At 52.9% G+C, this 140,018-nt stretch overlaps 4 protein-coding genes and 1 long non-coding RNA gene across 6 annotated transcripts; 2 read left to right on the forward strand and 3 right to left on the reverse strand.

Annotated features, from left to right (window-relative positions):
- Nucleotides 1–11,616: 11,616 nt before the first annotated feature.
- On the reverse strand, nucleotides 11,617–18,055 carry CHCHD4 (coiled-coil-helix-coiled-coil-helix domain containing 4). Of its 2 annotated transcripts, none has more exons than XM_043443565.1 (3): nucleotides 17,854–18,055; nucleotides 13,306–13,404; nucleotides 11,617–12,635 (listed from the first exon to the last, which is right to left on the reverse strand). In XM_043443565.1, exons 1-3 carry the CDS (start codon nucleotides 17,873–17,875, stop codon nucleotides 12,337–12,339), a joined length of 420 nt encoding a protein of 139 aa, XP_043299500.1. In that variant the 5' UTR covers nucleotides 17,876–18,055; the 3' UTR covers nucleotides 11,617–12,336. The 2 variants fall into 2 exon arrangements, with proteins under 2 accessions (XP_043299500.1, XP_043299501.1); XM_043443566.1 differs by lacking the exon at nucleotides 17,854–18,055 and adding an exon at nucleotides 17,042–17,785.
- A 132-nt stretch (nucleotides 18,056–18,187) lies between these two features.
- Nucleotides 18,188–37,254, forward strand: TMEM43 (transmembrane protein 43). The gene is made up of 12 exons (XM_043443564.1): nucleotides 18,188–18,402; nucleotides 27,495–27,644; nucleotides 28,568–28,702; nucleotides 29,246–29,340; nucleotides 29,696–29,745; nucleotides 29,977–30,046; nucleotides 30,792–30,862; nucleotides 31,783–31,904; nucleotides 32,182–32,256; nucleotides 32,680–32,781; nucleotides 33,375–33,492; nucleotides 35,388–37,254. The coding sequence occupies exons 1-12, from the start codon at nucleotides 18,391–18,393 to the stop codon at nucleotides 35,588–35,590; spliced, it is 1,203 nt and encodes a 400-aa protein (XP_043299499.1). The 5' UTR covers nucleotides 18,188–18,390; the 3' UTR covers nucleotides 35,591–37,254.
- A 1,305-nt stretch (nucleotides 37,255–38,559) lies between these two features.
- XPC (XPC complex subunit, DNA damage recognition and repair factor) lies at nucleotides 38,560–61,934 on the reverse strand. Its single transcript, XM_043443563.1, has 16 exons — nucleotides 61,764–61,934; nucleotides 55,386–55,581; nucleotides 53,354–53,472; nucleotides 50,876–50,999; nucleotides 49,883–49,967; nucleotides 48,928–49,085; nucleotides 48,564–48,684; nucleotides 46,972–47,061; nucleotides 45,303–46,178; nucleotides 43,944–44,104; nucleotides 42,740–42,821; nucleotides 41,734–41,868; nucleotides 41,212–41,381; nucleotides 40,621–40,714; nucleotides 40,122–40,211; nucleotides 38,560–39,297 (listed from the first exon to the last, which is right to left on the reverse strand). The coding sequence occupies exons 1-16, from the start codon at nucleotides 61,849–61,851 to the stop codon at nucleotides 39,091–39,093; spliced, it is 2,796 nt and encodes a 931-aa protein (XP_043299498.1). The 5' UTR covers nucleotides 61,852–61,934; the 3' UTR covers nucleotides 38,560–39,090.
- A 102-nt stretch (nucleotides 61,935–62,036) lies between these two features.
- On the forward strand, nucleotides 62,037–70,338 carry LSM3 (LSM3 homolog, U6 small nuclear RNA and mRNA degradation associated). Its single transcript, XM_043443567.1, has 4 exons — nucleotides 62,037–62,185; nucleotides 63,386–63,496; nucleotides 65,552–65,647; nucleotides 69,933–70,338. The coding sequence occupies exons 1-4, from the start codon at nucleotides 62,165–62,167 to the stop codon at nucleotides 70,011–70,013; spliced, it is 309 nt and encodes a 102-aa protein (XP_043299502.1). The 5' UTR covers nucleotides 62,037–62,164; the 3' UTR covers nucleotides 70,014–70,338.
- A 61,048-nt stretch (nucleotides 70,339–131,386) lies between these two features.
- LOC122425128 lies at nucleotides 131,387–133,853 on the reverse strand. The gene is made up of 3 exons (XR_006264713.1): nucleotides 133,332–133,853; nucleotides 132,864–132,984; nucleotides 131,387–131,916 (listed from the first exon to the last, which is right to left on the reverse strand). It is a non-coding gene; the product is annotated as an uncharacterized LOC122425128 (long non-coding RNA).
- Nucleotides 133,854–140,018: the final 6,165 nt, after the last annotated feature.

The following is a 140,018-nucleotide window of genomic DNA, read 5'->3' on the forward strand; positions in this document are numbered from 1 at the left end:
GCAATGGTTAGAACTGGACATGGAACAATGGACTGGTTCCAAATAGGGAAAGGAGTATGTCAAGGCTGTATATTGTCACCCTTTTTATTTTTTATTTTTTTTTTAATTTTTTATTAGTTGGAGGCTAATTACTTCAATCACCCTTTTTATTTAACTTACATGCAGAGTACATCATGCGAAATGCTGAGCTGCATGAAGCACAAGCTGGAATCAAGATTGCAGTGAGAAATACCAATAAACTCAGATATGTAGATGACGTTACCCTTATGGCACAAAGCGAAGATGAACTAGAGACTCTTGGTAAAAATGAAAGAGGAAAGTGAAAAAGCTGGCTTAAAACTCAACATTAGAAAAACAAAGATCATGGCATCTGGTCCCATCACTTCACAGCAAATAGGTGGGGAAACGATGGAAACGGTGAGAGATTTTATTTCTAGGGGTTCCAAAATCACTGCAGATGGTGACTTCAGCCATGAAATTAAAGGACGGTTGGTCCTTGAAGAAAAGCTATGACAAACCTAGACAGTGTATTAAAAAGCAGAGACATGATTTTGCTGACAAAGATCTGTCTAGTCAAAGCTATGGTTTTTCTAGTAATCATGTATGAATGTGAAAGTTCGATCATAAAGAAAGCTGAGCACTGAAGAATTGATGCTTTTGAATTGTGGTGTTGGAGAAGACTCTTGAGAGACCCCTGGACAGCAAGGAGATCCAACCAGTCCATCCTAAAGGAAATCAGTCCTGAATATTCACTGGAAGGACAGATGCTGAAGCTGAAGCTCCAACACTTTGGCCACCTGATGTGAAGAACTGACTCACTAGAAAAGACGCTGATGCTAGGGGAGATTGAAGACAGAGAATGAGATGGTTGGATGGCATCACCGACTCAATGTATATGAGTTTGAGTAAGCTCCGGGAGTTGGTTGAGAACAGGGAAGCCTGGCGTGCTGCAGTCCCTGGGGTTGCAAAGAGTTGGACAAACTGAGCGACTGAGCTGAACTGAACTGAATTCTGTGTGTGCCCCTCACAAGTCTCAGCACAGCCGGGCACACACAGTGGAGAGACCCGAACCAACACTGAGACTGGAACAGGCCAAAAAGAAGATGAAGCAGAACTTTCAGTTTTCCTCTAAAACAAAAGCACAAACATTCCCCAGAGGATTGTAATAGGCCTGAAAGCATAGTACAATATTCAGAAGTCCAAAATACAGTTCAAAATTACTCAACATATAAAGAAACAGGAAAATGTGACCCATATACTAAGGCACAATAAATACATAGATGCCATACCCAAGATAACACAGATATTGAAGTTATAGACTCAAAGAAGCTCTCAGAAGTTATAAGTAAAATAACACAATTTGTTCATGCATTCACTTCTTAAAGGACACTGTAATTTGAATATTGTTTCCTCTATACAAAATGCATCATTTTCCCCTGATAGACTTCAAAATATTTTCTTTGCCTTTAGTTTTAAGCAGTTTGCTTGTTAAGTATTTGTCCTGTATAGGATTCACTTATCTTTCTAAACTGGTGCTTGCTAAAGGCAAGGGTGTGGGTGGGCAAAATGGGTGAAAGGGATCAAAAGATACAAATTTCCAGTTATAAAGTAGATGCAGGAGATGAAATGTAGAATATGGTGACTGTAGTTAATAATACTGTATTACGTATTTGATGAAAGTTGCTGAGAGTAGATCTTAAAACTTAAAGTTACAAGAAAAAATATGTAAGAATTATGGGTCTGGGTGTTAACTAAACTTACTGTGGTGATCGTTTCACAGTATATGCATATATCCAATCATTATGTTGTACACCTGAAACTAACTTAATGTTGCATGTATGCATGCTCAGTCGCTCAGTCGTGTCCAGCTCTCTGCGACCCCATGGACTGTAGCCCGCCAGGCTCCTCTTTCCATGGGATTCTTCAGGCAGCAGTACTGGAGTGGGTTGCCATGCCCTCCTCCAGGGGATCTTCCTGACCCAGGAATCAAACCTGTGTCTCCTGGGGCTCCCTCACTGCAGGCAGATTCTTTACCACTGAGCCACCAGGGAAGCCCAACCTAATGTTATGTCAATTATATCTCAATAAAAAAATAACATATATTAAACATAGCAGATTTAGGAGAATTCCCGGCTTGGCCACACACAACTTGAGGACCAGCTCTTGCCCAGTGAACACAGGTGACTGTATAGAGCCTCGGTTACCTGCACAAACTCCGCCTTCCTTTTAGTTTCCCTTTGAGGTCTTGCTGGCCCTTTCTAATCATCAGGTCAACCAAATCCATTTTTACAGTTTACACTCTAGTTTTAGTCAGTAAATAGTATCTGCCTCTTTGCAGCCCCATGGGCTGTAGCTCGCCAGACTCCTCTGTCCATGGGATTTCCCAGGCAAGAGTACTGGAGTGGGTTGCCATTTCTTCTTCCAGGGGATCTTCCTGACCAAGGAATCGCATTGGCAGGAGGGTTCTTTACCACTGTGCCACCTGGGAAACTGGGCTAGCCATTAGCTTCCCTTACATTTTTTTTGCCAGTGTTAACAGGTAAGTGAAAGTTACTCAGTCATGTCTGACTCATTGCGACCCCATGGACTATACAGTACATGGAATTCTCCAGGCCAGAATACTGGACTGGGTAGCCTTTCCCTTCTCCAGGGGATCTTCCCAACCTGGGATTGAACCCAGGTCTCCTGCACTGCAGGCGAATCTTTACCCGCTGAGCCAGCAGGGAAGTAAAGACACCGTCTTAGGCTGTGACTGTGCTGTTGGGAGAGTCTCGGGTGACTGGCGTCCAGGGCTGTCACACCCCCTCTGGGCTCATTTGGAGTCTCCAGGAGCTGGTGAATTTCTTTCAAAGAGCAAAGTTGGCTGATGTAGTTTCTGTAATGGTTTTTCTCTTTAATAATGAAAACATATCAGCTAATTACTATAATCAACCTCCTCTATCTTCTAGAAGAAGATAAAACAATTAAAGCTCTAGCTAAAGCCTTAATTGGATCAAGTTAAACCCTTTCAGCAATAATGCTTCATGGAGGCCGTGCTTTACGCAAGGAATCCACCTGGAGTCTGAGGCTGGGATTGCTCTGCTGGGTGGCAGCAGCCAGAGCTGGCCACTCCCTTTGCAGCTTGCAACGCCCGAGGGTCTAAAATCATCATGATTGGCCCATGATGAAAAACCCAGATTCATATGGCCTTGGAAACTGAGAACTATACACAAAAAAGTTTTCATCCACATGTTGCTTCTTTATCATTTTCTGAGGATGAAGGAAGTCTTTTACTTTGGGGACTCCCTCTTTCCCTGTGACATGACAGGTACTGTCAGACTTTTGATGCAACAGCAAGATTCCTGGTCTGTGGAGAGATGACCTAAAGCCATCTTTCCATATAAGCACACCCAGCGGCCTCCGCACAGAGACCCAGCTGAGTGTCTCTTGATTGTTCAGGTTTGGAAAGTCTAAGTGGAAGAGGAAGCTGAGGAGGCACCCTAAATTCTGACTTCCCTCAATCGGAACCCGGACGTCGGTGTTTATCTCTCAGGTGCACCACAGAATGTCTTTGACTCTTGATAGCATTAGTATTTAGTGAAGCTTGTCTCAGATGAGTGACTCTTCTTGAATAAAGGCTCACGTAAGTAAAACCATTTCAAGAAGCCAGGAATTCTAGGCTTACATTCATTTCTATGACTTAAAACTTTTCATATCCTGTTTTGGTAATTCACAAGTTCAGAGAGAAACCTGAATACTAAAAATGCTATTAATGTAATCTGATTTTCTGTATAGAATGTATTTTCATGAAACTGACATTGCATTCTCATAAAATGTTTTTGGCTTCTCTATATGAGAATGATTTCATTTTCCTTTTCACTGGTTTAGTTGCTAAGTTGTGTCCAACTCTTTGCAACCCCTTGGACTGTAACCCACCAGGCTCTTCTGTCCATGAGATTTTCCAGGCAAGATTACTGGAGTGGGTTGCCATTTCCTTCCCCAGGGGATCTTCCTGACCATGGAATCAAACCTGGGTCTCTGGCACTGCAGGCAGATTCTTTACTGATTGAGCGACCAGGGAAGGCTTTTCACTACCATGTAGATATTTTTTAAAACTTAGGCCAGGCACATATTACACTTTTTAAAACATTCCAGGATGTAATGAGATGCTGAAATGGTAGATTAAGTTTAAATTTGTGGGTAAAATAAAACATGGTATTTTTCATGGTTCAGCATAGGGATATTATCATAGATAAGCACAGGGGTCCATTTATCTAACTACATTTTATATGTCCTTGGGGAAATTTTTCTTTGATATCTGGGGCTTCCCAGGTGGTGCTAGTGGTAAAAAATTCTCCTGCTAATGCAGGAGATGCAACAGACTCAGGTTCAACCCCTGGGTTGGGAAGATTCCCTGGAGAAGGGAATGGCAGCCCACTCCAGTATTCTTGCCTGTAAAGCCCCATGGACAGAGGAGCCTCGTGGGCTACAGGCCACGGGGTCGCAAACAGTTAGACACGACTGGGCGACTGAGCATACATACACACAGCGTCTTCTCTTAGCTGATCTGTTAACCTTAGAGTTATTCTTTACTAACTTGTAATCATGGAGGGGAGGATATTGAATTTAACTCCAGACACTATTTTAAAAGATTTCATTACATTAAATTTATTAAAGTCTCTAGAAATAAGAAATTTCTTTGTTGTAGTCTCACTGAATTTTCTGTAATAAATAAGAAAATTTACCATAGTTTAGACAAGCCTACTTTATCTCTTGCTCAATAATCATTTATCTTCTAAAGGATTTTTCACTGCTCCTTCCTCCCAAATTTTAAGTGATGATGTTCTCACTGAGAACTTTCTTCCCAAAATATTAGTTAAGTAGAATTTTAATCCAGTCATTGAATTATCACGGATTTCAAATTTGGGATATATAAATCAGGTAAATGAAGCATGTTTTCCATTAAGTGATTTTGAAGGAGAAGAAAATGACTTAGTCCCACTCTTAAGTGGGTGGGGAAAGTTATATGCCAAGACCCCCAGTGGATGCCTCAAACCATGAATGGTACTGTCCCCTACCAATAACTATGCTTTTTCCTATACAAACATAACTATGAAGATGTTAAATTTATAAATTAGACATAGTAAGAGAGTATCCAATTTGCTAGAGTATCACTACTCTTGCACTTTGGGGACATTGTTAAGTAAAATAAGGGTTGCTTGAACACAAACATTGTGATACCATGGATCTGATAACAGAGCCTGCTAGGTAACCAGCATGGATGTGCTGGACAAAGGAGTGATTCACGTCCTGGGCAGGGGGACAGGATGGTGCAAAATCTCATCATGCTATTCAGAACTGTGTACAGTATAAAACTTATGAATGAGTTTTTTATTTCTGGAATTTTTTAATTTAATACTTTTGGACTGAGATTGACAGTAGTTAAGTTCAGTTCAGTCGCTCAGTCATGTCTGACTCCTTGCAACCCCATGATCCACAGCACGCCAGGCCTCCCTGTCCATCACCAACTCCCAGAGTTTACTCAAACTCATGTCCATTGAGTTGGTGATGCCATCCAACCATCTCATCCTCTGTTGTCCCCTTTTCCTCCTGCCCTCTATCTTTCCCAGCATCAGGGTCTTTTCCAATGAGTCAGCTCTTCATATCAGGTGGCCAAAGTATTGGAGTTTCAGCTTCAACATCAGTTCTTCCAAAGAACACCAAGGACTGATGTCCTTTAGGATGGACTGGTTGGATCTCCTTGCAGTCCAAGGGACTCTCAGGAGTCTTCTTCAACACCACAGTTCAAAAGCATCAATTCTTCAGCACTCAGCTTTCTTTAGTACAACTCTCACATCCATACATGACTACTGGAAAAACCATAGCCCTGACTAGATCGACCTTTGTTGGCAAAGTAATGTCTCTGCTTTTTAATATGCTGTCTAGGTTGGTCATAACTTTCCTTCCAAGCAGTAAGCATCTTTTAATTTCATGGCTGCAGTTACCATCTGCAGTGATTTTGGAGCTCCCCAAAATAGTCAGCCAGTTTCCACTGTTTCCCCATCTATTTGCCATGAAGTGATGGGACCTGATGCCATGGTCTTAGTTTTCTGAATGTTGAGCTCTAAGCCAACTTTTTCATGCTCCTCTTTCACTTTCATCAAGAGGCTCTTTAGTTCTTCTTCACTTTCTGACAGTGGTAACTAAAAGCAAAAAGTGAAATTGCAGATAAGGGGGAGTCACTATAATAGTGTCATCATAATGGAGACTCTTCCCTTCTTGGTTCTAAAGATCTGACCATATAAATTGGCAGAGCGACTTTATGGGGAAATTCAGAAAATCAAATAAAATGGGAATGTGTGCATTCTAAAACTGAGTGTTTCTGTCTCTGGAGAGCTGTCTGTGCACAGGGAGACTGTACAAGGGTGTGCCCACCAGCATGGCTTTCAGTGGGCTAGAAATAGGTTAGAGACCATCTAAAGCCATCAAGAGAATAGGTGCATAACATTTAAAAGGTATGTTAAAATATATTAAAATGTTATTTTATTTTAAATAAATATATTAAAATAATACATACTTATGTTGTAAGAATGCCATCAAAAGTCAAAATGTTAGTCACTCAGCCATGTTCGACTCTTTACGACCCCATGGACTGTAGCCCACCAGGCTCCTCTGTCCATGGGATTTCCCAGGCAAGAATACTGGAGTGGGTTGCCATATGCTTCCCCAGGGGATCTTCCCCACCCAGGGATTGAACCCAGGTCTCCTGCACTGCAGGCAGATTCCTTACCATCTGAGCCACCAGGGAGACCCTAAGAATGCCATATTTACTCAAAATGACCTAGCAGTACACAGACTTTAGAAATAATGTGAATGATTAAAGTTGGCCGTAAGACATTGATTGTGTCTATCGTGTTAGTGTCAGATTTTTAAACATTTAGTATTGGTGACAGATGTGTTAAAAATAGACTGGGAGGTGTGCAGCCATGTTCGCAGCAGCACTGTTGACAGAAGCCAAAGGTGGGAACAGCCCAAGTGTCCGTGAGACAGCACGGGTGAACCTGGAGGACGCTGTGCCAAGTGAGATAAGCCAGTCACAGGAAGACAAATGTTACGTGACCCCCTCACGTGAGGCCCCTGGAGGAGTCAGTCACAGTCACAGACAGTGGGAGGGGCAGGGAGAGGAGCCGGTGTTTGATGGGGACAGGGTCTCAGCGTGGGAAGAGGAGACAGTCCTGGGGATGAGTGGTGACGCCGGCTCCACCGTGAGTGGACTTAATGCCACCGACTTGAAAAGGGTTACAATGACAGACTCTGTTATGTTTATTTTTCCACAGCTTTTTAAAAAGCGGGAAAATAGGGACTCTCCTGGTGGTCCAGTGGTTCAGAGCTGCTCGCCAATCGATCCCTGGTCTGGGAAGATCCCACATACCACGGAGCAGCTAAGCCCGTGGGCCACAACTGCTAGCCTGCTCTCCAGAGCCCACGCCCTGCAAGCCGCTGAGCCCGCGTGCTGCGCCTGCTGAAGCCTGTGTGCCTGGGGCCTGTGCTCCACAACGAGAGACGCCTCCACGATCAGAAGCCCTCGCACCGCAGCAAAGAGCAGCCCCCGCTTGCTGCAGCGAGAGAGACCGTGTCCGGCAATGAAGACCCAGCACATTTAAAAAAAAAATCTAAAAATATCAGAAAAATGTAGACTGGAAAGAGAGCCTAAATTATAAGTTATATCTGAAGACGCAGAGGACAGGAATGGGGACTAAAGGGATGTTAATCCATCAGTGTCTTTAAACAACTTTTCCCATCAGCCTTGATTTGAAGCTTGGAGTGTTAATTATAGCTGAGCTCAGGCAGCCACTGTGTGGGACAGAGCAATGTGGCCCTGACCTCCACCAGCATGGTTAAATGGTATTGCCTAGCATATGCTTTTTTAACTTTTTCTATGCAAAGTTTCAGACATGTAGGAACGTAGAATGATTCAGGGACCCGCTCATAGTGCCCTGACTCTGTTTTCTCCCTGCCGTTTGGATGAACTGAGTGTCCCCTTTCTCGTTCATGTGAACAGAGGAGGAAGTCTGTCTGCTTAGCCCATGGTCAGGTGTCTTCCAAAAACTCTTCAGGCCCAGCGGACCCTGAAAGTTATCGGTGAGACCATCCAGGCACACATGACTTCTCTTTGGTTCTTCCAGGTGAGTGAGGAACCTTTTATTTTACATGAGGTCTATAGTTTCTAATCATTTGAGACACCACGGGTTACTAAAATATTACTAAGTTAAAATGTGTGCAGTCACATAACTTCCTGAGGACTTAAAATTCAGTGTCCTGCTAAGAAGCCTGGCTGGTGCACTAGCCTACGTCACAAAATAAAACTGACCCAAAACACTGGGCAACCGGCACGTCCAAGTCAGCTGATCTTGAGCTGCCATTCTCCAGAAGCCATTTGTTGTAAAGCTGGTTTGGTGTTGAGTTCTCTTAGCTTTTGCTTTTCTGTATCAATTTTTGATTTCTATCAAATCTGAACAGGAGCCTTGTTGGGTAGAGTATTCTTGGTTGTAGGTTTTCCCTTTTCATCACTTTAAATATATCATGCCACCCCCTTCTATTGGGTTTCCCTGTGGCTCAGCGGGAAAGAGGAGAAGGCAATGGCAACCCACTCCAGTACACTTGCCTGGAAAATCCCATGGACGGAGGATCCTAGTAGGGTGCAGTCCATGGGGTTTCGAAGAGTTGGACACGACTGAGCGGTTTCACTTTCACTTTTCACTTTCATGCATTGGAGAAGGAAATGGCAACCCACTCCAGTGTTCTTGCCTGGAGAATCCCAGGGACGGGGGAGCCTGGTGGGCTGCCATCTATGGGGTTGCACAGAGTCAAATATCACTGAAGTGACTTAGCAGCAGCAGGAAAGAATCTGCCTGCTAATGCAGAAGATGGGGTTTTGATCCCTGGGCCAGGAAGATCCCCTGGAGAAGGAAATGGCAACCCACTCCAGTATTCTTGCCTGGGAAATCCCATGGACAGAGGAGCCTGACGGCTACAGTCCATGGAGGCGCAAAGAATTGGACACAACTGAGCAAGTAAACAATACTCCCTTCTAGCCTGAGTTTCTGCTGAAAAACCAGTTGTTAACCTTATAGGTATTCTCTTGTGTGTTCTTTTTCCTTTGTTGCTTTTAATATTTTTCTCGTCATTAATTTTTATTAATAGCAATTGATTACTATGTGTCTTAGAGTGTTCCTCCTTGGGTTTATCCTGCTTGGGATTATCTGTACTTCCTGGACTTGGGTGACTATTTCCTTTCCCAGTTAGGGAAGTTTCTAGCTATTATCTGTTTTGAGTATTATCTGTTTTGAGTATTTTCTCAGGTTCTTTCCCTCTCTCTTCTCCTTCTGGGACCCTTATAATGTGAACATTGGTACATTTAATGTTGTCCCAGAGGGCTCTTAAACTGTCATTGCATTTTTTTTCTTTTATTTTGTTCCATAGCAGTGATTTCCACTATTGTCTTCCAGCTCACTTATCCATTCTGCTGCCTCATTTATTCTATTGATTCCTTCTACTGTATTTTGCATCACAGTTCTGTTCAATTCTGTTTGTTCTTTAAATCTTCTAGCTCATTGTTAGATGTTTCATGTATCTTCTTAGTCTGTGCTTCCATTCTTTTTGTGAGATCTTAGATCATCTTTACTATCATTACTCTGAATTCTCTTTCAGGTAGATTGTCTATCTGCACTTTATTTAGTCATTCTTCTGGGGTTTTATCTTGTTTTACCATCTGACACGTATTCCTCTGCCGTCTTATTTGTGGTCTCCATTCTGCAGCCTGCAAGATAGTAGTTCCTCTTGCTGCAGGTGTCTGCCCTCTGGTGGGTGAGGCTAGTCAGAGAGGCTTGTGCAGGCTTCCTGGTGGGAGGGACTGGTGCTTGCCCACTGGTGGGTAGAGCTGGGTCTTGACCCCCTGTGGTGGACAAGGTCATGTCAAGGATTGTTTAGAGGTGGCTGAGCGCTCAGGAAGACTTTAAGCAGTCTGTCTGCTGACGGCTGGGGCTGTGATCCCACTCTGTTGGTTGTTTGGCCTGAGGCAACCCAGCACTTGAGCCTAAGGGCTGATGGGTGGAGTTAGGTCTCTGCCAAAACGGTAATCTCCAGGGCAGCTCACACCAATGAGCACTCCCCAGTACCTCTGTCCCTAGTGTCCTGTCCCTGCAGTGAGCCACAGCACCTCCCACCTCCCAGAAGACCCTCCGGGACCAGCAGGTAGGTCTGGCCCAGGCTCCTATGAAGTGCTTTTTCCCCCATGTCCCAGTGTGCCTGAGATTTGTGTGTACCCTCTAAGAGTGGCATTTGTTACCCCCAGTCCTATGGAGTTCCTGTGATCAAGCCCTGCTACTGCTGCTGCTGCTAAGTCGCTTCAGTCGTGTCCGACTCTGTGTGACCCCTGAGACGGCAGCCCACCAGCCTCCACCGTCCCTGGGATTCTCCAGGTAAGAATACTGGAGTGGGCTGCCATTTCCTTCTCCAATGCATGAAAGTGAAAAGTGAAAGTGAAGTCGCTCAGTCGTGTCCGACTCTTTGCGACCCCATGGACTGCAGCCCACCAGGCTCCTCTGTCCATGGGATTCTCCAGGCAAGAGTGCTGGAGTGGGGTGCCATTGCCTTCTCTGTGATCAAGCCCTACTGGCTTTCAAAGCCAAATGTTCTTGTGGCTCCTCCTCCCAATGCCAGACCCCCAGGCTCTTGAAACTCTTAACTCCTGTGGGAGAACCTCTGCGATATATTCTTTTCCAGTTTGTACGTCACCTATTCAGTGGGTGTGATACTTGATTATATCAAGTATCTACCATCTTGTAGTGGCTTCATTTTCTTTGAACATAGACTATCCTTTTTCGTCAAAGGTTGTTCAGCAGTTATTTGTTTTTTGTTTTTTTTTTTTTATTTTTTTATTTTTTTAGCAGTTATTTGTGATTTTGGTGTTTTCATGAGAGAAGGTGAGCTCAGGTCCTTCTACTTGGCCGTTTTGTCCTAGTCCCCGGATCTGCCTTTCTCCTTACTTTTCTGCTTTTAAGTAAATGCTGACCCCTGGCTGGACTGTATCTTCATGCAATTGGGAACAAGATGGGTCACCTTCCCGTGTCCCTAGGACATGGACCGTAGAGGTTCCCTGAATACATGGAATGCATGGGATCCAAGACATGGTCACAGATCAGGGACGTCTTAGTCAAAATGTTTCCGGAAAAAGTATGTCTGTTAAACGTGCAAGGGTCTGCCTGCGGTTCAGAGAAGTCCCAGGGCTTCTCCAGGTGTCACGGCTTCCAAGCCTGGCCACTCCAGCTTCGTGCCCCCACGCCCTCGCCCTGAGCCGGGCCTGCAGGCTTACTGTCTGGTGTCAGAGGCAGCCTCCTGTGCTGTGTCCCCATGTCCCTTGGGCACTGTGGGCTGTGACTCACTTCTGACAAATGCAACAGAAACGTTGACAGCGATGCCCATGTGAGCCTGAGCTTTGTTTGAATGCAACACGGAAAACTTGACTCAGACTGATCTACCGGTGTCTTCAGAGAATTTCAATTGAGTTTTTCACAATTTCTATTTCCTTGTATCAGAAATATTTTTAATTAGTAAAAACAGAAGCCACGCTCGCAATCAGGTAAAAACCATGTTTTCCTTTTAATTGACACCGTTTCCTCTCTTGCCTCGCACTCTGGTAATGATTAGGTCCCCACCTCTCAGGAACACTGCATCGGGACAAGCTGAGACAGAACCAGTGTGAAGGCGGTCCCAGAGCAGAGCACTTACAAAGGGATTCACTCAGAGTCCAAAGCTCTGCTTTCTAACCGCAGAAAACCTGGAGCTCAAGGCAAAACTGGAAACCAGAAGGAACCAGAAACGAAGCATACTGCCTCCTCAAACACTCGAGGGCTGATCGCCTCACCTCTGCTACAAGGAATGGCCCCACTCCAGCATTTGTAAGGGAAAACATTCTGTTTCTATTTCACTTTCCAACTGGGTATAAAATCTACTAAAAGGAACACGAAGAATCAAAACAAATCAGCTCACTCACAAGAGTCACTCCCAGATAGTGATTTCTGGTTGCTGAGATGATTCAGCACGTTATTTCCAAGTGGCAAAATTCAGGACAATCTGAGGACTCAAAAGTGGCAGCGACATTCACCAACAGGTTCGTGTGAGACACACATACACACAACCCCGTTTTTCAGTGTATATACGGCAAGGGGCCAAGACCCCAACAGCACAATAACTTATTTTGTACATTACAGTGCACGGAACGGAGGGAAAAGACACGTTCTTGGAGACGTTCGTCTGGGCTCTGAAGGCGGCTGGAGCCCAGTGCCCCGGCCATCATTAGCTCGACGCCGCCTCCTCTTTGGTTGCACTGGCCTCGGAGGCAGCTGCTTCCTGTAAGGGGTCTGCTGGCTTCTCCTCCTCCTCCTCCTCCTCTTCCTGGGGGTAGAGGTCTGGGTACTTCTGCATGCACTCCTGCATGGCCCGGAACTGGTCCACACAGTCCGACCCCTTGACATCCTCCTTGCTGTAGTGGAAGCAGGAAAAGGCTGCCTTGAACTGTTCCCCGCACGGGCCACTGGCCATCCCCCCAAGGCATGGGCAGTTCCAGTTGATGTCTCCATTTGGCAGGATCAGTCCTGGGACGGGAAGATGGGCAAGGAAGTGAGACAGGTTTCAAAAAAAGCAAACCCAAGCCCAGCCTCACAGGCATAATGGTAAGACAAACTGCTGCCTGGCCGACACTGGCCGCGGCCCTGCTTCTCCCTCGGGATGGGGCTTAAACTCCCAGCACAAACCCACCGAGCGTTCCCGGCTCAGTTGGACAGAAGTCACCGTGGGCGGCTTTCTCCAGTGCAGCTCTGCCGGGTGTGCGAAGCCGCCCCCGGGGCTGTGGCTATGCCTGTACTCAGGACTACACGGGGGAAACCGTTTAGTCCAAAGGCTTGAAGGGCGAGTCCTGGTCTCCCCCTTCCACACAAATGGTCGGGACCCCCACGCCCTCCCTTCAAGCCCGTCCTGCTCCTCGGCTGCTCTCAGCTCAGCACAGCGTGAGGACTGGAAAAAGTGAGGCTGGACGGTGTCCAAGGGGCGGGGCGTGTCAGAGCACTGAGGCTCCACTTTGACAAAGTGGAAAACCGTTCAAAGCTCAGAAGCAACTCCTAGGTCTGGCCTGATGGCCAGGTCAGCACACGGCCCCTCCCACCCGAGGGAGACACACTCGTGTCCTGGGAGCAGGTGGCCAAGGTGGACACCCAGCCATGGCCAGAACATCAGACTGCCGCCCCCCAACCCTGGCCCTGCACTCACCATGCTCCTCGTACGGATCATTGGGGTCATCGGCCACCAGCTCTGCGTTGCTTGGAGTCTCATGGTCTTCTTTGGTCACAAATATGATTCGATCCTTCCCTAGAGTTTGGAGAACAGAGAGCGCCACATTGCACCAGGAGCTGTGACTCAGCCTGAACCCAAGCAGCCATGGAAGCCTCGTGTGAAGCCTGTCCCACCTGAAACCTTGATGCGCTCCCCCTGGGGACCCCCTCGCTACCGAGCTGGGGGACCGTCTAGCGGCCCCCAGTGCACCATGTGCCTGTGGCTGGAGTGGGGGGAGGGGGACGAGACGCCCGCCCTCAGATGCAGCTGCCCTCAGTCCCGAAGCCTGCTGACGCCGGACAGGCCGGCCTCGCCCTGCTCGGAACTCCCACGGCCCCACAGCTTTGTTCCTTCCCGTGGCCTGTGAGCACCTCGTCCAGGCCCCGAGGGGCCTGCCAGCAGGCGCCCTCAGATGACACCCCGCCCGCCAGGCTCCTCCGGCAGAGGCTTGGGAAGAGCACCAGGGTGGCCGTATGAAGCTCAGAGAGGTATGCGGGTGAGGACAGTGCGGGGGCGGGACGCCCTCCCCTCAATGTCTCCCAGGCGGCGACAGCGATGACAGCTGCCGCTCCCCACACACAGGGCCACGGCCCGCTCCAGAACACCCGGGGTGTCTGCTCCAGCACCCCACACGTGACCTCAGAGAGGGCGGCTTGTCCCACATGGCCCGGGGGCACGCTGAAGAACCTAAAGACCTCAGTGATTCCGACCAGAGTTCGGAACACTCGAAAGCAGCCCACGGAAGTGCTGTGCTAAGCAGAAGACACAAGCTGACAGACTGCTCAGCTCAGCCCTGACAGTTTGTTTACCAAGACCTCAGCCGGGCCCAGCCCAGTGCGGAGGCTGGTGTTCGGCCCAGAGCCAAGGGGTCCAAGCCTGGACAGTGACTTGTCTTTGTACCCCCAGCCCTGGTGCCCGATGGTCCTCATGCTGGTTAAACAGACAGGTAACAGTCAGGGCTCGACACCAGGTGCGGGAAGAGCAAAGCGCGGCCCCGCGCAGGAGAGGTAAGGCTGGCTCGGGAGGGTCCGGCTCCTGGTGCCGTCAGCATCCCAGAGGCTCGGGGCTGGGCTTCAAACCGGGGCTCAGGCACACAACAGCCATGTGACCTCAGGCACCTCCCAGCTCAGCCCATCTCCCTCCCTGGTTCGGGCAAGGGTCAAGAGACTCCGGAAAACAAGGAAGTGAAGTGAGTTTCTCGGTGCACCTGAAATTCTGCTCAAAACACAGTAACTTTTTCAGTGGCATCAAATGACAAACATCTCTGGGAAGAGAGAACAGGGCTGGAGATGTTGGTGAGGACTGGAAGTGAGAAAGCGCATAGAGCAGTGCTGTTGCCTGAAAGACTGAAGAAAGGTCCCGCAGAGTCCCCCGAAGGGGCAGGCCCCAGAGCCTGGCGGGACTGGCAGTCGGAGGCCCCGGGGCCCTGAAAGCAGGAGCTCGGGGTGGCTGAGGACCGGAGGAAGGACGGAGCGGCGAGGCACGCCGACACCCTGGGTCTGCAGCCGTGCTCTGCGGCCACACCGACTCCTGTCCTCCTCTCCCCCCTCCCTCTTCCACCCGGCGGGCTCTGCCTTCAAGTCCATCCGCAAAGACCCACATCCCTCACCTGCAGGACTCCCTCCATTCAGCATCTCCTTGCTTCTACGCAAAGATGCTGAGCACACGCCTACCTCGGGGAGCCGCCAGGCCGTTCTGTCGTCCAGGAGCGTATTCAGATCGCTCATAGCCACGTCTCCCTGACTTCAGCCCTCCTGCTCAGATGGCATCTTCCTTCATCTCTCCCCATTGCCCTTAACCCGCCTTTTCTCACCCCCAGTTACATGTCTGTTCACCACCCACCTCCCCGACTGAAATGTCAGCTCCTCACGGGCAAGGATGTGTCTGTTCCAGAGCCTAGTACAGCGCACGACAGAGTGAGTAATCAGTATTTGTTGGAAAATGAATGGGGAAATGAACCCTGAATTCAGACATGAAGACCCCAGACCCAGCAGAGTATGGAGGATAGATGGCTATCACCATGAAGTAGGTTACAGGAGAAAATAAAACCTCGCTTGGGTGGTCTCATTTCCCCTAGAACACATCATCTCTTGGCACATCCAACCTGCCCCCTCCACTGCCTCCACCTCTGCCAACTGCCTCTGCCATGTGATCGGGGCTGGCACATCACAGGCGCTCAGTCTAACTGTCTGCTCACAGGACAGGAGAGAGCAGGACCAGCATTAGAAAAGGAGGAACAAAGACGGGAGCAACGTGGCCCTGGGCCAGGGAGCCAGCCTGAGTCCATGCTGCCTAACACCTTGAATGACCAGCTACGGCCTTTGACCCCAAGGCTGGGGGGCGGACCCCTGAAGTCAAGTGCATGGGCAAGCGATTCCCTCAGAAAAGGGCAGCCGTGTGTACCGGTTCACTGGGTAACGCTGCAGGGGATGTGGCCCATCTAATGCTCTCAGCCTGCTGCAACGCAGACAAGCCGAAAGAACAAAAATACACCAGGTAATTTCAGAGAGTTTAGGCTGTGGAAGACACAAAGGCCAGGGAAGACCTCACTGAGGAGGTGGCATCTGCACGGAATCTTAAAAGATGAGGAAGCAGCCGTGAGAAGAGCTGGGGGAGGGATGCACCAGGCAAAGGGAACAGCCAGAGGCCAGCCTGGCCGCACAGTGACAGGTGCGTAGAGACCAGCAGGAGCCAGGCCAGGCCTCGATCACATAAGCCTTCATCAGGACGGCGCTGGGGTCGGTTCTCCAAGTCCCATGGGAAGCATAAAGAATCCATGCATAGAAAACGGGACCGAGGGGACAGTGGCATGGATAGGTAAAAACTAGGCAGGGCCTAAAGTGAGTGCTTTTAATTCTTATCCCCAAAGAAAGAGATCTTTGATCCAGGAAAAGATACAGGTCTGAACACTTACCTCTGCTTCCCAGATAACATGCGACTCCTAGAAACCCACAAGAATGAGGATTATAGCCTCATTATACCCAGAAGGCTAAAAAAAACATTTGCTACATAAAGGAGTAAATTAGACTCAGAAAGATGAAATAAAAAGAGACCTAGTCTCTAACAAACTGGTGAGGACAGAGGACTTCTGCTCATGGCAGAATTCAATATCAATCAATGGAAACTACTTCTCAGAGACATCACTGAGTATTATGGCTTTGTGACCCAGGGAAGGAGGGTTCCAGAAGCAGAATGGGGTACTGAGAAACTGTTGTTTGGTTGCTCAGTCGTGTCCAACTCTTTGCAACCCCATGGAATGTTGCTCTGTCCATGGGATTTTCCAGGCAAGAATACTGGAGTGGGTTGCCATTTATTAGAATTCCATGGACTGTATAGTCCATGGAGTCCCAAAGAGTTGGACAGGACTGAGCGACTTTCACTTTCCTCCTCCAGGGGATCTTCCCCACCCAGGGATCGAACTAGAGTCTCCTGCATTGGCATCTGAGGCACCAGGGGAGGCAACTGGTAAAAGGCGTAGCATTTTAAATCGAGCTGTGAGCTGAAGCCTGACAGGCTTCTCCTAACTGAAGCATGACCTTGGGCAGGTCACCTCCACCTCTGGGCTCAGGATTTCCTGAAATGACTGAGTGAGCTGGAGTATTCACTAGAGTTTCCAGGGAGTTCCACTTCTCTCTGGAACTTCATAGTCCCGGATATCCACCCTCCCCCTCACCTGGCATGGAGAAGGTACTTCATGAGTATCTGCGGAATGAATGAAGACTAACTTCTCTTTACAAGACTGGACAACTGGGCCTGGAGGGTTTGGGTGTCAGCTCAGGGACAGTTCGTGGTTGCGCGGGGAGGCCCTCGGACCGCGGCCTGGAGACTTCCTAGGTGAGAGACCGCAGGCGGGGACCAACTTTTGTTTTTTTTTCTGCGGGATGTCTTCCCAGCGGAGGGCTCCCTGGAGTCCACTGGGCACCACACGGGGAAGCTCTGGAATCAGACCGCGAGTCTCCAACCTCAGCTCCGCGAGTAGCCGGCCGCGTGGCTCAGCCAAGTCACCTCTGCGTCTTGGTTTACTCTTGGGTTAAGAGCAGGGCCTGACCCGTGCCCGCCGGCGGCACTCCCACCGCCAGCACCGCGCCCACCGAGGGGCGACCTTCCGGGACAGTTAGAGGCGGTGCAAACGGGAACACGTGGTGTGTGGCGAGCCGCGTAGCAACAGAACTAGTAATCAGCGCATTTCCCGTTACCAGCCTCAGGCAGCGCACTCGCGCCGCCCTAACCCCCGGGCCTAGGTTACGAGTCCCCCCACGTGCTGTTCCCTCCGAGTTCCGGGTTCGAGTCTTTCGGCGACCCGGGAAAGCCTTGTTCTTCCGCGGGCCTCGGTTTTCTCATCCGAAAAGGGGCTGGCGACCCCGCCGCCAACCCGCACCCTCCTCCCAAGAACTTGTGCCCCGCGCCCTCAGTGGGGGGTGCTGCACGGACCGCGTGTCCCTTGCAGGCCCTCGGAGGCCGTCTCCACGCAGCCCGCCCTCCTACCTTCCTGCCGGCAGTAGGCCATGATGCAGCCCGGCACTCCGACCTCGCGGCGATCGCGGCGGCGGCCTCACGCCGTGACCTCTCCGCGGCGGGGCGGGCGGCTCGGAGGCCCGCGCGGACCCGCCCCCCAGGCCTGCCCGCCGCGCGCCTGCCTCGACGCTTCCAGTTCGGCGCTCTCAGCCGGTAACTACATTTCCCGGCAGGCTGCGCGCCTCGCGGCCACGCCCCAGACAGTAGGAACTACATTTCCCAGAATGGCTTGCAGTGCGCGGGCTCGTCAGTGAGGTGTCAGTGGATTGCAACTTTCGGAAAGCACCCGACCCAGGACTACGTTTCCCAGGAGGCAGTGCGGCACGGCGAGCGAGAGCCAAAAAAGCCTGGGCGTCCTGGGCGGTAGCTCTGTGGCGCGTCCCGGGCTCTGGGTTTGCGCCGCTGTCTGCAGCTCTCCGGCGGGCGAGAGGTCGCGGACTCAGTGCTGCGGCCGTAAACCCTACTCCGCGCTGAGCCGAGCGAGGCGGGCGGCGACCGGGCCCCACCATGGCCGCGAACGTGAGTGTCTCCTGGTCCGCCGGCCACACCCAGGCCTCCCGGTCCTCCGGCCCCCTCTTCCCGCGGCCGTATGGCGGCTCCCTGCTCGGCGGTCCCCTCCGTCCAGCCCGCCCGCCTCCCTCTTACACCCCTGTCCGCGCCTTCCGGCAGCTGTGCCGTCTGTCTTGCTCAGCCCGGCCCGACTCCTTGGGTCCCGCGGTTTTGGGGACCGGGCCTCTGGTCCGTGGCTCCGGCTCGGGGTCCTCTGGTGCGCACCCCTTCCCCGCAGCCCTTTCCTTCGTTCCCGGTTCCCTTCTGGACCCTCGGGGTTGTCACGTGTGCGGACTTGGAGGGCCGGACGGGGCCGCGAGAGGTGGCCAGTCCACGGGGGCGGTGGGGAAACCGATCCGCCCGGGTGGAGCTGTCCAGCGACGTGATGTCCGGGGCGGGCGGTGAGCTCCGTGCCCAGCGGGGTATGTAAAGCCGGGGCTGTTATGCACTGGAGCGCAGGCTAGGTGGGGAGCGGAGACTTCAGGGAGGCGGGCAGAGGAGGGCATTTCCCTACGGCCGGGCGCTCGTCTTCCTAGCAGGGGTTTAGTTGCAGAGCCCCTCGCTGAAGGTGGTGCCCCTGGAAAGGCTGCTGGCCTCCTGCCAGCAGCCAGCCTTTCTCGGGAACCTTTCTGTTTAAGCCAAACATTCATTCAACAAACTGAGGGGCACGTCTCACCAGGGTGTTGGACGAAGAAGGAGCTGGTGACTCAGGCTCCGCTTCTCTGTGAGTGTCTGGAGCCAGCTCGGAGCCCTGCCAGGCCGGGCACTCCCTCCCTCTTGCTTTGGTTGAGTGTCCTAGCCGCTCTCCGCAGTTCTGTTACACCCTTTCCAGGCTCCTCCTCTGTCCCCAAGCGTCCTTTCTGCCTCCCACACCCCCTGAGAAGCCAGGGTTTCGTCACCCGCAGCCCCAGTACACCCTGCCTGGTTTCATTGTTCGGGAGGCGGAGAAGCCCTAAGTGGTGCCCCTGGTGGCGGTCCCCCAGATCAGGGTCTGCGGGGGCGGGGGAGGGGGGTGCCTGGTCTATGTCAGGAGACAGGCGTGCCCCCCGACCACCACCAGGATATCTTACAGATGCGAACTTCCCAGCAGGGAAGCGCGCTTGCCCAGGGCCCCCACAGCCAGCTTGGCGGGTCATGTGAAGGTGTGGCAGGCTCTGGCGTCAGGCCCACCTGGGGAAAGATCCAGATTCTTCTTCAGAAGCTATGTGGCCTTAATTTCTTGGGATTTTTGTTTCCTCACGGGCTGAGTTACTGTGAAGTTTAAGGAAGACTGTGCTTTTAGCACAGCGCCTGGCGCACCGTAGGTACTTAATACATTAAAAACCAGTTTATCTTCAGTCCTCATGGGTGGAGAACCTCTTGGGTATGTAGGGTCCTGATCTTTGCCAAGGAGTGTAGATGAATTTGGGTATCCTCTGCCACCAAACCTTCGTTGATTCACCCAGTAGTGAGGTGCACATTTACAGGGACTGGGAGGCCCTGTGCCGAAGAAAGATCTGAAGATGGTGGGCTGGAGCAGGAAGGACACCGGATTCTTAATCACTGTAACCTCCGTCCAGTAATGGAGTTACTGTTGACATCTGTGCTTTATAAATGAGTCAGTAGGATCAGAGGGGTAGAAGCTTACCCAGGGTTACACAGGAGGTGATTTTCAGGGCCTGTAGGTCAGCCTCTGTTCCCGATGCACTTAGAAGCTCATTGCTTCTAAGCTTGGAGTAGGGGAGAGGGCGGGGAGGAAATCACCACCGTCCTTGTTTACTGGGAATTTGGTCTAGTGGGCCGGGTGTGTCATGCCAGCCTGAGGATCACCTTCTTTCTTCTCTTCAAGGCCATCTTTGAGCCCCTTGTCTTGATGTTGGCTGTTAGGGGTGGCTGGGGTGAGGCCCAGGAGAAAGCCAGGCCTTCCTGCACCCAAGTTGGGGACTGGCTTCTTTTCCTGCCCTGCGTGCCTGCCTCGGGCTCCCAGTTTTCAGCTCCTGTTGTGGCCTCAGGCATGAGGACGGCAGTCGGGAGTAGAGTGGTAGAGAGTGGCCCCCAGTCTGCCCGGATATGAATCCTGAGTCCGCCTCTTAGAGGCTGTGTGATGTGGACTGGTGCCGTTAAGTGCTGACCCCGTTTTCCTATCCCTGAAATGAAGTCGTGATAGCACCCACCTCCTTGGCTGTTGCAGGACTGGCTTCTGATAGACTGGAGTGTTTGCCATTGTAATCATCATAATGGCTGATGGTCACCTGTCTTCCTGCAGCAAATGGCTCCACTGACGTTTCCATATGGCTTGGAAAGTCAAGACCATTAGTGATGCTTGTGTTAGAGGAAGCTGGGTGTAGAAACAGGGGTCGAAGTCCATTCAGGTGGAGGGGCCTTTTCAAAATGAGAGACTTGAATCCATGAATTAATGTTCAGTTTGGCTGAGCAGAGATAAGTTAACAACAGATAAGGCAACTGCTGTCTGTCGTGGTTGCAAAGAATCATTTATTTGATGTCCTTTCCAATAGACAAAATTTCTGTTATAATCCGTGATCTGTAGGGTTTAAGTGTCTCAATAAGACCCTGGCAATAATGTAATGTGTCCCGTGAGCCACCATGTAGGAAAGTTTCCGAAAATACTGTTTTCCCCAGGAGCCGTTTTCCCAGGTGCACGCTGAGTTAAAGGAGATACATGCTGGAGTCACGGCAGTTGTGCCCAGGCGTGAGGCTGTGTGTTGTCTGCTTTTTAAATTAGGTCTAAACCGCATTTGGGTGGTGGGGTCAAAATTCCCCTCTTCGGGGCCATGTCTGTTTCTCTTCTGTAGTGTCAGTTTCGTGAGCCTGTGGGAGGAACGCTTCTGCTGGGTTAGGAGCCTTCCCTGAGAGCAGTGGACATTCTGGAGGATGGACCGCATGAGGATTTTAATCTTCACATGAAGATGGGGCAGCGTCACGGCCTCAGCGAGCTGATTGCCTTTAGCTTCCATAGCATTGAATGAGAATGCCCAGTGTTTTCAGTAGTTACTAACTGTTTCGGCAGTTGTATAACAATAACTCTTCTACTTTTCTTTTATTAGGTTGTCCTGACGAGGTTAAACACCTCACTGTTTCCATAGCATTCCCGAGTCGTGTGTCACTCCTGAGGCACAGCGGCTGGCAGCATAGATGGTGCCACGGGGTCGTTAGCTAGAGTTAAGGCAGTTCATTCAGCTTCTGCTTTGTTTCTGGTAAATGACAGCTTTTAGTGATGTCCACTGTGGGCGTTACTGCACGTCCATCTTGGTAACGTCCCTGCTCCTCCCTTAAGTAGGACTGTCTGTAAATTAAATCAGATCAGCGTTATCGATACGGGTTCCTGGGAACAAGAAGATGACCTAACCGGTTCACAAAATGCAGTCGAGGCTGTTTTCTTCCTGTGGCTCCAGAAGCAGAGCTGCAGGTCAGGGTTCTCACATGGAGCCCAGGTAGCGCGAAGCAGTGACACCTCCCGGGAAGCTCGACGCTCCCAGAGCAGTGCTGAGGGCGGTGAGGGTGAGAAAGAAACTCTCCTGAGTGCGGCCAGAGACCGAGCAGGGAGCCCTGTTCTGGTGTGCGGTGGCCTTACGGGAGAGCTGTGACTGGAGCAGCCCATGTACAGGAGGAAGTCCTTTGGCTGCCGAGTCCAGTTTAGTTTGAGAGCCTAAAGCAAGTCATGAAACAGTTTTGTGAAAGCGTCAGTTACTGTGGAGACATAACTGTGTATAAATGACAAAAGACTTAAAATCTGGGTTAAAGACTTGATTACAATATAGTTGTCAAGGAAACCATTTCTACAGCATACAACATTTTAAGAGAGTAGCTAGAATCATGAGTGACACATACCAGGAGATTTCCAATTTTAAGAAATTCCTACAATTTCTAGAATGCTTATATTAATATATTTATCCACACAATATGACCTAAGAATTTATCATTACTCCGTGTTTCCCATATAATGTAACATATCAAATGGGCCCAGTTAGATTAATATTTCTCTTTGAGATATTCAGGGGTTTTCTGAAGCATCCCAAAGTTAGGTGGAGGTCAAAAAAGCTTCATTAAGAATTTGATTTGAGGAAGTTTGTGAAAGATAACAAAAAGTTTTAAATGTTTGACTAAGTAGGATCATAAGTCACTATGAAACAATATTTATTCGCTTAACCAAAGTGATGATAAAAAGATTTCAAAAGTAAATAACAGAAAGCTACAGCAGATAAGTTAGAGGTGAAGAAACTTTATGATCTTTACCAAAAGCAGTATTTTGAGAAGGCTTTGTCCTCTTCACAGAGAAAAAAGTTGGTTTTCACCATTTTACCTTTATTATTAAAATTCATTCGTTTAATTAAATTCAGTCTGATCTTAGTAAGTCCTGGCCATGTACAAAACTTTTCTCAGGGTTCCCTTTTTAAAATTAATTTTTAAAAATATATGTTACTTTATAGTCAGTCTTTGAGTAAAGCGCAGAGTATATTTATTCATAGTCTCAAACATGTTTAGTCTCTGTGTGTGTGTTGCTTCAGTCATGGCCAACTCTGCGACCCCATGGACTGTAGCCCGCCAGCCTCCTCCGTCCATGGGATTTTCCAGGCAAGAACACTGGAGTGGGTTGCCATTAAAGTAGGTAATTAAAGACTTATTTAGCAATTACTCTTTCAGTATTTTCTTATTAAGAAAATGAACTAGACATTCAGTGAATTCCATCATTTGACTTAATTTAGCAGAACTCGATAACTCTAAAATTTCAAATCCCCCCAAATTGGGAGAAACTGTCTTTAGGTGTGAAAGTGAAAGTCGCTTGGTTGTGTCTGACTCTTTGCGACCCCATGGACTATACTGTCCATGGAATTCTCCAGGCCAGAATACTGGAGTGGGTAGCCTTTCCCTTCTCCAGGGGATCTTCCCAACTCAGGAATCAAACCAGGGCCTCCCGCATCGCAGGCGGATTCTTTACCAACTGAGCCACCAGGAAAGCCCTGTTTTCAGGTACACATACCCTAAAAGAAAATTATTCTTAAAGACTTCACCCCAAAACTTACTCATTATTTATGAAAATGTTACCATACCAAGTTAATTTTCTTGTTGACACATTTTATAACCATGATAATGTGAGCATATTAACTTTCAGGAAACCTGGGTATAGTTAAAATGTTATACTTAATGATGACTGTAAAGCCATGTCTGTATTAATTAGACCATCAATTTTAACTTGTCTTCTTCCATTAAAGATTAATCCTAGATTATGTGATCCTTTGACAGTTTGGGCCAGTTTAAGTGAAATATTTGATTTGTAAACATTTACTTTTAAGTCAATTAAGTAGAACTCTTTTACATTAATGTTGATAATAACCGCTGAAGTTAGAGATGGATCATACTTGTATATACAGACATACATATATCCAGATACACACAGAAATAGCTGTCTTGCTTGAGTTTTACAAAGATCTGTTTTCACACACACATACACACCCCTTTTTTCTTTTGAATCTACTACTTAAGCCAAATAGACTCTAAAACTGGAAAGAAGAAAAAAAGGTCAATCTTCATCCCAGTTCCCAAGAAGAAAAGTACTAGAGAATGTTCAAACTATCAAATGATTGCTCTCACTTCCCATGCTAGTAAGGTTATGCTCGGAATCCTTTAAGCCAGGCTTCAGCAGTACTTGAATTGAGAACTTCCAGATGTACCAGCTTAGAAAAGGCAGAAGAACCAGAGATCAAATTGCCAACATTCACTGGGTCATAGAGGAAGCAAGGGGATTCCAAAAAAACATCTACTTCTGTTTCATTGACTCCATTAAAGCCTTTGACTGTGTGGATCATAACAAACTGTGACAAACTCTGAAAAAAAAATGGGAATAACAGGCCATCTTACTCGTCTATTGAGAAACTTGTATGCAGGTCAAGAAGCAACAGTTAGAACCTTAAGTGGAACAACTGACTGGTTCAAACTTGAGAAAGGAGTATGACAAGGCTGATTATTGTCACCCGCTTATTTAACTTACGTACAGAGCACACCTCATGCAGCGCCAGGCTGGATGAGCTACAAGCCGGAGTTAAGACTGCCAGGGGAAATATCAACAACCTCAGATAACAGACGATACCACTCTAAAGGCAGAAAGCAAAGAGGAACTAAAGAGCCTCTGGACGAAGGTGAAAGAGGAGCGTGAAAAAGCTGGCTTAATACTTTGGCCACCTGATTCGAAGAACTGACTCATTGTAAAAGACCCTGATGCTGGGAAAGATTGAAGACAGGAGGAGAAGGGGACGACAGAGGGTGAGATGGTTGGATGGCATCACCGACTCAATGGATATGAGTTTGAGTAAACTCCAGGAGTTGGTGATGGGCAGGGAGGCCTGGCATGCTGCAGTTCATGGGGTCTCAGAGTTGGACACAACTGAGCAACTAAACTGACTGAAAGCTCAATATTGAAGAAACTAAGATCATGGCATCAGTCCCATCACTTCATGGCAAATGGAGGGGTAGGAAAGCTGGAAGCTGTGACAGAGTTCCTCTTCTTGGGCTCTAAAATCACTGTGGGTGGTGACTGCAGCATGAAACTAGAAGACAGTTTCTTCTTGGAAGGAAAGTTGTGACAAACCTAGGCAGTGTTTTAGAAAGCAAAGACATCACTTTGCTGACAAAGGTCCATATAGTCAAAGCTATGGTCTTTCTAGTAGTTATGTACAGATGTGAGAGTTGGACCATAAAGAAGGCAGAGTGCCGAAGAATTGATGCCTTAGAAATGTGGTGCTGGAAAAGACTCTTGAGAGTCCCTTGGACTGCAAGGAGATCAAACCAGTCAATCCAAAAGGAAATCAACCCTGAATACTCATTGGAAGGACTGATGTTGAAACTGAAACTCCAGTACTTTGGCCACCTGATGTGAAGAACTGACTCACTGGAAAAGACCCTGATGCTGGGAAAGATTGAATGTGGGAGGAGAAGGGGGCAACAGAGGATGAGATGTCTGGATGGCATCACCAACTCAATGGACATGAACTTGGGCAAACTCCAGGAGATAGTGAAGGACAGAGAGGCCTGGCATGCTTTAGTCCATGGGGTTGCAAGGAGTTGGACATGACTTGGCAACTGAAGGCAACTGAACCACAACAATTAAGCCAAGACAATAGACTCAAGGCAATGTGGGCTGTGTTCCTAAGAACATGATAAGGGTTATAACTTCAGGCTTTCTCCTAGCAATACTTCTGTTCCCTCAAGTTCTGAATTTTTTGTCAAGCCAGCTTTCTCTGCAGTGTTGGAACATCTAAGGAGCTCCCTCCTGGTCATTTAAGAGTTAAGTGTTTGCGGGCATTGGTTTTGTCATGAAGCCAGCCAAGAGGCCGTTCGGCCTTTGAGGGGTGGTTTCCCGTTATTACTTTGGCAGCCTGATTCAGATAGGATCTCAACAACTTTCTGAGGGCCCCGTGATGGAACGAATGTGCGTCTGGCTCCCTAAGGGGTTCCCCTGGGGTTGGCTTGACTCTCGTGTCTCGGCTTCTCCTTCCAACAGTTAAAACCGCTGTGGGTGCTGGATGTGCCGGCTGATCAGCGTCACGGTGCTCCCCAGCGGGCAGAATGCACTCAGTGGTTCTAGTGGGGCTCCCTGTGGGACTGCTGCTCGTCTCGAGGACTGATGCTCAGGCACTTCCACTGGGGTCTCCGCCGCCTGAGAACTGCCCTGGCTGAAGGAGCAAGTGTCCCTTCACGGGGACTCAGTGGAGCTGTGCGGGCTCAGTCTCCTTCCACTGGCGGTGTGTTCACACCGTGTATACAACAGTCTTTCCAATTTAAGTCAGTCTGTTAAGAAAGACCAGTGAGCCCCATTCACCCCAAAGCACATCCCAGGTCTCTGCCTAGGAGACGGTCCAGTAATCCCTTTAAGACTCCAAGTCCCAAGAGGAACAGCTTGAGTAAAACTCAGAGTGGGATTTAAAGCGACAATGTCCAGGTGTCAGGAGAACTCAGGAGAGCACCGAAGGAATGCAGAGAAGCGGGTGGTGCTCCAAGGACCGGTGCTTGTACCAGGGCCTGGTTTGGGGTGGACTCCAGGTGTCCTCTGGTGGATGTGTCTGATGGGCCGCCAACTACGCCAATCAAATGTGGATGAAAATTTAGTTAACAGTCAAATCAAGAAGAAAAAAGGGCATTTTATTTGAGCCAAACAGGATTATAACCCTGGAGACAGCCTCCCAGAAGCTCTGAGAACTTCCACCTGCTAGAAGTTGAAGACACAGTTGTGAGCATTTCTGGGACAAAGGATCGTACGTGAAAATGGCATACTGATGCTTTACATACGCTTCACCAGGGATACATAGTCCAGGTAGGCGTGTGTACAAAGCGAGCAGCAAGTCCCCATGGCTCCTTCCAGAGCGGAGAAAGAACGCTGCTGTGTTAAGAAGTTTCATTGCTGACGTCAGAAGAAAGGGGAAAGGGTCCTTACGGTTGAGCAGGCGCTCCCATCTTTGAGAAGGTCTGGTCAGTAATGCAGACGCAGACTGCACGTGAGGGAGGGAGGGGGCCCACACGGCACAGAGTTTTACGTTCGAATTTTCATGTCCTGCCCTCACATATAAATTACATTTCACCAGCTTGTAAATGAGTGTTCATAGAAGCTTTGTTCATAATCGCTGGGAACTGGAAATATCCAAGGTATTCATTGACTGGTGAGTAAATCGACAGATGTGGAATTCTACTCAGCTATTAAAAGGAGCAGACTACTGATACCAGACATAGATGACCCCAAGCGTTACACCGAGTCCACGAATCTGGACAGAGGAGCTCATGCTGTGCCGTGATCCGTTCGTACCACGTTCAGGAAGAGGCAGAACTAAATCGTAGTGACACAGATTCAGCTCACTGTTACCTCTGGGCGGTGGGGAGACGGAGTATTGGCAAGGAGGGGCACAGGGAGCTTTGGGTGAGCGACGTGTTTTGTGTGTTGATGAACATGGCTATGCACTTGTCAAAACTGAACACTCAGTCTGTGCACTTTTAACATATAGAATTAAAACTCAGTAAGAGCTGAGTGTAAATGCAGCTTGTTTTTTGAAACCAGTTTTCTTTTTGTGTTTTTTCAGTATTCCAGCGCGAGTAACAAGAAAGATCACGTCAGAATCACAAACAAGTCCCAGCCGGGCTTCTTGGAGCGGCTGAGCGAGACCTCGGGTGGGATGTTCGTGGGGCTCGTGACCTTCCTGGTCTCCTTCTACTTAATCTTCACCAATGAGGTACGATGTTCGGGGTCCCTCTGCAGAGTGAGGGTCCCTGCAGTATCGCAACGCAGAGGCTGGAGATGGCAATAAGGGTCAAGATTTTATGGGGATGAGGGTTGGATTAGTCAGTTCTTTCTCTTGTGCCCCGCCTCATGATTAACATAAGCAGGAGGGGAGATGGATCAATTCACGTACCTGAAATGAGGGTGAAAGAAAAAGTGAAAGTCACTCAGTCGTGTTTGACTCTTCGCAACCCCATGGACTACAGTCCATGGAATTCTCCCGGCCAGAATCCTGGAGTCGGTAGCCTATCCCTTCTCCAGCAGATCTTCCCAACCTGGGAATTGAACCAGGGTCTCCTGCTTTGCAGGTGGATTCTTTACCAACTGAGCTACCAGGGAAGCCCCGAAATGGGGACAGCATCAGCCTCAGGCGTAGCTGGATCCGGGCATTCACGCTGGGTCACCAGGAGCCGCTGCCCCATCTGTTGCCCCCTCTCCTCTGCGGCTCGGCGGGCTCTCCCCGGGGGCCAAGGCGGCTCAGCGACTCTGGTGTCACAGCCAGGCAGCGCGGCAGCCCCGGAGAGGGGAGGCGTCTCCACTTCTGAATCCGTTTAGCCAAAGTCGCAGGGCGATCTCTGAGTGTCCTCCGTCCCCTCTGAACCACTCCTTGTGGCCAGTGGACACAGGATGCGGTTGGCGAGGCCTGGGTCACATTGAACAGCTGTGTGATCAGCCCTAGTGAGGCACACGGATGGAGGGGAGGAGAAGCTAGAGAAAAACGGGGGAGGGCTGCAGGGCAGAGGCAGCCGCCGTTCTTCCTGGCGCAGTGGGGCTGCGTGGGGTGCGGGGAGGCCTGGAGAGCGGGCGTCCTGGGTTCTCCTTGCCCAGGGCAGCAGGTGTCCGGCAACTGAAATCCCCGCTCTCCGGCATGCCCAGGGCCGCGCATTGAAGACGGCGACCTCGCTGGCCGAGGGGCTCTCGCTGGTGGTGTCCCCCAGCAGCATCCACAGCGTGGCCCCAGAGAACGAGGGGAGGCTGGTGCACATCATCGGGGCCCTGCGGACGTCCAAGGTAGGCTGGCGACGCTCGATGACCGCTGGGGCTCGGGCCCCTGGTGGGCGTCGTCTGGAGGCCTGGGCCTGGGAAACAGAGACTCGGTGTGAGTCCCGCTGCACCACTTAGCGGCTGTGGACCTGTCTCTCCCGAGTCTCAGAGTCTTCCTCTGTCAAATGGGGAGAAGCCTTGTAACAACCCGAGGGGGCTCTGCAGAGCGGCCTGATTCAGGAGCGCCCCTCCTGGCACAATGGCCCTTGGCCGGAGCCTGACACAGAGGCGTGTTAGCGGTGACGACGGGCGTGCGTGCCTGGGGCAGGGTCTCCTGTCTGAACACCCTTCAGGCTGCCCGGCCCTGCACCCCCGGGCTTGCAGCCTGAGCCGTGCGTGCAGCTTGGGTCACAGGCTCCGCTCTTGGGGCGGGTGCTCCCCTGGCTCCCATGCGAGCGGCTGCGGAGTTCTCCAGGCTGTCCTGCCCTCTGGACCTGTTTCTCCCCAGCCTAGCTTCCCTTCAGCTGAGCGTTCTTGTCCTTTGTTTTCCTGGCCTGTTTCTGTGTGAAGCTCTTGTCTGATCCTAACTATGGGGTCCACCTCCCGGCTGTGAAGCTGCGGCGGCACGTGGAGATGTACCAGTGGGTGGAGACCGAGGAGTCCAGGTGAGGGGCCGTGGGAGGCACGGGGTTAGGGGGACGTGCGGCCGGCCTTCACGTCAGCACTGCTGAAGGTCACCGTGGGAAGTCTTCTTTTCTGAGGAATGTCAGATTATCCCCCAGGGGTTGGCCCATGGTCTCGTTTGGAGGTGGCAGGGGTCTCCTGCAGAGTGTCTGGGGGAAGAAAGTGGATGGCCTGGCTCCCGGGGATTGCCACGTGTCTGGGCTGATGTGGACCAAGCCTGCTCCGTGTGGGGAGTCTGGCCTGGGAGCCCCGAGGCCGCTTTAGGCCAGAGACGCCTAGAGGTGGGGCCGCCTCGGGAGCGGTGGGCTCACTCGGGCCGCCTGTGTTTTCCCGCAGGGAGTACACGGAGGACGGGCAGGTGAAGACAGAGAGGAAGTACTCCTACAGTGAGTCGAGGGCCCTCCCTGCTCCCCGTGGCCCCCGTCCTTCCTTAGCCAGCATCAGGCTCCTGGCGTGCTGGTCCTCGGAGCCCTGCTCCCCTGTCTGTCCAGCGAGGCTCCAGGAGCTGCCCCGTGGGCCCTCGGGTGGTCACAGGCTTGGATCGGAGGACGTGGGGCCGCAGGCCTCAAACCTGAGGTTTCCCATGGTTTCTGCCTTGTTCCCTCTGCTCAAAACAGACACAGAATGGAGGTCGGAGGTCGTCAACAGCAGAAACTTTGACCGAGAGATTGGCCACAAAAACCCCAGGTGAGAACCAGCCCCTGGCAGCTTCCCAGCCTCCGCGTCCTCATCTGGGTAATACGGCTGAGTTGCTTCTGTCTCGCGGGCTGATGAAATGTGGGCCGGGGCTCCGAGGCCCGCTCCAGCACCAGGAGCAGAGGCGGGGCCTGACGCCCCTGGCCCTGGGTGACCATCCCTCCAACAGGGCCTGGGTGTGGGGCTGGGCCGAGTGCCCGGAGGGGTGGTCAGCGGTGGGCGTGGGGAGACGGTCGCAGGGCTTTCCGGAGTGGCCGCACTTGACGCCCCGCTTCAGAGGCCCGGCAGAGGATGGTTAGCTCAGGGGCAGGGGTGAGGGTGTGGATACGGGTGTGACGCTGGGTAGGGCCCATGTGGGCTGTGTGCTGTGATGAGCCGGGCGGGGCCAGGAAGGGCCTTGAACGTTCCCAGTGAGGCTTGGATGCTGGTGGCCGGGAAGGGTCTGGAGGCGAGGGTGTGAAGCCCATGGCCGGGCTGTCTGGTGGCTGGGGGGCACGGTGGGACAGGCTGGCAGGGATCCTGGCAAGATCATGAGAGGCTCTGGGGGACGGGAAGCCAGCGGAAGCTGCCCTTCCTCTGCAGGGGATGGGGTTGGGGGATGACAAGATTTCGGGGCCGGGCTGGGCTGGGCTGGCAGCAGGCCCCTGGGTGCCGACCCTGCCCAGCACCTCCCCCAGGACCCAGGCAGCTCCCACCTGGCGCCCCACATCACCAACAGCTCCTGCTCTCTCCCCAGTGCGATGGCCGTGGAGTCGTTCACCGCAACAGCCCCCTTCGTCCAGATCGGCAGGTTTTTCCTTTCGGCGGGTGAGTCTCAGGCTGTTAGATTAGCCACCATGGCCCCAGGAGCCTGTACTTCCACCCGGTCGCCTCCCAGGAGCCAGGGCCCTGCCCTCAGTCGTTGGGTGCTTAAAGGGGTCTCCCGCTGCCCTGGGTGGGGGTCAGCCAACACTTCTCCAGCGTCATCCTTTTGGACTGGGGCCAGAGGGTAGGTGTGTCCCCAGGAAGGGGGACCTGTGTGGAGCCCCCCGAAACCTGTTCAGGGAGCAGCTGCCGGGCGTGGGTCCTCGCCGGGCTGAGCAGGCGGGGCTGAGAGCCCCTCCTCAGGCCACCCTGGAGGGCAGCGCACAAAAGGCCTCCTGAGCCCGGGAGGGGCTGCTTCATCACAGACCCCGCAGGGCCGCCACAGAGAGGGGCTTGCAGGGGACAGCCTGGCTGTGAGACTGCCGTTGAAACTCCTGGGGCTTGGCCCTGGGCCAGACCTGAGGAGGGAGAGAGGACACTTAGGGTCAGAGCGTCGGGGGGCAGGGGAGAGACCGCGTGAGCAGGGCCTGGCCTGTCTGCCGCATGCTCTGGCCCTCAGCTGGTGCCAGCCATGCCAGGCGGCCCGGCCTCATGCTGCGGGGCAGCTGGGAGCCAGGCCGGGACGCAGGTGACTGGGCCTGGGGACCAGTGGCCGCAGGACCAAGGCCCTCCTGGGGCTGTGGTCACTGCTTGACGGGGGACGGCTTCCTGGAGGCACTGGAAGCTGAAGGGGCTGGCCCTGTGGAGGACGGGGTTGGAGCAGGGCCTCGGGGTGGGAGAGCGGGCATGCAGAGGCCCTGGGGGGTGAGCTGGCAGGTGGCCGCGCGGCTGGGCTTGTGGGGCGGGCTGGGAAGGCCGTCAGGCTGCAGGTTTGCAGACGGGCTGCAGTGGACACGCAGTGTTTCTAACCACCTGCCTCTCAGGGCTCATCGACAAAGTGGACAACTTCAAGACGCTGAGCTTGTCTAAGCTGGAGGACCCGCATGTGGACATCATTCGCCGGGGGGACTATTTCTACCACAGTGAAAACCCCAAGTACCCCGAGGTACCCAGCGGGTTCGGGCGCTCAGATGGCCGAGGTCGGGGCGCTGGAGTCCCGCCCCCGACAGTGTGTGAGAGTCTGAGCCCCGCTTCAGCTCCATCCGGTTCCGTGAATCGCGGCTGCTCTCGGCCGGCGCCGGCGAGGCTGCAGGGAGGGACTGTCCATGCAGTGGGGCTGCCTGGGCGTGGGTGGGGCTGGTGTGACCCCCTCGTGGGCGGGGGGGCGCCCTGGGCCCCAGCTCGGACTCCCACCTCCCTCCCTCGCCTCTCTTCCGCCCCAGGTTGGAGACCTGCGTGTCTCCTTCTCCTACGCGGGGCTGAGCGGCGACGACCCCGACCTGGGCCCGGCTCACGTGGTAAGCGGCTCCCCAGGCTGAGAGGGGGGCCCTTCCCGGGTGCAGACCCCCGGGCCCGAGGGCACGCTTAGGGCACACCCCACCCCCTCGTGTGTGCACGTCCTCGGGCCCCAGGCGGGGAGTGGCCCTGAGGGTCTCAGCGCAGCACCTGAGGAGGTTCTTCCAGGCCTGTGCAGCCGCTGTCCCTGAGTGCTGACCTCTGCCCTGTAAATGCTTGTCCTGCGCTCCTGACCCTGTCACCCCCGCCCCCCCGGGTCCTCCCCGGGGCTTTGGAGGGAGCAGCACAGCGGGAGCGCCTCCCCCAGGCCCACGCAGAGGCAGGGGCTGGGCGGCCTGGGGCCCCTGCTGCCTTGGCACACAGTGAGACGGCCGCGGGCCCCGGGCAGATGGCCCTGTGGCTCTGAGCCAGAGTTCTCCGACCAGGTCACTGTGATTGCCCGGCAGCGAGGTGACCAGCTGGTACCGTACTCCACCAAGGCGGGGGACACCCTGCTTCTGCTGCACCACGGGGACTTCTCGGCAGAGGTGAGCGGCCGCGGTGCGCCTGTGCATTGCCCTCCAGTGCTCTGGTCACCAGCCGCCCCCACGGAGGCAGAGCCAGGGCTGGAGGCAACGGAAGGGGTGAGGTGTCCTTGTGGTGCGGCCCGGCCGCCCTCCGAGAGAGGGAGCAGTGAGCAAAGCAGAGAATCCCCCGGATGCCCGGAGGTGACAGACCTGCTAACGGGAGCCTCCTGTGGCAGCGGGTGGCGAGCGACTTCTCTGCTGAGTCCCAAGTGAAGAGCCGGGTGGGTCAGTTGTCGCAGCCCAGGGCCCCCCTTGCCAGGGCCAGGACTCGGGTGGCCCTGTGCACGGAGGGGCAGGCAGAGGCCCCTCAGGGCCAAGTGTGAGCTCGGGTGAAGGGGTGAGCGGTGCAGGACCAGGTGAGTGAGGGCGGGGGCGCGCCCCCCGGGAGGCCTGGGTACCCCCATCCACAACAGAGGGTCAGGCACACACACGCTCCCAGGACAGGCTGCAGAGAGCTGCTTCTAGTCCAGTGGCTGCCTGAGATATCCGGCGGGGCGGGCTGCTGACCCCGCATGGTGGGGTGTGACCACCGCGCCTCCCTGCTTGTCCTGCAGGAGGTGTTTCGTCGGGAACAGAAGAGCAACTCGCTGAAGACGTGGGGCCTGCGGGCGGCCGGCTGGGTGGCCATGTTCATGGGCCTCAACCTCATGACGCGGATCCTCTACACGCTGGGTAGGTGGGCGGACGGGCCTCCTTGGCCCCCACCGCCGCTCCGTCTTTGCAGCCCACTGGGTGCGCTCGGCCCCTCCCGTGACCTCAGGGCCTTGGGACGGGTGAGCCGGGGAAGCAGGACGTGTTCACAGTGCCCCAGGGTGCGGGGGTGGACGCTGACCCCCGAGGCTGCAGTCTCCCCGCTCTGCCCACCGCCCATCCCCTCAGCGTCCACCCCTTCACCCCCAGCTGCGTCGCCGTGCTGAGGGGCTGGCCGGCCGGGAGAGCTCCTGGTTCCTTTCCTGCCCCAGCCTAGGTTTCCTCACGCCTAGCCTGCTGAGTTTTGTGACGAGTTTGGCAAATAGGAACATGCAAGAGCTGTCGCCCTTCACGCCCCACCCCCAAACCCTGAACGAGACTTGGACAGCGCAGCAGGCCTGGAGCGCGGGGGAGGCTGTGCCGGGCTGCTCGTGGGCCCGAATTGGCCGGCTTGAGCCCAGGCGCTCGGCTCAGGACCCAGCCGCAGGCTGGGTGACTGGTGCTGGGCCTGCTGCTGTGCGGGAGGATGGGGCTACTCGGGGGACTGAGCCCCATCAGCCAGGTGGGTGTGGTTCCCGGAAACCCCTCCCCCGCTTAGCCTTGCCAGCTGGGAGAGTCTGGCTGCAGCCCCCAGACGATCAGCGCATTTTACAGGCGGGAAGACTGAGGAGCGGGGGGCAGGGGAGGCTGCTGCCCCCAGATGGTGGAACCGCACCCAGGAACGCACCCTGCGTGGTCACTGGGCCCATCGTGGCCACGACCTCGGGTGGGCCCTTTGCTCTCGGGGCCCAGTCCCCCCTCGTCAGGTCTGTCTCAGGGGGTTCCCCTCTGACCGGTTCACTCCACGCCAGAGGCTGAGCCTCCAGGGTCAGGACGGACAGAGTGAGCGTACAGAGGACTCGGTGCGGGGGGACGTGGGACGCAGGACGCTGCCGCAGGGCGCCCGTCCACCCCCCGCCCTCTGCACCTTCTGAGAGCCTGCTGCGTCAGCACGGGCAGGGTCCCCAGAGGCCATGCCGCCGGCAGGACGGGCAGGGTCCCTGTCCTCTGGGCTCAGCGCGGTGGCCGAGTGGAGGCTCTGCACTCAGCCTGGAGCTTAAATTGTGGTTCTGGCACCTTCTGCCTGTAAACTTAACTGCCAGGCCTCGGCGGTCTTGTGGGTGAACCGAGGTTAGGAGCGGCACCAGCCTACAGGAGGGCGGGGTTTGATGAGATGCATGGTCCCCCGGCCAGCGCCCACACACGAGCCCTGCTGGTTACGGGGGCCGAGTCGGGCCCGCGTGGGGCTGGACCCAGATGGGCCCCCAGGCGGCCTGTGGCCGCTGCGTCACGGCGGGCACCAGACCGCCGGCCTCCTGGGAACTGAATGCAGGTCCCCCAGTGCGTGCTGGCCACAGAAGGCCTACCTCAGCGGTCCGCAGGCCCAGGGCAGGGTGACTGCAGACGGGCTGATGGAGCCCACGTTGGGTGCAGCCTGCAGGGGTCTCCGGGTGGGCGGCTCCTCCGGTCCATCGAGTCCTCACAGGTCCTCCCTGGAGCTGGCACACAGGTGACCCGTAACAGCTTGGGTGAGTGACAGGCTCCTCCAGGAAGGGCTGGGCGGCCCGCACAGGCCCGCGGGGTTCAGCCCTGCTGCTTTGTCGGGCAGCAGAGAGGTGCTCGCCAGCATCTCTCTGCCCCAGGGCACGCCGCATGCCGGGGCTGGGCTGGGCCTGCCCATCTTCCATCTTCCTCGTGTGTCCCGGCCGCCGCGGGCCGTGTGTCCCACCACTGCCTCTCCCTCCGCACCTGGTCCAGAGACAGGCAGGCTGCCAGCGGGGGAGCGGAGGAACCGAGCTGGGGGCCTGGGAACCCTGACTGCCGCTCTCTCCCCACAGTGGACTGGTTCCCCGTCTTCCGAGACCTGGTCAACATCGGCCTGAAGGCCTTTGCCTTCTGCGTGGCCACCTCGCTGACCTTGCTGACCGTGGCCGCCGGCTGGCTCTTCTACCGGCCCCTGTGGGCGCTTGGCATCGCTGGCCTGGCCCTGGTGCCTATCATCATTGCTCGGACTCGGGTCCCGGCCAAGAAGCTGGAGTGAGCAGGCGTGGTGCCCGCAGACACCCCCGCGCCTCGGACCCAGGCCGCCCTCCCCCGACCCGCCTGGGTCCTGGATTCCACACGCGCCCCGCCCTGGCTGCACACGGCTGGCGGGTTGGTGTCCATCAGTTAGCCCTTCACGCCCCTTCTTGCCAGCGGGCAGCTTTGCTGGCAGGGGCAGCTCCTATCTGGCAGCGTGACCTCCGCCCTCCTGCTTGTCTCCTTTCCTTCTCTGGGCACCGCGTGGCCACCCGTGTCTCTTAGCTGATGTCTGTAGAGGTGGTGACGCTCAGACTGGAGACGGTGCCCGGCCCCGCCACAGCCGCGGCCACGCTGACTCCAGGACGGTGGCCCGGGCACCGCAGACCCCATCTGCGTGCAGCTCAGCTCGGTGCTCAGGGGCCCACGGGGTGTCCCGATGACGGTGGGTGTTTGTCAGGCTTCGCACGCCTGTTGGTTGGGCAGAATCCTTCCGGGTGCAGGACCTTCTAAAGGTCTGGTTACTTACGTTTCTTATGCTTCGTGTCCCTGCACGAAACTCCCTGACAGGGGATTGTGTGGGGGGTTGTTAAGTGGGGGTTGTTTCAAATAAGCCTTAAAAAACAAAACACCTCCTGAATGATTCATATCTCAGACTGTTACACAAAAGCCCTCTGTGATCTGTCTGTTTAAGTCGGTTCAGAGCACGGACGTTCGGTGGGGCTGTGACTTAACCTGGTTGAGGAAGTTACCCGTCTGTATTCTGGGTCCCTGGGAAGGTTTTCAAAGCTTCAGGTTCTTTGAAACCAGTGTTAGCAGAAGGCTTGTTTTCCCTCTGAGAGGAGATGGGGGTCTCTGCGTCAGAGAGAAAGGCATTTCCTTTCTTCTCTGACATCAAAATGCACTGTTTTCTTGAAGGTGATTTTGAATTACTCAGCTATCCCAAGTGTGTTCCTTCATGGTGACCCCCCTTGCACACACACACGCGCACACACACCCCAGATCAACCACAGTCAGGCGTCAGAGGCTGCGTGTTGGACAGCTCTCCCCTGGCTCTTTTCACCACATGCTCTGCCGTTAGCACCCGGCCCCAAGTGGCTGCTTCTGGGTGGTTTATGTGTTCAGTGTCCCCAGCTTTATCCTAACTCAAATCCACCCACAGTTAATTCCCAGAGTTTCTAGTCTCCTAACTGCTTTCACACCCTTTGAAAGATAAAGTATGTGGTAACGTCGATGTCTTAAACGACGGTGCGTCCTTTGACTATTCGGAAATTGCTCTGCCTTCCTGGGGTGGCTGCTTCAGTGAGTGAGTAATCTGTCTCTGTCCTGGGGGACTTGTTTAAATTGAGATTTTTTTCATGTTCAAAACAACCAGCCCCAGGGATGAGTCATCTGGGTTTAATAGTGTTCACTATTGCTTATTAAATCAATGGTTTCTTTGACTTTCTCAGCTCCTAAAGGTGCATTTGGAAAGCACAGTGACAAAATGATGGCCAAATACAAAATCCTTGACATTTGTGTAACTTTTTCCTAGTACAGATTTTAAGTTACTGCCAATTTCAAGTGTTCTTAAAGAACAGAATGTTAAATATTTCAAGCATTTGGAACATCATAATGAAACTTGTATTATCTTTGTATTTTTGATAAAAATTCAAAATAAATATCTAAACATCTTTTGATATAGAACTTGCCATATCCCCCTTTTTTGCATTCTTTCTGAAATTTCTATCTCATAAGAATTCAGCCATAGGGTTTATTTAGAACCTATGAATTTTTGCAACCTATGTATTGCTTTTAGCAGTTAAAATTGGTTTACATTTTTTAAAAAAGGCACCTCGATATTCCTAGCACTTGGAAACCTACTCTGTTCTGTGTGGGCTTATTGTGGCTCCTGTGGCACCCATCTGCAGGTGGTTCTAGGAGGTGGGAGGGAGTGAGCGGGACCCAGTGCAGAAGGCGCCCCCTCGGCCGATGAGCTGCGTGGCGCTGGCCACGACGGTGACCTGAGCCTCAGCTGCCTCACCTGTGACGTGGGGGGTGTCTACCCCACGGGCGGTGAGCATGGAGCGAGAGGAGGCCCCCGAGGCCCTGCTCTGAAGCAGCGGACGGCCGCCAAGCGTCCACCCTGCAGTTTGAACTTCTTTCCCCGTTATTACAGCATTCGAGGCAGGTGAGTGCCGACTTTTCAGAACCGGAGGTTTGGCTCCATTTCCAGGAGCTGCCTGCCGTCCGCCTGAAGAACAGGCTGTCCCTGCAGAAACTGGGCAGTGCTCGACTGCACTCCCAGAAAACAGCTCACCTGCAGGCGGGCAAGACCAAGCTCTGATGCAGGCAGTGCCAGAGCGGTGTTTCCATGGCAACCCCCGTGTTTCTCAACAAGCGCCTTCCTGCCAGTTCTCGCCGCATGAGTCACACTCCAAAGGGTTTTGTTTGTTTCCCTTGGATAAAACAGACTGATTTTTAATGGCTACTATCAAGATTAAGTAATACCTCTTCGACTAAACAGAAAAATATTCCTCTGTCTGTAACGCTAAGGTCTCAGCCTGCAGGAAAACAAACTCCAATCTTTATTGTAGTCCTGATCTGTGTGCTCGCTCCATGGACGACTTGTGGAGCTGTGAGCCATGGCAGTCCTAGAGGAATTCAACCCTGACTGTTCACTAGAAGGACTGATGCCGAAGCCCCAAGACTCAGGCCACCTGACGCGAAGAGCCGACTCATTGGATAAGACCCCGACGCTGGGGAAGACGGAAGGCAAAGGAAGGGGGCAACGGAGGGTGAGATGGTTGGATGGCATCGCCGACTCAATGGACACGAGTTTGAGCAAGCTCCGGGAGATAGTGGAGGACGGGAGCCTGGCGTGCTGTGGTCTGTGGGGTCACAAAGACTCAGACGACTGAGTGACGGAACACGGGCCACCTGTGTACGCATCCCTGTCGCCCAGGTGTTCTCAGCTGACATAAAGTCTGAAAGAAAACGCAGAGCCAAGCCTTTCTAGATAAATGCTTTATTTTTTTCCTCAAAATGTTATAAAAGTTATTTCTCCTAAAGATCTACAGTGTATAGGGCTTTATAAATGTATCCAATAATGAGTAAAATCTAGTTAAACACTGATCTGTTCTTCCTAACGTTTAAGTCTCGCCCTCCTCCAGGGGGTCCCCTTGACCCGAGGATCAAACACATGTCTCTTTCGTCTCTGCACTGGCAGGCAGTTCTGTGCCACAGCGCCTCCTGGGAAGCCTCTTAGGAACGTGTAAGTCTCGTCGTTTCTCCTTATTGTAGCTTTGTTCTAGTCCTCTGCCGCCCTGAAGTGTTCCTGGCAAAGCAGGCGGCGGTGTCCCCTGAGGCGGCCTGCGCCGACCCGCTCCGCCTGCACGCAGCGTCAGGGCCTGCCTGGCAACCGCAAGGGGCCCCCCGAGGCCGGACCTGAGCCGTCTGCAGCGGCTCGAGTGCGGACACAGGAGGACTCTGCCTGGGAGCAAGGTCTGGGGCACGGCCGAGCCGCCGAGGTGACCGCTCGCGTCACAGCTTCTCAAACGGGAACAGGTGGGCAGCCGCTTCCTTCTTCTCCCTCCTGGTCCTCCTGGGGCACTTCGGCTCCTCGGCCTCTCGGTTTTGGGGCCAGGAGGCCGCCAGGATCCTGGCCGCTTCCGCTTGAGAGCTGGTCCCCTCCTCCTCGTCTGATGAGAGCCCGCCTCCTGTGTCTGTGTGGGGAGCGGCCGCCTCACTCTGGGGGCCGGGCCGGGGCGGGGGAGACAATGGAGGAAGCAGTGTCAGGAAGCCCCGGGCGTGACCCGGAGGACAGGGCCCGGCCTGCGGGTCCCGGAGCAGAGTGCAGCCGTGGGACACTGGAGCTGAGGCCAAGGGACTGCCTGCAGGTTGGTCCCTCGACCAACCCGGGAGGTGACTGCCAGTGGCGCCCTGCACTTGTTTCCTGGGTTTTGAACCAAAAAAGTGCCCAAATGCTTAGCACTAACTCAGTGTCGGATGCTCCGAGGGGGCAGCCCTGGAGGCCCCGAGTCTGGGCAGGCAGGGGCAGAAAGCTTGGGCGGGAGGAAGGAGCCCGTGGGAACATGGAGCCGGGAGAGGGGGCATCAGGGATCTGAGGAGGGAGCAGGTGGGGGTGGGGGGCAGTCAGATGCTCCCAGAGCACGTCTCCACGTCCCTGACCCAGTACTGACCGACCACTCCGTGGCTGTGCCTGGGGGCGTCTGTGCCCCCAGCAGGAGCCCTTAGGGGCCGCAGTGCTGCAGAAGGGCCTGAATGAGCAGCGGGGGTGGTCGCAGCCCCGGGGGCAGGACCAGGCCAGGAGGTGCAGACAGCTGTCCGCCCGAGTGGGCTCAGCGCCAGGTACAGCCCACGGCGGGCTCCCTTGTGCAGAAGGGGCAGGGCCCACGGCCTGACTCCGGGACACCTTTCTCAACACGGACCGGGCGCAGGGCCCGGGAGACAGGTCTGCGGCACCAGAACACAGCGGCCTCGAGCTCCGGGCAGAAGCGGCCGTGGTTCCCAAGCCCTCCCCAGGGCGCATCGTCCTCCGGGGCCACACTGACCTGGGCCCCATAGCGAAGTTTCAGCCGCTCCCGGATCAGCAGCCCTTTGACCAGCAGCTTCCAGTTCCCCAGAGCCCGCTTCTCCCTCTTCTGCAGAGGCAGACAGAGAACAGGAGACGCTGAGCGCGGCCATTCAGGAACAGATACAGGGGACACAGTGGGTCGGCAGAGTCGCTTGGCCTATGACTCATGAAGTGATACACGGGAGAGGCACCAAAGCCAGACACCTCTCCTTAACCGGTGCTGAGGTGTTCTGAGGATGGGGAGGGCCCTGGACCCCGGCAAATCCCTTTAGGAGGCAGGTGTCGGCAGCTGGACCGAGATCCGGTTCTGAGGGGCGGGCAGGCAGCTGCTCAGTGCCGGCCGCCCGGCGCCCCCAGGGAGGCAGTCGGAGCCAGAAAGCGCGCTGGGCCCAGCTCCCCGCTCCTCGCAGCCGTGGTGCGGGGCGGCCTGGGGGGAGCAGCCCCCCCTTGCGTGCCCCCCAGCCCTGCCCGCTCACCTCCTTCTCCTTCTTTTCTACGAGCGCCTGCTCGTTCTCCCAGGCGGTCAGGAGCACATCTCTGTACTCCTCGCAGACTACGTAGCCGTCGGTTCTGCGGGGTCAGCACACATGGTCCTTGAGCCCGCGCCTGCTCTGGCCTCTCTGCTCCCCGCTGCGGGGGACAGCCGGCCGCCCCTGAGCACTTGGGCCCTGAAGGACTTCCTGGCCGGCGGTCCACCGTCCCGGCCGGGGCTGCTGGCAGACACCACCCGTGCGGAAGGCGGGGCGGTGGACCAGACCCTCCTCCACCGCGGGAGCGGGCAGAGGCCACCAGCCAGGAAGCATGCTGACGCTGCTCGGTCACCCTGAGCGCCCCCAGGACAGCGCTTAACCCGGCACCTCAGGGTGCTTGTTTCACTGGCTTTGCAGCCTCTGGACGGAAGGCCCAGAATGAAAGTGTGAAAAGGTCAAGGATCGAGGCCGATCCTGCAAATCCAGAGGAAAACCCTGAACGTGAGAGCCGGGGGCCTCAACCCCACACCAGTCTCCCGCGCCTTCTCCAGAACCTGCTGCCCCGCCTTCCCACCTCGGCGGACACCCCTCACGCACATGGGATGGCAGTAGCCTTTATGGAAATCGAAGCCGGTGACGGCCTGCGCGCAGTCGATGTTCAGCTTCCGGGCCACGCGGTGCAGGTTGGGCAGGTGCAGCTGGATGCAGCCGACAGGCATCATGCTGGGCAGGAAGAGGTACACATTCCCAAACTCGTTCCGGGGCACCTGTGGAGGGAGGCGCCCGGGTCCAGCCAGCCGCAGAGGGGGACGGCCGGGTCCGGGCAGCCGCAGAGGAGGGCGCCAGGGTCCGGGCAGTGGCAGAGGGGGGCAGCCGGGTCTGGGCAGCCGCAGAAGGGGACGGCCGGGTCACAGCAGCCACAGAGGGGGGCGCCTGGGTCCAGCCAGCCGCAGAGGGGGACAGCTGGGTCCAGCCAGCCACAGAGGGAGGCGCCCGGGTCCGGGCAGCGGCAGAGGGGGGCAGCCGGGTCCGGGCAGCCGCAGAGGGGGGCGGCCGAGTCTGGGCAGCCGCAGAGGTGGACGGCTGGCCCCCGGCCCCCGCGGACGCGGCCCTCCTTACCTTCCCGTCCACGGCCACCGGCGGCTGGTACTCCTCGGTCTGCCATCTGCCAAACAGCCCCAGGTCGTTGTAGTCGCGCAGCTGCGGCTCGGCCTGGCGGGCTCTCCGCGCCCGGTTAGAGTAGCCTTTCACCATCTACACGGAGGAGTAGCCAGCGCTCACACCACGCGCTCCCAGCACACCGGGTACTGCGCTCAGCGCAGCCTTTCCAGCAGACCCGGAGGTGGGGTGCGTCATTAGGATCACCTCCGTCTTAACAGGGGAGCACTCTAGGAGGTGTGAGCAGCTCACCCCCTGTCACGGCCTTCACCTGTGTCCTGTGTCCATCACTGAAGGGGAAAGTGGACTCGAGAGATGTCCCCACGGCTGGTGAGCGACAGGCCTGCTTTGGGCCATGACCGGCTCCCTGCGCCTCAATCCCTTCCCACAAACCAGAGGCCCCCTACCTGGCCCAGCTCCCCAGGTCTCAGCAACCCAAAGGGCCCCTCCCAGGGATCTCCCAGAAGCGCCCGTGGCTCACAACTGCCCACTGTCCTCTGCTGGCTGAACCGGGCCCCGTGTCCCGTCCCCACCTCAAGGTCTGTGCTGAATTCACCGTGCCTCTGGGCAGCCGACTGACCCGGTGTAGCACCGAGGATGGCGCAGGGCCCTGGGGCCGCTGTCTCACTAGCTCAGGCCTCGGACAAGCTGCCCCTTCTCAGCTCCTGCTCTCCTGTCTGTAAAATCTCATGCGTGATGCCAACGCCACGCAGAGACCGCAGAGAGCTGGTGTGGGCGTGTCCACAGCAGGCAGGGCCGCGGCCTCTCTGGACACGCAGGGGACACAGATCTGACCCCAGGGCCTCAGGCACACACCGGGGTCAGAGGGCTGCTTCCCAGCCCGGCCCTCCTGCGTGCCTGGGAAGGCCCGTCTCTCACAAAGTCCTCGGTGCAGACAGCCCCGCGCCCACGCCGCTCCCGTCCGACCCCCGGGGCGCGTGGCCACCCGCCGTCCCACAGCGCTTACCTTGTAGGGCACTTCTCCGAGCCGCACCACACGCGCTTGCTTCAGCCACGTGTCCCTGGAGTGCAGCGTGTGCACGCAGTCCCTGAGGAGCCGGCGGGAGACAAAGGGCTGCTCACACCCCCCGAGCCGCCCGCAGGGCCCCGCCGCCTCGCCCAGGGCACCAGGGAGGCCCCGTCAGGCCCACGGCCGACAGGCGCCCGGCCGTCTTGTGGGGGACGCGTCCACTCGCAGACCCCAACCCCAACGGCCGCACGGGGAGGCCCCGGCAGCCGGGTCAGGGGCGGAGAGCCCCCGCAGTGCAGGTGGGCGGCGTCCCCCCCGCCTCAGGGTTTACTTGGCTGCTCAACACCAGACAGAGAGGAAGGAGGGTCCAGGTGGCGGCTGGGGCCCGGACCAGGCAGGGGCCAGGGGGCTCCCACACAGACCCTAGCCCGTCGGGGCTCAGCCACAGCAAGTAGCCCCGGGGCAGGGGGCCTGAAACACCTGCTCCTGTGCATTTCCCAGAGCTTCATTTTGTGCCTTTCTTTTCCTGTTTACCAAGAACACTCTCTATTTTCTGGTCTCACAGGTCAACGTTTTTAAAAAGTCACTAATATTTTCTATTACCATTTCTTAAATTTCTTCTGGTTGTTAAGTTTTTACTCCTGTTATTAAAACTTTGTTCAGTCTTAACTATATATATATATATTTATGTTCATTTTTCATGTTTATTTCTCCTTCCCCTCTTTGGCAATTTCTCTTTACCGTAGAAAAGATAACACATAATAACATAGAATTTACCACCTGAATCATTTTCAGGGTTATCGCTCAGTGGCACTGTTACATAACCATCACCAGCATCGTCTCCCAAACTTCTCATCTTCCCAGGCTGAAACTCTATACCCATTAAAATATCCAGTCATTTTAATTTTCACTATCAAATCCTTTATTCCTTCCTTTCATGCGTTTGTTTGACTTCAGTTTTGGGGGGTGTTTTTTTTTTATTGCCCATATAAACCTTACCTGCCCTACTTATTTTTCCTCCTATAAGACTGGCCTGCCCCAGATCTTTTAATCCCTGTGGTTTTAACTTTCAGGCTTTAAGCTCTGTTACACACTCCCCCGCGCCCCACCCCCGCACCTGCACACGGCACGCACGCGCAGTCAAGCTCGCCTCCCGGCTCTCCGAAGGCCGGGAGCCCCTGGCCGCCGGGCGGCCCCGCACCTGGAGTAGACGGCCTCCCCGCGGCAGTACCCGAGGACGGCGGCCGTCTCGGGGTAGATGGCCTCGTACTTGAGGAGGTGCCTCTTGAGGGCGTAGAGAGGGTGGTTCTTATACGTGCCGATGACGGTGGGCAGAGGCTGGTCCAGGTGCTTCGCCTGAAACTGCAAAGGCCAGAGAGACAGTGGCGGGCGTGCCACACGGTGCTCAGTCGTGTCTGAGTCTCCGCGACCCCACGGACAGTAGCCCGCCAGGCTCCTCTGTCCCAGCCATAGTGGAGTGGGTTGCCATTTCCTTCTCCAGGGGATCTTCCCGACCCAGGGATCAAAGCCACGTCTTCTATATTGCAGGCCAATTCTTTACCACTGAGCCTCTGGGGAAGGCCCAGGTTTGGCGGGGGCGACCCTCAAACAACCTGCTCGGGTAGCAGCTGGTGGCAGGGAGCTTCTGGGGGCCCCGGGCTGCTGCAGGTGCTGTGCCCGGCGCTCTGCTCTGCACACGCATTTGTGTCGAGAGCTCTGCAGTCTGGAGGCTCTGCAGCTCCCGGCGCTGGAAAAGTCACCCCTGCCCTCCGACAGCGCGGCCGGCCCGAGCAGAGCCTTCCTTGGGGGGAGGCCGCACCGTTAGTGACACCCCGATTCTGTGATGTGGGTTCCGGGGCCCGGCTCCCACAGAGACCAGGACGCCCACAGCTTCTCCTCCACGGCTTCCAGGGACTGGCTTCTCACCGGCAGCCCCGCTGCTCTCACCCTCATCCCTCCCCCGGCTCTCCTGCGCTTGCCCGCAGCGTCTCTTCCAATCCCGGACAGAGGGGAGGACCAGCAGGTGGGGAGGCGGGAGGGACCCCGCGCGGCCAGCTTCTGAGCAAGCCTTGAACTAGGTGCGTCACAACAGGCTCAGCACGAACGCAGTGACCCCATCACCGCGGAGCCGCCTCCTGAGCGAGCGCCCCGGCGCGCCCTGCAACAAGCCCTCCGTGCTCCTCCCGGGAGCTGAGAGTCCGGGGTCGCCGCAGGGATGCTGGCGTGCACACCTGTGCGCGGGTACACGCTGAGCGGGAGGAAACGGCTACACTGGGTGTTTTCCTCTTTCACTCGGGACGACTTACCTGACTTACGTCAAGCTCCACATTTCTAACAGGGCAATAACTGCAAGTACACAGGCTTTGGAGCCAGAGCAACCTGGGTTCCAACACCAAGTCAGCTCATCTCTTGGAGCCTAAATGTGACATGGCTGGTGAAATCAAGGCTGCGATTACCCCAGCTTGATTTTAATCCCCAGAGCGCCCCAGCCGCTCTGACCGTTAACTGAGGTAACAATCTGAACCCCCCAGCGCGGGCCGGCGCCGCTCCCGGTCCTCACCTCCTGATCCTCCCGCTGCTCCCGGTCCACCAGCGGGCTCCGGTAGGGCCGCAGGGTCTCCGCCCACCACGCTGCGTCCACGCGGCTCTTGCGGGTCGCCGTCAGCCAGGCGGGGTCGTACCTCTGCGTGACGTCGCGCACGCAGCCGGCGCCGTCGATGCCCACGACGTAGGTCACGGGCTTGGTGGCGTACTGGTAGCAGGTCAGGGGCTGGCCCACCACGCCGTGCACGCAGTCCACACACACCCACTTCTCCTCGCGCTCCGAGAACACCTCCAGCCACTGGTCCACGCCGGCCGCTCCCTGTCCGCCTGCCTTCCCGCCGTCCCCCGACGGCTTCTTGCCTCTCTTCGGCTTACGGCCCGCAGCGCTCGCCGCTGTTTCTGCGAAGCCAGGGGGCGGACGGCGGCTTCCGTGCTGGGACTTGGACCTACTCTTGGACCCCGCCTTTGTCCTCTGAGGGGCGGGGGCCCTCCGCGGCCTCGACAGGCCGGGCTCGGAATCCTCGTCGGACGGGCGGCAGCTGTCCTCGCTGGACGGCTCAAAGTCAGAGCCGCTGCTGGCCGCGTCACTATCGCTCTCCTCCTTGTAAGACACCCTGGCGGCCGCCCGCCGTCTCCGGGCCTGTGCTCGCCTCTGGGTCCCCCGCCTCTGCCCCCGAGCCTTGCCCGTGTCCTCCCCGCTGGACGGGGACTCCCCCCGCGGCCTCCTGCCTGCGGCCGCCTTGCCCTTCCCTCTGGCACGTGCCCCACCAGCGCCCTCAGAAGACGCGTCCTCTCCTCGGCTTCCTCCGCTGGGCTTTCCAGGAGCGTGGCTGGAAGCTTCTGAGGAGCCCCCAGGCGCCTCTGTAGATCTTCCCTTGCAAGGTTTCTTCCCCTTAAACAGAACAGGAAATTTCTGCTCTTTCTATTTTAACAATGACATGATAAAAGGTCTGCCGTCTAACAGGGCTAAGTCCTGCTGGAGCACCAGCATACACGAGACGTCCCCGGCTCAGTGATGGGCCGGCTGCCCTCCAGCAGGTGTGAGAAAGCGTTCACTAGATTCTGCAGCACCCGGGAGGAGCCCCCGGTCTGATTCTTCTCACTGTGCAGTGAGCCCAGGATGCGGGCACAGACAAACCCGGGTTCAAATCCCACTTCCGCGTCTCAGTTTTATCTGATCTGGATAGATCATGTCACTGCTGAGCCTCAGTTTCCTCAGCAGGAGTACCCACCTTACACTTAAGGCACTTTGCAAGCAAAATCACATTATTAAGAGTTCAGAAATTAAACAACTTCTGGACCGAACTTCAGACAGTGCCAGCACCCCCAAGGAGCAGGGTTCATCCCCCTTCCTGGATGACGGCGGGGTTCAGAGGCTCCCATCCTCACCCACATGGCTGGGGAGGACAAGCACCTCTTTACTGAGCCACCCACAGACCAGAAACCAGAGCAGCATGGAGCGCGGCCAGCAGGCCCCTCTGCACACGCAGAGCCCAGGCTGCGAGATGCCCGCCCTGCACCCGGCTTCCCCGCACAGCGCCTGAGCCAGGCCCGCTCAGAGGAAGGCTGCTCCACGAAGGCTGCCTTTAAAAGCAGTCTAACGAGCAGGTCTGCTTAAGTCTCAGGTAACTTCTCCCTCCTCCCTGACCACCCACCCTTTCCTGTGGAAGGCCCGGGAACCTCACCTTCGCTGCTGATAACTTCAGAGGAACTGGCTGCAGAGACAGTACGAGGCGGGTAGGGAGATGCAGGGCCCGGAGAAGCAGCAAAAATATCTAGAATGAGAAAAAACAACACGCTTATCCTAGGGAAAGAAGTAAGGATTGGAGTGATCCTGTGTGGTGAATGAACATGAAGACATGGCAAGTCAAAGGAGCCAGACGCGGAAGGTCACACGGAGCTGTCCCTCGGCTATCTGCGAGGACGGCTCCCAGGACCCGCTTGGGTTCCAGAGCCCGTGATGCCGCCCCACGGCAGGGGGCAGCAGCCAGCCCTCCCTACCCTCGGGTCCCGCCTCTGGGGGCTCAACCCCTGCAGAGAGACGTCTGATCGGCAGTCAGCTGACTCTGTGAATGCGGAGGTGGCCAACAGTGAGGGCTGACTGCGCTGTGATGTCTTTTATGTGAAGGGTCCACACTACGTGAATCCACAGACCGAACACGGGTCGGTGGTGCCAGCTCCCGGGGAGGCGGGAGGAGGGGGAACGGAGCGACCGTGTCGTGGGCACGGGGCTCCCTGCGGGGGCAGCAGACGGGGTCTGGGGACAGGCAGTGTGAACTGCTGTGAACGGAACTGCTCACTTCTTTTTTTTTTTTTAAAATAAAAAACAACTGTTGTTTTCACTTAATAAAACTGCAGGAAGAAAATGCGTACACAGATGCACAGGAAGAGTCTGGGAGGATGATGCTGAAACACCACTGTTCTCCTCTGGCTGCTGGTCTAACAGCGCCATTCCAGGCCAGATACTCAGACATTTTCGAGCCAGATCGGAAGAGAAAGTAAAGATGCCGGTCTTATAGCCTCTAAAGACACAAAATGTCCCCCTAAACAGAATCTGAGGCTTAGACACAAGTATATGCATTGACAGGAATCTTCGAGGATAAAGCCACGCTTCTACCTGTTTCATTGAGGCGGAGCTCTACCTGAGGGGATTCTGAGCGTGTGACAAGCCCTGTCTGCACAGAAGCTCTTCGCTACGGCTCCTGGACAGAACCCTCCTTGCCGCACAGCCGTCTGCCAGGTCACTGTCCAATGTGCAAGGTAAGGAAACACTCTGAAGGATTTCTGCAGCCAACATTAGGCCTTTTTTTTTTTCTTTTAATTTATTTATTATGTCTGCACTGGGTCTTATTCGTGGCATTTGGGATCTAGTTCCCAGACCAGGGTTCGAACCCAAGCCCCCTTCACTGGGAGCATGCAGTCTTAGCCACTGACCACCAGGGAAGTCCCTCCTTGGGACCTTTAAACACCCCTTTTGAATACTGTAAGCAACTGAGGGCACCTGACCAAAACCTAAGTGTGCTACTACTCCAGGGCGCCGAGTAGACAGGAGAAGGGCAGCTTTTGGCTCTCAGGCTGGTCCCAATCCTGACTCCAGTGCTTAGACTGAATGGCCCTAAGGAAGTGATTCCACTTCTGAGCTCCGGTACCTGTTCTTATCCTCTGAGAGCTGAGCAAGGAAGTGTATGTAAAACAGCCTGAATGGCACGTGGCACCTGACCGCCACTGTCGTTGGCTCACAGACCTATAAAACAGTGCTGCCTGGGGCGCCACTCACGTGGACCAGCTCCTCATCGTCTTTTGCTGAGTAAATAGCAAATCTCCGCTCCAGTGTCGTCTGCAGGCCGTCCTGCTCATTGGTCGAGAGGTCCGCGTTCACTGTAAACGTTCCGATGAACCTGGAGAGAACCAGGTACTTCTCAGAGGCCAGGGTGAAGAAAAGCCCTGTCCTCCTACGGCCAGAACCCACAGGGGAGAGTCTCAAGAGGGGCTCAGGAGCCCCCCTGCCCAGCCTGTCTGGCCGACTCCTGAAGGCCCAGCTCAGCCTTCCCCTCGAGGAGGGTCTGTGGGACTGACCTGCACCCAGCCCCTGAGACCCAAATCCTGCCCTACACTCTGCACGACAGGCCTGAGGGCCCTACCATTTCACCAGGTTGGACAGGTAGAGGACGTCCGCGTCTCGGGGTGGCACTTTGGTGAAGCGCATTGGGATGATGGAGAGGCCAATGGCTCGCAGGTCTGGCTGGTTGCAGATGCTGTTTCGGTAGAAGCCGTTTGCCAGCAGACACAGCAGGTGAACCTGGGAAGAGGGAAGTGGGAAGCCTGTAAACCAGAGGGATTTTGGCTGCCAAATTCAAAGACGTTTCGAGGACAGGAAATGCCCACTGTCATTTCTATATACAAAAAAAGAAAAGGAGAATTCCTAGCACTGCCGTTTCCCAAGGCTCTGTCTTTCACCCCTCTCTTCTCTCTAGATGCTTCTTCCCTCAGAGAAACAATCAAATCTCAAAGTTGCAAAATTCCTTTCTCTAAGAGGTCTTGTCTTTCGGAAGTGCATCCTGAAGGATCTGCGGATGAAACGTTATGAAGCCTGGGGTCTAAAGGACCGTCAGCATGGCCTGTCCCCACGCCGTCCCCCCGACCCTCCCCGACCCCTCTCCTAAACAAGGTCTTCCTCGGCTGCTGGGGCCCGCACTGATCTCCCCTCGTTCTGCGTCCTGAGTCTCCCTGTTCTGAGGTCTCTGCTGTTCCGTCTGTGAGACAGAAAGTCCTGCACGGTAGGAGACAAGCTTCGTGCAAGTTTCCCCACAACACCAGGCTCCTTGCGAGGCCTCAGCGTGTCCAGTAAGTGCCAGCTGAAGTCAGGAGCTGCTGCGCCTGCAGCTGAGGCCCGACCCAGTGTTACTGAACGGCTGAGCGAAGGGAGGGGCGGGGAGCGCTGAGCTGATGCCCCACGTGTCCTCCCCGCGCACTCCTCACACCCCCTCCCAGGCAGGCGCCGTTATCAGCCCCTCACCACCCCCACTTTGCTTCAGGAGAGCCGGCGGCGTGGCTGACAGAGCCAGTGCCCCGCACACCAGCCTCCTCATCCCATACCTTGTGCGTGTCCTCGTGGACCTCCTTATTGAAACGTTTCATCATCCTCCGAAGATACGTCTCAAACTCCATTTTGATCTTTTCACTGCAACGCACATTGAACAATCCCGAAGTGGAGGGGGGAGCCTGACCCCACTCGCCCATCCCTGCCGACGCCTCTCGGGGGCAGTGACTCAGGCCTTGCTACCCAGCAGACCTGCCACTGGCGGGTCCTACGTGTCCCCGCCTGCAAACCCCGGCCCGGAACATTCCCTCCCCAACCCGTACCTGCCACGCCTCCCGAGCAGGTGCCCCAGGATGTCCCTTCTGACCACCCCCGACTGCCCCACCTCCTGGGGCCCACTGCCTTGGCGTTAAGTCAACGCAACTGTTTGACTTGTTTGCGCAACGCTGTTCTGCCGTAAGATCCCTCATCTCTGTCCCAAGCCCCTTTAAGAAAACCTTTTGAACGACTTCTTTTATCTCCCTCCTTGACGCCTGATAAAGTGCTCATCACGTGGGGAACTCAGGACCAGTTAACTACCAGGAGATGCGCCGCATACGGCCAGGCCGCCGGGGCTGCAGAGGGACCGGGGACCCCTGGAAGGAGCGGGGGAGGCCCCCAGCCATGGGGAGCACTGCCGCGGGCCCTGCCGCAGTGCCGCGGGACACAAGCCGGGGTGTCGGGTCAGCCTGACAGACACAGATCGGGGCTCCTCCATGCCCAGCTGCAACGCTGCCTAGCTGTGAGTCTCTGGGCCCTCGTTCACATGCTGTCCTCAAGAGTCAGTAAGGTAACAGGCAGCCTGCACAACCCCTGGCACGTCTGTGCTTGCCTGGACACAAAGGCTTCGCCTTCAAGTCCTCAAGGTGAGCCCAGGGCGCTCTCGCCTAAGGCTCCTGACAACCTGGACACTCAGCCCGCGTCTCCTATGTGTCCTTCAAAAGCTTCCCTGGGGGGCAGCTGCCGCTGGTGAGACGTGAGGAAATCGAGAAGCAAGTGCTTGGTCGTACCTTCTTTCTCTGGCCTTCACCTGCTCCGGTGTCTCGATCTCTATCTCCACCGGCTTCACGGGCAGGGCGGATGCCGAGAAGGCTGCGCCTTCCCCTACGTCACCCGGCACGGGCTCACCCATTTCTAGCAACAGGAATTTTTTAGATCAGTGATAACAATTATGGTTATAAGAGGCGGTGCACTGAAAAACAGTGAGGTTCTGCTGGGGAGGGAGTGAGGCAGGAAACCATCGAGACCCTGCTCTGAGTTCCCAGGAGAGGCCCTGAGCGCTCACGGCCAAGTGTCTCATTAACCTGCAACGCCCAACGAGCGCCCAGAGCAGCAGCCCTGGGGGGGACCCTCAGACACGGACCCTGGTGCCGTGGAGCTGGGGCTCGGGAGCAGTATCCTGCTCTCCACGTTACTCTAGTGAAGCCCCCCATGGTTCGCTTTCTAGAGGCATGACTTCCAGACCAGACCGTAAAGGTGCACAGGGCAAGGCATGCATCTTCTCCATCTCCTTCTCTGCTACGCTGCTTGTAAACACTGGCCGAAATTAACTCTGCTGAACTGGATGGACGGTGAACTTCATGAGCTAAGGTCCTTGCACAGCGGCTCTGGGCCCAGAAGCAATGACCACAGCCGGTGCCGAGACCCTGGTTTCTGTGTGCCGGCTCCTACTGAAATGAAACAGGGCCGATTCCAGCCCTGCTGCAGGGAGACTGCAGGGAGACCCTGGAACACCTCACTGCGCCAAAGAACAAAAACATTCTCAGAAACTGCTGAGGCCACGTCATACACCACAGCGCGGCTGCTTAAAGGGGCCCCTGCTCGCCAAATGTAGGGGCAACCTGAAGGTCAAAGGATAAAGAGGATAACTGCTGACACAGTTGAATTTTTACGTCCACAGTGATACCCAAAATAAGTGACTAAATAAAAACAGTCCTTAAAGGGGAGACCTCTGCTTTACAGGTCAAAGGCAGCTAATAATTATACGTGAAATGACAATCAAAATATTGCCACTTTGTCATGCTCACTATAATAATCTTTGGTTCAGTCAAGATCACACCAACACCACTAAGTAGAAAGTGACTGGGGCACAGGATATTCACAGAGAATCAGGGAAAATGAACCTTTACACTGGCACTGTCAGGCGGTACCAGACACGGTCGAGCTTAGCATCACCGGCAGGACCACCTGAGGTCAGGTGCCTCTTAGTGGACGCGCTATGAAGTAGAGAACTCAGTGATAATACTGAGCATTATCATCAGCAGTATTCCTGCCAAAGAACATTCACTCTAAAGGCAACCAAGTCTTTGGACTCACGGTTCATAGGACCTGCAGGGGGGCATTCCAACAAGCTAACCACCATTATAAAGCAGAACATGAGACATTCTACAGAACAAGAGGCCAGGACTCTGCCAAAAAAACAAAAAACAGTGCTATGAACTGGAGCAAACTCCAGGAGATGCTCAGGACACGAGAACCTGGCGTGCTGCTGTCCTGGGGTCACAAAGAGTTGGACGTAACAACTGAAAAACAATGAAAAGCAAAACAATGAGGCGGGGTGGGGGGGGGGGCGGGTAACTTCCCTGGTGGTCCAGTGGTTAAAATTCCTTACTCCCAATGCAGGGGGCACAGGTTCAGTCCCTGGTCAGGGGACTAAGATCTTGCGTGTTGTGCAGTGTGGGCACCCCCCCACCCCACCCCAGCCAAAAGGTGGTGGGTGGAGTCTCTGCTGTAGATTAAAGAGACCAAATACCTTGATTAGATTCCACACTGGGGGGATTAAAAAAACAAGAAAAAAAGGCAGCTATAATGGACCCTCTCACAGTAACCAGGACCTTAATTAGGTGATGACAGCATTCCATCAGGCAGGACAGCGCCTTACCCTCAGGAGATAAATGCCCAAGTGTTTACCTGAAGAGCCAGGATGTCCGTGACTTACTTTCATAGTCCCACCAGCAGAGTTACAGAAAGGGAGACACGTTCCCTACGGCCCAACGGTCAAGTCAGGGCGTCTAGGGGATGCCTGGGCTACAGGCTCCATTTCTTGGTAGGTTTGAACATTTTCAAAAGGAAAAGCCCTGCTAGGCAGAAGGGCCCAAGGACAGAGACCCTGGCCGCTGTTTGCTGCGAGGACAGGATGTGCCAGGCCCTTCACGCTCTCCCACAAGCCCCCGGCTTACAGGGACTGCGCAGAGTCTACCGACCGTCCTGGAGAGCAAGCTCAGCTCGCACGGCTGGACGCGCTCACCCACAGGGCTGCCCGAGGGCAAAGCTGGGCCCGAGGCACGCGTGAGCACACGTCTCTCACCGAGTGCCTCCGGAGGAAGAGAAGGCACAAGCCCTTGCATCAAAAGCAAGTCCCTACTGCGACCGTATCTCGGTCTTCCTCTTTTTCCAAGAAAGGGACGGGACTGCAGTGACATGACCCCAAACACAACCAAGCAGGAGGACAGGATGAACCCGTTCTGGGAGCAGAGGGGTCGCGGTACCTTCCACCTCTTCCCAGTCCTCCTCGCTGTCTTCCTCGGCGACCCCCTCGCAGCCGCCTCTGTCTGCAGCGGCCTCTCTCTCTGGGGGCTGGCCCTTCCTGCGGGCGCTCGGCCAGTCACTGTGGGGAGATCAGAGGAAGGTGAAGAAAGCGCGCACGTCCCGGGCTCACGGGGACCCTGAGCTCCCCTTTCAGGGCTCCTTCTGTTGACTGTGAATCTGCTGCCCTTAGTTGAAGGTGGTTTGGCAGCTCTGAGCCTCACACCCTCCATCAGCCCGGGCCTCGGGTTCCCACCAGGACGGGCTCTGATCAGGGCTCTAATACTAGATGTGTCTTCGGAAACAGGAGGAGCGTGATGAAGCCGCACCCTGAGGCCATGTGAAGGGAAACAGCTGTCTGCAAACGGACGGGAAAGGGAGACGAGACCACGAAGAGAATGCAGGTCCCAGAAGGAGAAGCCGTGATGCCTGTGTGCACGTGTGCAGCCAGATGCCAGCAAGAAGGAGGGAAGGATTCACACTGGCTGACCCTCCCCGCCTCTGAGAGGGAAGACGAGAGGCGACTGAGGCCGGTAGAGTTTCACTGCTGGGTACGTGGGGGTGTGTCGTGAGGAACAGGCTCCGCTCCGCTGGAGCGGAGGCACAGAGCCGTGTAGACGCGCAGCTGGCTACGCACTGGCTCAGGGCTCCGTGCCTGCTCACGGGCAGTGGGTTAACATTTCTGCAAATTCACACATAAAGCATCTTCAGAGCCCCGAGTTGCTTTTAGCTTTTGTAAGATCTGACACATGCTGTCCAGTGAGAATATTAGCCAAGATTTTAGCACAGATACTTAAATTCACAGGCTTCAGACCTCAGCTCTAAAAAGACAAGACACTCCCTTTTTAGCCTGCTGCTTCCTTTCAAAAGCACAGAAACAAAAAGAACCCCTTTAAAAGTAAATGTGGGAGAAATGTCACTTCCCAGCCTAGAGGCAAGAAGGGGAGCCGGGCTTTCCCTGGCAGCGTCCTGGCTGATCTGTGTGTGGACTTCCCTGCAGAAAGAATCCAGCAGGTGGGAGCGGGAAGTGGGATGAGTCTGAGGGGAGAGGAGGTGAACGACGGTGGTGAGTCCACGTGCCTCCCGTGCTCCTTCCCACAGCGGCCGTGTCCTGGGCTACCTCCCAGCCAGGACTGGGGCTGCCAGGAGAGCCCACGCTGAGAGAAAAGCTTCTCTCTGATGTGAAGCGGGAACTGCGGCCTGTGGGTCCTCTTCCCTGCACCCCCCACCCCTCCGCAACATTCCCCGGAGGCAGATGACCAAGTGTTCACGAGGTTCACAGGCATGGTTCACCACATGATCAACGTGCTCAGTCACTGTAAGAGGCCCTGCCCTAGACGCCACGGGGCATACAGAGAGGAGCCGGTATGGTCCCAGCCGTCTGAGAGCTCACAGGGGTGTGTGGCGTGGACACAAGCAAGTGTAACACGAGGCAGGTGATTACACTCTTTAGAGATGCAGCAAGAAGCCAGCGGAGGAGAGGAGGAGGAATCAGTTGGCACCGAGGGGCAGGTGAGTTCTGCTCTGCATCGTCAAGGTGGCAGAACGCTTCCGGCTGCAGGCAGACCATGAGCACGTGTCGAGTTGGCCCGTGTCTGCTGGGCCGGAGCAGAGCAAACCCGAGGGGAGAGGGACAGGACGCGGCTGGGACGTCACGGAAACACCTCGTGCATATAATGTCTGTGTGGTAGAAACAGCACTGGGCCAGGAGCAGAAGACCTGCGTCTCATCCCGGCTTCTGCCACCATCTAGCTGTGTGGCCCCTAGTAAGTCACTCTCTGCAAGCGGTGGTCCTCATCTGCGGAGGCTGGGAGGTAAACTATACGGTCACCATGACTTCCAGTCTTACCAGTGGCCCGAGCACTACCCAGGCGTGTTTAAAGATCCCACCTTTTCCACGGACCCCAGAGATGAGCAACAGGAGCAGGTTTTCTTAGTCATACTTCCCTGGTGGGAACAACCAAGACCCGGTCAAGATGCTTTCTGCCGTCTCACCTGAAATCTTCCCCATCACTGAGGGCTTCGTCCTTTATAACCTGGGGCTCTTCAGATTTCACTGAAACCTTGGCCGCCTTCCTTCTCACTGGACCGTCCGCTGAGCCCCCAGCATCACGGCAGCCCCTCTTCCTCTTTCCTCGGGAAACTTTTGTGGGAGGGCTCTTCTTCAGCGGTTTCTGATCTTCGGAGACATCTAGGTGACCACACGGAACATGAGAGGAGACACACAGGAGAGAGGAGACACTGCAGGTCCGTGGGCAGGGTCACAGACGTCCTCCCTGGCGACCTCTCCCCAGACGCCCATCACCATCCCATGTTCAGGCAGTAACCAGCGTTCAGCCCGTCCCACTCCAGCTGGTCTGCACACCACAGGCCTCCTCATCAGTTACTCTGTTCCACCTCCTGAGGCTATACAGACACCAGCACACGACCCATAAAACCTAAACTGCAAACCTTAGATTTTACCTAATGTCCAGCAAGGACAAGCATCAATCCAGCAATTAACACCTTGCTTATTACTACCTGCTGAGACTATTTTAGGGATAATCCACTCCTACTAAGTGAAAAGCTTCAAGTTTATAAACATGTCTGAGTGGGAAGGACAGGGAAGCCTGGCATGCTGCAGTCCATGGGGTTGCAAAGAATCAGACTCGACTGAGCGACTGAACAACAATGATTTCCCCTAATCTAAGCGTCTGCTGTCTTTTAAAACCAAACGTTACTCAAAACACATACTTTATGAAATCTATCCAATCTAACCCATATGTCACGCGTACAAGCTTGCGTGTATGCTAAGTCATTTCAGTCATGTCCAACTCTGCAACCCCATGGACTGTAGCCTGCCAGGCTCCTCTGTTCATGGCATTTTCCAAGCAAGAATACTGGAGCGGGTTGCCAGGCCCTCCTCCAGGGGATCTTCCTGACCCAGAGATCGAACCTCTGTCTCTTACGTCTCCTGCATTGGCAGGCGGGTTCTTTACCACTAGCTCCACCTGGGAAGCCCCTTATTCCAAGCTTAAGGTTGGAATAAGTCAGCAGTAATTGAAAAACAACTTTATTTTAATAACTAACCATTATTAATAATAAATAATAAAATTTTGTTAAAAGGAGATATTAAAAAATGCATACACTATTCATTTTAGTTCAACCAGGGTATCTAAAAGCATGGTCTCCTAACATATAACTATATTATGTATGTTATAATATATTAATACAACAGGGGAAAATATTTTTCTATTGAAATATAGTCCCTCAGATTATCTTAAATCTGAAATAAATCATCTTATTTTTTCCTCTGCACGACTGCTTCAATTAACATTAGAAAACAAAAATACTCTAACCTTTATTGAGGTTCCAAAAGGAGCTGCGATATTTACCTAAAATATCAAATTAATGCATTCCTTTTATTTATGGTTTGTACTGCTAACTCCCTGGATACATATTTTTAGTCCCCAAGAACACAATTTTGCATTGAAGAAAAAGACTCTACCTTTTGAGCTTAAAAAAAAAAATCGTAACTAAATTTTAATAAATTTCACCTTATAGCAGCATTTGTTTTAATGCTGGCTAAAATCACTGATTCAGTTCTGTTTCTTCAGATTTCTTATTTCAAGGCCAAAAGTTTATTTACGACCTGACAGTTTGGTAGGGCATACTGAAAACCAGGATTTCTAGATCTGACAGTGGTTTTTAGCCCTCTGTCAATAAGATGCTAAATACTTTACTAAAGATGCAGGTGGGAAGCCGCTTCAGAAGCACTGTTTATTCCTCTCTAAACTTACTCGGTCGGTTAAAAGGCAGAGGTGTGCATGTCTGTGCTTTGAATAGAGAAACAGAGGAGTTAAAAGTGAGAACAAGGGAAACAAACTGTGAATCAAAAAAAAGTTCATAGTATAATTTCAAAGTATCCAAAATTTTAAAAATCTGAATACCCATCCATTAAATGGACATTAATTAAATCATTAATTATGGTATAGTCACACAATGATATATAATTCAGTTATCTTTTAAGACAAAGGAAAAAGATATGATAAAATGCTAAGAATGCAAAGCTGTTTGTATAGTTTCTACTACGAAAAAAGACAGAAACTAGGAGGAAACACAGTATTACTCAGTGGTGGTGGTTTCTGGATGGTAGACATGGATTTTACATTTTTTCCTAAATTCTTTGTGTGTGTTTTGTGTGTGTGCCGGAGTATCAAGAGGCTATTATCTAGATACTCCATGCAATTGGAAACTAAAATATAGCTCAGACAGCAGTAATCATATCAGGCAAGATAGACCATAAAACAAAGTCTATAATAATAGAAAAAGACATTATGTAATGATAAAGGGGTCAATACAAGAAGATGATATCACTGATAAACACATATGCATCTAACAGAGGAGCATCTGAATATATACAGAAAATATTAACAGAAATAAAGGGAGACACTGACAGTATACAATAACTGCAGGCGACTTCGACACCCCACTTACATCAATGGACAGAGCACGCAGAAAGAAAACCAGTGAGGTAGATAAAAACAAATGGAAAAAAAAGGAAAATCAATAAGGTAACAGTGATCTTAAATGACACATTGGACCAAATTAAGTTAATAGATAACTTCAAGACACTGTGTCCAACACAGCAGAATAGTCTTTTCAAGTGCACATGGAACATTGTCCAGGATCCATCGACCACATGCTAACCACAAAACAAGTCCCAGCAAATTCTAGACTGAAAAGTTATTAAGTATCTTTTCCAATGACAACAGTATGAAACCAGAAATCAATGACAGGAGAAAAATGAAACACAAACACATGGAGACTAAATAGGATGCTACAAAAAACAACCAACCAACGGATGACTCATGATACTGTAGAGAAAATCAGAAAATACCTTAAGAAGATGAAAATAAAAAACACAATTTTACAAAATCTACAGGACACAACAAAAGCAGTTTTAAGAGGGAAGCTTAGAGCAATACAGGCTCACCTCAAGAAATAGGAAAAGTCTCAAACAACCTAAGCTACCATCTAAAGGAATCAGAAATATCAGTCATAAAAAAGAAATCTTGCCATTTGCAACAACGTGGAGGATATTATGCTTGGTGAAATAAAGAAAGACAAATACCATGTTTTCCCTTATATACAGAATCTAAAAAATAAAACAAATGAACAAATAAAACAAAAACAGACTCACAGATACAGAGAACAAATTAGTGGCTACCAGTGGGGAAAGCGGTAGGGGGAGAGGCAAGATAGGGGAAGAGGATTAAGAGGAACAAAGTGCTAGGTATAAAATCAGTAAATTACAAGGATGTAATGTATAGCACAGGGATATGGTCGATACTTTGTAATGACTTTATATGGAGTATTAAGTGTGAAAGTGTTAGTCACTCAGTCATGTCTGATTTGTGACCCCATGGACTATAGCCTGTCAGGCTTCTCTGTCCATAGAATTCTCCAGGCAAGAATACGGGAGTGGGTGGCCATTCCATTCTTCAGGGGATCTTCCTGACCCAGGGACTGAACCCAGGTCTCCTGCACTGCAGGAGGATTCTTCACTGTCTGAGCCACCGGGGAGCCCTTATATGGAATATAATCTAATATCCAATATCCAGTCATTGTTGTACGTCTGAACTAATGCTATAATAAGTCAACTATAACTTAAACAGAGGCCATCTTCCAAGACTCTCCAAGATCTAGAGCTGTCTGCTACAGTCAGCCCTCTGTTCTGTATCTGTGGATACAGATACAGCCCTGTGGATACAGCCCTGGTTCTCAATCTGTGGATTTAACCAACCTTGGATTGAACTTTGCTTGAATCCACAGATGTGCAACCTGTGCAGGGCTGGCTGTACTACACTGTTATATAACCTGGTTATTTCAGCATGAATTAACCACTGGGCTTGCTCGGCCAGCTAATTTAACAACAACAACAACAAGGAAAAAATCCACCTACTTAGAACTGCCGGCAGCACCTCCTAGCACTAAGAAGAAAATACACACTCCTTAGTCTGGTCTCCAACCTAAGGTTCCTACTTACCTCTCTCACCTCAATTCTAAAACATTCCTTTCTAAGAGTTTTAAACTTACTGATTCCTCTGCCCACAGCTCTTTGCCCACATCCTACAAAAGGCCCCTTCATTACAGCCAGTAATTGGCTGAAAGCACTACGTCCTCGGACAGGACTTCTTGACCACTGATTCTGACTCTGCTCTGTGTTCCCTGTCCCCATGTCAGTTTTATTACAGAGATCTGCCTTCTTCATAGTTCCTATCACCATGGGAATTTGTTTTTTAACTTGTTAGTCCTACCTCCCCTGCCCCAAAGATTACAAGCATCATGAGAGCAGGAACTTTGTCTGTCCTGTTCACCACTACCCTTCCAGTGCCTATAACTGGGCCTGAAAATAGCCAGGTGCTCAGTAAGTATCTGCTGGAGGAGTTAATGATGAAGGAGGAAATCGATGAAGGAATGTTGAGGTTAAATGTGTAGAAACTAGAGGGGCCCTAACAGAAACAAAGATAAAATGGGAAGACAAATAGTTGGCTGTTGAAAGCAGCCAAGTGTCACTTATTTGCATGCTCTGTGGTGCTGTTATACACTACACTGACCAGTCACCAAATCAATTTCAGCTGTAGCCAAAACCACAGCCAAACTGTTCCTCCACCAACCACAGCAAAGACAACAGCTCTTCCCGGAAGCTGCCACAGAAACTTACTGCAGCTCCGCTGGCTCGCAGAGTGCGTGTGAGGCTTGAGTGTGCCCCTTGCTTACGCGTAGTTTGAATGATACGAGTTAGCTCATCTGATCACCTCACCCAGACCAGGCCCAGAGCCTGATGTGCATCTCACTGAAAACTCACCACCACCCTGCAGAATCACAGAATTACTCAATCTAATGTCATAGGGGGCCTTACTGGTGATCTCGTCCAATCGTCTACTCAGTTATATGAGGTACCCCAGAAATTCCTTCTACCACATGCATTATACAGTTATTTATACTATTTATTGAGCACTTAGTATATGCAGGGAAGTGGAGAGGACAAGATGAGATACCGCAAAAAGTAAGACATGTTTTCATAAGCTTATCTGGTTAAGACAGGTCAAAAAGGAAGCAAATAAATTACCAAGATCCTCTGTGATGAAGTGTACCTGGGAAAGACCATCTAAGGCAAGACACTCAAGGAGTGCCTGGGTTGAGACCTGCAGGAAAAGAAGGCAGCCATGGCAAAAGCCACGAGGAACATTCGAGGGAGAAGGAACATCAAAGGCAAAGGCTCGGGTGAGAAATAACGCGGCCTGCCCGAGGAACCTAAAGGAGGCCAACAAGGAGATTATCTGGGAAAGGAGAGAGCAGCAGCAGGCCGCACAAATAGTAGCGGCAGCGGAATCATGCAGGGTCTTGTAGGCCATGTGAGGAATCTCGATGATATGCCAAGGGCAATGGGAAGCCAGAGCGTTTGAAGTAGGAGCGTGGCAAGATCTCATTTATTTTTTTCTTAAGATCAGTTGCTGCTGCAGGGAGAACTCAGTGAGTGGATGAAAGGAAGTACAGAGAGTAGTAAACAGACCACTGCAGTCGTTCAACTGCAAAGTGAAGGTGGCTTGGACAGGGGGTGTGGCCAGGAAAATATAGAGAAGTAGGAGATTTGAGACAGGGTTCTGAGGTGGAACTGACAGAACCTGCTGAAGGACTGGAGGTGTGCAGTGTAAAGAAGAGGGGTTTGTTCTAACAAGTGATGAAGGGACCAGTGAGATGGGGATAAGTGGGGAAGGGGCAGGTTTAGTTTGCCCAGGACAAAGGTAAGAAAACTATCCGATATGCACGTGGAGAAGTCGACTGGGATCCGAAATCTGGGGCTCTAGGGTGGGATTTAGCTGAAGGTACCGTTAAGGAAGCCTGGCGTGCTGCAGGCCTTGGGGTCGCAAAGTGTCGGGCACGACGTAGCGACTGAACAACTACTCTTCAGGAGATCAGCACACTCCCGCACTCTTAAGTGCGGGTCCGCTGGCCTTGTGCGGGCACAAAACAAGTGCCTTCTGCCTATTCACCCTCTGCATCTGCCAGGAGACCGGACTTGACCCTGCAGGCGGCAGGACGCAGGAAGAGATCGCGCAGGGGAGCTCGCGGTCCGGCCAGGATCGGCGGAACCGCTCAGGGCGCATCCGGCACGGAGGGCAAAGGCGCAGTGACGTCGAGGTGGCCAGGGGCGGGCGGACGCCGCCTGCCTCCCGCGGTCACCGGGACGCGGTCTCCTCCCCGCAGGTGGGCGCGGGGTTGCCTACCCGCACCCGCGGGAGGTCGGCCTCGCCCTCCCCGCGCCCGGCCCGCCTCCTGCCCTCCTCCAGCCTCTCCCCGCCAAGCCCGGCTCGGCCTCGCTCTCACCCGCCTCCTCCTCCTCGCGCCGGGCTTTGGTCTCGCCCTTGGCCGTCTGGCCGCGGGGGCGCCGGCCAGCCGCGCGTTTCCGAGCCATCTCTGCCCGGGCAAGACTCGCCTGGCGAGGGACACACCGCGCCGGCGCCGGACGCTGCCCGAGAGCTGGCTCCGCCCCGAGGCGGGGCGAGTGCGGCCCCACCCCTCTCAAAAGGCCACACCCCCACCCCGCGCCCCCGATGAAGCTCCGCCCCAGCCCCGAAGTACCAATGCCGACTGCCGGAAGCGAAAAGCCGCAAAACCGATTTATTTCTACTTCCGGTGCGTTGTGTTCTCGCGTTTCCAGAGGCCGGAGGCGGGGGTGGGGTTCTCGTGCTCTCGCGAGAGGCGGGAAAGAGCGCAGGGTTTGAAAGATGGCGGACGACGTGGACCAGGTGAGTGTCTTCTGAAGCGCTAGCTCAGCAGCGGCTTACTTATTCCCGGGGCTGGTTGTGCCCGGGTTTGCCTACCAGGTTTGCTTTTTCCAGTCTCACGGGAAGGTGGCTAATTATGCCGCCTCTTTCTGGGTCTTCAAGGCCTTAATCTGCCAATTTGGTTAACCGCGCCCCCTCCGAATTTTACGTCAGGCCTTGAGATCTTCTACTGTTCCAAACCCGCTGAAAACTAATTATTACTCACTCTCGTCATTTCCTTTCTCTTGGGTATGTTTCTGTTTGCCAAGATACTATTTCAAATACATCAAGTTAATACATTAGCCCTTTTTTACTCCTTACAATAATCACGAAGGGAGGATGGTGCTAAGTCGTGTCCGACTCTCGCGAACCCGTGGACTGCAGTCCTCCAGGCTCTTCTCTCCATGGGGTTTCTCAGGAAAGAATACTGTAGTGGGTTGCCATTTCTTCCTCCAGGGGATTCTGCCCGACCCCGGGATCGAACCCTCGTCTCCTGAATGGCCGGGCGGATTCTTTACCAGTCATTTATAAACAGGGAAACTGAGAATTAGAGATGGCACGATTTTTAATCCCAGTTCGTAAGTGTCAGAGTCAGGAGTTGAGCCCACACTCCCAGAGTCACAGACAGTGCTTTCACCCAGTATTCTATAGTATCTGCAAAATACTAATATATTCATCTTACTGGCCAGATGGCTCCCTAAACTCAGCCTGCCCTGTACTGACGTCATAATCCTCCCTCAAACATTGATCTCTACATAGCATTCTCTCTTATGGGGTAGTCATTAAATGTATGGTCTTCAGGCTACTAAATGATACTTGAAATAAAGGTGAAGTCCGTAAGAGAGTGACTCCCTCCACCCTGAAATGGGGTCAGACAGTTCGGATTTTGAGGGAACAGAGTCATGATCATTTTGTCCTAACTCCTCTCTCTCTCTCTCCTTCGTACTTTTCAGCCCCCATTTATCCAGCACTTAGTGTTAGGCACTGTTCTACACCTTCATACACTGTCCTTTAAGCCTCACAACAACAGTATTAGGTAGGCACTGCTGATACACACAGTTTACAGATTAGGAGACTGAGGCACAGAGGGGTTAAGTGACTTGCCCACAGTCAGGCAGGGCGCAGAGGGTTCAGTCCCTTCACTCTAGTCTGTAGTGTCACTCAGCCGGCTTCTTTTATCAGCAACAAACGACCAACACTGTGGAAGAGCCCCTGGATCTCATCCGGCTCAGCCTGGACGAGCGCATCTACGTGAAGATGAGAAATGACAGAGAGCTTCGAGGCAGGTTACATGTGAGTAAGCTGTCTCCTTGAGATTATTTCCTTCCCCCTCCTCCTTTGAAAGGTGGAAATTGTCCGCTCTGGAAGAGCATGTTGACTGTCCACCCGAAGGAGGTAGAAAGACACCCATATTTCTAAAGGCCAAATGCGATGGTATTTTATTCATATTTTTAACATTTTTTTCTCTTAATGGAAATAGTGTTTATTAAAGAACACTGTCATTTCTTTCATTTTTTCTTTTCTGTTTTTTTATAAATAACATTTACTTGTTCTCCATTCTCATTTAAGTGTTCTTTAAACTACTGACATGTTTATATATTAATTTGTGTTTTGTTGTGAAAAATTTTAGATAGCACAGATGTACATAGAATAAAAAGTAGAATGTCATTTCTTCTACCGGTAGCCATTCCTTCTATTGGGTCTATAGTCTTTCAGGTCTTTTCTGTGTATTTACATACATGAATATGTGTCTGTGTGCATATATTTGCACTGTATACACCATCTCTAAAAAAATAAGTGGTATCTTTCTATACCTTTTGGAAGAACCTTTTTTTTCCACTTAATCTTTTTTGGAAATTATTGATCATGAGTACATGTTAAACCTTGTTCATTATTATTTTTTAATGACTTTGCAGAATTCTTTATGTGGTAGTAGTGATACCAAAGTCGTTTTCCATTTCTTGCTGCTAAAAGTAATGCTGCAATAAGCATTTTTATGTGTGGACCTTTGTTTATATCTGTATATATCAATATTTCTATAGGATTGGGCCCTTGATGTGACTCCATTTATTCATAAAGAGAGTATATTAAAGGTTTTGTCTCTCCTTGATAGCTTAATACTTTGCTGAGTGTGTTCTTTTTATTTTTGCCATTCTACCCTAAAGTGATTAAAAATAGCTAGTTTTTATCCAGCACTAAACCAGGTACTGTTATTCTAAGTGTTTTGCCTGTAATATCTCATTTAATCTCTTTAACAATTCTATGAGTGTAGATATCCCCATTTTGCATTTGAAGAATCTAAGGCTCAGAAAGGTAAAGTTATTTGATTAAGGTGACAACAGCCAGTAGAAAGGAGGGCCAGACTAGGAACCTAAGCCATCTGTCTTCCGCTGTCTCTTCAGTACCATGATTCTACCTAATGAAACCTAAAGGTCAAAAACCTCCTGTGCTTGGAAAGGAAGTGGAGACCTAAGTCTTAAATTGCAGAAAGGAAGATGAGCCCCAGGACATGAAATAGGGGCAACTTTGCAGAGAAAAATAGAACTGAGCTTAATCACCTGGGCCGGTGGCACATAGACAGGCCCTCCTGGACAGACATGTTGCCCTAACTCTTGGAGGCTTCTTCAGTCCCCTGTGTGGACTCAGTTGCCTCTGCACTGAATGACCCCTCAGCCTTCGTTTTGGGGCTCTCATCTGTGGATCTTTGCTCTTGTTTGTGTGCTTTGCCTGGCACTTCCCTGTGTTGCTAATTGGCTGCTTTTATTTTGATGTGAGCTGGTGAACTATTTAACCCTTGACTAAAAGTAACTCAGGTGGGTTCTAGGCAAGACCCTCTGCCCCCCGCTCTGGAGCTTCACCATTTGGTCAAATGCATGAGCTTTGGAGCTTGAATTGAGGACATCCCTGAATACCTGAGTTGCATTATTTGTTGATTGTGCTGAGCAGTTAATTCTGGCAAGGCTGTAAAATACGCAGGGTGCTGCTCTACTTGAGTTTACTTTGTGATGGTTAGTCTGGGACAGGGAGGTTTGAGGGACTGTGTCTTGTGCCTTTAGGAGACTAGTGCTGTCATCTTAGCAGTTAAAGAATTTTATTTCCTTTACTATATATAACTTCAAATTATTTTGAGTAAATTCATCTTTGACCACAAACAGTTTTATATTTGTGTTAGCCAATTAAGTAATCACGGGAGATGATCTGCAAAGAAATATTGTACAGCAGGGTTATTTTTTATTTGCGTGTAAAAGTTTGTGGTGTAAGTATTAATGTTATGTGTTACTTGTAATTGAGCCATTTTTTTCCTAATTTGCTTATTAAATCTCTTGGTCCCTCACTTTCCCACTTCAGGCTTATGATCAGCATTTAAATATGATATTGGGAGATGTGGAAGAAACTGTGACAACTATAGAAATTGATGAAGAAACATATGAAGAGATATATAAAGTAAGTCATGCAGTTCTAGTCATCACTTTCAAAATGTCAGTTGTTCTCAGAATCCAGTAAACTAATGCTTGTTTATGGAAAGCGTTTCATGTTTTGATACCTATTCATGGGCTCAGTGGAGTGTAGCAGTTAAAAGCAAAGGCTTTGGAGTCGGACAGACCTGGGTTTCCAGTGTTGGCTTGGCCACTTCCTATCTGGGGTATGTTGGGCAGAAAGTACCTTTGCAGACGTAACTTCCTCACCTGTGGGCAGGAATCCTGGTCGCTTCTGTTTGGCTTGCCAGGATGCATTGAGATATGGCTGTATAAGGGGCCACTGTGTGCTGTGTATAACAGTGATACAGGATGGCGCTTTGTTTGGTGTAGATTTATCTGTCAGTACCTACTGGAAACTAAAACCGAGAAATTTAAAAAATACTAACTTGTTAAAAATAATAAATCTATTACATGTTGACATAGGTAACATTCTTCTGAAAATACTAACTGTATTTTCTGAAACAAAATATTTAATGAGAAGTGTCTTTTGTTTTACGTTTTGCAAATGCTTGACTTAATGGACAGCATTTAATTATATTTTTTTCCCTGCATTTAATCTGTTGTGCTACGTTATGGTTGAACGTCACACAGATAGGTTAACTGGAAAAGGGAGGGGTGTTTTTTGTGGATACTTGCCTTTGATGCTACACCCAAACTCAACAAGCAGTAGTTTCTTAAAGATAAGTTGTAGTGTGGAATCTAAAACTACATCAGTGAACTTTCCATATTGTTATATGTAAGTTCATTGGTCTACCTTGCACTTGGAATGGATCTTGTATATAAGCGTAATTTTGTTACATCAAACTCTGGTCATTTGGAAAATGTTAGTTCACTGAATTATGCAGATCTTCTTCAGTCTTGTAAGTATTTAGAAGCCAGTCTCTGACTCTCCTCTAGTGTCCTGCTTTACTATGTAGGCTCAGGCTACAGGGCCGCGTGGATTCAGGCCTTGACTCTGTTGTTTACCAGCTCTATAATTTTATCAGTTACCCAACTTGTCTGACTGAGTTTCCGTGCCTCTAAAATAGGGATGGTAGTACCAACTCACTTCATACTGCTGTTGAGGATTCATTGAGAGATTCCATGAAAAGCCTTCAGATGGCGACAGGCACATAGTAAGTGTTCAGGTGTTAGCCTTTGTTGGTTTTTGTGCTTCTGCTTTATCCTGGCTGTCCGCCTCTTTTCAGGTACTCTTGATTCCTTGGCTAGATTTCTTTTTCCTTCTGAACATGGATTTTATTTGTGTTTTAATACGCATTTTTCCCTCTCACATGTTAATTGTTAGTTACTCTTTGTCATAAGCCATCAGTCTATAATAATCGTACAGCACAAAAGCTTGAGCTCTGGGCGAACAGATCTTGGTTCACATCTTGGCTGCTGCTGATTAGTTGTGTGACCTTGGGCAAGTTCTAGAAATTTTCTATGCCTCGAGGACCTCCTCAGTAAAATGCCAGCACAGTAAGTGTGCCTTCCAAGATGCACTGAGTTTGGTGCTTGTAAAGCTGGTGGCAGGTGGTGGTCGGTGGCCATTGTGATTGTGGATGCGTCTGTGTCTTTCCTGAGCATCACTCTTGTCTAATGTTCCTGTTGTGCAGACACCCGCTCTGGACGTCACCTCAGACTCGGTGCGTCTGAGACTAGGCTCCTGGTGCTCTTCACCTTCAGAATGAGGCCACTCTCAACTCCTTGTTCCCGTCTTGACTTTCTCAGTTATCTGAACCCTTTATCTCAGAATCTTGTGTAACAAGTCAGCCAAAACCTTAGTGTCTTAAAAGCACACCCACTTACCAGCTGACAGTTTCTGGGGGTCAGATGTCCAGGCTCAGCTGGGTCTTCTGTGTTAGGGTCTCTCACAAGGCTGCACAGGGTCTGGGGTCTCATCTGAAGAATACAGTTGGGAAGGTTCCGCTGCTAAGCCCACTTTGATGGTTGTTGGGAAGACTAATTTCCTCAAGGGTTTTGAAATATGGGCAGACCCAAAACTTCTTAGAAATGCAGGTTCACAGGCTCCACCCTGGCCTTTGGAGTGAGGATCTCTGGACATGGAGCCAGGAAACAGCCTTAAAAGCTGTTAAACAGATGATGTTATGCACAGTAAAACTTGAGAACCCTGAGAGATACAAAGAGTCAGATACATTCATGGCTGACAGATACGTATACTGGATTTAACATACTAAGTTTATAGGTATTATTTGAATTTACTGTTCACGGTTCTCTTTTTATGTTCCAGTACCTAAGAAGCTGATAAAACAGTTTTTACATGTTAAGAAAGTTCTGGAAACCTAGCTGTTATTTCCAGTACTTTCTGCCTGGCACAGAAACAGTTCTCCGTCAGAGCTACATGTGGTCAGTTGTGCAGACTCCTGTGAGCTCAGAAGGGTGGGTTGTCACCACCCCGCCTGCACTGTAGCAGAGCAGGGGCAGGATGCCACCGCCAGAAACACTCCCTTTGAGAAAAGGGAAGGACAGGGACCCTGAGCAGCCACTGGTCCTTCAGTGACAGGTCCCCTGGGAGGCTGAGTAGTGAAAGAAACCTTGTTGAGGTCAAGTATGACCTGTGCGATATTTGGGACATACTTACACTAAAAAAAATTATTCTTTCTTTGTCTAGAACTCTTTATTGGTTACCTGTATTTTTATTGTTAAATATGGGAGCTGCAGAGTGTTGACAGAAACACTCACGTGTGCTGGCATACTCAGTTTGTCAAACGCTTTTGTTAGTGGATCCTTTGTCAGTGCTATTTCTTTAAAACTTATGACTTCTTGTGTTTCCTGTCTGTTTACTTCCAACCCATTCTTTGGGCCAGTAACCTCAGAGTCCTTTTCTAGATGAAACTTGCAGATGCCTTTGTTTCTTTTCATTGGGAGAAGGCAATGGCAACCCACTCCAGTACTCTTGCCTGGAAAATCCCATGGACGGAGGAGCCTGGCAGGCTGCAGTCCATGGGGTCGCGAAGGACATGACTGAGCAACTTCACTTTCACTTTCACTTGTTTCTTTAGTTACCCACCTCTAACATGTGTAAGTTCCTCTCATACAAATTAATGTTGGCTACCCTGGGTCACTTGATAACATAAACTTGAATGGGAAGGCAACACCCTTAATCTCGTCTTCCCCTCAGAGCTGTTTTTCTTGCTTTTTGTCCCCAGTTTGGAGTCTAAAAACAGTTGGTTTTTTTGACCTTATGAATGCTGTTTCTTATCGCTACTTGAAAACCTGCTAGTTCTCGTGTAAGCTCATCTCTTCCTTACAGTGCCCTGCCCAGTGCATCAGGTTAACGGCAACACTACCAGTGTTTGGCTTTTTCCAACCTTTTCCCCAGAACCTAGGTTTGGGATGTCTTTAGGCTACTTTCTAGCTACTTTCTAGGGAAAAAGTTTTACTGAGGCATGAGAAGATTTCACACCTTCCATATCTGTTTCCTTACTGCCTAAGGCTTGTCCCCTGGGCTCACACAAAAGATAACCCGTTCCATACATGAGTGGATTAGTGCCACAGTGAAGCAACATGGAAAGATTTTATTTGTGCCCACAGTCTTTAGTGACTTCCCTGGTAGCTCAGACGGTAAAGTGTCTGCCTACAATGGGGGAGACCTGGGTTCAATCCCTTGGTCAGGAATATCTCCTGGAGAAGGAAATGGCAACCCACCGCAGTATTCTTGCCTGGAAAATCCCATGGATGGAGGAGCCTGGTAGGCTACAGTTCATGGGGTCGCAAAGAGTCGGACACGACTGAGCCATTTCACTTCACTTCACAGTCTTTAGTGAGGTTTTAGCTTGGTGCACCAGCTTTCCTCCTCGTGCTCAGTCAGGGATACCGGCTTATGGGCTCTGCCGTCCCCAGGGTTCTCCGTAATCTGAGTCCATGTGGTAGGGGAGGCCACAGAGGGCCTTTGTGGGAGGTTTGGGGTCAGCTGTCACTTCTGTCCACTTCTCATTGGTTAAAACCCAGTCTGTGGCGCCATGTGGTTGGCAGGGAGTGAGAAATGTCTAGCTGTGTGCCGGGAAGAGGGGAGAACAGGCTGGGTGGATGGCTGCAGCCTCTCCCCCGGTTGTGTTCCAGGAAAAGAAACACTCAGGAGATGGTTCTTTGTGTCACAGAGGTAAGTGACCATGGTTTTAAAGCCATTTGTTTGTGTTATGATGAATCTGTGGGTTTTTGTTTTCAAATTTCTATCTCAGAAAATGAACACCACTACTACAAATTTGTATAAATGGGTTCTGTGTTTTGTTTTGTTTTTCCTCTTACAGTCAACAAAACGGAACATTCCGATGCTCTTTGTACGGGGAGATGGCGTTGTGCTAGTTGCCCCGCCATTGAGAGTTGGCTGAAACAGAGAATTTATCCTGTGTAGAAGATGGGCTATACTGTGTGATTGCATCTTTGAATGTGGAAGATATTCAAAAGAGAGACCGATGTACATCTTGATACTAAGAAATAACCAAGAATTCTTCCACTCCTGACATAAGTTGATTTGTAGATAACTCATAAGTTCTTCAGCTAAACGGCATTTTTATTTTTCTCCAACCCTTCCAATAAATGTGATCGCCGTGATACAGAGCTTTTTCAGGAATTGATTTGCTCCACTGTTTTTTTGGACAATTTCTAGGTTTCTGCCTTTAAATTAAATGTGTCATTTCCTTTTTTGGTTTTTAATGTGGTCTCCTGTCTTGTGAATTCTTTAAAGTAAGCACATCTTCATTCACTTGTACACTTGTTTGCGTCTGCTGGGTTTGCGGCACCAAGTTGAGCCCTGGGAACTGCAGCTCTGTGGATCTGCGTCCCTCCCCGGGCCCCTCTGGGAAGCCCCTTGTTGAGGTGCGGGGACTGCACGGCCGTGAGGGCCATGCTGATGGCGGCATGCGTGTACGGGGTGCCATGAGCAGGCAGAGACCAGTGCCCAAGCCAGAACCAGCTGGCTGGGCAGGTGTGGTGGGGCTGATGACGTCTCATCGGAAACACTAGCACTGCAGTGAACGGTGAAGCCCAGTGCTGCTAACTGTCTGGCCTGATTTTTTAAGGTTGGGCTTCAGTGGTGGTTTAATCCGTTATCTAGTACACTGTACTAACATGCAGTGTTCTAAGCCATGTGCAAGAAAGATGCTTTCGTTAGACATTGTACAAAGTGGTTTCATTTTCTTTATTGTGCCTGTTCCTGCAAGTTAATGGAGAAGAGGAAAACAAGTGCGGGCAAGCTAACAGAGGCTTCATCGACGTCAGTAGACAGGAGAGAACCCTTCTGCCACCCGCACACTTGGTCCAGGCCTTAGGAGGTCCCAAGATGGAACCTGTTTACAGCAGCCTCTTCACTGTTGAAGAAGTGGGACTGTGTTTCTGATGGTGGCGAGTGGTTGATCCTTTGGATCATCCTTCCTGAACAGAACGCTTGTCTCAGAGCCGCATCTTTTGTCAGAGTACCCCGAGCAGAGGCGTTCTGTGTCCGTCTTCTGTGACGTCCCTGTGACAGCTCTCCTGCAGGACGTCACGAGAAACTGAAGCTCTGTGAGCTCTCAGCTCTTGCCTGTGCGTCCCAGGCAGTCCCCGGGTGAGAGTGTGGGCAGCCCTGGCTCCTGATGTCCACCACAGGCTGGTGTGGTGGCCACTCTGATTCTGTCCCTGTGGCATCTGATATCTGTGCTTAATTCATGAATACTTTTTCTATTCTTGGTCATCTTTCTGTTTTTTCTAGAATTGATAGGTTAGGTAGAACTATTTTTTTGGCTGTGAGGACTATTGTCTACACACAATATGTTTCTAAAAACCATGAACCTTACCATCTGACACAGTTGCGATCGTGTGCACATAAAACCCAGCTGCTCTATACAGATGTCTGCTTAGTCCTGGCTGCTAAGATACAGGGGATGGGGACTTCCCTGGTGGTCCGGCAGCTGGGACTCTGCGATCCCAATGCAGGGGGTGTAGGTTCCATCCCTGCTCAGGGAGATAGGTCCCACATCTCAGAACTAAAGAGCCTGCATGCCACAGCGAAGATTGAAGATCCTGAGTGCTCAGCTAAGACCTGGCACAGCCAAATAAATATTTTTTAAAAGTGTACCTGCAGGATAATCCTCTGCATGTCCCCAGATGGCAGTTTTGCGAGCCCTTACGGAGCTCAGGCTGCCTGCCTGGAGGGTTGGAGCTGGGGCCCAACCCACAGTAGGGGCCATTCAAGCAGCGTCCTGCCACAGTCCTCCCTCCAGGCTGCCTCTCCAGGCCTGCAATGGTGCTGCCCTCTGAGAGGGTGCAGTCAGGGGGCCCTGGAGCCATGCCTTGGATTTCCAGGGCTGCACGGCACCCTGAGCTCCAGCCAGCTGGATGGCCTGATGTCACTGGAGCCGGGGACTGGTGGTCTCTGTGACGTGGTATCACATAACTCAAGGGGAAGCCTCTCAAGCAGATGCCATACCTGATCCCCGTGTTGGTGGCTTATGCTCCTGACTTGTCATGGTTTCCCACAAACAAGGATGGACAAAATATGCAGCTACAGCTTTGAGATGACACGTGCCCCAATTGAAAACTGAGTAATGAGCATCCCAAGTAAGACTAAAAGCATCAGCTGCAAATAGGCATTTTTCACACATTTTAAATAGTGGTTCTTAAAGATCTGCCCAAACTAGGCTGTTTTCACACATCCTTCTATGACAGATGCAGGCACATCGTGGAACTATTGCAGGTTTGGTTCCAGAACCCCACAATAAAGGGAGTATCCCTGATCACAGATTACCATAACAATGAAAAAGTTTGAAATAGTGCAGGAATTATGAAAATGTGACACAGACATGAAGTGAGCAAATGCTGTTGGAAAAAAACGCTCCAGTAAACTTCATGCAGGGTTGCGCAGACATTCGATTTGTTTAAAAAAATAAGAGCAATAAAGTGAAACACAATCAACGAGGAATGCCTGTAATACATACCTACATTTTAGCCTGCAGTCAGAGGGGAGGAATGTTCTGTTGGGCGAGCAGTTGCCAGCTGTGAGCAGTGCTCACCTGCACTAGACGGAAGGTCACTGAAAATTCCGGGAGTCGCCCTGGCAGGCTCCAGAGGCTCAATGATGTTCGTGTCCCTCGGCTCTGGTGAGCTTCGTGGATTTCATTCTTGGGCAGGCCCTGCCCAGTAGCAGATCCAGGATTACAGCCTACCTGCTTGCCAGCTGCCCTGCTTTCATTCTTGACTGGCTCACGTGCTGGTCCCTGCCTAGCCATTATGGTGAGGAGAACCCAATATATGTTAGGATCAGAAGAGCAATGGCCCCTCGATGACTCACGATCTCACAGTTACAAGTGTTTTGCAAAAGGGCAGGGAAAAGAGAAAAGATAGCATAAGTAGAGGGCTTCCCCGGTGGCTCAGCGGTGAAGAATCTGCCTGCAATGCAGGAGCCACAGGAGACTCGGGTTCAATCCCTGGGTCAAGAAGATCCCCTGGAGGAGGGCATGGCAACCCGCTCCAGTATTCTTGCTTAGAGAATCCCATGGACAGAGGAGCCTGCTGGGCTATAGTCCATAGGGTCACAAAGAGTCGGACACGACTGAAAGTGACTTGGCACGCACCATATGTAGAGGCCTTTATGCTATTGCATCCGGGGAAAAATGAGTCAGGGGACTACCGCCTTACAGTGCAGAGATCTGAGAGAAAACCCAATGGGGTACCTGGACAAACTTAAAATTCCTGAGATAAAAACCAACTGAAGCTCCGTCAGAGTTTCTAGAAAGGATTTATCAAGTTTATAGGTGCTACACAGATATAGAGCCTGAGGCCCCTGAGAGTGTAAGGATGATAAATATGACCATCATCAGGCAAGGTGCCCCAGAGGTTAAAAAATTATATAAGTTAACGTGGTGTCTGTGAAATGGACCCTTCTCAGTTAGTAGACGTTGTTTTTAAAGTATTCAACAACGGAACACTGGCAGAAGCAAGGAGATGAGAAACAGAATGCAGCCCTTCTGGCAGCTGCGCTGAGAGCGGGTCACCTACTAGAGGACGGCTTCCCAGGCGACTCAGTGGGAAAGACTCTCCCCGCCAATGCTGGAGATGCGGATTTGATCCCCAAGTCAGGAAGATCCCCGGAGAAGGAAGTGGCAGCCCACTCCAGTATTCTTGCCTGGAAAATTCCATGGATGGAGGAGCCTGGCGGGCTCCATGGGGTGCCCAGGAGTCGGACACGACTGAGCGACTGAGCACCCTGGTTGGTTGGGCCTGAGCCACATGCCCATCATGGAACTAAAGGTCAGATCACCCACCTAGAGGTACTCTGGTCTGAGTGAGGAGAGGGGTGCTTCTCTCAAGGGAGCCAGGGGAAGGAATGGGTGGGAGCTGGAGACAGAGTGCCTGTTATGTAAGAATAACTTGCCATCTCCCCTAACGTACACGAAAACAAACCCTCCTGATGATTAGTGACAAAGTTTTTGGAACACACTTTATAGCAGAGATGTTGCGATTTGAAGTCATTGCTCTGGAATCTAGTAAGAGGCCCTGGAGCACCCTGGGGGGCGGTGGAGGCGGGGGCGTCGGTGTGGATGGAGCTTAGACGTGTTTCATGACTGGGCCTGACAGTAGCGGGAGTCCCCTTGCCGGGCTGAGCTGGGGGGCCTGGAACACGAGTGTATTGGGCTAAGAGTAAGTATTGGGGTCCTCATAGCTCTGAGGAGGGCGGGTTACTTGCATGATGTGAGAACGAGTCCCACCCAATAAGTGGCTTCTTGTTAGCTGGTACCCATTGTCTCAACCCCTGGGCCCAGGGCCTGGCCAAGAGCGTGTCCCCAGGAAATGCTGAATGGCTGATCAGTTAAACCATAAGAAGCCAGTGACAACACTACAGTTGGAAATGGTACTTTTTTTTTTCAGCTTTATTGAAGTGAAATTGACAAAATTGTGAGGTATTTCAAGGGGGCATTGTAATGATTTGATGTACGTATACATTGTGAAGGGATTCCCACTTCTGGTTATTAATGCATCCATCACCTCATGTTCATCTTTGTGTGTGTCTGTGGTGAGGACTTTCTGTCAGTGTGGTCAACTTAGTCACCATGGTTTATACTGAATCGTCAGATTTTACTCATACCTGAAAGTCTGTACTGTTACCACCGTCTGTATTTCCCCCATCCTCCAAACCTAGAAACCATTTTTCTAAGAGTTTGACTTTTTGCCTTTTTTTTTTTTTTTAAGATTCCACATACGGTACATGCAGTGTTTGGCTTATTCCACTTAGCATAATGCCTTCAAGGTCTGTCTATGTTGTTGCAAATGGCAGAATTTCTTCTTTCCTCACGGCTGAATAACACTCCATCATATACATATATGCGTATATCACTACTTCTTTATCCATTCAGGGCAAATGGTTCTTTCACAGGTGAACTTTGCCTACTGTTCTCCAGACACTTGTGGTGTCCTGCCCACAAGTGGACACTTGCTGTTCTAGCCATCTTGTCCCATTACCGTTTACCTGAGAACCACAGTGTACGCCAAGAGTAGATACCTCACTAGTTACCAATTTACACGGAAAACTAACACCAAGAAAATAAAGAAGCCAAGTGTTTTTAATTCATTTTAGATCCATTGCCCAACTTTAGTACCTGGAACATGTAGATTCTTATTTTCTTGACTGCTTCTAGAAGTCTCCTGGATGTGGAAGCAGCATACCCCACTGTAGTTTCTGATACTGGTTGTTGTTGAGCCCCCAAGTCGTGTCCGATTCTTTTGCGACCCCATGGACTGTAGCCGGCCAAGCTCCTCTGTCCATGGGATTTCCCAGGCAAGAATACTGGCGTGGGTTGCAATTTCTTCCTCCAGGGGATCTTCCTGACCCAGGGATGGAACCCACGTCTCCTGCATTGGCAGGCGGAGTCTTTACTGCTGAGCCACCAGGGAAGCCCCGGGTCAGATAAACCTGGCTTCCAATCCCAGCTGTGCCACAGACCGTCTGGGCCAGTTACTCACACCCTGACGTCAGCCTGTAAGGGCTGGAAGGCTTTCTGTAAGAAGCCCGGATGGAGCCTAGAAGGTCACTGACACATCACGGACCCTGGGTCTGGAAGTCACAGAAGGGGAGGCAGTCCTGGGAGGCCCATGCAGTTTGCTCAGGCCACTCATGCACTGTTTTCCAACTACTCCCACTTTTTTTTTTTCTCCCCAGATAGGTTTCAGGAGGACCATGAATGTGAAAAAATTTAACTCAGTTGAAATTTACTCTCATATGAGTTCTCAGTGCCAGGCTTTGTCAGTGACAAAGTGAGTCAGACAAACTTTGTCAGACCAACAGCGCCCAGGGCTGCTGCCGCGCAGGCCGTGGCGGGTGAGGTGACGGGGCTGAGCAGGTGGCGGTGGGAGTGGGTCAGGTTGGAGCTGTCTCCCGGGCAGCAGGAAGGGGCCGGGGCCGGGCCCGCCGCGGCTCTGAGCCGGGAGCCGCTTTTGCCCGGTCAGGAGCCTGCAGTCCCCTGACTGGAGAAGCAGCCGAGGGCCCTGCCCGGCCCGCCTGACCGCAAGCCGACTCTTCTCTCTCCTCCCTCCCTCCCTCTCTCTCTCCCCTTCTCTGGTTCTCGGCACGTGTTTGTCGGTGGCTCCCCACGCATCCTGGCTCGGCGTGGTTTCCTTTCCGCGGCGCCTCCGTCCATAAGCCCGGCTTTTGCCGCCGCGGCCCGGTGAGGGCAGGGGGGCGGCCAGCGTGCAAAACCGCCGCGTGCGCCGCCCCAGTCCGTGACTTCACGGTGGTTCGGGGCACTCGGCATCCCGCACGCGCGGGTGAGGCAGGCCCCGGGGAGGTGCCCCGCGCCAGAGGCCTGGTCTGTCCGTGAGGCGGCGTCGCCGCCACAAAGCGCCCGCCCTCCTCAAGGGCGGGGGGCCTCCCCCTGAGCGCGGTCGGCTGCGGGGAACCGCGTCGGCAACCAGCTCTCGGTCCGCCTTGTGCGAGTTCCGGCGAACGCTTCCCAGCGCGCAGCTTGCGGGGCCAGCGCCTCACCTGCAGGGAGGGGCGAGGAGGGCCGCACCCCCGGCTCGCGCTCCGCCCCGGCTTCCGCCCCGCGCTCGCCTCACGGCCGCCTCGGCTGTCGGCAGCAGGGGGCGCTGCGCTCCGTGCCTTTCTGCCGCCGCGGTCCTCGGTTCGCACCCAGCATCTTTCCGCGTTGGCCAGCCACGGCTGCCAGTTATTTCCTTAAACCCGGACAGCGTGTGGAGCTTACCAGGAGCAAAGAAGGAAAGAAAATCGCGAGCTACTCAGGCCCCAGGGAGCAAGTCTTCGGGTAAAACGCCCTGTGTGCCCGCAAACAGCTGAGTTAAAACAAGACCGACCGTCGGCCCGGCCACATCCCAGACGAGATGCGTTGGGTCAGCACTCTGTCCTGCGCGCCTGTAGTGGGCGGGCGGGCGGAGCGCCCTCCTCGGGGGTTGAGCCAGGAGGCTGCCACTGTTGAGGGGATGTTTTCACCGCGCGGCCTCGGGGCCTTCAGCTGTGCACTGGCCTTTCAGCTTAAGCCCTGTGTGTTGCGGGAAGGCCCGCGGTCATTCTGTTACTAATTAACAGAGCCTCGGTTTGGAGGTCTTGAAAAAACTCTTGGTGATGGTATTTGCAAGCCAGCAGTGTGTGCTCGGGGAAGAGGAGAGACTTGGAGCCCGGAGGCCTTGTGTGTGTTTGCCAGCACGACTGCTTAGCGGCCCAGCCTCTGAACCTCAGTTTCCTCCTCCCGGACCTGAGGGTGGTAGCTGCGCTCACCAGGAGGAAGCTGAGCCTTCACCGACGTCCTCGCAGGATGTGGTTCAGGACCGGCGTGCAGTGGAGCTCAGAGTATCTCTTGTTTTCGTAATTAAACCAGTGGTTCCATGCCACGTGCCCTGACTCCTGACTGTCTTTCAGGACTCTGTGCTCGTCCAGAGTACAAAAGACCACTTGTAAACACTTCTGTGTCTTATAATAAGGATCAGAGCTCTTCTTAATGAGGTCATAGTTTCTACCTTGCCGAGTCTACTACACATTATTTAGAAAGGAATCATCACATTGATCTCTGCCATGGTTTTTCCTTTAAGGCTTTCCCAGGCTGAGGACTGCCAGCACGTGGGTTGGATAAAAGTTAATCATGATGAGGATTTGGAAGTCAGATGAAGGGCAGGGGGCTTCCCCTGTGCAGAGTTTCGACCCCCCCTCCCTCTTTGGTTCTCAGTAGTGTTTTTCTCATACAACTTTAGGATCCAGGGGGAACGAGTGGAACCAGCTCTTTGAACAATGTCACCCAACAGCATCACGAGGTGATGACGTCACTGTCAGCTCTTGCCCAGGAAAAACCTAGGGCTCCAATAACTGAGGGAGAGGACAGGTCATCTCCATAGCAAGCTGGCAGAGCTGGTTGCAGGCCATCATCAGTCAGGCCCGGAGTGGGGCTAAAATGACCCGGGGCCACGCCTGCCTCTGCTCAGTCAGCCTCAGGTGGCCTCGCTGCCCTTGCTTCCTCAGGACGACTGAATATCACCAACGGGTGGCTTTTTGGTTGTTCCATTTCCTAGAAGAAAGGTTACCAAGTGCCAGAATCAAAATAGAATGTGGATGGTGTCCCAGGAATCCTGTGCAATCCAAGCACACTCATGTTGTGCAATGGCCTGGAGGGGACGGAGCAGATAAGGGAAATCGCAAAGTTATTATCGCTCTGTTGGAAGTGACATTATGGAAAGCCTCTGGTCCGCCTCTCTCCCCGAGCTGGTCATGTTTCTGCCAGGCTGCGTGTCAAGTGAATCCTAGTTTTAGCGCCCTAGAGGGACGCTGGTGCAAAATCCCTTACTTAAGGAATCCTTTTGTTAAAATGAGCGGTTATGCCTAACTTTATCCATTTCCCAAGTTCATGGTTTATACATTTTCTCTTTTTTTTCTCCTTGGCTTAAATTTTTTTATTATTCTTAATGGTATAGTAGAGTTTTCCAAATGGTAGTGAAATACCCATGATAGCTTGCCTGAAGAACAAAAAACAAAAATTAAATTGTGGAATTCAGAGCTTTGAAGATTTGTCTTTCACATATATGGTGAATATTATCTCTTTTTTAATTGTAAAAAACCAGTGTAAATTTACTATCTACCACCAAGTGCACGGTTCAGTAATGTTAGATATGTTCACATCGTGCCACACACATTGTGTTTTCTTAAAGCGAAGCACTCCTGAACGTCTTTATCAACAATTAGAGACATCCCCTATCTGTAACATTTTTCTCCCCTGACATAATACTTTATTACTGTGCCTAAACTTACTTTCCCAGGATTTCAAAGCCTCAGAAACTAGTTGTAAACAATATCCATGGGCAGCACTTACAGTGTAGGGAGCACTAAGAGATGGCTGTGGAGCTGCATTCTCGATTCATCACAGGCCAGACTCACTTGGGTAGGAAGCCTCTGGACCTGCATAAGGAGAGCTGGCCTTGGGACTGGCCGGTGAGGCTCACAGTCAAGGCATTCAGGTCACAGCATCCTTGCCTAAAGCCTCCCGTGGCTTCCCATCTCACCAGAGTAACTAACCTTGCTCGCCTGACCCGTCTTATCCCCTCCCCATCCCACCCTGGCCCACCTCTCTGATCTCATTTCCTTCTGGCCTCCTCGCTGGCCCTCGAAAATGGCAAGCTCACTCCCTCTCAAAGGCCTTTTTATTTACTCCTACCTCTTTCTAGAATAATCTTCTCAACTTGTGCTGAGCAATAGAAACCCTTATGGAACTCCTAGCATTCTCAATGCCCAAGCCACATTCTGCACCAATTAAATCATCATCTCTGGGGTGTAAAAAACAAAAACAAAAAAATTTCCCAAGAATTCCAATATAACCACGTTCCAAAATCAATGTCCTTGTTCAGTGGTTCTCAAAGTATAGTTCTAAATCAGAAATAGTAGCATCACCTGGGAACCCCAACCCTAAACTTACTGAAATGGAAACTTTAAAAGTAGAACCTGGGAATATGTATTTTAGCAAACGCTCCAGGTCCCGGTGCATGCCGAAGCTTGAGAACCGTTGTCCCACATGCTCGGTGCTCAAGAGGTGGCTTGCGGGCCAGCAGCTTCAGCATCCCTTGGAGGCTTGTTAGAAAAGCAAAATCTGACACCCCAGCTGGTGAACCCAACCCGGTGAACCAGAAGCTGCACTTAACATCCCAGCACCTCCTGCACGTTAACGTTTGAGAAGCTGTCTTGCTTCGTGCCCCTGGAGACCCGAAGAGCAGTGACGCCCTGGGAGCAGGAGCCTGCCAGCACCTAGAGATCGTCCTGAATTTAACACCCAGAGGCTTGGAGGAAAGGCTGATTCTGGCAGTAGTGGGTTGTAACCTGTTGGATAAAATCAAAGCTGATGAATTTATCATGCTGTAAGGAAATAATGGAGGGTGAGATGGTTGGATGGCATCATCCACTCAATGGACATGAGTTTGACAAATGCCAAGAGATAGTGAAGGACAGGGAAGCTTGGCATGCAGCAGTTCATGGGGTCGCAGAGTCAGACACGACTGAGTGACGTACAACAAAGGAAATACATGACTGTATAAATATGAAAGAGAAGGGGAAATTTTTCCTTGTAGTAGAATGCCAGCGAGTAAGCATAGAAAGAAAGATGGAGTAAGAGGATCACCCACAAACGCTAAAACTGATGGTGAAAACGTGAGGAACAGAATGTTTCTATTCCAAAAGTGCCTCCCCACACGTGATTTATTAATTGCAAAGTGGACAGTAATAATTTATTAGTGGGGAAACCTGGCATCAGCCCCCTTCATCCGGCAATCATAGTTAGCATCGCCCACCCTGGGACAGCCCGGCACCAGCTCTCCTGCTGCGAGGGGCTGAGGAGGGCGCAGTGTCCCTTCCATGACATTCCTTTCTCAGGGAGCATCAGGAAATCCAAATAAAGCAACAGGTCATGGAGTAACTAGCCTGCATGCTTAAAAAACGCCAAGGTCAAGACAGACAAAGGATGGCCAGGGAACTGTTCCAGATTGAAGGAGGCTAAAGACACGTCAGGGCCCAATGCAGTATGAGATCCCGGACCTGGAAATATATATGTCATTTTAAAAGAAGCAACTGACAAAATTTAAATATGGACTGTGGTTGTGTAGGTGAATGTTTTTATCTTAGAAATTATAGGGTAATGGGGCAGCATGTTTGCAGTATTTACTCTCAAATGGCCCAGGAAAAAGTGTGTGTGTGTGAGTGTGTATATGTGTGTAACGTGTGCTATATATGTAGAGAGACAGAAGAGAGAGAAGAGGGCAAGACACGAACAGCTGGTGGTGAATCGAGAAGATGGGAGTTCCTTGTACTGTTTCAGAACTTTTCTGTAAGTTTAAAATTATATCAGAATAAAAGTCCTGTCCCCTCCCCTCAGGAAAAGACCTGTGAGAACAAACACCAGAGTGAAGCACGGATGCAGCAGTGACCCGGAGGACCCGGGCTTCAGTTCAGTCTGACGGCCTCCTGGTCGTTCAGGTCTCCGCCACGGCTCGCTCCGTCTGATGCAGCCAGCCACCACTCTATCAGTCAGGCGCTCTCTATAGTTTCACCTGCACTCCTGTCCTCTTCGCACTTCGTTGGCATGTAGGATCATCCTTGTTCATACACCTGTCTACCCGTTTACTGTCTCTTTCCGCTCGGATGTGAGCTTCATCAGCATAGAGAGTGCATCTGTCTTGATCCACCCCCAGCACAGGGCCCACCAGCTCAGAGGCACCTCCCGCGTGTGTGAAGTGAATGAACAGACTCCAGACCTCAGTCCCCTCGGCCTGAGGGTGAGGGAAGCCGCTCTCCAGTGCAACAGCAGACCCTTTCCCGGCCCTGACACTGACAGGAGTCTGAACTGCTGTTTAAGAGCATCTGCACTCTCCTAGGCTTTTAGTTGCACGCTGTGCGTGCTAAGTCACATCAGTCGTGTCCGGCTCTGCGACCCCATGGACTGTAGCCCACCAGGCTCCTCTGTCCTTGGGATTCTCCAGGCAAGAACACTGGAGTGGGTTGCCATGCCCTCCTCCAGGGGATCTTCCCCACCCAGGGATCAAACCCGTGTCTCTTACATCTCCTGCATTGGCTGGCAGGTTCTTTACCACTAGCACCACCTGGGAAGCCCTTTTATTTACAGTCTCTCATTTAATCTTCACAGTGACCTGTTTAGCAGACAGCATATCGAGTGCCTGTTCCTCACTAGGCACTGAGAAGAACACTAATTATTATGACAGGCACAGCCCTCACCCCCGTGGAGCTAGTCTGATCAGCCAGAGCTGGCTGAGAAAACCAGGACTCAGAGAGGTTGCCCAGCAGGCTCAGGGCGGAGCTGGGAAGGTAACCAGCGTCTCAGCCCAGAGCCCGTGCTGCTCTGCAGTGCTGAGACTCGGCCGCCCCCAAGGAGCTCCTGCTGCTGCGAGCTGGCCCACTCCTCAGACGCCCCCAGAGCTCCCCCAGCGTCCCTGCCTCCTGTGACCTTGACTCCCAACCTCACGGTGCCCCCTTCCTCGGAAAGAAATAGAACGTGCCGTATCTCAGCCATTTATGATTGTGTTTTTGATTATTCCACGGCTTCTTGGTGCCGTTTGCTTCAGATAAGCAAGAGTCTGTTCTGCCTCACTGGGCAAAGGTTAAGTTCAGTGTAACCTAAGGAATACTCTAAGCAGGAGATAAAATCAAACAACCTTACCAGAAAAAAAATAACTGAAAAACCAAAAACAAAGAAACAAAAACCCACTTCAGAAATGTTTAATGAAGAGACCGAGCATGAAGAATTAAAACAATGTAAGAGAGTAGGGAAACGTCCTAAAAGATGTTTGATTTTTCTTCAGCCCATTGATCTTTTCCCTTTTTGAAAGCTTTCTCCACCAATTAATCACTCAACTTATTACCTGGCCCTGTTTCCCTGTTTATAATTTTGAGCCTCAGGAATCCCTGTGAAAAGACCACAATAAATCTCGCTGGTCAGCAAGACAAACATTTATCTTAAAGGATCAATTACTGCACTGGGAGGTCTCGGATTCCTGGGGTTTGATGCATGCCTCCACCCTTGATTTGTTGGGTGACCTTCTCCTCTCTGTACCTGGGTTTCTGAAGCTGCACAAGGAAAACTGTTACCCCCTGAGTTGTGTTCTGAAATTTCCCTGGGTCCCCTGTTGGAAAATAGAAGAGGTTATTTGGCCAAGGACATGATTTATCTATGCCCATGAATGCCTCTCCTCCTCCTGCTGGAAGCCAGCTAATTACGTTCAGAGTTGGAATGCATTCTTTGTGGGCACCTAAAGTAGATTCCTTGCAGGAATGTCTAGCGAGTGGGTGCATAGAAGAGACACATTAACAGAATCTTGTCATTCCAGAGAAAAATGTCTAATCTTTTCAGTGGCCACAAAGTTCAAAGTTAGGGAGGGGGGTGGACAGGAAAACAGTGTTGTTCTTTGGAACCACAATTTCACAGATGATTTACCCACGAGAAGCTTTTTGTCGCCATGGGGCAACACTGTTGTTTTTTCAAGCAAGCCAGGCAGCTAACTGGCAACCAGGTGGGTGATGAGACAACCACCTTTGTGTTTAGTGAGTTCTCCATCACTGGAGGTAACTAAGGATAGGTCCAAAGGAGCCCTCCATAGAGGGTGGAGCAGAGAAAGTTCAAGCACCAGTTCAAAACCAGAAGAGGGTTTCAACTCAGTGCCATTCATCCCCTCTAACCCTGAGATTCGGGAATTCTAGTCCCTTTCCATGTCCCATGCTCTTCTGAACGGACAGTCTGAGCTCCGCAGCCACATGTGGGACAAAGGGTCATGAAGGGTAAGATCATAGGAAAATCTGAGATTCAAATCTGACAGAGAAAGATGACTTTATATCTGCTACAAAGCATGAACCAGAATTAGGATTCCAGAAGGAGAGGGTGAGTAGGGCATTGTGTATTTGATGGCACGTCACATGTGTTTGAGGACACCTTTCCATAGAAAGTATTGCCTGGACCATGGACTGTGCAGCCTAAAAGGAATTCGAGGCAGCCACTGGGATGCCTCTGGATGTAGCTTTCAGCTATAGAAGCCCCATCTCTGATTACAGACAGAAGGCACCCCAGCCTCCGAGATCCAGAGACGGTGAGCACAGTGGTGGAGATTGGGGATGGTGTCAGCTTGTAATCAGGCACTTATTTTAGAGTAAGAAACAGCCACAATAATAATAGGAGCTGCCAGTTCTCCTCTGATCATCTACTATGTGCAGGTACGTGCATGGTCTGCCTGACTTACCTCTACAGTTCTTCGAGGTAGATGCCATATGCCTGTTTCATAGATGAAGAAACACAGGCTTCCCGAGAGCAGAAGTGACGTGTCTTGCAAATGGTGTCACCGGTGGCCACACTCAAGTCTGTCTGACTCAGCATTCATGTTCTCTCCACTGTGTCAGCCGTCTTGATTGAAGAGTAGGGATTATTAACCCCAATTTTGCAGACAGGAAAAACTGAGCTCTGCAAGTAGAAGTATCAGGGAGAACTGAGCTTTGACTAATTCCCAATCTCTCCAGATGTCTTGTGAGAAGAACCTTGTAGAGCCTCAGAGCCGGGCGGCACCCTCAGGGCGGTTGGGCTGATCCCTTTGGCCTGCAGAGGAGAACCCAGCTCGGGGCCGGGGGGTGGAGGCGAGCAACTCAAGGGTATGAGGCAGGATGGTGGCTGGCCAGGCAGGATGTGCGGGTGAATGGCTTTCGGGTGGAGTGGGATGGATCTGCGCTGACCACCTCCCGGGTGCCTTTGGGCTGGCAGGGATGCCCGGCCCTGAGACTGCGGGAGGTCTGTCTGTGACCTTGAAGAGCATCCATGGGGCTGGGGCTGTGGGGACTGAACTTCTGGCCAGAAAGCTGGCTCCCTGCGTGAGGACATGGACCGGCAGACTGGGCCCCGGCGTCAAGGTGTCACCAGCCCGGCAGCTGTCCATGTTGCAAACCTGGGGAAAGGCAGGGGACATGAGTGGGGCTTTCTTTGGGGAGGCAGGTCGTTATTCCCAGATGCCCCAGCTCATTCTGCACCTTCTTCAGAGGCTCTGGGGGTAGTGTGAAGCCTCCCCGCAACCATCTGAGCTCCCTTCTCCAACTCTGGCTGCAAGGGCCACGATCCTGACTGCCCTCTTTAGAAGCCATTCAGGTGCCAGGCCCTAGGCTTGCTACTCCACATGCAAAATCTGACATAGAGCTTTCCCAGCAATCCTGTGGCCATGCCCCAGTGAGCTAAGGCTCAGAGACAGTGAGTGACTTGGCCAAGCTCACACAGCTGATGTCACAGAGCCAGGATGGCAGCTCTATCAGGGTAGGGATTTCCGACTCCTTCGATTTTCGCTGCTGTATTCCTGGTGCGTGGCACAGAGCGGTCACCCAGCGCGTACTCCTTGAGTCAGTGTCTGACTCCGGTGCAGTTCCTGTTGCCCCACACCTCGCTGCCTCTCGAAAACCCCATGATGAGAGAATTCAGTTTTGAGTGAAAGTAGATTTAGAGGATGTCAGTTAAGAATGAATCCATGAAGTCCTTTCCTTTGAGTTTTTTTTATATTCAGTAAAATATGACAGTGAAGAAAGCTCCCTGGATAGAATGGAAGTTGCATTGTGTGTTCTTATAATTAGCAATCAGGGCTGCTACAGAAATGATTTCTTCCCCAAGCAGGTTCAGCAAGATGCTTGTTGGTTCATTTTGCTTTTTTGCTTCCCTGCAGACAACACGCACGCTGACAGTTGTTTTTCCTCTCTGAAATGGTTCAAAGTCATTTGATTTTACAACTCAGAGTCTCTAAGTCACTTTCTTCAAGCCACAAATTTGTGACTTTATATATTCCCAGACTCTGGTAGTGCAGAAAGAGTAGCCTGTATATACTCAAATTTCCAAAGAGGAAACTTGTAGCAAGGTCAGCTCACAGTATAGCTCCCTCTGTTGACTGGCATGGTCCAAGTTCATTCAATGTTCTGTTTATTGGATCATAACCTCCATTCACTCTTGGGCTCTCTCATTTTCAGCAACTGGAATTCTATAAATTACAGCTGAGCGCCACCTAAACTTTGCTGACTGTAATTATTTCTCTTTTTTCATGCTTCAGCATGTTGTTTAGCATATCACAGAGCGCTAGGCCAAAATAGTGAATTTTGAGTGAAAACTTCTCAGTTGAACGGGATCCTGCACATCCCCTAATCTAATTTTCCCCAAATTCTGTTTCACAAAACAACTTCCCCGTAAGACAGCGCAGCCAGAAGCATGTCCTCTATCTACTAAGTTTGGCAACTGCTGTGTCCTCTGCCTTCCTGTCCGAGAGTCACAACGCATAGGAGCAGCTACAGTTTCCAAGAAGTCCAACAGCAAATACATTGTTGTTTAACTTCGTCCCACCGAGTGTCCCCAGAATTACTGGACCGGGGTGGGGGGAAAGCTGGGGGGGGAGTGTTTTTTAATTTCTGAAAACTGCCTACTAGAAAACCCTTTGGGAAATGTCAGACTCTAGTTAGACTACACACACACACCCACACACCTGCCAGCCTTATAGATGTGGAAAGTGAGGTTCAGAGAGGGGAAGAAACTGGCCTGAAGCTATGCATGGTTCATGGCAGAGCTAGGCCTGGAACCCACGTGTCTTAACTCCCAGGTTCATAGTTCGTGTCACCTGTAATGCCCGGGTAAGATTGGTACAACAGAGACAGCCAGGTAATAAAGTATGGATTGGCCCAGGTTTCATTGTACCAAATAAACAAGTTTTAAAAATTTTGTTGGAGTCTAGTTGACTCAGGATGTTGTGTCAGTTTCAGGCACACAGCAATGTGATTGAGTTGTGTTACACATACACGTACATTCGGGCTTCCCAGGTAGCACTAGTGGTAGAGAGCCTACTTGCCAGTGCAGGAGACGTAAGAGACGCAGGTTCGATCCCTGGGTCTGGAAGATCCCCTGGAGGTGGGCCCGGCAACCCACTCCAGTATTCTTGCCTGAAGAATCCCGTGGACAGAGGAGCCTGGTGGGCTACAGTCCACGGGGTTGCCAAGAGTCAGACGTTATTGAAGTGACTTAGCACACACACACATACATATGTTCACTCTTTTCCAGATTCTGTTCTCGTACAGGCTATCACGGAATATTGAGTAGAGCGCCCTGTGCTATCAACAGGACCTCGTTGGTTCTCTCTCTTATGTATAGTAGTGTGTATATGTTAATCCCAAATTCCTAATTCATCCCTCTCCCCTGCATTTCCCCTTTGGTAACCATAGGTTTTTGATATCTGTAAGTCTATTTCTATTTTGTAAATAAGTTCATCTGTATAATTTTTTAAAAGTTAGATTCCGCACATGAGTAATAGTGTACAGTGTTTGTCTTTCTCTGACTTCCTGCAGCACGATCATCTCCAGGTCCATCCATGTTACTGCAGATGACATTATTTCCTTCTTTTATGGCTGAGTAATATTCCACTGTGTGTATACATGTATACATACACCACATCTTCTTTATCCATTGCACTGTCGATGAGCGTTTCACTTGCTGCTGGGTCTCGGCTATTATAAATAGTGCTGCTCTGAGCATTGGGGTGTATGTATCTTTTTGAATCATGGTTTCCTCTGACTGCATGCCCAGATAAACTGGCTTTTTGAAGCTTATCATATTGAAGAAGATAGCTGTGGAACAAGGAAACTTTGTGTCCACCCTAGGTGACTTTCTCCCTTCTGGAGTACCGTCCTCACATGGCCACCTTACCTCTTATCCAGCAGTAGATTATTTCTCATAAAGCAAACCGGAGCAGTGGGAAGATGGAGCGGGGCCAGCAACCAGGCCATCGCGTGGCAGCACCCGATTGTCGTTGTTAGTAACCAGCGTCACAGCCACTTCCTGACTGGGGACAGGGTGCTTCAGTGTGAACTGAGCTCGGGAGCCACACACCCTAGGTATGAGTCCTGGCCCCATCACGAAATAACTGTGTGATCTGGGGCAAGAAACTTAATCTCCCAGGGCCACTGCTCCCCATGCGAAAATGGGGATAATAATAGCACCTGTATTTTCCTGGCGCCGCGGTCCCAGAGGACTTTGTGTCACGGTTTCTTCACTGGGAACATTGAGTAACAAACACAGTAGTTCCTGTCTTAGAAGAAGGAGGTTTTCCAAAAGACTCACAGAGGCTCACGAGGCAGCTGTGTCATAAAGCCGGAGGCGCTGAGCAGGGAGCCCAGGGAGGGCCTGTAGGCTGGCGTGCAGCAGTCCTAGGGAGGCAGGGGCAGTGATCCGGGCAAAGACAAGAGGAGAGGTGCTCTAGCCACGCAGAAGATAAAGGCATATCTTCTAACAATAACTGAGGCAAAGAACAGCTTTGGAAGACAAATAGATCATCTTAACCAGAATGTTTTCACTGACAGTTGACAAATAAACGGCTCCAACTGGCTTAGGAAACAGACGGGAACAGGAGAGCTGACCAGACACGGCTGTGTTCGGGGCCAGAGCCATGTCAGCACGAACCTGTCTCGCTCCATCCTCTGGCTCTGCGTTGCTGCTGCTGACTCAGCTCTCAGCCCAGCCCGGCCTGCATGCTGGCTGAACGGCCGCAGCAGCGCCGACGTGAATTTCCACGGCCTAGCCGTCCTGCCTCCTTCCCAAATTTTCACACGAAGTCCCAGGACTCGTTAGGCTGGGCCTGGCCCAGGGCACACTCCCCTTTCAGCTGCTGGGTCTCATTGCCCGAGTCACTTCTTTCCTCCTGGAAGCGAAGCAGATGTGGGGCTGGGACCCTCACCTTCCACCTTTATTTCCTCCCATTTCTTTCAGTTTCCTGATCCTTGTCTCTGTCTTCAGTGGACCGACTGCTTCCCAGGCTTCATGACCACACCGCATCTGGCCCCAGAAAAGAAGTGGCCGCCCTCCTAGAGGAGTCTTCTGGATTGAGTTGGGCCTTTCTGTTGGCTGGAAGTAGATTTGGGGGATGCCAATTCAGATAAACAGAGGCAGTGTGGTGTGTGACGCTAGCCCAGGAGAGGGGTTTTCTTCCTAAGTGCCAACTGTGATTTAGGGTGGCTGCCTCGCAGAGGATGGTAAAGCTGAGCACAGACTCAGGGGGAAAGGAAGCCGTGACTGATTAATAATGTCTGCCAGGAGCACTGGAGTTGGTGACGGTGGCAGACCTGCCGTGTACTTCCCAAGCCTCATTAAAGAAGCGGCACGGATCACGGAGTGTAACAGCCCTGTTCATGGCTGCCTCCACCTCTCTGTGGTCACGGAGCAGTGACTCAGCCTTACAGGCAACAGTTCCTCAATTTGCACAGTGAGGACATTCACCCTCAAGAGCATCTAAAAGAATCCATGGAGAGTGTACACAGGTGCTAACCATGTTGCACCATAAATGGAGCTTTGTTTTTTGATAGATATAGAAAGACATCTCATTTTTCCAGGGGTCCTCTCCCCGAAGTGCTAACATTGCCTTGTCTAGGATACCTCGGGTAGGAAGATTTTCAGGGGCTAGAACTTCTCTTTTGATAAATGCACTGTTGGTCCCTCACGCTCATCCCATCAGACCTTTATAGCACATTAAATCTAGAGCCAGCTTCCGGCAGGGCAGCCGCGTCTGCTTCTCATCACCTCCCCTGCCAGCAGTCCCACTGCCAGCACCACCGTCGGAACACTCACAGAGGGTCTGCCTTATCTCCACAAGATCCCACATCACCAAAGAAAGTCAAAGTGTTAGCCACACAGTTGTGTCCGACTCTGCAATCCCATGGACTGTAGCTCGCCAGGCTCCTCCGTCCATGGGATTCTCCAGGCAAGAATACTGGAGTGGGTTGCCATTTCCTTCTCCAGGAGATCTTCCTGACCCAGGGATCAAACCTGAGTCTCCTGCATTGCAGGCAGATTCTTCACCAACTGAGCTACGAGGGAAGCCCATATCAGTATAGCCACTCCAATTCTTAAGTTACCATTTATGTGGCATATCTTTTTCCATCCTTTCACTTTCAACCTATTTGTGTCTTTGGATCCAAAGTAGGTCTCTGTAGACCGCATATAGATATTGTTATTATCACAGATTACACCTTTATACACTGTGTGCCCATTAATATATTTAAAATTGTTGTTTTATGTAGTTGTCCTTTAAATTATACAGGAAAAAAAGAGGAGTTACAGGCCACAAATGCTTTAAAGTTGACCTTTACATTTACTTATGCGATGACTTTTACTGCTGCTCTTTTTCTCTTCTGCAGATGCAAGTCACCATTTATTGTTCTTCCACTTAGCCTGAAGGATTTCCTTTAGCATTTCTTGTAGGATAGGTCTCCAGGCAACAAACTTTCTGTCTTTGTTTATCTGAAAGTCTTCACTTCTCTTTCATTTTCGAAGGGTAGTTCCTCTGGGTATAGAAATTTTGGTTGACCATTTGATTCTTTTAGCACTCTGAATGTGTCTTCCCACTACCTTCTGGCCTTCATGATTCCTGAAGTGGGATCAGCAATGAATCTTATTTAGAATTCCGTACATGTTGAGTCAGCTCTCGCAGCTGCCTTCAGGATTCTGCCCTTGGCTTTCAGCAGTTGGCTACAGCGTGTCTCAGTGAGGGTCTTGAGGCTCATTGAGATTCTTGGATGTTTGTGAAACATATATTGGATGTATATGAAACATATATTCTTGTGTCTCATCAAATCTGCAGCATTTTTGGCTATTATTATTTCAGATATTCTTTCTGCTCCTTTCTCTGCTCTCCTTCTGGGATTTACGTAACATGTGTTTGCATGCTTAATGCTTTACTACAAGTCTCTTAGGCTCTCTTCATTTTTCTTTATTGGTTTTTCTTTTTTTTTTTTTTTGCTGCTGCTCAGACTAGGAAATCTCAATCAATCACCCTATCTTTAAGTTTGCTGAATCTTGCTTCTGCCTGCTCCAATATGCTGTTTGCCTCTCTAATAAAATTTTCATTGTAGTTATTGTACTTTTCAACTTCAGAATTTCTCTCTAGTTTCTCATATAGCTTCTGTCTCTGTATTGATAGCTTCCATTTATTGACACATTATTCTCAGTGTTTCCTTTAGTTGTTTTGGAACATATTTTTAAATAGTTGACTTATAGTCTTTTTTAAAGTGAGTTCAATGTCTTGGCTTCCTCACGGAACATCTCTATTCATGTCTTTTTTCCTGTGTATAAAGCATGCTGTCTTGTATCTTTGCACGGCACCTAATTTTTTGTTGAAAACTGGACATTTTTAAAGATTCATTGGTTTATTTATGGCTGCACTGGGTCTTGATTGTATGTGAGGGCCTCTCTAGTTGCGCTGAGCAGGGGCTACGCTCTGGCTGTGATGCACAGACTTCTTGAGGTGGCTTCCCTTGTTGCGGAGCGTGGGCTCTATGCACGCAGGCTTCAGTAATTGTGGCACATGGGCTTAGTTGTCCCGGGGCGTGTGGGATCTTCCTGGACCAGGAATCAAACCCATGCCCCCTACATTAGCAGGTGAATTCTTCACCACTGAGCCACCAGGGAAGTCCTGAAAACTGGGCGTTTTTAATCCAATGTGGCAGCTCTAGAAATCGCATTCTCCCCCCTCTCTAGAGTCACTGTTGCTGTTGTCATTGTTGGTGTTTGTGTGCTTGGCTTTCCTTCCTGAATTAAGTTTGTAAAGTCTATATTCCTTGTTGTATGCAGCCACTGAAGTCTCTGTTGTGTTAGACAATGGTCAGCTAATGATTTGACAAATTTCAATAGCCTTACATGACAAAAAAACATAAATTTGTATTCTTTGCTTATAACAACAACAAAATCTCCCAGGTTATGCCAATAGACTTCATGTGTGTGTTGGGCCATACCTTCACATCTCAGCCAGGTATTTCACAATTATGCCTTAATCTTTGCCTCCTGCTTGTAGAGAGCTTCAAGGTCAGCCAGAGGGGAGAGTGAAAGAGCTGAGTTAGAACTCAACATTCAGATGACTAAGGTCACGGCGTGTGGTCCCGTCCCTTCATGGCAAACAAATGGGGGAAGTGGGAACAGTGACAGATTCTATATTCTTGGGCTACAGAATCACTGCAGACGATGGCTATAGCCATGAAAATAAAAGACGCTTGCTCCTTGGAAGAAAAGCTATGACAAACCTTGACAGCATATTAAAAAGCAGAGACATCACTTTGCCAACAAAGGTCAGTGTAGTGAGAGCTATGTTTTTCCCAGTCGTCATGTATGGATGTGAGAGTTGGACCATAAAGAAGGCTGAGCATTAAAGAACTAATGCTTTCAAAATGTGGTGCTGAAGAAGATGCCTGAGAGTCCCTTGGACAGCAAGGAGATCCAACCAGTCAATCCTAAAGGAAATCAGCCCTGAATATTCATTGGAAGGACTGATGCTGAAGCTCCGATAATTTGGCCACCTGATGTGAAGAGTCGATCATTGAAAAAGAGCCTCATGCTGGGAAAGATTGAAGGCAGGAGGAGAAGGGTGACAGAGGATGAGATGGTTGGATGGCATTATCAACTCAATGACCATGAGTTTGAGCAAACTCCGAAAGATAGTGAAAGACAGGGAAGCCTGGTGTGCTACAGTCTGTGAGGTCACAAAGAGGCAGACATGACTTGTGACTGAACAGCAATAATGACAGGTCTTTCCTGAGCTTGCATTCATTCCTGGGCATACAGGTGACCTTCTAGATTCCCAGCTTTTAAAACCCTTCCCTAAAATGTCTCCATCTGTAGTTTTTCCTCCTAAGCTTTTTGATTTGTCTATAGTTTGTCCCAACTATTATCCTTTGCCTAAAGTGGCAGCAGTTAATACATTTACCTTTAAATGTTTTTGACAAATGCCCCGTGGATAACTGCCTCAGTCCTTGGAGAGTTTAGTGGTAGTTACAATAAAGAATTGGTCCTTTAGGGAGCCACAAGACAGGTCAAAGCGAACAACCACAATTCTTTGGGGGTTAGATTTATTCTGTTCCATTATATACTAGACACTATACCAGGAATGCAGGTTGTTGTTTTCAAGGCCACTGCTGAGTCAGGGTAAGTCAGAACACCACAAGGCTCTATTATTAAGATTCTGGCGGTTTTTTTCTTTGATTAAGCATTCTCCTGGTTGCTGTGAGCGTTTCATTAGTTTCTCAAGTCCCAATACATTTGGTTCTCCTGCCAATTTATTTGCTCCTTTTGTGGAATAATGAAATTTTATAGTTCCCTACTCTGCCATTTTCACTCTGGAGTGCTGTCTTTTAAGATGCAGTGTGAAAAAAAAAAAAAAATGGTTCAGTGTGCACTTTGAAACAGCGGCCATTATATGGGAACCAAGTATTAGGAGTAGAAGAGGCCCTGTCTGTCCCCATTTCCTCGAGGAAGCTTCATGTCTTGCTTCTGACTGTTTTCCTTTCTTTTCAAGCATAAAATAGTGAGTGCTTAGATGGACATCATGGTTTGCTCATTGAGTGGCTGCCCATTGTACTTGGAATGAAAAAGAAAACCCAAAGCTGCCTCTGACAGTCTGCTGCTGCTAAGTGGCTTCAGTCGTGTCCGACTCTATGCGACCCCATAGACGCAGCCCACCAGGCTCCCCTGTTCCTGGGATTCTCCAGGCAAGAACATTGGAGTGGGTTGCCATTTCCTTCTCCAATGCATGAAAGTGAAAGGTGAAATTGAAGTCGCTCAGTCGTGTCCAACTCTTACCGACCCCATGGACCGCAGCCCACCAGGCTCCTCCGTCCATGCGATTTTCCAGGCAAGAATACTGAAGTGTGGTGCCATTGCCTTCTCCGCCAATAGTCTGCAGGACCCTGCAAAATCTGACCCCAACCTCCCAGAGGCCCCGTCCTCCCAGTCTTCTTCCAGTTTTGTAGTTTTCAATGCTGCATCTCACCTCAGAACCTTTGCACATGCGTTTCCACTGCAGTGATCTTCCCATCGTTTGTTGCATGGTAGATTCTTACTTATATTTTAGCTTTAAAGCCACTTCCTGAGAAAGCCTTTCTCCAAGACTTCTAATATAATCATTTTCCTCCATTATTCTCTTTCCGAGGACACTTTGTCCATTTTGTGCTTATAGTAAGTTGTCCTGGTACCTTTATTGTATATTATACATATGATTAATATCTCTTTTTTGACAACCACACAGCAATGTTGTGATGGGCCCTGCAGTGGGGAGGTTCTGAGGGTTGGGTGGGAGAGAGGAGGCCTTGCTAAGAGCACTCCAAGCTGGCTTCTCTCCTGGCCATGGGGATGTGGGATCTGGGGGTTGAGGGGGTGGGCGGGAGGCGCTGTATTTCGAGGAACTTTGAGAGCTGTCTCCTGTCTTGACCCTGTACCCTAGTGCTAACCCTAGATAGCAAAAATCTTCAAAAGACTTGTCCTCACTTCCTGTCTCCAGGTGGTGAGGACCTCCTCTCCTCCTGACCTCAGAGTCAGGCCTCTGTACCTGTTACTTCACTGAGACTGTCCACCAGGGCCAGCGGTGGCTTCCGAGTCGCTGACTCCTCATTCTTTCCTGACACTCCGCAGCAGCGGACACAGCTTTGACTCTCCTTGAGGCGTTCTCTCCCCCAGCTCCTCTGCTCCAGCCACACTCACTCCCTTGGTCATTTCATCATGTTGCCTTTTAGAAGGTTTTAAAGGCCTCCTTTAGGTCAGCAGCCCCCAGATCAACATTGCCAGCTTGGGCCTCCCCCCTGGCACTGCACGACTCCCCACGGTGCCCCCGAGGCTTGCTCCTTTATTTCCTCAGACTTCTGCTCAGACGTCAGTTCTCTGCAGTGCCTCCCTTGGCCGCCCTGTATCAACAACCGCCCGCGTCCTCTGAACTTTCTGTGCCTGTAATGTGCTTTATAATTTTTTTTTCAAAGCACCTATCATCACCCGAAATTCTATTTTCTCTGCATTCTCTGTTCTTATTTGCTTATTACCCACCACCCCCGTGAGTTCTGTGAGAGTGGGACCCGGACGTCTGGTTCACCTCCACAGCCCCCGTGCTCGGAGCAGGGCTGCTGCAGGAATGGGTGGGCGCCTTCAGTACGTACTTATAGACGGATCAGTGGGCACAGACAGATGTCTTCCTTCCCCACGGATCTCACGGATAGTTGGGGAACTCATCTAGTCGTTAGAGCTGTGAACTGGGAATTTTTTGTTTTTGTTTTCACCATTTATCATGAAAATACTCTAACATAGTTACCCTAAGTACAGGGCTATACAAACCTTCATATATTTAATACTGCAGCTTACTTGGAGACAACTATGAAGTCTGTGTATACCATGATTAATTCTACTCATTAGAATCCCATGGACGGGGGAGTCTAGTGGGCTGCCGTCTGTGGGGTCGCACAGAGTCGGACACGACTGAAGTGACTTAGCAGCAGCAGCAGCAGCATTAGAATAGAGGGCTTCTCTGATAGCTCAGTTGGTGAAGAACCCACCCATGCAATTCTGTTTAGCAGAACGTTGTTTTATCATGATTCTGTGCACCAATAAAATTTTTGTACATGTTATCACCTCAGAAACAGATGATTTTTCTCTCTAGAGTTGCCCTTTAAATTTGCAGCAGCCTTCACAAGCTGTCACACATGTCACCTTTGGCTGAGTGAACGTCAGTGAATTGGATTGGCTTTTTAAAAAAACCACTATCAGTGGAGTTCACCCAGTTTTCCGTTTGAACCATGCAGTGCCATTGACATAAAAACTATCGTCACTTAACAGTCCTCAGTGTGCTTCTTCTAATGTCATTTTATTTTTATATGTACCCAAGAAAATCTGAAAACAGGTGAAGTTATCATTTTTTAAACATGAAATCTGCATCTGTCTGTTCACTCAGCGTTGGCCGCGCTGGGTCTCCGCTGCCGCGCGGGCTCCTCTCTAGCGCTGAGCGCCCAGGCTCTCCTCGCGGCGGCCTCTCGCGCGGCGCACGCGCCCCAGAGCGCAAGCGCAGTGGCTGAGGCACGCGGGCTTGGTTGCCGCGAGGCATGTGGGATCTTCCCGGACTGGTGGTCAAAGCCCTGTCCCCTGCCCTGGCAGGTGGGTTCTTTACCACTGGACCATCAGGGAAGTCCTGAATGAAATTATTTTTGAAATACAGACACTTGATGGGAATGAAAAATCCTGCTTCGAATGGGATTCTAGTGAAACAGCTCGCTCCTGACTTCCTGCTGACCTCTTTATGTTTTTAAAGGCAGGAAAGCAAGGCATTCACACCCTCTGCTCCTCCTTGGAAGCCTGACGCTGCTTGCAGGGGCAGTGGGGCTCTTCTGAGACCTGAGTCTCTGACCTGAGCTCCCTGCAGGACCCTGGGCAAGACCTGTCCTCATGCTGGGTCTCCTTTCTCCCTCCGTGGAGCCTCCCCGGGCATCCGGCTCTGGCCTTCTGTGGTTTGTTTCCACCAGGGGAGACGGCGTGGCGCTGGTGTCTGACCTCACCGGGAAAGCACGCCAGATAAGCGGGCCGGCTGTCTCCACAGCCTTCATCCGCACCTCCGCTCCTTCACATGAGCCACGCCAGGGCTCCTGGCGCAGCGGCCCCCATTGATAAAGCGTCCTGAAACTTCTCAATGAGCCCACACACTGTAACCGCAGCGATAACGGGCTATATCTGGCTCGCTCGGAACCCTGCCCGTGTTCCACACGGGGCCGTGGCCGCAGTTATCTGCTGGGCATGAATGGCCAGAGGCAGGAGAAGCACAGGAGCCTGTGCCGGCGAGAAGGGGAAGTGATGAACTTATGTGGCAGGCTCCAGCGCCGGTCCCAGCAAGTGAGAGGCAGAGTGGATGTTGACAGCCGCCTCGGAGCTCACACCCGGAGTCAGCACCCTGCAGGAAACAGATGGCTTCAGGGCCGCTCTCAAGCCTTTCGACAGCTCGTGTTCTCTGAGAGTGTTGTCAGAGAGAGACAAGGACAGGCCCAGGAAGTCAGCGTTTCCTGGCCTTGGGGGTGCCCTGGCGGAGGGGGGTGACGGAGGGATGGCACTTGTGGAAGAGGTGCAGGCGCCTGGGTGGGGGACCGCATCTGTCCCGTCAGCACTGCCCGCCTCCTCCCTGCTCCGGGGCTCGGGGCCCGGCTTACCCACCAGCAGTGAGGGGTGAGCAAGCGAGGCCAAGGCCGAGAAGGAGAGCCAGGACCCCAGAGTCAGCACGGGCAACCTGGAGACCATCGGAAAGGGGGAGCTGCTCGGGGCGAGAGATAAGAATTCACAATAGGGCAGGAGAGGTCAAGTGAAAGCAAGTGGAAGCCAAACAGGCTCGGCGGTCAGAGACAGGAAGTAGTCACTCATAAGCCTGGCAGGCGTGATTCCCCGTACACCAGCCCGGCTTCAATCAGGCCCCAGAGTGGGTGCTCTGTTGACACTGCATGATGAGCGTCAGCTCAGAAGGGCAGATGCTTCAGGGTCGTTCCCAGCACACACCTGAAATGGAAGTGCCCTTGTCGTGTTGCTTCTCACATTGAGTACCTACGTTAGGCAGCATCCGTGAGCCAGTCAGTGCTAATTTAGGCCACTTTGATGTTACTCCCTAGGCTGATTGGAGAAGAAGCGCTAAAGTGGCAGCTTTCTGGTCTGTCACCTCCATGCAGCCAACACAGTGAGGTCTACACAGTCCCATCTGCACAGTCCCGTCTACACAGTGAGGTCTACACAGTGAAGTCAACACAGTCCCGTCTACACAGTGAGGTCTACACAGTCCCATCTGCACAGTCCCATATACACAGTGAGGTCTACACAGTGAAGTCAACACAGTCCCGTCTACACAGTGAGGTCTACACAGTCCCATCTGCACAGTCCCATCTACACAGTGAGGTCTACACAGTGAAGTCAACACAGTCCCGTCTACACAGTGAGGTCTACACAGTGAAGTCAACACAGTCCCGTCTACACAGTGAGGTCTACACAGTGAAGTCAACACAGTCCCGTCTACACAGTGAGGTCTACACAGTCCCATCTGCACAGTCCCATCTACACAGTGAGGTCTACACAGTGAAGTCAACACAGTCCCATCTACACAGTGAGGTCTACACAGTCCCATCTGCACAGTCCCATCTACACAGTGAAGTCAACACAGTCCCATCTACACAGTGAGGTCTACACAGTCCCATCTGCACAGTCCCATCTACACAGTGAGGTCTACACAGTGAAGTCAACACAGTCCTGTCTACACAGTGAGGTCTACACAGTGAAGTCAACACAGTCCCGTCTACACAGTGAGGTCTACACAGTGAGGTCTACACAGTCCCATCTACACAGTGAGGTCTACACAGTGAAGTCAACACAGTCCTGTCTACACAGTGAGGTCTACACAGTCCCATCTGCACAGTCCCATCTACACAGTGAAGTCAACACAGTCCTGTCTACACAGTGAGGTCTACACAGTCCCATCTGCACAGTCCCATCTACACAGTGAAGTCAACACAGTCCCGTCTACACAGTGAGGTCTACACAGTGAAGTCAACACAGTCCCATCTACACAGTGAGGTCTACACAGTGAAGTCAACACAGTCCCATCTACACAGTGAGGTCTACACAGTGAAGTCAACACAGTCCCGTCTACACAGTGAGGTCTACACAGTCCCATCTGCACAGTCCCATCTACACAGTGAGGTCTACACAGTGAAGTCAACACAGTCCCGTCTACACAGTGAAGTCAACACAGTCCCATCTACACAGTGAGGTCTACACAGTGAAGTCAACACAGTCCCGTCTACACAGTGAGGTCTACACAGTGAAGTCAACACAGTCCCGTCTACACAGTGAGGTCTACACAGTGAAGTCAACACAGTCCCGTCTACACAGTGAGGTCTACACAGTCCCATCTGCACAGTCCCATCTACACAGTGAGGTCTACACAGTGAAGTCAACACAGTCCCATCTACACAGTGAGGTCTACACAGTCCCATCTGCACAGTCCCATCTACACAGTGAAGTCAACACAGTCCCATCTACACAGTGAGGTCTACACAGTCCCATCTGCACAGTCCCATCTACACAGTGAGGTCTACACAGTGAAGTCAACACAGTCCTGTCTACACAGTGAGGTCTACACAGTGAAGTCAACACAGTCCCGTGTACACAGTGAGGTCTACACAGTCCCATCTACACAGTGAGGTCTACACAGTGAAGTCAACACAGTCCTGTCTACACAGTGAGGTCTACACAGTCCCATCTGCACAGTCCCATCTACACAGTGAAGTCAACACAGTCCTGTCTACACAGTGAGGTCTACACAGTCCCATCTGCACAGTCCCATCTACACAGTGAGGTCTACACAGTGAAGTCAACACAGTCCCGTCTACACAGTGAGGTCTACACAGTGAAGTCAACACAGTCCCATCTACACAGTGAGGTCTACACAGTGAAGTTAACACAGTCCCGTCTACACAGTGAGGTCTACACAGTCCCATCTGCACAGTCCCATCTACACAGTGAGGTCTACACAGTGAAGTCAACACAGTCCCGTCTACACAGTGAGGTCTACACAGTCCCATCTGCACAGTCCCATCTACACAGTGAAGTCAACACAGTCAGTTAACACAGTGAAGTCACACAGTCCCGTCTACACAGTGAGGTCTACACAGTCATCTGCACACAGTCCCGTCTACACAGTGACACAGGTGGGTTACACAGTCCCATCTGCACAGTCCCGTCTACACAGTCTACACAGTCCCATCTGCACAGTCCCGTCTACACAGTGAGGTCTACACAGTGAAGTCAACACAGTCCCGTCTACACAGTGAGGTCTACACAGTGAAGTCAACACAGTCCCGTCTACACAGTGAGGTCTACACAGTGAAGTCAACACAGTCCCGTCTACACAGTGAGGTCTACACAGTCCTGTCTACACAGTCCCGTCTACACAGTGAGGTCCACACTGTGTCATCCACCCCGTGTCATCCACACAGTGCCGTCTACACAGCCACACAGGCGCGCATAGCCCAGGCTGCCTCTCTGCGTCCGCCTTCCCCCGACAGTCAGGCCAGAACGAACGCTGAAAGCAGTGCGTTCCACACCCCCCACCGCCTCCCTTGCCAACCCCACCAGGCCTTTGGCGTCAGTCTGAAGAGATCACATTCTCCCTTTCTGCCCTGAGTGCGTCACCGCGGGAGCCTGATCTGGGCCGGGTGACTGGAGGAAACTGGATGGGTTCCCGGCCTGTCATGAGTCAGGTGTTCACAGACTCATCCTTTTGTTCAAAGTGAATTCCTGGAACATAGGCTGTTTTCTGATCATGCAAAAACACCGCCGCGCTTGTGGTGTCCTTTGGGGTCACGTCCATGGACCCTCAGGGTGGCCTGTCTTCCGAACGAGAGTCGGGCGGGGAGAGGCAGGCAGCTGTCCGCTGCGCAGGGCCTCGGGCATCGGGGAGCTTGCACTTTGAGCAGTGGGAGTCACTAAAGGGTTTCAAGCAGTGGCAGGGGGCGACAGATAGGCACTGTAAAAGCTAGCTCTGTCAGCAGAGCGCTGTGGGATCCTGGGAGTGGAGGATGGGGACGCGGCCTGGGTGGCCTGTCCATCCACCCGCTTCTCCCTCCGGCACAGAGTGCCGCCCTCCAAGCCTGTGTGCAGACCCACTGGACCACAGGTTCCCTCCCCTCCCCCAGCCTATAGGAGAAGGACTCCGGGAGGGTGAACAAAGGAAAGAGGTCATTCCCGAGTTCCCGGATGGCCTAGTGGTCCAGGGCCCGAGCTCAGTCTTTGGTCAGGGAACATCCTGCAAGCTTTGCTGTGTGGCCAAAAAATTAAATAAATAGATAAATAAAACTAAATAATTAATTTAAAACAGAGAAGAGATTAATTCAGACGGTGGTGTCTGCTATGCAGAAAATAAGACAGGGTGTTCTGATAAAGAGCTAGCAGGGGGCTTCCGTGGTGGCCCAGTGGTAAATAATCTGCCTGCGCATGCAGGAGACACAGGGTCGATCCCTGGTCCAGGAGGATCCCACGTGCCACCGAGCAGCTAAGCCCGTGCGGCGCAACCCCTGAGCCTGTGCTCCAGAAGCTGGGAGCCACGGCTGCGGAAGCCTGTGCTCCGCAAGAAGAGAAGCCCGCTCGGTGAGAATCCCACGCACCACGCCTAGAGAGAAGCCCGGGCAGCAGCAAAGACCCAGCACGGCCAAAAACAAATACATCATACATTTTAAAAAGCAAGTAGGGAGGGAGCCGACCGTCACTTCAGAGGGCTGAAAGAATGGTCTTTGTGAGACCTCAATGATGGGATTGGTGAGCCATGGAACAGTGAGAAGTGGGCCCGAGAGTGTTCTAGGCTGAGGAAGCAGCCAGTGCAAAGGCCTGGAGGCCGGAAGGCGCTTCGCGTGGCCCTGGGGGACCCACCTGCCCTGCAGCTCCTTGCTGCTGCTGTCAGGAGCTGGGTCTGACTCTGCGGGGACTGGGAGCTGTTGCAGGGTTCTGAACAGAGGCACCGATGAGCCGCCGACCACAGCCAGGGGGCCCAGTCCAGCTTCCCGTCTCTGTTTTGAAAATAAAGTTTTATTGGAACCCGGTCTCACCCATTCATTTCCATGGTGTCTGTGGCCACTTGCAGGCTGCATCGGCAGAGCTGCACGGTGGCTGGGACGGAGGCTGCCTGGCCCCCAAAGCCTGTGGGTGTTTCTCATACTTACTCTCTGGCCCTTTAAGGGTAACGTGATGACCTCTGGTGCAATTGATGCAGGCAGAGGTTGTTCTGGCCGCCGGGTGGGTCGCATCTTGGAGGAGAGCTACAAGCGGCCGCAGGGCCCAGAGGACAGTGAGGCCTTCCTTCAGCGCCTCCGGGTGCACGCGGCTCTAGCACGGAGACCGTGTACGCGGGACGAGCCGCCTGGCGCACGGGGGCCGGGCGAGCTGACCCTGCCTCTCCGGGGGAACTTGGCTGCTCGGGGGCCCTCCGCCCAAACCACAGCTGCCTGTCTTTTGTCTGCGGCACCTCGTCACCAATCTGGGGCTTCGAGCCACGTGCAGGCCAAGCAGCTGCTTCCCATTACCTGCTCGTCCCCTTTCAGCAGCCCGTGGTGACTGCCAAGTGTGCCCACACTACTCCCAGCAGACAGCAAGAGACACTGTGGGAACGGGATCGCATTTCCAGACCTCAGGGCAGATTGGTTTTGTTCGGTTTCTGGAGAAAAACATCAAATAAGGAAAACAGTTGAATATCATGTTAGAAACCTAAACATCAGGGGTTTTTCATACCATGGGATCTTATTTTCATTCCTTTGGTTGTAACTGATAAATATTCACAGAATAATTGAGTTAGTACTTTTTTCAGAAGAAAAATCTTTTGTGTAGAGAAATGGTGCTGAGGGCAGGGACGAGAAGAGAAGGCTTGAGGTGACGGATCAGCTGTCCCCAAGAAGCTCTCTGCTGCCGGGGGGCTGGGGATGCAGAATGTACTTCAGATTTATCTAAACAAGTGTTTATTGAGGTGGTGCTAGTGGTAAAGAACCCACCTGCCAATGCAGGAGACGTAAGAGACATGGGTTCGATCCCTGGGTCAGGAAGGTCCCCTGGAGGAGGGCATGGCAACCCACTCCAGTGTTCTTACCTGGAGAAGGCCCACGGACAGAGGAGCCTGGTGGTCTATGGTCCATGGGGTGGCACAGAGTCAGGTATGACTGAGGTGCCTGAGCACCCGGGCTGGGTGCTGGGGAACCTGAGGTCCCTGCTGTCTGGGGCCTCAGTCTGGTAACAGAAGCCACAGTGACGGTAGGACAGGCTAGCCGGGGTCAAGCACTGGCAATAGCTCTTGCATGCCCACAGCGTCCCTCCTGCACAGCTATATTTCCAGTTTTCATCGAGATTTGACAAGTAAATGTCAGCACTGGGTTATGAAACCAGATCCACTTGCCCTCAGAGCCTTCTGCCGCCCCTCGGATTGGAAGGATTAAATCAGTCGCTTCAGGCTGGGAGCAGCAGGGGCTGGTCGGGGAGGTGAGCGCTGCGTGTCGCGGGCACTGTGAACAGGCGCTTACAGGGCCTCAGAGGATGCGGTCAGCAGTCAGTCTCTCTGTGCCTTGGCTCCGCTCCCCTTGGGCGTGGCTTCCCCGGCAGGGGCGTCCCTCCCCGTGGGGTGGCTAGGGTGCCCCCATGGCTGCAGGCTAGCGTCCTGTCTGCCCGGTAACCTCAACAGCAAGAGGGCCCCTGTTCTCTGTGGTCCCGGCAGCAGCCCAGGATTAGCTCTGACCAGCCGGGCGTCGCCGAGCCAGTCCCTGGGCGTAGATGTGGACTCGCGCTGAGTCAGCGCCTCTGGCCCCGAGGACTGGGGACGGCCCTGGTCCCCGTCTCCTGAGCGCCCCAGCGCCGCTCCTCCCACTGACACAAATGCGTGGGCTCTTGGAGGTGTGTGGATGCAAGGTCACGGTAGCCAGCAGAGCAGGAGGAGGGTGGAACCGGAGCTCAGCACCCAGGTCGGTCACGCACGAGAGCGCACACCACCCCTCCATCTGAGCCCCGTCTGTAAACTGGGGGCTCACAGCCTCTCCCTTGCTGGCCACAGGCGGGATGAAACTGGTGCTCACACAGTGCCTGGCCCAGGAACCGAATCCCCCCTTCCCCAGGGAGGGATTTATGTGAGAGGGGCTTGGGGAGAGCCAGGGCTATTCTCAGGACCACACTGGGATGAGGAAGGTGTAGGGGGGTGGCCAGCGATTCAGCCAGACTGACAGCCACAAGGTCACATCCGGCTGCACGCTGGGGCTGGGGTCTCCACAGGCTCCAGGATGGGGCCGCTCGGACAAGGCTGCTCGTAAAGGCCCAGCCAAGCCTGCTTCCCTCTCCAGCTTCTCAAGCTCCAGCCAGATCACCAGCAAGCACCGTTCCCAGAACCAACTGGCTGAGTTCCTTGCAGAAATGCCTCCGGGAAAGGACAGTCAGCTCCAGGCCCTGGGCTTTGGTAAGAGTGTGCATTAGACCAGCTGACTGGGAGGAAACACATTCAGGGTCTTCTCTGAGGCGCCGTCAGAAGGAAGACCTGGCTGCCTGCAGGTGAACCCGGCTGTGCTCACCGCCAGCTGCCTGACCAGGGGCAGGACGGTCCTTTCTCGTCTTTGGAGTGGGGCGCTGGTGGTGAACACGGCATCTGCCTCCAAGGTCTGCAGTAAGGATCACACATGTCCTTTTTAGCTCCGGCCGGGGTCCGTCAGCAGCTGGTCACTCAGCAGTTTCACCCGGTGCAGGCTGAAGGTCTTGTCACTGAGTGGGTGATCATGATGGGCATGTGCCGTCTGCGGCCATCACGACAGTCCAGTGGGGAGGGCACTGCTGCCCCTGTGCGGTGGGCAGGCGGGGAGCTGGGAGCCTGTGGCCCCTGAGACAGGAGGGCGCTGCAAAGGCAGCCCGCGCCTGAGACCCCGCCTGACCGCTCTTGTTGGCTCATGCGTGGCTGGCCTCCGCAGCAGGATTGGAGACGTGGTCCTTTGTTCTAATCGGAGGCCCTTATCTGAGGATCCAGGTGATCGATTTCTCTTAGAAGTCAGTGCCAGGAAAAAAAAAAAAAATCTGTCCCTGCTAATAAACTGGTGCATGTTCCTTCATCAGAGAAAGCCAGGGGTCGGAGCGAACACCTGGGCTGGATTTCCAGAGATGGTGACTTCTGATTATTCTCTCTATTGTTTCTACCACCGTTGCTGTTGTTGTGTGAGTCGCTCAGTCGTGTCCGACTCTTTGCAACCCCTTGGGCCTCAGCCCTCCCGGCTTCTCTGTCCACAGGACTCTCCAGGCAAGAAGACTGGAGCGGGTTGCCACTTCTTTCTCCAGGGGATCTTCCCAACCCAGGGATCGAACCCAGGTCTCCTGCATTGCAGGCAGATTCTTAACCACCTGAGCCACCGTGGAACCGGTGGAACATTGATTATGAACAAGGCATTGCATTGAGGGCACCACACGCACACGCTCCTTGCTCCTCAGAGTGTGGTCGTCAGACCAGCAGCAACGGCATCAGCTGGGAGCCTGCGAGTCCAAATCTGCCTCTTAATAAGATGGTCGTGGGTCTCGTGGGTACCATGACTGGGGCATCCTGCACTGTGGCATAGTCCCCGCCCCATCCAGGAGGTACAGATAAGCGGTCCACGGAGTGAGCTGAAGCCCCGGACTCAAATCACACGACTGGGGTTCTGCCTAACCCAGAGTCTGCATCTTCGCTGCTGCCCAGCCCTTCGAAAGTCAGAGGAAACGTTGTGAGCAAAGCCGCAAAGGTGGGCAGGACTGAGAACCTTGGGATGGCCAGATGGTCGATGGTGTTTCTGGGCCAACTCAACACTCTGGGCAGCTTTCCCAGAGGTTCAAGGAACTCAGAGCGGGCAGGGCTCCGAGGTGCTCACGGCCAGGTGACAGTTGGCAGCCCTGGAACCAAACCCCAGTGTGGAGGGGAGGAAGCTTAGGAGTCAAATCAAAACCCACGGCCGAGCATCCTCAGGCCTGTTGATATATATAACCTCGCTGAGCCTCAGTTTCCTCACTTACAAATGGGGTCAAGTGTATCCACTATTTTCTTTACTTTCATATTTTGAAATAATTTCAAACTAGCCAAAAGTTGCAAGAATAATTCATAGAACTCCCAGAACTCCCATATCCCTTTCACACAGACCCATCGACGGTCGCATGCTGCCCATTTCCTTATCTTTTCTTCCTTCCTTTGTTTCTCTGTCTTCCTCCCTTCCTTCCTTTCTATATAGCACATATTATATATTTAATACATATCACTTTATATTATATATGTTATTATTTAACAAATTGCCATGTACAATTTTGTGTCTTCTTAACTATTTGAGAGTAAATCACAGACCTGATGCTCTTTACCCCTAAATACTTCACTATTTCTAAGAATAAGAACATTAATTTACCTAACTGCAGTACAATCAACATTGAGACGATAATATTATCTAATCTGCAAACATTCAAATATCACCAGTTGTCCCAATAATATTTGTTTAGCAATTTTTTTTTTTTGGCCCAGAATCTAATCTGGAATCGTGTACTGTATTTAGTTTTCATGTCTCTTTAGTTTCCTTTGATCCAGAACGGTTTCTCAGCCTTTATTTGTCTTTCTTTTGTATAAAACAGTTTTATTTATTTATCCACTTTTGGCTGCGCTTCTCGCTGCGGTGGCTTCTTTTGTTGCAGAGCACAGGCTCGTAGCGTGGGGCACGGCCTCAGCTGCTCCGCGGCACGTGGGGTCTTCCCAGACCAGGGATCGAACCCGCGTCTTCTGCATTGGCAGGCGGAGGAGTCTCTGCCACGGAGCCACCGGGGAAGCCCCAGTCGGTCTTTCCTGAGAGGAGTCCAGGCCAATATTTCACAAAGTGTCCCCCGGTTTGTCTGGTGTTTCCTTCTGATTGACTCAGATAATGCTTTCTAACAGAAATTCCTCTGCAGTGGAGTGATGTCTTTCTCCAGGGACCTCATCGAGAAGCCCTGGATGTGAATTTGCCCCATTGTCGGTGATGTTAACTTTGATCTCTCGGCTAGAATGGTGTCGTCCAGGTGTCTCCACTGTAAAGTTACGATTTTCCCCTTTGTAATCAGTAGATAATTTGTACAGTGAGACTACTCTCCCGCCATGCAAATATCCTCTACCTCATCGAATGTTCCCACACACGGTTTAGCATGCTTGGATGAGTCTTGCTCAAATCAATTGTTCCTGCAATGGTTGCAAAGCTATCTTCTCACTCCAGTCATCCACTCTACATTTATTAGTTGGCATTCTATTGAAAGGATGTGGGTTCTTCTTGTGGGCCCTTTTCACTTAAAAAATATTAATATCTATTTCAGCATCTCAGTGCAGGGCTGGCACTAGCCACCGAGAGAATCCACTGCTAAAGGACACAGCCGTCAACAAGACTACCTTTCTTTGGAGGCCAGCTGCACTCTGGGGTTCCCCAGGTCACCATCCTGACCAACTAGCTCGATGCAAACTGGGAGGTCTCACGGTCCCCTTGGCTTGATAACGTGCTCGGATGACTCCTGTCCCTCAGGAGCGTGCCCTCCTTGTGAACACAGTCGGGTATAGGGTGTCTCAAGCAGGGCCAGCCCCATGGAGCGACGTCTGGGAGCATCTTCTCCCGACAGGTCTCCAGGGGCATCTGCTTGCTGCCAGGTCCCATGCCGAGTGGGGAGAGCCCGCGGCCTGCCCGGGAGAGGCAAGGCAGAACCCCAGGCAGAGCGATTGGCCTTGCAGAGATGCAGCGTCACGAACGGTGTGGTGGGTCCCCGGCAGGATCCGAACCCCGGGGCACAGGGCTGTGGAGAGGGAGGCCGCCCTGCTGGGCTGTGGGCCTAAGTGTGCACCCCGTCCTCTGGGCCGTGCGGGAGCAGAGCCTGGGACAGGGAATGAGCACGTGGTGGGGCTGGGTCACAGGGAGAGGCTGGAGACTGCAGGAGAAGAGGCAGGAGATGGAGGTACATGCTGAGGTTGGAGCTGTGGGCGTGGGGAGTGGGCGTGGGTCAGTGTGAGCAGAGAGGCTGCACGGGGGCATCAGGGACCCCCGTGGGGCTCTGAGCACCCTCTCCCGCTCCGGGTCCCCCCAGTGAGAAGCCCGGTCGTCGGCATCAGTCTTAGAGGCCAGGGTGCCTCCTCTTCCTGCCCTACCTGGTTGCCAGTCTCCCCACACAGGGGAAGTCTAAAGAAATCCACACAGAGCCACGTCGTAATTAAATTCATGAAAACCAAAAACAAAGAAAACTTCTGAAACTAGGTCAGATGCAGTGTAGCTGATTTATAGTTAATAATAACTCCACCCGTGCACACACCCTTCATTAACATGCTGTTTTTGCCAGGTTTTGGGTATCAGAATCATGCTGGTTGCATAAAAGGAATTTGGAAGCTTTCCTTATTACTCTACCCATTAAAATGCCTTAAATAACATTGGCGTTATCATATCTCTATGGTTTTGGTTGGACCTCATGATTTTTTTCTTTTCTTTTTTTTCCCTCCCTTTTTAATAGCATCTTTATTGAGCTGTTCCTATGAAACCATTAGCACAAGCAACATGGCAGACAGTCCCGTTCCTCCCAGAAGTTTCCTTGTGCCCCTTTGCAGTCCATTTTCCCCCCACCCCTGCCCCCAGGCAACCCTGACCTGCTTTCTGTTAGTCTAAATCAGTTTGCATGAGTTTGAGTAGACTCCGGGAGTTGCTGAAGGGCAGGGAGGCCTGGTGTGCTGCCGGCCGAGGGGTCGCAAAGAGTCGAACACAACTCAGCGACTGAACAACAAGTCATTCAAGTTCAAGTCTGAGGTTGGGTCATCCGGTAGGTGTGTATTTAACTTTTTAAGAAACTGCCAAGCTGTTTTCCAAAGGGGCGGTATCACATTGCATTCCCATCAGCAGCATTCAGGAGTTCCAGCTGCTCCACACCGTCTCCAGCACTACGTGAGGCTAGGCCTCCTCTGACTCTGAGTGGTTGCGGTTTGACAGCTCGCTCAGTTTCTGCGCCTTGTCTTAGGCTGTGGTGCCTAACTTAGATAACCCTAACCCTAACCCAAGGTGCGCTGCTGAGGTGCTCACAGCTGCGAGAGAGCGCAGAAGGTCATGGAGCCGCGGGAAGGCCCCGGGGAGCTGACGGGACCCACAGCACTGGGAGGCGCAGCGTGTGAGAGAGGAAGGCAGAGGAACCATCACGGAGCCTCTTCCATGGCCTGTCTCTCACGGGTCCAGATTTACCCCCTGCAGCCGCAACTCCCCTGAAAGTGACTGTCGTCCCCCTTCAGACGACCGCTGGGGAAGCCAGACACATCACCCCAGGGCCCAGCACTTCCTCTGAGTCTAAGCTGGAGCCTCTGCGCGTCCAGTCGGGCTGGACCAGGGCGTGGGGTTCCCCCTTAATTAGTGGAAGCCGTGATGATAATGATGGTGATGGGACTGGTGGTGGCCCAAGCTCAGGCCACTGCTGGGAACACAAGAAAAGGTGGTTAGCCCGACCCTGCCCTACAGGAGCTCATGGCGTGACACTACCCAAGGGAAAAGAAAGGCGATAAACCGCTGCTTCCAATGACCTCTGGTGAAGGAAATGGCAACCCACTCCAGTACCCTTGCCTGGAAAATCCCATGGACAGAGGAGCCTGGTAGGCTACAGTCCATGGGGTCGCAAAGAGTTGGACATGACTGAGCAACTTCACTCACTCAGTCCATCACGAAGGGCCGTTAGCAGGTTCTAAGTGGGGTGTGATGGGCGAAGAGCTGTTTAGGGAAGACCCTGCAGGGAGTAGGAGGGTCAGAGAGCGGTGACGCGAGGAGGGAGACAGAGCAATGGGTCCGGCCCTCCTCACACCTCTCGGCACGCCTGAGGCTCCACCGGGCCGGCGTGACTGCCCTGTCCCCACCGAATCTCTCTCCTGGCTCTCATGTTGCACCCGCACGCTGGGTTCTCGTGGCCCCTCAGATACGCCCTGACCCACCTGTCTCCCCTCAGCGCCAGCGCACGCACCGTCCTCTCGCTTGCCCTCCTTTCCCACGTCACGTGTGCTCAGCCTTCCGATCCGTGTATCCCAGCTGTCGCTGACCCCAGGTCACCCCGATCAGCTCCCCAAAGACCCCATGCTTCTCTTCCGCGGCAGATGCTTGGTCCGAACTGACACACGTAACGCACGCGTGGTGACCTGGGGGTGTCCGTCTCCTCCACCAGACTGTGAGCTCCGTTGGGTCAGGCAGGTTCGTTGCTGTGCCCCAGAGCGTGGCCCAAGTGCCTGGTGAGTACCAGGCCTGGACAGGAGCGTTGTAAAATGAACAGATGCCGGAGAGAAAAAACTCTCTGGGGCAGAATATCCACAGTCATCCAAAACGGCTCCATCCTGAAGTGACGGGAGGAGAGAGAGGCCACCGTCTTCCTTATAACTCTTCCCTCGGGGACAAATTGGTCCCGCCTGGAAGTCCCCGGGACTCTAGCCTGAGGACACATTTAATTCAACCGACAGATAACCCATCCCACCAGCCCTGGTGGCTGAGCGGGAGGTTCTTAAGGAGAGACCAACACTGATGTAGAACACTGAGTTCCCCAACCATCGAGGACACGGACTTCCCCTGCAGGGTTTTCATCATCTATTTGAACAAGGAATGCTTTCCGCAAGCCTTGCTTCGTAAACAAGTCTGTGATCAGAGGCAAACAAACAGCCCCTGTGTGGACCTCTGACATCTGGAAGGCTTCCTCCGGGCAGCCCCGGGGAGACTGCAGAGAAACAGCAGAGAGCTGGGAGCAACAGACACCCTTGTGGTCTCACTTTATTGTCCCCGAGTAGGGCAGTCACGGACAGCCCTCCCCCGCCTCTCCCGGAACCCCTCCTCTCACGTGGAGCTCCTGGCCTACAGAGAGCTGCCTATGGGCTCCCGTGTCCGTCTTTCTCCCACTCCTGCTAGCTCACAAGTTCCGTGAGGGCAAGGGCAGAGCTTGCTCACGCACTGTTCTCCCCTGGAGCTCAGCGCTTGGCATCAGCGTCTGCTGGATAAAGAGTGTCTGATTGGATAAGCAAAGGCGAAAGATCTCGCTCTAAGTGCAAATGGAGAGGACCAAGAGGCTGAGAAGGGCTCGTGCCCCAGAAAGGTAGAGCTGGAAGCCTGGCAGAGAGACGGAGTGGAGGCTGTGGGATGGTGAGCCTCCGGATCAAGCCATACCTAAAGCCTCTGTCATCACTGGGGTTGTCAGCCATTTGTACCAGAATATTTCCTTTGTCCTTTAACCCCGGTCCACACAGAGACTTTTACATAAGAGTTCATAGCATCTTTATTCATAATAACTAAAAACTGGAAATAACCTAAGTGTACATCAACAGGTGAATGAATAAACCAATGGAGATATACCCATGCAACAACTTTGTTTGATAGACTACTACTCAGCAACTCAGGAATAAAAGAAGCAAGCTACAGATACATGCAACAGTCCCGAGAAATTGCGTAAACATAATGCTGGGCTTGATAAGCCAGACTCAAGGGCTACATATTGTGTAATTTCATTTAAAGGAATTTGCAGAATGACTTAACAAAACTTGTGAAAGGATTCAGATGAGTGGTTGCTTTGGTGAAGGTGGGAGTTGACTGGAAAAGGACATGAGGAACTTTCTGAGGAGCTGGAAATGTTTTATACCTTCCTCTGGTTGGCAGTTACATGCATGTACACATATGTAAGAGCCAGGAAGCTGTACATTGAAAATATATTCATTTTACTGTGTGTAAGTTATACCTTAAGTTTTCTTATGAAGATTGGATTAGATTCTCTCTGAAATCTTTCCAATTCTCTTGAGTTTAGGGATTTGGGGGCAGAGTACAGCTAGTTACTCATTTCTCTGGGCTCCTTTGGAGGTAGGGCCCTATAGCTAGAAAGACAGAGACCCAGAGAGACAGAGACCCAAAGACAGAGACCCAGAGACAGAGACTCGGAGAGACAGAGACCCAGAGACAGAGACTCGGAGAGACAGAGACCCAGAGACAGAGACTCGGAGAGACAGAGACCCAGAGACAGAGACTCGGAGAGACAGAGACCCAGAGACAGAGACTCGGAGAGACAGAGACCCAGAGACAGAGAGACAGAGACCCAGAGACAGAGAGACAGAGAAGAGGGCGCCCAGGTCGCTGCATGCCGTGCCCTCCGCTGGGCTCTGGGCTCCCGGAGTTCACATCCACAGCCTTCTAAGGGTCGCCCGGACGCCACACTTGTCCTTGAACCTCCCCAACCTCCAGCTGCGCCCACTTCTCTCCAGGTGACCTTCTTGCACAGCCCAGAAGTGGCCCCCATGCTGCGTGCTCATTCCTTCCTTGCCTGTCGACCTCCCCCAAGGACCGGGAGTGTCCAGAGGCCAGCACCTTCCATCACCAGGCTCATCGTCCAGACTCCACACCTGGCCCTGGTGGGCCTGGGTCAGTTGGGTGAGTCCATTTGTTAGTTCATTTTTCCTGCCAGGAAGCATCCAAGGGTGCTGCAAGGCAGCCCCACCCTCTGGCTGTGTCTGGGACGATGCCCCCCGCCTGGGCCTCCCTGTCAGTTAGCTCCTGCTTGTGGGGCTGGGAGACACCAGTGGGGCTGCCATCTGCCCCTCCGGGCACTGTGCTATTACACAGGACAGGCGCAGCGCTGAAGCCGGGAGCCCAGGTCGGAAGCCAAAGCAGGGGAACCCTGGGTGCCAGCCAAAGCACGTGGACCCCACACGGGAAAACCAGCCTGCCGGTGGACCCCGAGGCCTCTGGAGACCGGAGTTCACAGGGTTCAGACTGAACTGAGCAAAGGTGTGGGAGGACCAGGGACTGGCGTGCTAGAGAGACCAGGCGTGGGTCTGGTATGTGCGTGTTACACAATTTTCCAGGGGGCGTTGAACTTGGGCCAGGTGACCAAAACCAAGATCCTCTTGCCTCCACCTTCCCTGCAGGCGTGCAGAGGGCCCGGGGTCCCAGCTGCATGGATTAAGTCCTAAGGCATCACAGGAGAAGTGGTATGTCAGTCTTAGGGACGGCAGCAAGTCTGGGCTGTGCTAGACCTCCTGTCATCCCCTGCCAAGACAGCTTCTCTTGAGAAGAGCCCTAACCACAGGCTGGCCATGCCTCAGTTCAGTGTCTGGGGTGGTGGGGCCCACGGCCTCTCCAGGGGCCCTGAGATCGGGGACTTTTCCATCGCTGAGTTCCCAGACACCCAGCCTGAAGCCCTAGACCTTCAGGAATGTGTTTTGCCTGGGTCCCGGGGGTGGGGCTCATGAGGTCTGAGTTCCCTTCCGCTCCCTCAGGAGGGGATGTGGTCCTGAGTGTGGGTGGAGGAATTCGCTAGCGTGGTTCTTATTTGCATGTTTATCCAGCCTCAGGCAAGAAGGCAGGCCAGGACTCGGCATCCCTTCAACAGGAGCTGCGCTGCGGGGCTCGGTCTGCAGGGGGGGGCTTCTCTGAAGATGCCGGGAGGAAACAGGGCTGCTTTTTGCTTCTCCTCCCACCTGCCTCGTTTCCCAGGCCTCTGCGTGAACAGCTGTCTTGGGGGTAGATAAAATCTTACTTCTGAGTGGGGTCTGGTCCACCATCCCTGGGTGACTGAGCCATCACTTCCCAACTTGGAGCCTCTCGCAGCTTGGTGACTGAGGGTCCTCTGAGCCCCAAGCCCGCCAGTCCTGTGAAGGGAATCACGGCTTTCCCCACGTTTCAAAAATAAAGGACAAGAATGGTGCATGGTTTCTCGGGGGTTGAGGGTAATTGGCATGATGGTCGCCCCTCTCCCTAGGCTGTAGAGGGCGAAATCCAAGCTCACACCGAAACCTGTTCCGAACCCGTCCCGGGTTCCAGGTCTGTATCCCAGCATCCATTCGGCCTAGCACCCTCTGCCCTGCAGGTGTGTCCTCCCCCTGCAGAGCCAGCTGACCGATGGCCAGTCCTTGCACGCAGGGGGCCCTGGGTGCACGCGGACCCCTAATGGGTGTGTGACCACATCAAAGACGGAAGACAGGGGCACAGGGCGTTTGCACAGCGGGCTCTGGGGCTGCACGCTCAGCTGTGCCCTGTTGCTGGTGGGCGTGTGTTTCTGTGTGTAGGGACGCGTGTGAATGCTGGAGTATATGTTGGTGTGTCTGTCGGGGTGTGTGTGTGTGTCCGTGTGTCTGTGTGTCCGTGTGAAGAGCATACGAGCTACTGCATGTCAAGCCCTGGACCTGGAACAGATTAAGTTCTCAATAAACATGGCTCGTTATAGAGGCCCGGGCCTTCTTATATGTTTTTTTCTTTCTTTTGACCTTATTTTCTTTATCGAGGTGCAGCATTCAGTAAAGGCACAGGTCTTGGTTGTAGAGATTCACCAGCCTTTGCACGTGTATACATGTGCCTGGGCTTTCCTGGCGGCTCAGGCGATCAAGAATCCGCCTGCAAGGCAGGAGACCCAGGTTCGACCCCTGGGTCGGGAAGAACCCATGGAGAAGGAAATGGCTACCCACTCCAGTAGTCTTGCGTGGAGAACCCCATGGCCAGAGGAGCCTGGTGGCTACAGTCCATGGGGCTGCAGAGACTGAAACATGGCTGAGCAGCTAACACACACACACGTGCACGCACACACATGTGCACACACACACACACGTGCGCATAGCTACTGCTCACACCGGGGTATGGGGCTCCTCCAGCTTCCAGAACGTCCCCCCAGCTCCGACTCCCCACCTCACTGGCTCTGTCCTCACAGGTGGGGTGAGCCTGGTTCCCGACGGCACCTGAGGGGAGTCCCACTGATACGCCGTCCTGGGTCTGGCGTCTTCAGGGCAGCATACATCGCCAGTGAAATTCGTCCACGTGGTGTTCAGAACAGCTTTCCCCTGTCTAGGTGCGATGAGGCGTTGCCACCGTGGATTCATCCCTTCTCTCGCGGGAGGCCATTGGGAAGGCTGCCAGTCTGGGCTGCCAGGAATAAAGCCTCTGTGGACAAGGCCTTTGCGGGCAGTGCAGTGATTCCAGAGGGACGTCCACCCGGGGGAGTTTGCCGGGCGCAGGGTGTCTCTGCACCCTGGCTCTCAGTGGACGCTGTCAGACCGCGTTCTGAAGGGGCAGTAACTTCCGAGCCAGGCGGTACTTCCTGAGCGTTCCGGCTGCTCTGAGTCCACGTCTGCCACAAGCCGGCGCGGTGACGGAGTCTGGGCTGCCAGGCGTCTGTGAGGGACCAGCGTCTGTGAGGAGAAAGGGAGAGGGACCGAACAGGCCGGAGGGAGAAGCTGATGGGCGACGCAGGCCGACAGAGCCCCATTGGCCAGCGGGGAGCCCCGGGGAGACCCTGCCTGTCCCAGCGGCCGCTGTGGCGGGAACAGCGGGCCTCGCTGCATCCTGGATGTGGGCCGCCCTGCTCTCTGGAGCTGAGGCAGACATCGGCGGGGCACTTCCTGGGGCTGACCGACAAGCACCCCGGAAAGCAGACCTCTCGGGCCCTCCACGCGCACTGGCCAGCGGGGCGGTGTGGTGGGGAGTGGGATGCTGCCCTACCGAGATTCAATCAGCGGGTCCATGAAGGCCCGCGATGCGTCTTGCTTCCCGGTCGTTCAAGTGTCCTCATCTTTGTGGTGGCTGTGCAAGTTTTTACTCATTTTTGAAACTGGGGTGTTCCCTGGTTTCTTACTAATTAATAAAAGTTCTTTATATATTCTAGATGTGAGTTCTCATTCGCAGATATACTGCAAGCATCTTCTCTCAACCTGTTTTAAGGAATATTTGCATGCCTCAGGGTCATGAAGATATTCTATTTTTTTTTTTCTGGGAGAATTATCATTTTACTGTAGATCTAAGGCTAAATTAGTATTTGTCTGTGCCATGAGGAAGGTTCATTTTTTCCCCCCATATGGTTATATCCAACTAAGCTGATACTATTTACTAAAAAGACCCTCTTTCCCATGCTGGATTGTAGCGCGTCTTTGCTGTAAATCAGCTGACGGAATGTGTCAACTGCTCGCAAGCTCTTTCTGGGCTCCGTGTTCTGGTCCCTTTGACTATTGTGCCATCCCACGCTGTCTTACCTACTGTGGAGTTATGAAAACTCCTGACATCTGGTGGTATAAGTCCTCCAGCTTTGCGTTTTTGTTTTTTTGAGATTGGTCTGACCTACTGTAGAGCCTTTGAATGTCCATATAAATTTTAAAAGTGTCATGTCATTTTCCTCAAAAACGCCTGCTGGGATACTGACTGGGCATTCACTGAATACAGATCTTCCTCACTTTAAGCTGGAATTACCTCCTGATAACGCATTGCTGAAAATATGGTTAAGTGGAAAGTGCATTTAATACAGCTAACCTACTACTTTGCCAACAAAGATCCATCTAGTCAAAGCTATGGTTTTTCCAGTAGTCATGTATGGATGTGAGAGTTGGACCATAAAGAAAGCTGAGCACCGAAGAATTGATGCTTTTGAGCTGTGGTATTGGAGAAGACTCTTGAGAGTCCCTTGGACTGCAAGGAGATCCAACCAGTCCATCCTAAAGGAGATCAGTCCTGGGTGTTCATTGGAAGGACTGATGCTGAAGCTGAAACTCCAATACTTTGGCCACCTGATGAGAAGAACCAACTCATTGGGAAAGATCATAATTCTGGGAAAGATTGAAGGCGGGAGGAGAAGGGGACAACAGAGGATGAGATGGTCGGATGGCATCACCGACTCGATGGACATGAGTCTGAGCAAACTTCAGGAGATGGTGATGGACAGGGAAGCCTGGCATGCTGCAGTCCATGGGGTCGCAGAGTTGGACACGAATGAGTGACTGAGCTGACCTGAGCCTAATGAATACCAGCATGTAGCCTGGCCTACCGTACATGTGCTCAGAACACTTACGTTAGCCTACAATTGGCCAAAGTCATCACACAAAGCCTATTTTATGATAATATTTCCTATAATTTATTGAATTCTACACTGAAAGCAAAGAACTGAACGGTGGTGAGTGTGCGGGCTGTTTGCCCTCCTGATCGCGGGGCTCACCAGGAGCTGAAGCCGCCACTGCCCAGCATCACGAGAGAGGATCATAACCACGTCATGCTAGCCTGCACAGAGATCAAAGTTCAGGTTTCTACTAAATGTGTATTGCTTTCACAGCATTGTAAAACTCAACGTTAAAAAACTATAATCATGGCATTTGGTCCAATTACTTCACGGCAAATAGAAGGGGAAAAAAGTTGAAGCAGTGACAGATTTTATTTTCTTGGGCTCCAAAATCACTGTGGATGGTGAATGCAGCCATGAAATTAGAAGATGCTCACTCCTTGAAAGGGAAGCCATGACAAACCTAGACAGTGTATTAAAAAGCAGAGATGTCACTTTGCTGACAAAGGTCCATACAGTCAAAGCTATGATTTTTCCAGTAGTCATATATGGATGTGAGAGTTGGACCATAAAGAACGCTGAGTGCCGAAGAATGGATGTTTTCCAACTGTGGTGTTGGAGAAGACTCTAGAGACTCCCTTGGACAGCAAGGAGATAAAACCAGTCCATCCTAAAGGAAATCAGTCCTGAATATTCACTGGAGGGACTGATGCTGAAGCTGAAGCTCCAATACTTTAGCCACCTGATGTGAAGAGACAACTCATTGGAAAAGACCCTGATGTTGGGAAAGATTGAAGGCAGGAGGAGAAGGGGGCGACAGAGGATGAGATGGATGTTATCATCACTGACTCAATGGACATGAATCTGAGCAAACTCTGGGAGATAGTGAAGGACAGGGAAGCCCAGCGTGCTGCAATCCATGGGGTCATGAAGAGTCAGACAAGACCTAGTGACTGAACAACAACAAAAGTCCAAAAAAACCCTCAGTCAGGACCAGCTGTATACAAATCTATTTGGGGAGAATTGACATCTTAATAACATTAAGTTGACCAGTTAGTGAACATGATATACCCCTCAATTTATTTAGGTGTTCTGTAGTTTCCCTGGGCTTCCCTAGTGACCCAGCTGGTAAAGAGTCTGCCTGCAATGCAGGAGACCTGGGTTCCATCCCTGGGTTGGGAAGGTCCCCTGGAGGAGGAAATGGCAACCCACTCCAGTATTCTGGCCTGGAGAACTCCATGGACAGAGGAGTCTAGTGGGCTGCAGTGTTTAATGGTTTTTAGTGTTGGGTCTTGCACCTCTTTGATTAGATTTATTCATAAGATTTGATGGTTCTTGATATTATTATAAATGACTTAAAAATTTTTCACTTTCTAGATGTTGCTAGTTTATAAAAACTCAATTAATTTTTGTGCATTGATTATATCCAGCAACCTTGCTAAATTTACTCATTCGTTCTAATATTTTGCAGATTATTTTGGGTTTTTCCACGCACAGTTTTCTCACCTGAAATAATAACAGTTTGTATGTTTCCATTCCAGTCCTTGTTTGTTTTATTTTTATTTCTTGCCTTGTTGAGATGACTGGGTCCTACCATACAGTCTTGAGGAGAAATGTCAGTGATGGACATCCTTTTCTTGATCCTAGGGGATCCTTAGGAGAAAAGCACTCGCTATTTCACCAGCAATGATGTTAGCTCTGTGAGTGCACGTGTGTGTGTGTGTCTGTCCGTCTGTCTGTCTATCTGTCAGTATGTGTCTGTGTGTTTGTCAGATATCCTTTATCAGATTAAGGCACTTCTCTTTGATGCTATTTTTTCCTTAGAGTTTTTGTCACGAATAGGCAGCAACTTTTCACAGATATTTTCCTCTCTCTGTTGACCTTCGCTCACTCATGGCTGCAGCTCTAGAAGCTGGGAAGCTGAGGCTGGCCCGAGGCCGGAGGTTTCGGAGGCAGTGATGCCCTCGCGGGGGCCGGATAAGATGGCTGTGGGGGTGGGGGCAGTGTGGGGCCCTGCAGAGTCAGCGGTGACACGCGTGCTCGCCCACCTCGGTCCTGTGAGCTCCTGCCCTGCTCACTCCCAGCAAGGACTTGGGCTCTGTTTTCTGAAAGAAAGCTAATCCCTTTTGCATGACCCTGTGCCGGGCACTCTTGTTGGTCGTCGTGGGGGACACACGACCCTGGTACTGTCTCGGGCTTGCAGAGTTCCTGTGCATCACGCCCTCACGAAGCTCCTAGGAGGAGCCTGATTTAGGCCAGAAGCAGCGTCCACCCCCACAGCATCCCCCTGCCCGACCAGAGGCCCTCGGGGACAGTCAGATGATGCCCGAGCAGGCAGAGAGCCGTGGAAAATGCTCCAGCTGATTCCACCCTCACCATTTCATCCCCTGCCCAGTTGTCTTGTGGAGTCCTGGCCTTCCCAGTGTGGTCTGGGAAGACTCAGAAGGCTTCCTTCCAGAGCCCCAAGAAGCCAAGAACGGGAGCTGCCCCAGGCCATTCCCGTCCCTGGGTGTCCTTTCAAAGGATTTCTGGATGGATGAGAGACTGTGGCCTGTGGGCAGTCAGGGGAGAGGGCATTTCGTTGTTTCAGATTTCTGGGTTGGCTCATATGTTCAGACTCTGCAGTTCCCACACTAGATACTTCAGTCCGCTGGGAATAAAAGTCTTGCTTGCAAGAAACGGCCGCCACATTTGTTGCTCTGCCGCTTCTGCTCCAGCCCCCTCCCTGCTTTCCACGGCAAGTCTCTGCCACCATCCTCTGCCCCCCTGCCCAACGCCAGACTAGCGCGGAAGTCAGAAACCTCACAAGTGTTGGGAACAAATGGCAAACCAGCCCAATCCTGAAAAGAGGGGACATTTATTGGTTCACAGATCTAAAACTTCGAGAGGGAAATGACTTCAGGTGTGGCTGGATCCAGACGCTCCAACACGGTTCTCGTGCGTGCGACTCCCTCCAAGACAGAGGTTTACGCTCAGGCTTCGCCTTTGCCCCGGCGAGGGGGATCTGGCATCCATCCTGCTGCTTAGCAGCTCCAGGGGAAAGGCAGCTCCCTCTTTAACAGAGGGGGCGAAAAAGGGCAAAAATCCCAGGAAAGGCTCTCGTTGGCTCAGACCAAGTCATAACGCCCGTGTTGCGAATCGGCCTCACTGCAAACACTGAGAATGTGGGAAGGCTGGATCCTGAGCAGGAAAGGGGATTTGCAGCCAGAACTAAATGTGCCAGGCAGACAGAATCCCAGGTGCCTCCTCCAGCTGCCCCGCCCACGTCTCTGCTCACATGTTTTCCTTCCTGGAAGGTGGTGCTCTTTCCCGCGATTAATGTTTCCATCCTTCTGGTCCTCACCTCCCTGTGAACCCAGGTTTCCAGTCACACTGAGCTCTCCCTTCTTTCAATTCACCGGGTGCCAGTGCTCTACACACGTGATTTTGTTTTAAATGTTTATAATTTTACTTTCTTCTCATTATATCACGATACCACTCGTTCCCCCAAATAAATCAGAAAATGCGAAGATGAAGTTCCATTGCCTCTGGGGAGGTGACACTGTGCCCAGGCGTGGGTTATAGGAGGTGTTTCGGACAGGAGAGGGGCAGAGCCAGGCGTGCTTCAGGCTCGGGGGCCAGCACGCGAGAAGACGCGGGCTGGAGGAAGTGACGGAAGCTCGGCAGGTAGGAGTGGAGCGCGAGGGTCAGGGCTCCGAGAGCAGGCCGGCAGAGAGGGACAGGAGCCTGCTGGGGGACTTTATCCGGAGGCCGCGTGCTCTGGCTGGCATTCGGGACCGCCCTCTTGGCTGAGGTGAAGGCTGAGGTGATGCTGGCTCTGCCCAAGGTTAGGGTCCTGGAGGCGGAGAGGCGCAGGGCAGTGGGAGCTGGGGGAAGGGTGGGGGAGAGGGCTGAGTGAGTGCTGGGCTCTGGCTCGAGCCGAGGTGTGGATGGGGAAGATGTACCAGCCGTTCCCTCCTAGATGGACCCAAGGTGGGTTTGCACTCACGTCTGCATAAGCTGCATGGAGTTGCTTTGATGGGGGCTCCTTCCCCTCTCAACTGAGCATTGTTCCGTATCCATGGCATGTCTTTGTAGCACCCTTGGCCGCGCCTGCACTGTGAGTTTTTAACCAGCGACCCATGGAGGCACGCTGAGCTGTGTCTGCCCTGCCCGTTTAGTGTCTGACCAGCTGCCAGCTTGCTGTGTGCCTGCATCACCTGCCCGTGTCTCACCTGCAGTTCTCTCAAGCTGACCCCTCCCGGCTCCTCTCCGCCGTGGCCTGCATTTTGGCCACTAGACGGCGCGATTGCATAGCATCCCCAGGAGGCTCCAGCCCCACTCCAGTCCCAGGGCCGAGAGCTCAGAAGGGCACCCAACCGCCCAGTTCTGACCTCCGCCCGCAGCTGGACTGCCCAGCCTCGCGCAGAGACCCCTGTATGGGTGGGCCTCACGTCCTCGTGCCCGCTGAACTGCCCGAGGGGGCGGCGACCTGCTGCCCACTTGCAAGAGGGTGTTTCCACGCTTCCTGCCCTGCAGGAATGAGGGGCTGGCGCTCTGCACGGCGGCTTCTGAAATGTGGTATCCAAATTGCTGCTGGTGCCTGGGGTGGTTTGAGGGGGTGCCAGGGTCTACATTACCAAAGCTTCTTTGGTATGTTTTTAGAAAAGTAGCGGTTCACACATCAAATCCACGATTTCACAGATACCGTCATTATTTAGAATGAGGTGAAATTAAAAGAAAAATACTCAATTTTAATTTATTTAGGTTTAAAGAAAAATCACAGTGTGGGTAGCATACAAATAAGTCACTGACTTCACTGCATTTGTGAGGTTCCAGCTAGGGGTCTAGATGAGAAAGTACAATGGGTGCATAAAATCTTACAAGGGCTGGATGTAAAAGCCTAGACCCTGGAGAACGAGTCTTAAACCCTTGGAGCCTAGAAGTGGAATCTTTGAACCACAGTATCTTTGCGTGATTTTCAAAAATACCATGGAAAGACAATATTTAATAAAGAATCCTTAGAATTCTTAGAATCCATGAGAATCCTGGGAGATTAGATTTAGGAGATTCTGACCTCCCAGGACCTGTGTGTGAGGAGGCTGCCTCAGGAAATGGCAGAGTCAAAAGGGACACTCGGGGACTTGTGGAGCGCCTGCTGAATGGCGGCCCTGGAGGCTCGAAGCCCACCTGGGTCTTGCCTTTTCCTGGTCCCGGGGTCCCCCGGTACCCCGCAGCGCTCAGGGCTTCCAACAGGTTCGATCCCTGGATCGGGAAGATCCCCTGGAGGAGGGCATGGCAACCCGCTCCAGAGGAGCCTGGCGGGCTACCGTCCATGGGGTCACGGAGTCAGACACGACAGAGCAATGGAGCACGTCTCATATTCAGAGGCAAATGAGCGACCTGTGTAAACACACGTCCCCGCCCGACGAGTCACCTGTGCTCCCCGCAGAATGCCGCAGTCTCCGGGGCAGTGCTGACGGGGGGACCTGTGGCAGTGTGGCCCGTCGGGGAGGACAGTGTCTGGAGGGCCCGGTGTCTCTGGGTGCCCTTCAAACCCCTGCCTACTTAGAGCCCCAGTTTTTGCTCTCTGTTCTCACCAGGAAATGGGGTGCCTGGACTGGGGACCGCAGAGATTGGGGACCCAGGGAAAGCGCCTTGCCGTTGCGTCCTTAGTGATCTCAGTGTTCAGATGTCCACCTGGAGATGAAACTCACTACCTTCTAGAGTCCTGAGTGTTTCCAAATCTGTTCTTTCAAGACTCAACTCAGGGTCACCTCCTCTGGGAAGCCTTCCAGGACTATTCCCCTCCACGGAGCTGAAGTTCTCCCAAGGGCTTCATCGAGGTGCCCCTCATGCGTCTCCCGGCTGCACACTCCTCTTCGCTGAGAGCCCCAGTGGAGTGGTTATTCCCCAGTCTGTTTTGATGTCTTAGAATTAGTGACCCAGACTTTGCCAGCTCAAGGGCCCACAGGGGCCAGCTCAAAATGTGGGGGACCGTGGGGAACCAGAGGATTTACCAGAGTGGCTGTTCCTCACCCCACCCAGTGACCTCATCAGGGAACGAGGGTTACCAGTGTTACCAAATCTTACAGGTTTCCTAGAAATCTGGATTTTTTTTTTTAAATAAAACCTACCATTCAAGAAATGTTGGTAATTTTTTTTTTAACATGAAAATCTCTCCGTTCAGGCTAAATCAACACTTCAGCAGAGTAAGCCCCTGAACAAACACTCGGGGGCCTCCGCCTCAGGCCCTTGTGGACCGGGGTTGGTGTCATCACAGACAACAAGGAGGTTTTCAGCCGCCGTGATGGCCGCCTGTTAGAGCATTTCGAACCCCATGTTCTCCAAGACTTGCCCCAGAGGTTAAGGATGTCAGTCTGGAGACACGACGCCTGGATTCTTTGTCAACCCTTCCATCGAGACCCCTGATGTGACATGGACCCTCCTTCCCCTTGAACCTGGGCCCTCCTGCGTGTCCAGCGGAGTCGGGCAGAAGGGACACGGGGCCGGATTCTGGGACACTGGCGCTGGGAACCCCGCCTCTGCTCCCTGAGGAAGCCCCTGCCGCCGTGAGGAGGAGGTGGGGGGAACCCAGGACCCCGCCCGCTCCTCCCGCTGAGCTTCCCCGCAGCCGCGGGCACACACACACCGCCTTGGAAATGCTTCTCCCAGGCCCCCACTGCAGCGGAGCCAGCCGACACCACCAGGAGCAGGGACCGCCCTTCCCCGGCACAAACCTCTGGCAGAGGAGCAGCCTGAAGGTCAGCGAGCCCCGTGGCTCGCCCCGGGAAATGCAAGGGAGACCATGCGGAGCTGGGGTTCGAGGGAGAAGGGGGCTGCCTTTGCGTCGGACTCAGCACACCCTGCCGTCCCACCTCCCCAGACCCCGTTCCTCCCGCCCAGCCCCTGGGCTCTGGGTCCCTGCTGCGGCCAGAGTCCTTCTCCAGGAGGGTTTGGGCTGCCCAGGGCTCAGGCCAGATGGACTCAGGCTGAAGGTGCGGGGTGTCAGGGAACCAGGCCTGGGGAGGCTGGGTGCAGCCAGCAGAAGCCCCGAGACCCCGCAGTCCTGCTCGCGGTCCCCGGGAGAGGGGCTGCAGGTGAAAGAGTTTGCACGCTGGGCCGGGACTGCGAATGCCAGGGCTGTGAGCCTCACACAGACCACCCTCCACCCCGCCCCCAGTTTCCTTCCCCGAAACACAACAAAGGAATAGCTCACATCTGCTGGGTGCTTACCCCGTGAGAATCTTACTCCTGTTAATGGATTCACCCTTTCGACAGTCCTGACCCGGTCTGTCCTGGAGTTATACCCACTTTTCAGATGGGCACATTGAGGCCTAGAGAGGGTAGGTCACACCCCTAGGCCACTCAGCCAGGGAACTGCAGAGCCGGAATTTCACCCCCAGAATCCCGGCCTGGAGTCCACACCCTGAAGGACACGACGCATCCGTGTCCTCACAGTGGCAGGGCCTGGAGCCTGGGCTCCGTTCACCCCCGCAACGCGGACAGGAGGCTGAGGCCGTCTGCCAGAGGCTCCAGATTCACAGTGGTGTCTGGACCTGAATCCAACTGCTGGGCGGGGGGTGGGGGTACGCGGAGGAGCTACAGGGCAGGGAGACTGGCCCAGAAGGAGGGGTCTGATCCTCCCAGGAGGAGAGCTCCCCACCCCTTCAGCACAGCATCGAGGGAGCCCCGAGGAGATGGTGAGCCTGGGAAGGCGTTGAGAAGTCTGCTTGGTGAGACCGCTCCTCCCAGGAGGGGCCTGTTTTACCCCCCACTCTGGCCTGAAAGCAGAAGGGTCCAGAGGAGAAGGAATGCAGATCCTCCTACCTCGGGCTGGGAGGAGAAGTCCGTGGCCCCTCACAGAGCCACGAGAGCTCTGACACCTTCACCCCCGTGAGCAGGCCGGCCTGGCCTCTGACCCTCACCAGCCCTGCAGACGCGGCCACTGCGGACATGCCCTCGCTGGGGGAGGAGGCCCAGGCGCGGCGGTCTCAGGCCCCCACTTCCGGTCCAGTTAGAGGCCAGGCCACATTCCTTCCATTGGCTTGTTTGTTTCTGTGTCGTTCAGTCACTCAGTCGTGTCTGACCCTTTGCGACCCCTGGACCGCAGCACGCCAGGCCTCCCTGTCCCTCACCGTCTCCCGGAGTTTGCTCAAACTCGTGTCCATCAAGCCTGTGATACCACCCAACCATCTCATCCTCTGTTCTCCCCGTCTCCTCCTGCCCTCAATCTGACTGTGGGAAAACAGATACAACGTGAACTTTATCATTTTAACCACTTTGTGTGTCTGGTTTAGTGGCGTTAAGTACATCGACCCTGTTGTGCAGCCGTCAGCACCTCCATCTCCAGAACTTTCTCATCTTCCCAGACTGAATCTCTGCCCCGTTAACCACTAACGCCCCACCCCTGCCCCCTGCCCCCTGGGAGCCAGCGTCCACTCTCTATGCATTCGACTGTTCTCAGGGCTTCACGTAGCAGGATCATGCACTATTTGTCCTTCTGTGACCCGCTGATTTCCCCGAGCACCATGTCCTCGGGGTTCACTGGTGGTGTAAGCCTGTGTCAGAATTTCCTCCCTTTAAAGGCTGAATAATATTCCATTGTATGGGTAGACCACATTCTGCTTATGCGCCCTTGGGTCGCTTCCGCTTTGGGGCTGTGAGTAATGGTGCTATGAACAGGGTGTACAAATATCTCCTCAAGATTCTGTCACTTCTTTTGGATACACATCCAGAAGTAGAATGGCTGGGTCACACGAGGATTCTATTTTTAGTTTCTTAAGGAACTGCCATCCCGTTTTCCATGCCCACCAGCGCTGAGCAAATGTTCCAGTTTCTCCATGTGCTCCCAGCAACGGTTTCTTTCTGGTGCTTGTCTTCTGTTGTCCTGGTATCTCAGTAGCCATCCTGATGGATCGGACTTGGTATCTCACTGATTTGCATTTCGCTAACAGTCGGTCCCACGGAGCATCTTTCCAAGTGCTCCTTGGCCATCTGAGTGTCTTCTTTGGAGACTTGTCTGCTCAACTCCTTTGACCATTTCTAAAGTCTGGTTTTTGCTTTTCGTTGTCGTAGAGTTGCAGGAGTTCTTTATACATGCTGGATATTAACCCCTTATCATACAGGTGGTTTGCAAATACTTTCTCCCATTCTCAAGGTGGCCTTCCTTTCATTTTATTTTTTTTTTAAAGCCTCTGTCTTATAACCTTTTGTCTCACATGCATACAGAAGAGCGCATGGAACACAAATGCCCAAGTCGTTGAAACTGGGCACACCTGTGTCACTGACGCTGGCTCCTCCTCACCCCTGCCCCCCAGCCCCTTCCCCTCCCCTCTTCCCGGGAGGTCCCCATGATGCTGACTTCTCCCCGCTTAGGTTAGCATCACTTCCCAGCCCCGCCCGCAGGAGCGGGTGCCCTCCCTGCCCCGTCAGTTACTCTTCTGTGCTCCCAGCCTCCCGGGAACTCAGGAAAATAACCACCTTCCTGATAAAGTCTTGGTCCCCAGGACACTGTCTCTGTCCATCCTGGGCTGTCCTTGCAGCCTCTCGGAGGCAGACAGACGGCTCCTCTCCCCCAGGACCACAGATCCCACTCTCAGGTTTCAAAAAACGACCTGAAAAGTTGTAAAGGCTGATAGACAGCCATAGCACGAAAGGCGAACGTTTCAAGAGGAAAACTGAAAAGTCAGGTCTCTCTCTCGTGCCCCCGCACCCCCGCCATCCAGCTGCCCTCCGCATGGCTCCAGCATTCCCAGGCCCCTGTGTCTGCTTCCAGAAATACTGCATTCTGTCACCAACAGGAATCCTGCGTTTACATCACACAGATGGGCCTCGCTCCACACACATTCTTTACCTTGTTATTATTATTCTTTTTTACAGCAAAGAAAATCAAATTGAGCCAAGTAGCCCCCAAACAATAGTACTTAATTTTTTTTTCCATTTTGAGATACTTCAAGACTCACAAGAAGTTGCAAAAATAGTACAGCAAGTTCCCATGGACCTTTCCCCTGCTTCCCCCAGCTCCCCACTGTGATAACATCTTACATAATCACGGCGCATTGTCAAAACCAGGAAACTGACATTGGTGCAGTATTATTAACTCAAAATCAGACCTTATTTGGATTTCACCAGTTTTTACATGTAGTAATTGTTTTGTTTTGTTTTCTGGTACATAGTTCTGTGAAATTTTATCACATGCATAGATGTTGTAACCATCAGGATGTCGCACTGTTCCAATCCCCACAAAGCAACGCTCGCACATTAAACGCTTTGTAATCACACCCTTGCCCAGCCCTGTGCCCTGGCAACTGCTGATCTGTTATCTCTGTAATTATATCACTCTGACAGTGTTAAATAAATGGAATCATACAGTACGTAACTTTCTGAGCTCGGCATTTTTTTTTTTTTTTTTTTTGCTCAGCACAATGCCTTTGAGAGCCATTTAATTTGTTGCATATCACTAATTCGTTCCTTTTGATGGCTTTGTAGTATTCCGTTCAGTAGAGGCACCTGGTGTGTTTATTCAGTCACCTGTTGAAGAGCAGTCGGGTGGTTTCCCGTCTCTGGTTCTTACAAATCAAGCTGGTGTGTATGTTCACACACAGGTCTCTGTATGAGCCTAAAGTGTTGGTTTTTCTAGGAGAAATATCCAGAAGTACAGTTGCTGAGTTGTATGTAAGCCTAAGTTTTAACGGCTAAGAAACTGCCAAGCTCTTTTCCAGACTGCTGTACCTTCTTACCCACCAGGGTGTTTGAGAGTTCCGGTTGCTCTGTGGCCTTGTCAGCCCTTGATACTGTTAGTTTTTTTTAAAAAGCCATTTCAGGAGGTTTATAGTACTGTCTAACCAGAGCCCTGTCCTGCATTCCCCCAGTGGATAGGGATGTGGAACCTCTTTTCTTGTGCTTATTTGCCATCCAGCTTCGAGAACTCCGTGTCAAGAATCTTTGCCCGTTTCGCAACCGAACTGTTAGGCTTCTCGCTGTTGGCTTTGGAGCGTTCTCTGTCTATTCTAGTTACAAGTCTCCTAGAGACGGGGTTGGAGGTCCTTTCTCCCGGCCGGAGTCTTGTCTTTTCTTCCTGCTGGCAGAGTCCCCTGCAGCGCACACATCTTTCATTTTGCTGAGGTCCAGTTTATCCCTTTCTTCTACTTAAGGGCCCGCCTGCCAGCTCAGGAGACTCAAGTTCCATCTCTGGGTTGGGATCATCCCCCTGAGAAGGAAATGGCACCCCACTCCGGGACTCCTGCCTGGAGAATCCCATGGACAGAGGAGCCTGGCGGGCTGCCGTCCACGGGCTCACAGAGTCGGACACGACTGAGCACGCACACACTGGACCCCTTGCGCTCACCTCACTGCGTCTGTGGGTCGTTCCGAATCAGCGTGTAAAAGGCTCCCACGGTGTGTCTCTGTGGCCGCACGTACGCCAACGTGCAGCTGGAGCACCGTTTACTTCACCGTCCCCCGTGGGGACCGAGCCGTGAGCTACGCGTGAGGACCGCAGTGAAGAGCCAGGAGCAGACCTCCTCGCGCTGCAGCCCCACACGGCTGCGGATGGGGAGGGCGGGGGTCCCAGGCCTTTGTGCCTATAGCACCCTCCACCTGGAGCCCCTTTCTGCTCCCTCCGTCTGTCCAGCCCCTCCCACAGTTGGCAGCCAGACCATAGAGGGCACACAGCCTTCTCCCCGAGCGGTCTTCTTGGGCCAGGAGATTCCCAAATGGCCCTCATGGGAGCCTGGAAATAGAATGGCTCTTTCTGGCACCTGCCCCTGCTCTGCTGCGGAAGGGTGTCAGCGGGAACACCCAAGCCTCGCTAGCTCACGGGGCATGTGCCTCGTTCCATTTGCCGGAGATTCCGCCCCGCCCCTTCCCCAAGTGGTTGATGTCACAGGAAGCGATTACAGTGGCCTCTTCATCACGGTGAACCTTCATCCCCAGGCCCCAAGCGTCTGAGAAGTTCTGTCTTGGGGCCCTTCTAACCAGGCAGTGAGAGATGTGGGCTTATGCCCCAGCTTCTGTTACATAGTTGAGTCTCCTGCTGTTTGTTGCCTGTGATGGAAGACCAGGCTCAAAGGGTAGGGGGACTTGTTGATTCCTATAACTGGCAAGCCCTGGGGTTTCAGGCATGGCTGACGTCAGATGCTCACATGCTGACAGATGAAGCAATGGAGGCATATACTTGGCCTGAGGGCACGCAGCAAGGCATTGCCTTCTGCTGGCTCTGATTTCCTCCGCCACTTCATTCTCAGGCCGCCTCACCTGGGCTAATGGGAAGGTAGCCACCAACAGCTCCAGGCTGACCTGGACCAGCAGAGAGAATGCCAATGTCCCCCAACTGTTTCAACATAAGTGCCGCCAAGGGCTGTCACTGACCACACTGGGGACACCTTCCCATCCCTGCATGGGGAATGTGCCGGGGGTCTGGGCTGCAAATGGTCACAGCTGGGGCATCCACTCACCTCTGATGCGAAGGCAAAGAGCTGCCCTGCCCGGGCTGCCCAGAGGCTACACTGGGGTCAGTGTCAGAGCCATAGTGGGGGCGTCCCTGGGAACTGGCGTCCTTGGGCTGGCTGTGCAGGACAGCAGAGACCAGGGAGGAAGGGACTCTGCTGGCCCCGTGGCTGGCTTGGGCAGGGGCAAGTGGGAGGAGGGGGTTGTTCCCGCCAGCCCCGCACCTCCCTCTCCACAAGCTCAGCGGCCCAGCACCCCTGAGCAAGCTTTAGGCTCATTGCCCCTGGGCCTCTGGAGAGGTCTTGAGAGACTTTCATTGAAAATGTTTCCCCTAATATGTTTGTTTTTTAGATTATAGGACCAATCAGTTGTTGTTATTGTTGTCCAGTCGCTCAGTCCTGTCCGACTTTGCGACCCCATGGACTGCAGCACACCAGGCCTCCCTGTCCATCACCAACTCACGGAGCCTGCTCAAAGTCATGTCCATCGAGTCAGTGATGCCATCCAGCCATCTCATCCTCTGCTGTCCCCTTCTCCTCCTGCCCTCAATCTTTCTCAGCGTCAGGGTCTTTTCTAATAAGAGTCAGCTCTTCGTATCAGGTGGCCAAGGTATTGGAGTTTCAGCTTCAGCACCAGTCCTTCCAGTGAACACCCAGGACTGATCTCCTTTAGGATGGACTGGTTGGATCTCCTTGCAGTCCAGGGGACTCTCAAGAGTCTTCTCCAACACCACAGTTCAAAAGCATCAGTTCTTTGGTGCTCAGCCTTCTTAATGGTCCAACTCTAACATCCATACATGACCACTGGAAAAATCATAGCCTTGATGAGATGGACCTTTGTTGGCAAAGTGATGTCTCTGCTTTTTAAAACACCATCTAGGTTCGACATAGCTACTCTTCCAAGGAGCAAGCGTCTTTCAATTTCGTGGCTGCGGTCACTGTCTGCATTGATTTTGCAGCCAAAGGAAATGAAATCTATCCCTGCTCCCACATTTTCCCCATCTGTTTGCCGTGAAGTGATGGGACCAGATGCCATGATCTCTGTTTTTTGAATGTTGAGTTTTAAGCCAGCTTTTTCACTCTCCTCTTTCACCTTCATGAAGGTGAACCCATCAGTGCTCATAGTAAGATGCTGAAACAGTTCAGGAAGATCTCAAGTGGTTAATAAGACTTTTCTACCTGCCTGGCCCCACAGCCGACACGGAGGTGCCCGGCCAGGTGCCGCTCACTGGTTCTGGGCCCTCCCCTGGGGCAGGTCATGCAGAAGTGAGGCTGGAGCGGCGTGCTCTTGCTTAGTCTGCAAGGGTCCCTGGTCTAAGTGCGGATTCCTGCCCGGGGCCTGAGCCAGAGGTGTGGTTCCTAGAGGGGGTGTGGGGGCAGTGGGGCTGGGAATCTGCATCGTAACTTGGGGAATTCCCATGGAACCACTGGCCTGGGAGCGTCTGAGAGTTTTTCCGGACCCTGCAGTTCTGGGAAAAGCATCTGTGCTCAGAGGCCAGGATCAGCCGCAATTCCCCAAGAGCTGCTGGGTCTTCCCCTTAAGGCAGTGATGCGGGAGGCACTGGGGCCAGGCTGGTGTGACCTGGGAGGACCCTGAGGGGCGAGGGGAGGGGCCTGGGCGGGTGGGTGGGGTAGGCTGGGCTCCCGTTATCCCGAGTTAGCGACTGGGGAGGGGTGGGGAGTCTGCTCGGGTGCCCCCCACAGAGATCGTGGGACTAGCCCTGCCTTCTGGGGACCGGACGTCACGCACACGGTTAGGACCACCGATGCCTTTACTCAGCGCGGCTAATGGTGCACTTGCCGGCAGCCTGACAAGTCTCTGCAGGATAGGTTGTGGACTGGGGGCCTGACGCCTACCCTCTGACCGCAGCTGGACCCCGGGGACCTGGGGCCAGGAGACCGAGGGCAGGGGGAACCCAGCCGCAGCTCACGGGGCTCCCAGCTCGGAACCAGCCCCCACGGTGGGTGCAATTGCACCCCAGGGAGCAGGGCCCTGTGGTCAGCGCTGCCGCCTCGGCTCAGCCTCCAAGCCTCAATACCCTGCACCTGGTGGCCTCCTCTAGGCCCTGGATGCAGGTTCCCGAGACAGAAACCATGGCCAGCCCGGCTTGCTCCCGAGACGACCGCCCCCCGACGTCTTCCCAGGGGCGGAGTCCACCGCAGCCCTCGATTTTAGGAATCTTTTTCTGCCCACTTTCACCTCCACTTGACTTCCTCCCCCTCCCACCTCGAACCTGGAGCCAGGCACAGATGTCTCCTGCATCCTTGAGGAAGAGATGCATGTCTTGTCCCGACCCCAGGTCACGGCTCAGGGCACGCGGAGCAGTGCATTAACCCAGGCCGGGTGGGCCCCCGCAGGCCTGCAGCAGGAAGGGAGGCGGGGAGGCCCTGGGAGTGGACCCTGGTCATGACCGTCAGCGCCCAGCGCCTCGCCTCCACGCTCCCTTTGATAACAGTGGCCTCTGCACGAACCCCTCAGAACTGCGTGCAGAACTGGGTGGGCTTGTGCCCTGGGGGCTAGGGGTGGGGCTCCAAGACCTTGGTTTTTAAAATTGGATTCTGAAAACTGTGTGATTCTCAAAGGAACAGAGGTGCTAATTTGCTTTCTCCTGTGTGCCGCGAGCCAAGCATTTCATGTGCTCTGATACGGGGTTGGGGGTTTGCGCGCCTCGTGGGGCCAGCCCACTGCGTTCAAACCCTGGCTCAGGAGAGTGTTTACTGTGTGACCTGCAGCAAACAGAGTCGCCTGAAAACCCTCCGTAAGTGGTGGCTGTTGTTACGGTCTCGTTTCTTCAAAAGAGCCCAACACCGGAGGTACCGGAGGGTCAGAGAAGGTGCTTTGACTGCAAATAGCAGAGCACCACGGGGCTGCCCTGGTGGCTCAGCGGTAAAGAACCCGCCTGCCAATGCAGGACACATGGGTTCCAGCCCTGAGTCCGGAAGAGCCCCTGGAGGGGGACACAGCAGCCCACTCCAGTATTCTTCCCCGGAGAATCCCATGGACAGAGGAGCCTGGTGGGTGCTGCCAGGAGGTTGCAAAAGAGTCAGACACGACTGAGCAACTAAACAACAACGGAGCAATGCCAGGGTGGCTCCTGTGACGAGCCGGGAGCTTCGCGAGACCTTCCGAGGGGCCACTGCAGAGCCGGTTCCGCATCGGAAGACATCCTTGAGGACTCGCTGTCCTTTTTGCTCTGCCGTCTCCGGAGCAGGTCGATGGACACATTGACGGGAGGGCCCCAGGGCTACGCTGCAGCCAGGCGGTCTGGACAGGCTTCCTCAGCGCTCACGGCCGGCAGTGCTGCAGGAAGGGGGACCCCTTCCAGGGCCCCGGAGTGGGCTCATCTCAGAAATGAGTTGTCTGAGGAGACACACATGCTAACGAAGCAAGAGACTTGTTTATTGGGAAGGGGTGCCTGGGCGGAGAGCAGGAGGGTCGGAGATCCCAAGAGGACTGCTGGCCACGTGGCTTGCAGTCTCGGGTCTTACAGAGAGGGGGTTAGTTTCCAGGTCATCTCTAGTCAACCATTCTGACCCAGGGTCCTTGCTGGGGTGGGGTGCACTTCGCTCAGCCAAGGAGGATTCCAGCGAGAAGGATTCTGGGAGGACAGCAGGACAGACGGACGGGCATCTCCTCTCTCCTTCGGACCTTTCCCGAATTCTTCCAGTTGACGGTAGCTTGTTAGTTCCTCATCCCTCACCAGGACATCCTGTTGCAAGATAACAACACATGCATGTGGTTACTCCCGGGCAGTTTCAGTCAGTGGTTCCCCCAGCAGCAGAAGCATCTGGGAACGGAGGAAGGACCTCGTGACAGAAGGGATCATTGATCCCACTCCATCAGCACCCCGTGTGGGCTGGAGGACACATCCAGGATGAAGCGTAGTCTCCTGCCCTTGACTTTGGACTTCACCATGTGACCCACTTTGGCCACCGGAATGGAACAGAGGTGACAACGTGCCAGCTCCAGACCTGGCCGCTCAGGGACCTCGTGTGCCCTCCCTCCCAGCTTGCGCCTTTGCCCCCACCACGAGGAGAGCGATCACAGCCAGCACACTGGTCCAAGGAGGACGAGAGGGACAAGAGGCAGAACCGCCCCGGCTGCCCGTGGGCCCGTGTGAGCAGACGACCCAGCAGAACATGGCCGAGTCTGAACACTGGTCAACCCACAGGCCCACGAGAGTGAACGGCTCTCGTTTCAAGCCTCTGAGGTTTGGGCTGGTTTGTTACATGGCATGAGTGTGGCGTCACTGACTGATACATCCTCCAGACAGACAACTGTTCGGCAATTAGAGCAATCTTGTTAGCTGTCCATCTGAACCTGATGAAGGTTCCCCTTTATCTGAACCCCCTTCCTACAGCAAACGCATCCCTCACTGCTGCGTCTTGGAGGGAAGCAAGGAAGCCAGAGAGGCAAGGCACTGCCTCCCTCTGTCTCCTGGAGGCCACCTCTCTGGCCCCTGGTCTCGGGGACTCGGATTTTTAGCGACAGGTTCCAGGATGCAAGGGCAGTGGGGCGCTCCCTCCCACAGGCAGTGGTGGCTGAGATGGTGCAGCGGTGCAAAGACCTGGTTCTCGCCCCATCTATCTTCCCCGTCCTGGCCCTTATCTCCTGCTGGGCCTCGTTCTCCAGTCTTCCTGAAGATTCCACGAGTACCTGGCAGCCTCTCCATAAATTCTTCTTTATCCTGAAACGGCCAGGCTCGGCCTCATTGCCGGCACCTAGGCGCCCTCCTGGTGCAGGTGGGCAGCGGGTTTCCCTGTGGCTGTGTTTCCTCCTGTGAGATCAGAAACAATGATAATAGTACCACTTTCTCAGGCTGAACCGGAACAATCCACCCAGAGGGCCCAGCATGGTGTGCACCCAGCAGATGCTAGCACCCGTCCGGGCAGCTCCAGGGGAAGTCGAAACGATGGTTCTTGAAGCCAGATGTGTCTTTGTGTCCTTTAAAGTTACCCCGGGGAATTCCCTGGCAGTTCAGTGGTCAGAACCCAGCACTTCCCCTGCAGGGGGGGGGCCAGGTCCAATCCTGGGTTGGGGAACTAAGATGTCTCAAGCCATGTGGTGCAGCCAAAATAATAATAGTAGTGAAGTTACCCCAGAGCCCCAAAGGGCTGCACCCACCTGTCAAGACGATGGTGGTGATAAAGATGGTAATGACGGCAGCTGACACGGCGTGCTGCATTTTCACTGCCAGGCCCCATTCTAAGTGCTTTACAAACAGATCTCATTTAACGCTCACGTGCGGGAGGAAGGAACGGTCGTTTCCCCGTTTTGCAGATGGGAACATTATGTAAGGCGCAGAGAGCGGAGGCGGCGTGCCCAGGGTCCCGTGAGCAGTAGGCCGTGCGTTGGAGTTTGACCGCAGCCATCTGGCTCCAGAGTCCACGGCTGGAGGACGGAGCTGCAGGGACCTCAGCAGACGCTCCACAGGGGCTGCCTCTGTGAGGGGCCCCTGAGGGAGGCCTCTTTGCCTGAGTTTGGGAGAGGCTCTGCCTCTGTGCCCACTGGAAGCAGCAGCCCTGGGGCTTGGGGCCCGTGGTCATAGCCGTCCTTGGCGGGGAAACGTGGTTCCGGCGGGCCTGCTCCCGCCCCCGTGGCTGCTGCCTGCCGTGTGCGGGGCCAGCCTCGCTCCGGGGGCCCCGGGGAGGCGCCCACCTGTCCCGAGGCCCTGGGCCCAGCGTGCTGCCGCCTGCCCCGCAGACACTGGCTTGTGCCCAGGAAGCAGTTGGCAGCAGGCGTGATCACTGTGGCCCAGGGGCCCAAGGTCACTTCCTGGGGTCACAGAGCTCCTCGGCATGGAGCCCGGACGGGAACACATGTCGGCCAGCCCCAAGGCCCCCGGCGGTCACCGGAAGGGGCATGTGGCATCCATTAGGCGCACGTCTGGCCGGCAGTGGCTTGGTTGTGGTTCCTCTTTCGGACAAATAATAAAGAAGCCGGTCACTGACATTTATGGAGTGTCTGTTACTGAGGGCAGGCCCTGCACGGTGACCCCATTCAATTGCCCCAGCTCCCCTCCAAGCGCCGGGCCGCGTGGACGCGCATCTGCAGAGGAGAGAACCGAGGCGCGGGGAGGCTCCGAGGCGGACCAGCCGCACGCTCCCCCTGCCTGCCTCAATCCTGCACCGCCTTTCCTGGGGTTGGGTGGGGGGCGCCCAGTCTCCACACCCTCAGCCTTGGCCATCTGGTCAAGACTGTCAGTCAGGTGCCCTGCTCCCCTCTAGGAGGGCCCATGACCCCCAGGGTCGGCCAGTCGGATGCGCTCTCTGAGGACTCTGCCTCGAGCCCGGTGACACGTTTTCTCCTTGATCCCCTCAGCCTGAGCCCTGCTGATTTTGAGACTTTGATTCCAAGAGGGACTCCCCTCCCCGACCCGTCCTCCCAACAAGGCCCCGGGTCTTCGGGCAGAGTCAGCTGAGCCACTACTGTGGCTTGGAAGCAAGCCCCAGCCAATGGGAGGGCGCCCGCAGGTCACGTGGGCCGCGCTGGGCCCCACACCACGTGGCCTGACACCGAGTCCCATTTCGGCCGCTACCTAGGTGGGGAGTTCTCAGGCCTCCTGGGTCCCAGGGCCCACTCCCACAGGGTCTGGGATACGCGCATCCTCGACCGTGCTAAAAGCCACGCTGTCTTTGCCAAGGATAACATCTTAAACCACCTACAAGTGGGTTTTCATTGTCCTCAGTTTTCAGGGCTTCACGAACCGCACAGACCAGATCCTGGCACCCAAGGGGGTGTACGTGCCCCAGTTTCAGACACTCGCCTGGAGAGCTTTTGGCTCCGTGTCACGACCCAGGCCTGTGCTCCGACTGCCAGCCCCCCCCCACACTGCTGCTCCAAAGTGGCTGGCGGGACCGAGGCCAGTGGGACCCGCTCCAGGGGTCGGGGCGGGTGGGGCCCAGCCTGGCAGAGCTTCTGCAAACCCAGGAGATCCGCCCACCCTGTCTCCCTAGTTTGGCCATTCTCGTCCCAACTCCACTCTTTTATTACCCTCACATCCCTCCCGTACCATCGTTTCCTTAATATTTGGTGTTCAGTGGACATTTACTCGTCCTTTACTTAAGGTCATTAAAAAAAAAAACTCAGAGGACTTCATTCATATCGCCGCGGGAAAGGGCACTGGGACAGTATGCGCAAATAGAACACAGCGGTGCCCGGGGAGCCGCGTGCGTCACAGTCCAGCCCGGCTCCGCGGCAGCCGGGGCGCCGGGCCAGCCGGGGCTTTGCCAGGGAGGTCTGCGGGGATTAGCAAGGTGTGCCAAGGAGTCAGCACCGCGCAAGCCTTCCTCCCGGAATGTGGTCAGAGGGGAGGGTTCAAAGGAGCAGGCTGTGTGTGTGTGTGTGTGTGAGTGCACATGTTATTTAAGGCCACGTGGCATGCTTCACATTTGGGGAAGATGGGCCCGGTGTCTGGTGAAAGAAGAGGAGGAAAGGGTCTTAGCCAAGGCCACACAGCGCACCAGAGAACAGGGGCCTGGATCGCGGCGTCCCATCCACATGCTCACTCTTTCGGTGGCACCTTGCCTTTTCCCTTTAAGGCATTTCAGATGCTCGCAGCAGCTCCTGCTGGATCTGGGACCACGTTCTAATCTCCAGCAGCCACACCCCCTTCCATCTGCTGGGGCTGGGCCGGCCTCCCCACACCCCCACTCCCCACCCCCCGCAGCACCCAGAGCCCCAGTTGGTGTAGGCTCTGCAAATGCAAACTCATTTAAATGTCAGCTGGAGCAACACGAGGCCAGAAAGGCAAACAGGTGACAAAAATAGACGTGACAATCACAGTATCCTAGACTGTCAGCGGGTGCTTCTAGGCCCTCTTAACCCTTCCTGAGGCAAGTAACCCTTGAACAATCAAGATAGCTGGGCTTCCCACCTAGGGAGCAGTCACCAACACGTGGGTGTGCACACACACACACACACACGCACACACAAACATCGTCTGGGACGTTGGAGGGCTCGATGGCCGGTCCCACCTCGTGTTTTTATCCGTCTCGTGGTCTGGGTTTCCAAGAAAGAATTTGTTTGCAAAAAGCGACCCGATGCCAAACATCTGGAAACGACCTGCCTCTGGCTTTTCAGGCAGCCCCCAGTTAACGAGCCTTGCAGGAGGACTCAAGTCCGTGAGCCTGGGCAGCGGTTCAGGGTCTACCTTTTGCCACCAGAAAACCTCACCTCCCCCCTCGACCTATCTCCTGGGCAGGGTGAGCCTTGGGGTTCATCTTAGGGACGGTGGCACTTCTGTAAAGCCAGCAAAACTCTTTGACAACTTTGAAGAGGATCCAAAGTGAAATGTGGGCGGGGGCGGGGGCGGGGGTGGGTGGTGGGGACGGGACACGGTCTCCCTTCCCAGCCTCCGGGGCCATGACCCGTCACGGCCTGCACTGTCCCAGGACACCATCTGCACAGAACACCAAAGCAGGCACGCCCGCGGGCTTATGCAACTGCGAGGTCCTGGCCAAGGTCCTGAGGGGCCTGCCCTCGTCCGCCTGGCCTTTGTCCTCAGTCCCACATCTGCACACAAGGAGAGCACTGCCTTTGTTTCTCAGCAGGGGTTTGGATAAAATGACGTCTCCCCCCCCCCACCACCCCCGACAGGAAGTGGTAGGGACCGAAGCTGAACAATAGGGCTGGAGAGAGGGGCCCCGAGGTTGGGAAGGACGGATGAGCGGGGAGTGAGAGGCTTTTGAAAGGGCCCTTCGGGGAGAGGAGAAGGGCCACCCGTGGCAGCTGGCTGGGCAGCTCACTCCGAGGACTGGGGGATGGGGCTGGGGGTCTCGGGGCTGGGGGTCTCGAGGCTGGGGAGCGGCAATTTCAACCTGTGGCTGGGGCCCACCAGGAAACCCGACCCGGACGCGCATGGCACGGTGCTAATAGCCTCGGGGAGCTGGCACGGTGCAGGCTGGGCTGGGAAGCCAGCTGCCGGGGCAGGCCCGGCCAGGAGGCACGGCCCGCCTGCTGGGTCCCTGCCATGATCCTTCTGCCCCTTGGGTTTCCCGCGCGGTGTTTGCTGGAGAATGTTCCCTGGCCAGGACCGGCTGGGCCCCGAGGGGCCACCAGGCTCAGGGTCTGAGGACAGACGTCCACACCCGGTCGCCTCAGTTTCCTCGTCATCTCCAGTAAAGCTGGGGGTCAGAGACAGGTGCTGGGCGTGCACTGCCCATCCGGGGGCAGAAGGCAGCCCATGTGCCCCCACATAGCCTGCAGACCCGCCGATGCCCTCCCTGAACCCGCGACCCGGAGGCCGCAAGCTGCGATGCCTGTGTCCCCCGGGGACGGGGGTACAGCGCTGGCTGTCGCTGCGTGTTCAGCCCCGGGCCCGTTCCTCCCGTCACTGAGATGCAGGCCCGCGCAGACCCTGGAGCCTCTGCATCCAAGTCCTTTACCCCCCGTAGTTTTATTTATTTATGTACTTTTGGCTGCGCTAGATCCCCTGCGCGTTGAGGGATCTTCTATAGCTGCGGCGCGCTGCGGTGCACGGGCTTCTCACTGCAGGGGCTTCCCTTGTCGCCGAGCGCAGGCTCCAGGGCCTCAGCTGCTGCGGTGCTCGGGCTTAGCTGCTCAGCAGCAGGTGGGATCTTCCCGGAGCAGGGACTGAACCCCTGCCTCCTGCATTGGCAGGTGGATTCTCTACCACTGAGCCACCAGGAAAGCCCTGGGTCCAAGTCTTAATTCTGCCCTTAGCAGCTGTGAGCGTCTGCATCTCAGTTTCCCCATCTATCAAGCGTAAAAGTGTTACTTGCTCAGTCGAGTCCGACCCTTTGCGACCCCCTGGACTGTAGCCTGCCAGGCTCCTCTGTCCGTGGGATTCTCTAGGCAAGAATACTGGAGTGGGCAGCCATTCCCTCCTCCAGGGGATCTTACGGACCAGGGACTGAACCCGGGTCTCCTGCATTGCAGGCGGATTCTTGACCGTCTGAGCCACCAGAGATGCCCCAGCTGTGAACCTCTGCATGCCAGTTTCCTCATCTCTAAAGCGAGGACTACAGGACCAGACACTTAGCTGGCAAAGAGCACACCTTCTGTTCTCCGCCTCTGCACCCGTGGCAAGTGTTACTAATTGATCCAGACATCAGTTTCTCCTCTTCCACCTCAGAAAACGTTGCAGATTATCAAGAAATTCTTTCTCACTGAGCCTCAGAACCTTACTCTGTGTCCAGAGGTCCAAGCAGCCACTCCCAGTAGGTAAGACTTGGCATCTGAGATGAAGCCGTTTGCCGTCTCCCTTATGATGTCTACAGAGCACAATTCTTGGCACAGAACTTAAGTGTCCAGAAGCTGCTCAGTGCGGGAATCCTTCTCTGTTACCCCTCATTTCTGCTTGCTCTCCTCCAGTGACAGGGAGCTCACCACTTACTCTGCTTGCCGTTTTGTGCTGGACAGTTGGGATAATTAGGAAGTCCTCAGAACTTCCTCCACACCCCTCCCTTCTCCCTCAGATAGTCTGTAACTCTACGGCAAAGCGCTTCCTTCTTTCCTGGATTAGCTGTCAGTACGGATTGAGGTGATTTATTTTTAGGGGATATATGTGAACCAAACCTCCTCTCAGCTTGCATGCATTTGATCCCAGACTAACTAAGCGGCTCTGGCACTTGATGGACATGTTTGTGGGAGTGTATGTGTGTGTGTGCGTGTGTGTGTGTGTGTGTGTGTTGAAATGTGTGGGCGAAGGGGAGAGATTAAGAGAGAAAGATCGAGTGACAGAATGTATTTGAAAGCCTCATGATACACCAGGCCAATGTCACTTCTTATATAAGCCTAATAGCTTCTCCGAGGATCGGGGCTGGATTCAGGGCCCCGTCATTAGCTGATTAAGCCTGATTATTCCAAGGGGAGGGACAGCGGAGAGGGACGTGAAGTTATATAACTCTCCATTTATTTGGATTTAATCCACGCTTCTAAATTTAGGAACTGGAAGACTTCAAAGATGAGCCCCGTTGTTTGGAAGTGGTGCTGGCTACAAGGGCGTCCAGTGAATGTCGGAGCCCCAGGATGAGGGGAGCAGCTCAGGGGCCCCCTCTCCCAGAGCCAGGAGAAGGTGTGGGGAGATGGGCCTGCAGGGCGTCACACTCTCAGCAGAGGTGACAGCCAGTTCCCCGGGGGGTGGGGTGAACGGAAACCAAATGTTCCAGTGGGCAGGCCAGTTCTAGAAAACCTGGACAATGACGGTCACCCCTTGGGCTACAGCTGTGACCACCTGTGTGGTCAGTGTGGCCACTTCCAAAGGGATCTCCTTGCTGCAGGGGCTCAGAGCTGTCTGCAGGGGCCTGGAGAACCACCCTGCCACTCCGGGTGTGCCTCGCACATGGAGGAGAGCATGGAATCACATGGTAGGAGGAGGGTTTTAACAGCTGACCCCAAAGGATGCTCTAACAGCGCTGTTGTTGCAGAGATGTCCCTGGCCATCTGGTGGTTAAGCCTCTGCACCCCCAGTGTAGGGGCACAGGGTCGATCCCGGGTCAGGATCCTGCATGGCACACAGTGCGGCCAAATGAAAAGAATTGTTATTACAGTGTTTTTCTGGAGGCTGGAAGTCAAGTGTCTTGAGCAGAGGGAACCTTTTTCTCTGACTTGCACAAAGGCGTTGATGGGTGAGCGGCCTCTGACGTCCACTGGTGCTGGCCCGATCCAGCCCAGCGTTCAGGTCACAGCAGTCCTACTCAGGGGGATGACCCCGGAGACAGGACAAAGGGCAGCTGCGGGGTTGTGACTAACCGCTCAAGGCCTCAGGAACACTGCCCAGGCCACTGAAAAGAGGTGACAACATCCACACAGCCCAAGAGATGACAGAGTGCAGACAGGTCGCTTTAT

This window comes from Cervus canadensis, chromosome 22 (assembly GCF_019320065.1).
Source record: "Cervus canadensis isolate Bull #8, Minnesota chromosome 22, ASM1932006v1, whole genome shotgun sequence".
Taxonomy (NCBI): Eukaryota; Metazoa; Chordata; class Mammalia; order Artiodactyla; family Cervidae; genus Cervus; species Cervus canadensis.

Bases quoted from the DNA above. Each gene is read 5' to 3' on its own strand.
- CHCHD4 (XM_043443565.1), bottom strand. From the start codon at position 17,875: ATGGCCTACTGCCGGCAGGAAG. The intron at 13,405-17,853 runs GTAGGAGGGCGG...TCCAAACTCTAG, and splicing joins GGCCTACTGCCGGCAGGAAG to GGAAGGATCGAATCATATTT. The intron at 12,636-13,305 runs GTGAGTGCAGGG...TTCCCGTCCCAG, and splicing joins TGATCCGTACGAGGAGCATG to GACTGATCCTGCCAAATGGA.
- TMEM43 (XM_043443564.1), top strand. The intron at 28,703-29,245 runs GTAGGCTGGCGA...TTCTGTGTGAAG, and splicing joins GGGCCCTGCGGACGTCCAAG to CTCTTGTCTGATCCTAACTA. The intron at 29,746-29,976 runs GTGAGTCGAGGG...TGCTCAAAACAG, and splicing joins AGAGAGGAAGTACTCCTACA to ACACAGAATGGAGGTCGGAG.
- XPC (XM_043443563.1), bottom strand. From the start codon at position 61,851: ATGGCTCGGAAACGCGCGGCTGGCCGGCGCCCCCGCGGCCAGACGGCC. The intron at 55,582-61,763 runs GTGAGAGCGAGG...GTGGTCACCTAG, and splicing joins GCGCGAGGAGGAGGAGGCGG to ATGTCTCCGAAGATCAGAAA. The intron at 41,382-41,733 runs GTAAGGAGGGCC...CTCCCTCCACAG, and splicing joins CGGTGGCCGTGGACGGGAAG to GTGCCCCGGAACGAGTTTGG.
- LSM3 (XM_043443567.1), top strand. From the start codon at position 62,165: ATGGCGGACGACGTGGACCAG. The intron at 63,497-65,551 runs GTGAGTAAGCTG...TTCCCACTTCAG, and splicing joins AGCTTCGAGGCAGGTTACAT to GCTTATGATCAGCATTTAAA. The intron at 65,648-69,932 runs GTAAGTCATGCA...TTCCTCTTACAG, and splicing joins CATATGAAGAGATATATAAA to TCAACAAAACGGAACATTCC.